The 144,179-nt window shown below is 41.9% G+C and overlaps 1 protein-coding gene and 1 pseudogene across 2 annotated transcripts; one reads left to right on the forward strand and one right to left on the reverse strand.

Moving 5' to 3' along the window:
• Positions 1–20,551: 20,551 nt before the first annotated feature.
• Positions 20,552–91,468, reverse strand: KCMF1 (potassium channel modulatory factor 1). 2 transcript variants are annotated; one of them, XM_045828202.1, is made up of 7 exons: positions 91,113–91,468; positions 50,321–50,488; positions 46,961–47,100; positions 31,654–31,755; positions 29,353–29,527; positions 26,912–27,194; positions 20,552–22,654 (listed from the first exon to the last, which is right to left on the reverse strand). In XM_045828202.1, exons 1-7 carry the CDS (start codon positions 91,126–91,128, stop codon positions 22,393–22,395), a joined length of 1,146 nt encoding a protein of 381 aa, XP_045684158.1. In that variant the 5' UTR covers positions 91,129–91,468; the 3' UTR covers positions 20,552–22,392. The 2 variants fall into 2 exon arrangements, with proteins under 2 accessions (XP_045684158.1, XP_045684159.1); XM_045828203.1 differs by lacking the exon at positions 91,113–91,468 and adding an exon at positions 90,081–90,714.
• A 39,821-nt stretch (positions 91,469–131,289) lies between these two features.
• LOC123811290 lies at positions 131,290–131,845 on the forward strand (annotated as a pseudogene).
• The last annotated feature ends 12,334 nt before the right edge of the window (positions 131,846–144,179 follow it).

Consider the following 144,179-nt stretch of genomic DNA (forward strand, 5'->3'; position numbering starts at 1 on the left):
TTGGTGATGATGAACTCCTTTAACTTGACCTTATCTGAAAAGCACTTTATCTTCCCTTCCATTCTAAATGAGAGCTTTGCTGGATAGAGCAATCTGGGGTGTACGTCCTTGTCTTTCATGACTTGGAATATTTCTTTCCAGCCCCTTCTTGCCTGTAAGGTCTCTTTGGAGAAATCAGCTGACAGTCTGATGGGAACTTCTTTGTAGGTGACTGTCCCCTTATCTCTTGCTGCTTCTAGGATTCTCTCCTTCGTTTTTACCTTGGCTAATGTAATTATGATGTGCCTTGGTGTGTTTCTTCTTGGGTCCAGCTTCTTTGGGGCTCTCTGAGCTTCTTGGATTTCTTGGAAGACTGTTCCCTTTGCCAGATTGGGGAAGTTCTCCTTTATTATTTGTTCAAATACGTGCTCAATTTGTTGCTTTTCCCCTTCCCATTCTGGTACCCCCTATAATTCGGATGTTGGAACGTTTAAAAGTGTCCTCGATGCTCTTAAGCTTTTCCTCGATTTTTTGAATTCTTATTTCATCATGCTTTCCTGCTTGGTTGATTCTATCTTCCTTCTGGTCCACTGTATTGTTTTGAGACTCAGATTCCTTCCTTTCACTATTGGCTCTCCTCCGTATATCTTCCTGTATCTCTTTTATGGTAACCTGCATCCTTTCATCTAAATTGTGCCCAAAATCAACCAATTCCGTGAGCTTTCTGATCACCAGTGTTTTGAACTGTGCATCTTATAGATTGGCTATTTCTTGGTCGCTCAAAAGGATGAGACCTGGGGAACTGATCTGTTCTGTTGGAAACATGTCTTATGTCTTTCCCTTTCTCTCCTTCCCCCCCCCCCCGGTCTGGTCGCTCTTGTTACGGTGGGGGGCGGAGCCTTAGGTGTTCACCGGGGCTGGGCACCCCAGTCACTAGATTGTGACGTTATATGTGGGGGTGTGGGCGGGAGCGGGGACGGGAGGGAACAATAGCAGTAGCTCCGTTCTCCTGGGCTCAGACCCTTCTCTGGGATCCTGGGCTGCGAGCTCTGCCCTGGTCCACAATCGCTGCCTCACTGGGTCTGCCAGCCGCAGCTTGCGTACTCAGGGATCACCGCTGCATTCTTGCGCCCCAATGGCTGTCGCTCCGATTTTGCGCCAAATTTTCCCCGACCTCCGTGCGCCGCCGACCCATGCCAGCCCCACACCCGCCCGGCTAGTCGTCTCCTACCAGTCTGGATGTACGGGTCTACTTCAACTTCTTGGCTATCCGACTTCCATTCAAATAAATCCTCTATCAGTTCTGAGTGTTATTCTATCTGTAAATTATTGTTGTTCTAATCTTTGTTGTGCGAGGAGGTACGGTGTGTCCACCTATTCCTCCATCTTTGAAATCTCTTCCCTTTCAAAGGTGATTTCACTTTTGTGAAAAGCCAGAAGTTGCAGGGCGCCAAATCTGGGCTGTAGGGGCTGAGTCACCTGGGTGATTTGATATTTCACCAAAAAACTCTGCAGGAGACATGATGTATGAGTGGATGCGTTGTCATAATGAAGCTGCCATTCACCATTTGCCCACAGGTACAGCCTTCGGAATCATCTGAATAGTTTCTTCAGAGGAATGTTCAAGCTTCATGCAAAATTTGATACAGATTTTTTGCTCTATTTGCTCAGTCATTTTGAGTGTGAGGGCCACACAGTACACATGTTCACTCAGAGCATCTACCACCCTCACTGACTAGCACAGTGAAGTCATCATTGTTCACTCATGCACAGTGCCCTCTCCTTGACTGCCAGGCTACATCGATGTGGTGCAAACTGTTCTCATTATATTAACAATGGTTAGGCATTTTCTGGACAGCCCTTGTATACTCAGAAGATTTGAAAGTAGGGATTCAAACAAGTCCTTGCTCACCAAATATTCATAGCAGCATTAATGACAATAGCCAAAGACGGAAACAATACAAATGTCAATCAACAGATGTGGACAAAATGTGGTATACCTATACAATGAAATATTATTTAGCCTTAAAAATAATGAACTTGTGGACTTCCAGCCAACATGGAGGTGTAGGTAGATACACTTTGCTTCCTCATACAACCTAAAGGTCAACAACAAATTTAAAAGCCAAAATAACCAGAACTGCCAGAAAATCGAACTGTATAGAAGTCTAACAATGGAGGAGTTAAAGAAGGAACGTTCATTCAGGCTGGTAGGAGGGGTGGAGACAGGCAGCCTGACAGAACACTTGGCAAGGAGGAGGCTGGAGGACTGGGCAATCCCATATTTATGTGCAGATAAACTGGGAGGAACAAGTGGGGAGGGAGACAGACCCTGCAACCCAGGGTTCCAGTACAGGGAAATAAAGCATCAAAACTTCTGGCTATAAAAACCTGTTCTGGCTGGTGTGGCTCAGCGGATTGAGTGCAGGCCTGTGAACTAAAGGGTCACTGGTTTGATTCCTAGTCAGGGCACATGCCTGGGTTGCAGGCCAGGTCCCCACTGGGGGGTCGCATAAGAGGCAGCTGATCAGTGTATCTCTCTCACACAGATGCTTCTCTGTCTCTGTCTCCTCTCTCTCTGAAAATAAATAAAATACAACAACGCTGTTGGGGTTGTGGTGATGGGAGAGAATCCAGGCCTCATGGGAGAGTTTGTTGGAGAGACCCACAGGGTCCTAGAATGTATAGAAGCACCCCCACCCCCAGGAATCAGCACCAGAAGGGCCCAGTTTGCTTGTGGGTAGTGGGGTAAGTGACTGAAAGCTAGTTGAGAGCCAAGCAGGCAGCATTGTTCCCTCTCTGACCCCTACAGTGCCACAACATGATCAGCAATGTGGGTCAGGCTGCTCATAGAAATGGTTGAGTATGGTCACAAAATAGAGGAAAAAGTGGAGGCTATACAAAGTGAAGTAAAGAAAAATATATAAGGAACTAACAGTGAAGGGTAGGAAACCCTGACTCAAATCAACAATTTGGAACAAAAGGAAGAAATAAACATTCAACTAGAGTAGAATGAAGAAACAAGAATTCAAAAAAATGAGAGTCTTAGGAATCTCCAGGACAACTTTAAATGTTCCAACATCTGAATCACAGGGGTGAATCAGAAGGAGAAGAGAAAGAGCAAGAAATTGAAAACTGATTTGAAAACATAAAGAAGGAGAACTTCCCCAATTTGGCAAAGGGAATAGACTTCCAGGAAGTCCAGGAAACTCAGAGAGTCCCAAAGAAGTTGGACCCAAGGAAGCACACACCAAGGCACATCATAATTACATTAGCCAAGATTAAAGATAAGGAGAGAATCTTAAAAGCAGCAGAGAAAAGGAGACAGTTACCTACAAAGGAGTGCCCATAAGACTATCAGCTGATTTCTCAAAAGAAAACTTACAGGCAAGAAGGGGCTGGAAAGAAGTATTTGAAGTCCTGAAAGGCAAGGACCTACAGCCAAGATTACTCTGTCCAGCAAAGCTATCATTTAGAATGGAAGGGCAGGTAAAGTGCTTCTCAGATATGGTCAAATTCAAGGAGTTCATCCTTACCAAGCCCTTATTATATGAACTGTTAAAGGGACTTATCTAAGAAAAAGAAGAAGATAAAAAACTATGAACAGTAAAATGACAACAAACTCACAACTATCAACAACTGAGTCTGAAAAACAAAAACTAAGCAAACAACTAGAACAGGAACAGAACCACAGAAACAGAGATCACAGGGAGCATTATCAGTGGGGAGGGGGAGGGGTGAGAATGGAGGGAAAAGGTACAGGGAATAAAAAGCATAAATGGTAGGTACAAAATAGACAGGGGGAAGTTAAGAATAGTATAGGAAACGGAGAAGCCAAAGAACTTATATGTATGACCCATGGACATGAACTAAGGTGGGGCGGCACGGCAGGGGGGAATACTGAAGGATGAAGGGATTCAAGGAAAGAGAGAGAAAGGGGAGAAAAAATGGGTCAACTGTAATAATATAATCAATAAAATATACTTAAAAATAGAAAGAAAAAATAGTTTATCAGTTCCTCAAAAAGCTAAACAGAATTGACACGTGACTCAGTAATTCTGTTCCCAGGTATTTACCCCAAATAATTGAAAACAATGAATCAAACAATACTTGTGCACCCATACGCATAGCAGCATTATTTGCTTCGTCCGAGAGATGGAAACAACCCAAATATCCATCAAGGAGTAAATGGATAAACAAAATAAATTGTGGCATGCATATACACATATATACACACAATAGAACATTATTCAGCAATAAAATGTATTGAAATTCTAACATGTGCGTACAATATGGGTGACCCTTGAAAACATGCTAAGTAAAAGAACTCAGGGTCACATATTTTTAATTCCACTTATATACAATGTCCATACTAGGTAAATCTATAGAAACAGAAATAAGATGGTTGGTTGCCAGGGTTGTAGGAAGGGGAGAATGACTGTAGGTTTTTGTTTGTTTTCTGAGTGTTGAAATGTTTTGTATTTAGCAGGAGATGGTGGATTCACAATATTCTGAATGTACTGAAAGCTGCTAAATTGTACACTTTAAAATGGTTAATTTTATGTAATATAAACTTAAGCTCAATAAAAAATTAATTGTATAGTTCTTGGATGATGTAATGGAATTTGGTGGTAAAATAAATTTATTTATAGATGTAAATGTATAAAGTAAAACTATACAAGTTTTAGAAGAAAATATACAAGAAAATCTCATAACCTGGGGTTAGATAAAGAATTTTTAGCCATGATGCTGAAAACATTATCTATAAAAGAAAAAAAGTAAGTTCTTCAAAACTAAAGAACTTTGCTCTTTGAAAGACAACATTGAATAAATGAAAAAGTAAGTCACAGACTGGGATAAATTATTTACAAATTATATATGTGATAAAGACTTTTATCAAAAGCATATAAAAAGCCCTGGCTGGTGTGACTCAGTGGGTTGAGTGCTGGACTGCGAACCAAATGGTCGCCGGTTCAATTCCCAGTCAGGGCACATGCCTGGGTTCTGGGCCAGGTCCCCAGTGGAGGGCTCATGAGAGGCAACCACACATTGATGTTTCTCTCCCTTCCTTTCTCCCTTCTCTCTAAAAATAAATAAATAAAATCTTTAAAAAAAACATATAAAGAGCTAACTTCAATAACAAGAGAAACAAACCAATTAAAATATGGGCAAAATAGACATTTCATGAAAGAAGATACACAAATATCTAATAAGCTTATGAAAATGGTGAATATCATTAGTCAAATTAAAAAAGTAAATTAAAAGTACATTGAGAGAGACTTTTGGTCAAGGTGGCAAAGCGGGTAACTGCTGTGCTTACTTGCTCCCATGATCACGTTAATATTACAACTAAATGATAGAACACCCACCTTTGAGAACCACTGGAAGACTAGGAGAACAGAAGTCTTATAACTAAGGATATAAGAAGAAGCCACTTCGAGACAGGTGGGAGAGACAGAGATGAGCAGGTGGCTGGCCCCACACCCACAGGTGGTGGTTGAGAATGGGGAATGCCCTGACCAGTGCGGCTCATTTGGTGGGAGCACTGTGCTGTAATGGAAAGGTTTCAGGTTCAGTCCCTGGTCGGATGGATATTTCTCTCTCATATCAGTGTTTTTCTCTTTCTTCCTCTTTCCTGTTTCTCATTCAAAAAGCAATGAAAACATGTCCTCAGGTGAGAATAAAGAAAAAAATGAATAAAGAGGGATATCTTGGATGTGGAGGTAACCCCTGAGGAGTGAGGGCTCCCAACCCCACACTGGGCTCACCAACCCAGAGCACCAATGTCAGGAAGAGGAGTCCCCACATCTGGCTAAGAAAACCAACCAGAGTGAGACAGAGAACTGTTACAGACCCAGGTGTTTGTTTAAAGAATCCAAGTGCTGACTCACTCACAATGCTCACCTGAATCTCCAGAGAAGGTCACAAAGTGCCAGGGACATATCGGGGGTGGGGAACTGAATGATCTGGATTCAGGGCAAGGACCGGAGAGTCAGCTCTTTCCAGGAGCTAAGTGTTGGCAGGCACATTGTTCCTGTGTTCAGCCCTTCCCCTACACAGCCAACAAGCGCAAGTGGGAACCAAATCTGAGTCTCTATCAATTAGGTCACACTTGAAGGTTCCCTGAGACACTACCCCACCCAATTTACACCTGGTTCGAACCTCTTTCCAGCAGCTTTTGCACACAAGCAATCTTCCTGACCTCATGTTGTGGACTTTCCTAAAATCTCTCAAAGGTCCAGAAAATCCAGACAAGCAGTGGCTGATCTCAGTGTGCTCTGTACCTCTTGGTAAGTGGCCCCAAGCCTGGCAGTAGTGACAGATGGCCTTAGTGCACAGCATAGCTGCTTCCAGGCACTTCCAAGCCCAACACAGCAGCTATCAAACACATCATTTTGTAGCTATTACCAGGTGGCTCTCATTTGGGCACCAGCAGCAGCTGACCTGTGCTCATGGGTAGGAAGAATCAACATTGTTAAAATGTCCATACTATACAAAGTAATCCCTATTGAAATACCACTGGCATTTTTCACAGAACAAGAACAAATAATCCTAAAATTTATATGGAACAACAAAAGATCCTGAATAGCCAAATGATTCTAAGAAAAAAGAACAAAGTTGGAGATATAAAAAATACTTGATGTTAAACTATACTTAAGTTTATAGTAATCAAAACAGCATGGTGCTGGTATGAAAACACACATATATCAATAGAACAGAATAGAGAGCCCAGAAACAAACCCATGTATATATGGTAATTAATATGTGACAAAGGAGGCCTGGCCAGTTGGTCAGGCCTCCTTCCTCAAACCAAAAGGTCACCAGTTCAATTACCGGACAGGGCACAGGCCTGGGTTGGGATTTCGTCCCCAGTTGAGGTGTGTACAGAAGGCAACCAATTGATGCCTTCTGATGCCTTCCCTCCCTCTCTTTATCCCTCCCTACCCTCTCTCTAAAAGTAAATAAATATATAACATTTTGACAAAGGAGGCAAGAATATACGAGAAAAAGACAGTCTCTTCAATAAATGCTGTTGGGAAAACTGGACAGATACATGCAAAAAAAAATATATAAAGAAAGAAACCAGACCACCTTCTTCCATCACATACAAGGATAAACTCAACTGGATTAAAGACTTAAATTAAGACTAGAAAACATGAAACTCCTAAAAGAAAACATAGGCAGTAAACTCTTTGACATAGTTCTTAATAGTATGTTTTTTGGATATGTGTCCGTGGGCAAGGGAAACTAAAGAAAAAATAAGCAATGGGACTACGTTAAACTAAAAAGGTTTTGTACAGCAAACGAAATTATCAACAAAACAAAAAGACAACTTACTGAATGGAAGGAGATATTTGCCAATAATACATCAAATAAGAGGTTAATATCCAAAATTCATAAAGAAGTCATACAATTTAACAAAAAAATCTGATTTTTTATGGGCAGAGAACCTCAAAAAAATTTCTTTTAAAAGCAGATACAGAAGCCCTGGCTGGCGTAGCTCAGTGGATTGAGTGTGGGCTGTGAACCAAAGTGTCGCAGGTTCGATTCCCAGTCAGGGCACATGCCTGGATTGCAGGCCATGGCCCCCAGCAACCGCACATTGATGTTTATCTCTCTCCCTCTTTCTTCCTCCCTTCCCTCTCTAAAATAAATAAATAAAAATTTTTAAAAAGCAGATACAGAAGGCCAATAGACTTATGAAAAGATGTTCGACATCACCAATTGTCAGAGAAATGCAAATTAAAACCATAGTTTGATATCACCTCATACCTGTCAGAATGGCTACTGTCAATAAATCAACAAGAACAAGTGTAGGCAAAAATGTGGAGAAAAGGGAACCCTGGTGTGCTGTTGGTAGGAATGCGGATTGGTGCAGCAACTGTGGAAAACAGCATGAAGTTTCCTCAGAAACTTAAAAACAGAGCTACCGTATAACCCAGCAATCTCACTTTTGGATATTTATCTGAAGAAACCAAACACACTAATTTGAAAAGATATATGTACCCCTATGTTCATTGCAGCATTATTTATAATGAAGCAGCTCAATGGATAAAGAATAAATAGTATAGATATACAATAAACTATTAATTGGCCATAAAAGACGAATGAAATCTTGACATTTTCAACAACATGGGTGGACCTGGAGGGTATTATGCTAAGTGAAATAAGTCAGAGAAGGACAAATACCACATGATTTTACTTATATGTGGAATCTAAAGAACAAAACAAATAAACAAAACATAAACACACTCACAGATACATAGAACAAACTGATGTTTGTTTGCCAGATGTGAGGGGTTTGGGGGCTGGATGAAAAGATGAAGGGATTAAGAAGAGAAGATTGGCAGCTACAAAGCAGTCACAAGGTCCTGGTTCCTGTACCTCAGTGATTGAGCGCAGGCCTGTGAACCAAAGGGTCACCGGTTCGATTCTCAGCCAGGACACATGCCTGGGTCATGGGCCAGGTCCCCAGTGAGGGACACGTGAGAAGCAACCACACATTGATGTTTCTCTCCTTCTATTTCTCCTTCCCTTCCACTCTCTCTAAAAATAAATAAATAAAATCTTTAAAAATTAAAAAAAAATGTGGTGAACCATATACAATTTAAAAAAAACCCAAACCACTTTATTTAAAAAAAAAGCAGTCACAGGTACGTAAAGTACAGCATAGGGAATAGAGTCAACAAAACTGTAATAACTGTCTGGTGTCAGGTGGGCACTAGACTCATTGAGAGGATCACCTCATAAGTTATATAAATGTCTGAACACTATTCACTATATTGTACACGTGAAACTAATAATATTGAATATCCACTGTAATTGAAAAATTAAAAAAAAACACTTGTAAAGCACATTGAGATACCTTTCCATACCCATTCAAATGGCTATAAGTAGAAGTACAGTAAGAAGTAGGCCAACTACCAAGCAGGTTTTGCCTAATATACATTGAGTGACTGGGAAAATGACCAGAGGGTAGTGTAAACTTTAATGGACCTGCTCTGAACTAGACTCCGGCCTTAACTCCATTTAATTGCCACTTATTACCTAGTCTCTGTATGCTCCCATTCTAACAAGGGCCCATGATTACAGTGTGGGTCTCAGACAATCAATTGGTAGTCTGTGACCAACTGCCTCAAAATGTTTAGGTATTTCCTTTTTCCCAACGCCCAGTCACCCAGGTGAGTGGTCCCCTTTGGTAGAAGACCAGCAGGAATCGTTACCATGTTCAGTTGCCATGTGTTGCAGGGGGCTTCATCCTGGAGTTCCAGCCTCTTCTTCCATCAGTGGATTCTGGGTTTGCAAATTGGTTCCATGTAGAAACTGGGCAAGGGGGTGTGACATTTTACCATAGCAACTGACCGCAGCTTCATCATCATCATCATCATCCTTGATATCTTTTGATGGTTCAATTTGAGTAGTACCCTTGTTGACCCACTATTGAATATTTTGCCTGTGGTTATTCTAAGTTCTATTAATCATCTGCAAAACATTTCTGCTCTGCTCTCATCAGCCGACACTTCAGTCTTGCTGCTGCCTGTGATGACTGCAACGCCCTGGCTTCCAACAGTTAAGTCCTCTACTGCTTCCGAGTCCCATTCAGCCCATTGCCGCGTGAGCCTTTGCAGATCAGGAAACAGGACCATCAGGATAAATAACTTCCTCACATCACACAACTGGGAAATGATGAAGGCAGCTTCGATCCCAGGCATTCGGGCCCAGACACCACACTTTCCCCAGTTTCCTCTATTGCCTGGGAAACCTGTAAAATAAATGTTAAGATGGACTCCTAGGCAGCCTCCCGGGACTGAAGGCTCGGCCGGGGGTGTCGGTCTGTTTGTGTTGATCCACTGCCCCCACGTGGCCACATCGGAACCTCATCCTCGTTTGTTCCAGAATACCGCCAGGCTCTCCAGCCGCCCTCGCTGCGGGAAACACAGTCCTGCTGGCCTGGGCCAGCTCTGGGGAAGTTACTTAGCCTTCTTGGCCCTCAGTTTTGTCCTTTCTCAAATGGGGCAATGACAGCAAATGAAATGAAATGGTGATGTGAAGCAACAAAATTCCTGGAATGCACTAAGAGCCCAGATAAATACAAGCAACGGTGCCCAGTTTTTTTCTGAAATAAGGGTGGCGACAGTCACCTGCACACCTTTGCTGCAATGAGCAAGTTGCAGAGTCAACTGCAAATGTTGGAGGCCGTGTTCAACACGAGGCCACCGCCCCCTTTTCAAGGCTCCTTGAAAAACACTCTGCTAGACTACCTTGGTTCTTGCTGGCTTGCCTCAGCTCACAGCTGAGCGGAAGGCAGAGAAGTTGCCAGATGATGGGAGGTCTGGCTCAGATCCCTCCCTGATTCTGAGACTTGGAAGTCCCTCCCCAGGCATCACTCTGCTGCTCTTAAAGCTGGAAGGACCTACTTCCCCATGGTTGGGTAATGAAAGTGTGGATTTTCCCCAGACATTTCCTCGCTGGACCAGTTAGAGCTTTCTAGGTGTGAGACGGCTGGGTGCCTTCTGGACTTGTCTTCCACCCATCAACACAGTCAAGCTGTGCGGAAGCGCTCACAGAGCAGGTTAGGAACTGTTCTAACTTCACATGGCTGGCTGGGGCCGGAGCTGGGATTCAGTCTCACAGCTGGCACCTCCCGGGTTTGGCCCCATGCTACTAGAGCAGGACTTCCCTGCCTCTTTGTCAGTGTGGAACCTGCTCATGATGGCTGACCACCAGTCTTGCAGGCCAAGCAGGAGAGCTGTGGAACTGCCTAGATGCCGCCATCACTGCTGAAGTGATGCCTTTGACCTCAGACACAAGCAGAAACTTTTCAGAACCTGCTGCCTCTGGTTCCCAGGAATTAGCTAAGTGTCTCCACCTCAAGGACAGAAGACGCAGCTGCAGGATCAGGGTGGTGACAGAGGCCTCGGTGAGGTACCATGACTCAGGTATTTCTGCTGAATGTGACCCTTTGGAAACTGCAGTGGCAATTTTGGAGACAAGGTTCAAATATAGTCTAAAGGTCAGAAGTTTAATTCTAATCCTGAGGAAGAAATGTATGTGTGCTCCTTGCCTAGTGCTTCTAAAAGCTAAGTGGCTTTGTGTCCTACCCAAAATTTTGCTGAGGATGACAGTCTAAATGCCCTAGAGAGACTTTGGAATTCTTGACTCCTCTCAGTTTGTTGTAGTAAAGAGAAGGCATCAATTCCGAAGGGTCAGAGAAGAACATTAGTAGGACAAATCGTCCTGTGTTTTCTAGAAATGTCCTAATTTTAATTTACTGTCATATCGAATATCATGCCAGATGGATTTTACTTTGTGTGATTTGAGTCAGCCCACCTGGGCTAGGATCTTGGCTCTGGCAGTGGGGGGACCTGGGAAAATTTATTTTGTCTTTGTGTCTTAGTGTTCAGCCTTCCCAAAGCAGCAGTGTGGTGGCCACCGGGGCTGGGAGGATTACTGCTGCAGCTGCTGGATGGCTGGCCCCACTTCATAGACGGGCCGTTGACAGAGACATTGAACCCACAAGGACTCAGACAGGAAGTTACGTGCACAGACAGCAGAAGCAGAGTCAGCACGGTAACAGCTCATTGAGTCCCTAGTCCCACAAGATGACACCGAGCTGGAGGTTTAGATAACAGATGGTAGGGGCAGTGAGTCACTCTGCTGTGCAGAAGCCAACCCGCACCTCCAGCCAAGCAACTCACAAGGCTGCTTACTTGCCTTCACTGCAGTCAAGCCTTGCTCACGCGGACACATGCTAGGTCGCTGGGGAACTCAAGGGAGCAGAGCCGTTCCCCTGAACTTAGTGTTACCACCTGTAAGATGAGGATAGTAAGAATATCAAACACAGGTGTTTTTTACTTGAGATAAAGTTCACAAAGTTCACCATTTTAAAGGCTGCAACTCAGTGGTTTCAAATATAGCCACTGAATTGTGCAAGCATCAACATTACCTAATTCTAGAACAGTTCATCAAAAGAAATCCTGCACCATTAGCAGGTACTCTCCCTCCTGCCCAGCTCCGGCGACCATCAGTCCACTGTCTGTCTCTATGGGTTTGCCTATTCCAGTCACTTCACTTCAATGAAACAATACAGCATGTGGCCTTTGTTTCTGGCTTCCCTCACCTGCATGTTTTCAAGGTCCTTCCAAGTTGTAGCCTGTGTCAGCACTTCATTCTCTGTAGGGCCAAACGGCATTCCACCGACGGGATATATCACGCTTTGTTTGCCCGTTCATCACTTGAACGACATTTGAGTTGTTTCCATATTCTGGCTTTCTGAGTGATGCCAATTTGACTATTCATGTATGAATTTCTGTGTGAACATATGCTTTTTCTTTAATTTTTTATTGTTGTTTAATTACACTTGTCCCCATTTTCCCCTGCCCTGTCCACCCCCCTCTCCCACATTCAATCATCTCCCCACTAGTGTCTTTGTTCACGAGTCCTTTATACATGTTCCCTGACTTGATCCTTCCAATTTTTCCCCGTCATCTCCCTCCCCGCTCCCTTCTGGTCACTGTCCCTTTGTCCCACGTCTTTGGTTCTATTTTGCTCACTTATTTGTTTTGTTGATTAGATTCTACTTATAGGTGAGATCATATGGTATTTGTCTTTCACCACCTGCTTTATTTCACTTAGCATAATGCTCTCCAGTTCCATCCATACTGTCACGAAGGGTAGGAGCTCCTTCTTTCTGCTGTGTCGTAGTATTCCATTGTGTAAAGTAGCACAGTTTTTGATCCATTCGTTTACTAACAGGCACTTAGGCTGTTTCCAGCACTTGGCTATTGGAAATAATGCTGCTACAAACATTGGGGTGTATGGGTTCTTTGGAATTGGTGTTTCAGGGTTCTTAGGGGATAATCCCAGCGGTGGAAATTACCAGGTCAAAGGGCAGTTCCATTTTTAGTCTTCAGAGGAAATTCCCCACCATTTTCCACAGTGGCTGCACCAGTCTGCATTCCCACCAACAGTGCACTAGGGTTCCCTTTTTTCCACAACCTTGCCAGCACTTGTTGTTTGTTGATTTGTTTATGATGGCCAATCTGACCGGTGTGAAGTAGTATGTCACTGTGGTTTTAATTTGCATCTCTCTGATGGCTAGTGATGCTGAGCATCCTTTCATATGTCTCTGGGCCATCTGTATGTCCTCCTTGGAGAAGTGTCTGTTCAGGTCCTTTACCCATTTTTAAATTGGGTTGTTTGTCTTCCTGGTTTGGAGTCATGTGAGTTTTTCATATATTTTGGAGATCGAACCCTTGTTCGAGGTATCATTGATAGATATATTTTCCTATATGGTTGCTGATGTTTTCTGTAGATGTGCAGAAGTTTTTTAGTTTGATGTAGGCCCATTTGTTTATTCTGTCCTCTATATCCCCTGCCCTAGGGGATGTATCAGTGAAAGTATTACTGCATGGGATATCTGAAGTTTTCCTGCCTATGTTCTCCTCTAGGACTTTTATGGTGTCACAACTTATATTTAAGTCCTGTATCCATGTTGAATTTATTTTAGTGTATGGTTTAAGTTAGTGGTCAAGTTTCATTTTTTTTTGCATGTAACTATCATGAACATGTTTTTAATTCTCTTGTGTATACCTAGGAGTAGAATTGCTGGGTCATATGGTAACTCCATGTTTAATTTTTTGAGGAACTGCCAAAATCTTTTCCACAGCAGCTGTGTTTCATATTGGTGTGTACTTTTAAAATCACTCTGAACATCCTGGCCCACAATATTCATTCTTTCATAAGTATCTCCAGAGCACCTACTATGTGCCAGACATTGTTGTAGACACACAGAGAGGTAGTGGTGACTAACAGAAAGGTAGCATCCACATGTGTGTGTCTGTATGTGTATGATGCATGTGTATGTATGTAGATGTGGGGGGAGTCAGATGGTGGTATGAGTTATGGGGAAAAAATAAAGTGAGGAAGGGGGCTAGGGAATTCTGGGAGGCTTGGGGGGGCATGGGATCACTGTCTTTAATTGGATGGTCAGGGAAGGCCTTGTTGACACACGGAAGGAGGTAAAGGAACAAGGGCCTTCCAAGAAAAGGGAGCTGCAAAGGCGTAAGTTTCAAAGAACAGCGAGGTGGCAAGTGAGGCTGGGGTGAGGGCAATAAAGCAGCAGGAGCTGAGCCCAGAAAAATGACAAGAACCACAACCTGCAGGGCCTCGGGACCATGGTGAGAAATCTGGCCTCTGCTCAGATAGATGGAAAGACTGCAGGGTCTGAGGTGAGCAGTGGCGGGATCTCACTGGGTTCTAAGGAGCCAGTCCCGCTGCTGTGTCGAGAATTGGGAAGAGACAGGAATGCCGGTTGGGGACGATGGCGATGATCCTGGTGGGAGACGACTGAAGGTGGCCCCGGGCAGGACAAGCAGTGGAGATGGTGAGAAGGGTGAGTCAGGTCCTGGAGAAGTGGTGGTAATAGTGCAGGAGGTCTGCTGATTAGGCAGATGTGCAGTGCGAGGAGAGAGTAGGAAATGATCCCAACAGGTTTTGGCCTAAGCAACTGAACGGAAACAGTGCCATGCCAGCAGAACCTGGAGGATCTGGCACTTGGTAGGCACAGCAAACCGAGTAAAGAAAAGGTGGTAGGATCCTCTGTGAGGGGTCAATCAGTGATACCTACGACCACCTGAGCTAGGCTGATACTTCTCTCCCCTTGATCACACTCTTTGGATAAGAAAGAATCTTGGGTTTTCATTTTTACTAGGTCACTGATTCTCGGGGAGGGTTTTGCCTGGTATCTTAGAAATGTCTGAAGAAGGGCAGGTGCTCCGTCTTCTGGAGCTGCCCCTGTGTGAATTTCCTGTTGTGTTCTCTGCCTTCCTGCCTCAACCTACCTCTTATTGGTTGTTTTGCACCAGACACCGAATTAACACACTATTTAATACTTTCACTTTAATAGTGAAACACTAATTAAGGTTAATTAACTTGACTAAGATCACACAAGTAGTGAGTGGTAACCCAGGACTGGAACCATGTCTGTGCTTGTAACCACTGCACTGTAGCTTCTCCCAGTTCTGGGTGGGTGTCCACTCGTCACCAGCATTTCTGTGGGAACTGCTTTCAGAGACAACTGGGCATTTCCAACTCTGAGCTTTAATTCCAGGTGTCTATCCCCAGGTTTTTCGTAAACTTCACCTTTGACTCCACTTGATTTTGAGCTTCATCTACCGTCCTTTATACAAAACTGTGCATCTCTTCATCCTCTTAATGAATTTTAAATTCTATCCTTTGATCAAGGAACAGCATCAACTCCTTTCTCTCCCCCTTGGGGCAAGCAATGTCAGTGACCCAGGGGATTCTGCCAACATCACACTCCCGTCCAGAGCTGACTGACCAATTATAGCCCAGTACTTGCCTTCTAGTCCAGGCATGACTTGAGCACTGAGAGACAGAGAGGAAGGGAGACTCACTTGTTCTTCCACTTATTGGTTGATTCTTGTACGTGCCCTGACCAGGAATCAAACCCATAACCTTGGTGTGCTGGGATGACACTCTAACCAACTGAGCTACCCGGCCAGGACGATTTGGGCACTTTTGAGGTGGGAGAGGGGACCTCAAAATGATAAGATGAACCCTAATTTCTAATATGAAAGTCCATATCCATTCTTACCATTCATTGAAATCTTCCCAACAACTTCCTCTATTCTTTCTCCTCATGTCCACCTATTATAGCTGGTTACAGAATTTACAAACATGTAAAAGCTCAGCATTTTCCAGACACTTTGCTAAATACTGTCCTAAATTGTACTTGGAATGCCACATAACAATGTCTACATTATAGCATCATAAGAGGTGAAAAGTAGTATTTGTTGCATCCTTTAGGAAACTCAGTCCATCCCCGGCTGCACTGAAGGCAGTGTGAGACAGAGCAGTATGGGATGTCAGCCTCCGGGCCGCTGGACGAGCTCCTGAGCATCTGCGTGGTGGGTTTGGGTTTAATCAGATGGACCTGTTTGGTGCTCTGTAACCATACAATGGTGACCACTTGGGAAAAAAAAAAAACACTACAGATAATTAAGCCTCCTTGAAATATGCTCAAGGTGTTCTTAAAAGATACACTGCACCTTCCTTTAGAGACTCCACTTCATCCCCTTAACTCCTAGAGCCCCAGGCTAAAGTGAAAGGCTGTTGTTCAGGATGTCAAAAATGTATGCTTTTCACCAATCTCTTTGAACTCTAGCATTCACTGAAGACAGCTGAGTGTTGAATGAGAAAAAAAATCCAACGACAACCAAGAAGCCAACAGAGACCCTGACAAGGAAGTAAAATAGCTAAGGAACAAGTCTGGTTCTGGCGCCGGTCCTTCCTGGGTGGAGCATGCTCATCCCAACGGAGTCCTGGAGGGTCCTCTCGGTTCCTTCCTTCTAGTCTCACTTGTCCTGTGAAGCTTAAGTAGAGGAAGTATTCTAAAGTCCTTTTCTGGACAGAGGACAGAAGCCACACCTTCACTTCTCAAGCTCTGCATCCCAACTGCCATCAGCCTGGGTCTTAGGGTAACCTGGGTGGGTCCTGAAAATTCTGTAGGCAAATGAAGCTAAAACTTTAGGTGTCGCTGGAAAGCATTAATGAAACATGCAGGCAGACAGAAGAAAACAAGCTATTTGTGGGACATTTAAAACTACAGAAATCTCCTGTAGATCAGCTAAGACATGGGTACCATAGAAGTCCAAGTCTTTTGAGCATCATTTATATCTTACGATACAACACAAGCATTGAACTCAAGGATGTCCACACAGGTGCAACGCAAAATGATGTAACACAAAGCCTGTTTCTATATGCAACCAAAAATATATTCAATAAAAAACAGAGACGCTGGTTGACCAAGTGATGTTGTTATAAAAGATAATCCATACAAGGGTTCAATAAATTAGCTGGGCAGCCCATTGCAATGTCTTTAATTCACTTAAAAATACCACGGCATCATCTGTGTGACTTTTTGAAAGGTTAGCCCTCATTCTAGCAGTGGTCGACTAATGAGGTGGCTGCTATCTGACTGGGCTTGGTTCCTGGGGCAGCTTTGACAAGCTCTTTGGCAACTGAACAGACTTGAATTAGCACACTGCATATCAAAAAATGGGTTATTGGTGAAACTAGTGTCTTGTTCCTTGTCACAAGCAGCTTCTAGGTGAAATTAAAAGTATTGAAGCCCGGCCAGGATGGTTTATGTGGTTAGGGTGGAAGAGTCCATGAAATTGTCATCCTCCAGATAGTGGCTGGTGCCTACTTCCTAGCTGGCCCGGCCCACTTGCTGATCTAGAAGTTTTACAAAATCTTAATTTAGGAATATTGATACTTTGACCTCAGGTCAACCTTTTATCCAGGGTGTTGTCAGGACATCTAAAAACAAGAGAGCTGGGCCTTCAGCTTACAAAATGGGACATATGGACTGTTTCCATGCCAGCTGTTATTAAGTGCAGACTGATGTTCTATGCGTAGGGTTAAAACACTAAACACACTCACATGTCTGGTAGCGAAATTTAAAGGAGTAGCTTACTCACTGGATCAGACATCACCAGATTTATCTACCAAATGCAACAGGCTTGGTGACCTTTGAAAACACTCCCAACTAGATGAGGGAGAAAGGCCTTTAAGAAATTGTTTCTGAAGAATTCTCTTGAGACATGGGTGGGAGAGGGGAGAATGTTTGTAAAAGTTGCAAGCTGTAAATGATGCTTAGGCTTAGGCCAAAGCTCTGAACCTACTAAGCTCAAAAGAATGGCATGGAAGAGAGATCCGGGAGAGTGGTTTGTGTAGACAGGGGAGCCAACAAACCACAGGCCACATCCAGCCTGCAAAGGAAACAATGTAAATGCTAGGTTCCTGTTGGTCCTAAAGGGTTAGTGCAGACCTCTCAGATTCGGGGAGAAAAACTGTGGGTGTAGGCGCTCGCAGAGCAGCTCAGAAGGATTTGTGCACACGGTCCACATGGGTTTCCAAATCACCTGCACACATTCATCAGTGTCTGCACAATCTGGGCACCAAGGGAAGTCATTAGGGTTGCAAAATCATGGTCTTTTTAACCAAACACTTTTTAAAACCATCTCCTGAAAATTCAACTGACTTTATAAAACCAGAGGACTGGAGGGGAACACCTTTGTAATCTGAGGAAGCTGACACTGCCCACCTGACAGCAACTGACCACAAAGCCACATGGATTTCAGGTTCTGGGCCAGCTTCTCTGAGAAAATCATCTTTCAAATGGAATCCGCCAACCAAGTGGCAACATCTACATGTGACACTTGCAGCAGGATTCCTTAAGAAATTCCCCAAGCCCGTATGTTTATTTATAGAACAATTATTTGACAGAGATGGGCAGAAAAAAACCAGAAGAACCAAAACTTAACAAATACTAACCAACCAGAAACAAAGGCAAAGCATTACTTAAGCATGGTTGAAGTTGATGTGGACAAGGGATACATTTTTATTCTATTCTGAAAAAGTTACTCAAATTTGGCTTTGTAATAGTTATGAAATTATTCAGATAAGGCCATGTTCAAAGCCACAGAACTTCACACATTGTCACAAATGACCAGGAAATCTGCAAACACTTGCTCCACCTCGCATTCCAGCTCTGACTTCCCCCCACTCCAACCAAGACAGGGCTCCAGTATCGTCCTGGAAGAGAACCTGTTTTGGGTTTAGTGTCTAGTGGAGCTGTAGAAAGAGCACAGAAAAGCACGTCCTTTGTGCCTACATTAACATCAACTTCAGCATATAATTCTAGAAAATTTCATACCTGCTGTTTTAATAATGAAATAAATTTTCATGTGCCTCCAAAACTGTACATGCCATGACTGACGAACAGAACAGCTTCAGCTGTGGGGCTTTCCCTTACAAAACTGTGCTCCTTCGTCAGAGCTTTTAGCAGCACCCATTGCTCCCCGTGGGTAGTTTCTGCACATTCCCGATGCACAGGTAGGGCTGAACTAACCGAATGGACCCCAGTGAAACTTTTCACTGAGCGCTTTTCAGTGGCTGGGGTCCTGCTCAGAAGACCCCTTCTCTCCAACCACCTCCTTCCACCACCTTTCCTTTTTATCACCTCCCTTCCCCACTGGCCCTTCCAGAGGTACGAACTACTGATGTGTGTGTGGACCCCAAAAGCCATGGAGTCAAGTACACAGGGAAGTGAGATACTTGCTGTGAGGGGCCATGAGAGCTGCTGGGCCCTTTCCTGCTGTTTTCACTCGTGGTCTGCGGCTCAGTAAGATGACTGCTGTGCACTACCAAAAATGCAAACACTGAGAGGAAACCTGTTGGGCCTGAGGAGGCAGTGAGGGGAATGGGATAGATTTTTGTGTTGCTTCTGTTATTCCCCCCTTGGGGGACCTAGGGAAATGGGCTTTCTCTTAAATTACCTGAGTCTAATTATCAACAAGAATCCATTACTCTGTTAGTAAAACTAGACTCCAATTCTGTGGGTTAAAAACAACTATACAAACTAAATCCAAATCCAAGTATTTCACTGTAGCCAGTAACAGAAATTATATCTTATGACTACTGCCATAAAAGTATAGGAACGTCTATTTGTTCAGAGTTCAAATACTTTAGGAAACTAAATGAATGACAATATGAGGAAGTCATGAAGTAGATTCCACTATTTTGGTCAAACTGCAAATCCCACTGTTCTCTGTGACTAAACGCCCAGGAGTGCGATGCTCACGGATCCCTACACACAATGAGAGTCTGGCAGGAATCACTCTGGCATTCTTGAACACACAGCACAGTCTGCTCCATAAATTACATACACAGAAATAAACATTCTCTCCAGGTCTTCCTCTTTACTATAAAATTTTTTTTTGTATTCTCTGAGTCATGACATTAAACTCTTCCAGAACACTTTGAACAGAAAGATTGAAATTATTAACAAACAGAAAGTAAAGACAAGCACTGTAGAACACTTACAAACTTATTATACCCTAGACACTCAAATGAAACAAAACCAAACCTCTCAAAACCCAGGATTTGGTACTCAGAAATTTGAAGGTGTAGCCAAAATAAACAGTGGTATATTGATTTTGTCTCCTCTACATCAAAGTCTTTGCAATTATTATTTGGTAATACCAAAAATAGGTTAATTCAGAAACTAAACAAAAAGGACACAAGAATTTGAAGGACTTAAAATATATTTTTTATATTGATAGTCTGTGTCTTTCTGTCCTAAGATAATACATCATTATTGATTACATACAGGATGAGGTGAGGTATCTGTAAAATAGCTGGTAGAAAATAATAACAGTATTCGACATGAGATGGAAGCTTACGAAACTTGAAGTCTTCTGAAGTGTTAAATTCATCACCTAAATTAAACTGCCCTAAATGAAATTACAGTTGCCTCAAACCACGTTAAAAAAAAAAAAGGATCTTACATTTTCCCATCATTTGTGCAGAAAAGGGAAAGCATATAATTGGCAATTTCTATTTCTCATATCCAAAGTAGTGCATTCACACAAAACCAGGACCTTTTAGCATGAAAAGAAAAAAAAAATTACTGGATTAGAGATATAAAATCTCTGAGTAATGGTTAGGCTAATTCATCAACAGCAAAGAAATTCAAGTGGTCAACAGTCTTGAAAATGCTTTATTGAAATGTGTGACTTTTGTGCAGAAGATGTGTTTGAAAAGACCACAGCTTGAAAACTGGTTTTTGAAACGTTTCAACAACCAATTGAGAAAAAGAAATCACTCCTGGACTTGACTTCTAGTAAAACTAGAAGCCTGGTGTAAGATTCTCCTTGAAACATTTTCTGTCACAGAAATTAAAGAAAACAAAGCTATTATAGTTGGAAACTGATGGAGTCTTAAGTTGCAGAGGAGAAGCAACAGTTTTTTAGACATGTGGGGTGAGTTCCTTTTTGGTTACATTTGGATGAACATGGACTTCACAGTTCTCGGAAGAACACCGGACGGTGCTCGCGTCTGTATGCTTGTCATGTTGCAGAAACGGAGAAACGCACACGAGAAAGAAAAAGGGCTGAGGGAGAGGAGACTGAGAAAAGGGCTCAGAGAACTGAGAACTGGAACGAGACATGATTAGATTAAGTCTAGTTATAAATTTATCAGAAGCTGTGCGCACCTTTTTTTAAAAGTCCTAAATTTACATTCCAAAAACTGCCCCCCGAACCCCAAATCCGCTGTCCCTGCCTTGGAGCTATTGTGAAAGTCTACGCACAAAAACTGCAACAGAAAATAAAAAAATATCCCGGCCCATCTAAATCCCAAAACAAATCCAAAAAGCTGTACATTTTTTTTACACATAGGATTAATAATATAGGCATATAGGTGGCATGATTCAATTAAAAGGCTTTACTTTTTATGCCAGAGAAAACCCAATAAATAAAAGGTGCTGAAGTTAGCGTCAAGAATTTGGTTGTAATGTATCGACAAAATCTGGGAAGGCAAACCCTCAAAGCTCCCCTGATACTGATCTGTCTCAGCAAACCATGAAGCACATACATAAATAACACAAAATATGATTGAGAATGTGAGATTTTCAAGAACAAAGACAACATAATTCAGGTTAATTTTGTTGAACAGTGAATAAATGAAATTCATCTACACCCAAATAAAACATTTAACAATTGAAAAAAATTTAAACAACCACAAAAAGTAAAAACTCGAAACAACTACGAACAGGATTTGTTTTCAGGGCGCACAAGCACCCTGCAGCAGATTCCGACAGTAGCTTTACTGGTGTATCTTCTATAGATGAGTTAACGAGACAGGCTGAGCTCCACGTGGGTAAGATCATTAACAGGGCGACAGGACAGTCACACAGGGCGGAGCGCGACACCTGCTACAACCCTCAGATTCCACTGCAGAGCCGGCTCTATGCGTAGGAGGCACACAAAGAAAGGTGATTCGGGCAGACATTATTCAAAAGCTACTTCATCAGGTAACTCTTTTGCTGCGTAACCATTGAATAATGTTTGGGAAAGCTTTGGGCTTTTATTTTTGTTTAAGTTTTACTCCTTGTATTTAATTTTTTAAATAACAAGGTCACTAAAACTCATGCACGCTGCAAAAAACCTCATGCAGTAGTTAAGGTAAACCATCCAAGCAGTTTTTATTCATTAATATTCATAAATACACACAGCAGCTTCATTAGAGATTTCAATTTTCCTCTTCAGTTTGAATGTGGAGTATTAGAAGAGCCTTTTGCATGTCAAGGTACAGGAAGCAGAGATCACCCCTGCACTGCTACCTACATTTACCTGCTAGAAGTAAAAATTAGTTATGTGGAAATGATTATCATATATATTTTCTCTCTTCCTTTTGAATGTACACAATGTAACAAGATTGACAGACCTGAAATTACAATCACCAAACAAACCCAAGATAGTTGTTGTCCACTTTCATTGGCAAATACAGCACAGAGGACATTGTCTGCGAATTGGGATGTCATCAAAGAGGAGGTGGTGGAGGCTCATTTCCTTTATTACTCTCTTTTAAATTTAGGTTTTCTAAAGCAACATCTAAAGGCATAATATCTACACAGCCCATAGCACCAAAATCGGCCATCTCGCCCCGGTCATCCTCGTCCGAGGAGGAGCTCTCCTCGCGCACCAGAGTGGACAGAAGGAGCTCCTGGACAAACAGGCTGCGGTCTGCACGCTCGCTTTCCAGGGACTGGCGCTCTGTTTCGGACATTTTAGGATCGTTCAACCTGTGTAAGTTAAAAAGAAAAGACCTTATTGGACAAAAGTCAATGGACAATGGCATGTGAAATTTCTGCGACATCCTGCAGGTGTGGCACTCAGAACCTGAGACACCCTAGAACACCCTGCCCTAATTTACCACCTGACTTTTCTCGAGGTTCATCCCACACATGCAGTGACACTGTTACCTTGAGGTGCAATCGGTGCTTTAATTAGATTCAATGAGACAAATACCTTTAGACTTCCCATGTTCCCTTCAGAGAACACGTGGTGAAAATTTTTCTGAGGAAAACAAAATTTCTAACAGATTAGGTGCTTGGGGAAGTAGTGATTTCCTTCACTGGGATTTCACCTGTGGGTAGTAAAAATGGGGAACATAGCAACCCTGGTCATAAAGACAAATCTGTAGTGACTAGAATATTTGACTGAAAAGAATTCCTAAAGTTTGTCTTTTCTCTATTACTTCCACGTAATTCTTCCCAAAATGAAGAAGCCCATGAGGGCAAGAACCAGCCCATCACAGTCCCCTACACACTTCTCCTACTGAGGACCTGGTAATAAGCAGGGCTGACCTGAGGTTTAACGGCCCAGAATGCTTATCTGCCTGGAGGCAGGATAGATGTTAAGAGCTGAATTCTCGTTATTAACCTCTTAAATAACTTAAGCAAAATTCTGCTTAGTTTCAGGACTGATTTTATTTCTTCTACATTGTTAGTGAGTGGCAAAGATGGACAGGAAAACTAGTGGAGCAATGGATTCAGGAAAACGAACAAAACACGGAAGACAGAGACAGTGAAGGAGGTTCAGCAGGCGTGCAGGACAGGAGCTTCTCCCAGAGAAGCCAGATGCACGTGGAGCTCACAGACAGAGCTGCTCCGAGCTCCTCTGCAGCTGGCACCTGCTCTCCACTGTCTTTCCTACGTGAAAGGCACAGAGGCTTCCCAAAGTTAACAGGGAGGGCACTTACAATGGGTCAGGCTCTGTTCTAAATGCTTTTTATATTATCTCTCTTAACTCCTGTGAGTTAAGTCCTGTTATTATCACCATTTCACAGGAAGAGGAAACTGAAGCAGAGGTTAAGTTGACTTGCTCAAAATCTCATAGCTGTCAAGTTCAAAACCACCAAAGTGATTAAATCTATGGCTCAGAATACAAATTAAAAGATCCAAATTTCAGAACTTCAAGATAGCAAAAGGATGTGGAAAGTAATTACATAAAAAGCTATTAAATTTACAATGGAAAAAAGTGACTGATGACATTAATGGTTAAAACCAAATTGGGAACCCTGGCTGGCTCAGTGGACTGAGTGCCGGCCTGTGAACCTAAAGGTCCCTGGTTCGACAGGGCACATACCTGGGTTGCAAGCCAGGTACCCACTTGGGGATGTGTAAGAGGCAACCGATTGAAGTATCTCTTGCAAATTAATGTTTCTCTTTCTCCCTCCTTTCCCCCTCTCTAAAAATAAATAAATAAAATCTTAAAAAGAACCAACCCAAATTAAGAATATCCTAAGAAAATATCTAATAGAATAGGAAACTAATAGGCTACATATTTTCAATAAAAAACTATAAAAGTGTTAAGAACTGGAATACATTCCACATCCTTTGCTTTAGAAAAGGCCTCTAGTAAAGAAAGGGGGGGGGGCCCTAAAGTCAAAGCCACTATAGAAAAATAAAGGATATATAGAGAACTTTCTATACAGCAAGCAGGAAAACTAGAAACACACAGGCTGATGCTCCAACCCTTTGGAGAGCATATAATTCCAATATTACTCCTTCAATTTTTAGGAAATGACTGACGAAATGTCTCATCTCTGAGCAGATAGAATCTGGTAGTGGACTAGGACTAGGTTAACTTCATTTAGGATCTAGAGGTAACTGCAACGCTGTCAAGGATCTTCAGATGAGGGTAGCAACTAGCTGACTTCATTACTAAGACTGAAACCTGACATAGGCACTTAATCACGTTCTAAAAAGTCAATGATCCCCAAAAGACCATGTCCTCACCATGGGTTCCAGGGCTGCACAAACAGAAACTGCCCCTGGCCACAGAAACCAAAGATCAGGCTCTAGCCGCACACAGATCACACAACAGCTGTGTGACCAGAGACCAGGATTTCCCCTTGGGGACACGGCAGCCACTCCTTGCTGTGAGCATTCACAATGCATGTTAATACGCTATTTGAAATTCTGAGAAATCCAATGGTAAATAAACTGTTCTTGATATTTAGTTTTGCCCAAACTTATTCATCAGGGGAAACAGAAATGTACATAAGTAACTGCATACATTCCTTAGAATATATAACACACAGGGAATAGTTTTTGGGAAATACTGCCTTAGTTAATCGTATGAGTCAGGAACAAATGATAGCACGAAAGGCGTGGGAAGTGGCCTGCAAACTGCAAGGCAGTATGCAATGTGAAGTGTCTGACGACAGAAGGGGGCCACCAAGAAGGCACAGTGAGATCACCCACACCACACCCTGCGAGCTGGATGTCTAATGCAGAAAAGTGCACTGAGAAAATTCCCCTATCCAGCCCACAAGTGTGGGGCTAACAAAACAACACAACAAACATAACAAAACAACAACAAAACAAACAATGGGTCAAGGGTTGGATGTCTTAAAAATCTTTTTTTTTTTTAATTTTACTTTTGATTTTAGAGAGAGGGGAAGGGAGAAAGAGGAGAAACATTGATGCAAGAGAGAAACATTGATCAGTTGCTTTGTATTTGTGCCCCAGCCAGGACTGAACCTGAAAACCCAGGCATGTGCCCTGAACGAGAATTGAACCAGTGACTTTTTGGTTTGCGGAACACCACCCAATCAACTGAGCCGCACTGGTCAGGATGGAAGATGTCTTTTCTAATAAGCACTGCCAAGACATTCATTCCACCCACAGGCCAGTGGGCTCTCAGTAGATGTGCACATTGGTAGGACTCCTTTTTGGGGGAGGCACCTAGATCTGGCAAGTGATATGCTTGCTGCTGGCCAGTCCCTACAGGTCAGGTTACATGGCAGCAGGCAAATCTATCTGAAACATGTTCTGGTAATAACCAGACACTGTAACTGACTTTTGCAGAGATAATTCAAAGATAAATTTCCTGCTTGAAACTCCCTGTTTAGATCCATTAACAAATAATAATGGGTCCCATTAATTGGGCCTTTACTCTATGGCAGATACTGAACCAGATCATACACACATGAATATTTCAATTCATCCTCAAAACAATTCTCCCCCCCGAGAGGCAAAACTCACAGGATACAACTGAGGTTTGGAGAAATTAAGTGACTTGCCTAAGCTCCCAACTAAATGGGTGGCAAAGCTGGGGCTCCAGACAGAGGTCCACGAACATTATTTAGTCTGCATCCACAATATGTTATTTACAACTCTATAAATGCACCAAAGACATTTACAAGTATGAGATAAAGGAAATATACATAGAACTAATATTTTCTTCTAACATCTAACTGTCACACGCATTGCATTTTGGAGACAGCTGATGTATTACACTAATTTTCTTCATTTCACAGTTTTTACTTTATATTCCTATTTCATTAAAAGCCCAAATTAGACCAGATTTATTCTATGTTTAGCCAAAGTCTACTCATTTTTGCTCCTTCTAAGCCTGTTTATATTCTTAAAAGTCACATAAAATGCTTGTGAGGCTTTTGGCACAGGAATACAATTAGTTGCTAATGGTAGTTTTCAGAAGCAAGTAAGAGCTCTACTCCATCCAGCAGAACCACTTACTGAGTGTACTGAATATTTCTTACACTGTGGTAAACCCTTCTTTTAGTAGTTATTTTTGTATACACCAACCGTGAGAATTTAAATACTGCTTCTTTATAAAATTCTCAGGAGAAAACCAACACGTTATGAAATCCTCTTGTACCTTTTAATATTTCACAGAAGACTGAAATTGGCAGAGAAAAGAATTACGATAATAAATATGCCTAATATATCCCATACACATAACGATACAGTGTTTAAGTTTTATGGGCAATCTGGGAAAAGAAATTCTTATTAGATGATGATATGCTGTTAGGGCAAGACCACCAGCATTTGTACTTTATCTAAAATAAGAATTATTTTCCATGTTCTTGGAGAAATACTGAATATGCAGTTTTGATTAGAGATCTGTGGGCTTTAACGGGTTGATCAAAGGCAGAGTGTTAAACAACATACATAAAGACAAAAGAGTATTTCAGACTGTGTAGTGCTAACAAACATTGCTTCTGGAAGTAACGTTAATAAATGAGCCACCTTGTTAAAAGAAACTGGGAATTCTGGACAGTTTGCTGGTTACTCTCCGTGCTCGCGGTGTTGGTTGTTGCTGTGGACTGCGTGACTGTAGTGGTGACGCTGCCCGTGTTAGTGCGCCGGCTTGCGTTGCGTGCGGTCTCCAGTTGCTGCCGGGCTGCCTGGGCATGCTGCCGTTCCAGCTGCAGCTGCATCTGCAGTTGTTGTAACTGAGAAGCGGAAGGGCCAGAAGAATTAAGCTGTCCTCCCGCAGAACGTCTCACTCCTGATAACTGAGATAAAAGCTCTGCCAATGGAAATGAAGAGCATTAGTGTCTACTTAAACGCTGTGTGGAATACGAAAGGGTGCAGATCACTTTCCTCCCAGAACATTAAAAATGATGGCCAACAGGCAGGTACCCATGGCAACATGTAGTTTCAGCTCAGAGCAATGCTTTTTAGAGTACCTCCTGGAGGAAGGAGTTATGCGTGAGGAATGCCCACATGAATAATTCACCCATATACAATTATTTGTTTTAATCAAAACATAATGTTGCTTAAGTTATTTGCTTAATGAGCTAATGTAGTTATACTTTCTCTTAGTATTTTAGTAGATTAAAGTGGTTCATCTACTAGTCCTATCAGAATACATAAACCCCCTCAACATTAGCTCCAGGAAAGCATAGATCAAATGTACTGTTTATGATCTTCCCAGTTCTTAGAATTGCGCCTGATCCATAGTAGGCACTCAAACATTTATTCGATAATTGAATTATCAGAACTGAACCCAAAAGACCTGGGTCACTTTTAACAGTGACCCTTGCACACTTGACTTTGTCTTCTCTCTCAGGTACTTTTCTGGCACTGTCTTTTGAGAGTGCCAGAGTACCACTGGAGACGCTTAGCAAGGCTGATGGGCTCCTGACTGCATAGTGGTCTATTTAGTGGTCTGTTTCGATCCAGACCCTCCTGTTTCAATAAGGTGGTACTCATTAAGAGTAATGTGGACCTTTGTCCTTGCATATTCATCTTAAGGAAGGTGCAATCATTGCTTTGTCCTACTCAGAGGGTCTACCTACCAAGTGTACTTGGAATTGATAATTGCCTTGCAGAATTCCCAGGCTAGCAAATGTTCTTCATCATTAAAACTCATGAACAGGTATGGTTGTGTTTTCTTGTTCACTGTTGTCTTACCCCAGGAATTCTTACACCATTATTTCATATTATCCATCATTAAAATAAACTAATTTTCACTGAGAGAAAAAACTGAATAGAGAGAATTTCTCAATCGTGATTTTGCTCCTAGAATTACTTTATTTTGTAACTACTAATCTGCACTTCTTAATCCCTTCACCTTCTGTCATTCAGTCCCTCAATTCCCACTCCCCTCTGACAACCATCAGCCCAGAAATTAACTTTTAGTTTTAGAACCTGCTACCAAAGACAGCAGGTAAATACTGTATTCCCTTTGGAAAAATATTCTTTTAAATCCCCCAAACTCAGTTTACTGCACATCCAAAGGCCCAAAGCACATCTAGAATAATTTTACACTGTGGAACTCTCACTTTAAAGAACACTGGTAAGTGAAACTGTCCCTAGTTTCTATAACAGGCTCACACTTCCCAGTGTTTCAGTATGCTCTGTAAGACACATGGTGGCTTCTAGGCGCAGACACCACCGCGTGCACACGTTCAGAACGCATCCTGGGCCTCCCACAGTGTTACTGCCTGTCTGTGCTCGGGGGGGCCTCTGTCTTAGGCCACAGCGATTTTTTAAAAAAATTAAGTTTACTGAGGTAGCACTGGTTAATAACATTATAATTCAGTATCTGTATACTCTACTGTGTGCTCACCAGCCATAGTCAACTTTCCTTCCATTACCTATAGTGATTTTTGATATTTTATTTTGACTCTCAACCCTTGTGTCTGTGGCTGGCTTCCAGGGTGGCTGTCCATTAAATCCTGACTTCCTAGAAACTCCATGTTCAAATGTTGTTTTCCAGTAAGACTTTCCCAAGCTATTAAAACATGTACTTTTCAGTATGTTCCACAATAATATAGTTCTCAAATCGAGCCAAGAACAGAGAAATTCCTACTTTACTTTCTTGTATGAGAAGAGCTTAATTCGTTAGTCTTGTCCATTAGTTTTCTTATCTGTGTACTTGTGGAGGCTGAACCATGAAATTTTGGTGGTCTTTCAATCTCTTATGATTCTCCTGGGTTTCACTGCAGGCCACTAACAGAGCATATAGCCATGCCTTACTCCCTTATACCCCTAAGTGCTTAAAGAAACACCAGAATAATATGAACTACAATAGATTGTCTAGTTTAAAAATACTTTACACTTATAAAACTTTGGAAAATTTTGTAAAAGAATGTAGGAGTGCGATGAGCGAAATTCCACCATAAAATGGAAAGGGTGCCCTTTCCCCGGCCATCTCCTTTATTAACATGAAACTAACTTACCAGCTATGGGATCCATGGCTTCCCTATTGCTTGGAGAATATGAACTCTGAGAAGAAGAAAGTCCACCAGTAGAACTGCTAGTAAAGTGCATGTTTGATCTACGAGCACGAGGACCTCCTAATCCCCGGCCAGGGTGAAACATTCTACGTACATGTCGAACGCCACTCGATTCATCATAACTCCAAAGTTAAGAAAAGACCCCAAGTATTTTACAGACAGAAAAAAAAAATCACTGAAGCACTTGCTAGGTTTCTTAAATTGTAAGCATTTTAAAATAGCACATTTAATTTAGAATGCAAATGTCACAACTATATCTATAAAGGCTATTAACTCTAAAGCAATATGAGAGTGTGTATATACTGTGTTTTCAAAGAAATCTCCTCCTGGTTCCAGCTAAAATAACCAAAACAACACTGCTAGACAAGGAGAAAGGCATCGCCCAGTCAGATACCCAAAGTAAGACATTCCCTTATCATGATGATCTCAGTATTGAACTTTTTACATGTTTACACTGAAGTAACCACAATTAATAAGCACCAGTTTTTATATCTGGGGAGAGTGTGCTAATACATAAGCTGACCAAATGTCAGTTAAAGTCTGTAAAGAGAAAGGAACATTATGAATAATTTAAATTCAAAAGTAAGAGTCCCCTGGGTTACTAGTTTTAAACTGTGTTTAAGTTCTTTTTCAATGCTGCTGCTAAACAACAACAACAACAACAACAACAAAAGGTTCTGGTGCCCAGGAGGCTTAGAGAGAAGCCTCTCCCTCTTGTCCAAGTTACCACAAAGCACATGAAATGCCTGAAAAATTGGTATGCTTCCAGGATACCTGCTATGCCAACATTCTGAACTTCTTGGTAATACTCATTTGGAATCTAAAATGTAACAAATGCCTACTCCTATTCTTATACTTTACATAATTTAATCTTCTAATTGGTAACCAGAGAATTCTTACAGAAATCTCACAGGAATGATGCTGAATAGGTGATATGGGACAGTCTACTGAACAGACACCAATTTCACTAGAGGTTCATGAACTTGTTGAAAAGAGTCAGGATAACAGCTTGGTTTTACTATTTGCCTAGCTTCTTCATGGAGATGGAGTGAAGCATGGATCAAACACAGCCCTTCTAAGTATTGTAGGATTCTTTTATATGAAATGGAAAGTGACTCAAAGGTTTAAGTATTTTTGGCCCATTTGGGTTTCCTTATGCTCTGAAAAAATAGCCACTGCTTTCTTCCTTTTGCTTTAGGGGTCCCTGCACTTAGGAGAGAGAAAGAATGGCTTCTTCTACTTATTGAGTACTGGCTCAGGGCAGGCTGACACTCCAGTATCTTGGGCTGGGTTCATACCTTTACTTTCCATTGGTTTCCACTTCTCTCCCTGTAGCTCTAAAGGGCCATGTTTCCAATTAGAAGATCAAGGGATGGGAGCTACAGGACAAGAAAACCACCAAACCAGTGCCTCTCTCATATGAATTACAACTGCCAAGAGGCATTCAAAAGAATTAAGAATAAAGTCTGGCAGAGAAAAAGGTTGCACTTGAATTGCTTCAAAATACAATGAACACTGAAACCTTTACATGAGAACAAAATCCTATAGTAATCAGTGGTAGTTTTAGAAAAATAATTCATAACCTGAAACCAGAAGCACCACGCCTACAAATTTAATCACTGTGGTAGGCTAGTAAATTTTTGGGAGATTACTGAGAGAAATGCCAAGAACTTTCATGAGATATAAGCTTGGGAAGGGGAAGCAGAAATGAAAGTGGAAAAGGAAGTTACAGCTGAACCTGACCATATGCTTTCCAACTCAGAGAGACTGGGCAGGAAATGGCCTTCCCTGGAGGAGACTCCAAAGGGGAAAAGAGCCCCAAATGCACAACTGCCCACCACCCACCTGTAATAGGAGAAGGCAATGGAGAGCAGAGAGGGGAAGCAAATAAACCCTCCCTATAGTCCATTACTTAGATTTTAATTTGGATCAGCATTTTCCTCTTTTGTATGAAAACATTCTCCAGAAGACTTATAATCTGATCAAAATATCTTATAAAAACTAACAATGATGAGAGCAAGTCAACTTTTACTTAACAGGCACGACTCATATAAGCCATAGCATTTGGAAAGAGAAGCAAAAAATTGTATCTCAGCACTGAGTCGCTTTTAGGAAAACATCAAATAAACTAAATAAAATAAAATTAGAAGTCAGTTTTTCTCTTTGAGGATACTGTTCTTAAAAAGAATCAAAATGACAATTGTAACAAACAACTTTTTCCTTTGTTGCATCTGGAAAGGATATTAAATCTCTAGGGGCTCTGTGTTCAAGTGTAAGATGAGCTGCAAAGTCATCCGTGACATGATTAGGATCACCTCCAGGTAATGCTGCACATATAGGACAAATCTGAAATGAAAAAGAAAGCAGATTTAATAAATGGACACTGATCAGGCATCTTTCTGGATGAATACTTCACTGTGAATTTTACTACCACCAAGTTTTACCCAGGCAGAAACGCAGCAGATCCTGCCCTAGTGAAGGCAGGGGAGGCCTCACAAGAACGGCAGCACACTGGGGAAGGAAGCTAAGATGGTGACACAGGCAAACATGGCTCGCCTCCGCACATGGCCACATCAAAATTACAACTGAACTACACAACAACCATTATCCAGGACCGCCAGAAATTGACATGAATGGAAGTCTTACAAATACAGAACTGAAGCAGAAACCACACTGAGACTGGCAGGAGGGGCGGTCGTGGAACGGGCTGGTCCCACCACCACAGTGCTGTAGGTCAACACTGGGAGGGACATCTCAGGAGCCAGGGGCCCCAGTGCCAGGAAGGTCAGTCCCCACAACTTCTGGCTGCAAAAACCAATGGGGTTGAAGCTGTGGAACATAGAAACTCTTGGATTCACAGGCAACTCCTCTTAAAGGGTCCATGCACGAACTTACTCAGACTCACTCCCTCCAAACTCCAGCAGGGGCAGCAGCTTCAAAGACACCAGGGGCATATGGGGAAGAACTGAAGTGTCTGGCATCAGGTTAAGAACTGGGGAGACAACATTCTCTTTGACAGAACTGCTGGCAAGGCCACTGTTCCTTTTCGGAGCCCTGCCCACAAAGAGCTGGCAGGCAGGCACCTATCAGAGACCCCAGCAAACTGGTCTACACTGTTCACCCACCCTGGTGATTCCCTGAGGCTCCACTCCACCCAACTTTCGAGCCCAGCCAAGCTGTTTCCAGTGGCTTTTCCATACAAATGGCTTGTCTTAGCTCATGCTTCAGATTTTTCTAAATCCTTTCAAACAAGCAGCATCTGGCCTCAGTTCACAGCTTGGGAACCTCCAAGACCAAAACAAGTAGCAGCCATCTGCAGCCAACTTTGTAGCTTATGCCAGGTAGGTCTGGACAGAACACTTCCAGGGGGCTGACCTTGGCCTGCACCACCTAGAAACCCCAGAGCCAGCACACCTGATGGAAAGCTACAGACCACATTGGAGCACGACCACCCAACCCCCTCCACAAGTGACACATCAAGAGGTGAACTCAGTGGGCACCACAGCCTTGCTGAAGTAAGTCCTACTGTGTGGAGTGGGCCCCTGCATAGCTGATCATCCATGGTGGTTAGAGTTTGGTGGTCAGTGGTCACAGCCAGTCCTTGCAGCTGATCAGCTTGGATAAATCCTGCCCCTCCCATTGACCTGCCAATAGCAATCAAGGCTCACCTACAAGAGGAGGGTGTATTTGGCCCACACAGAGTGTGCACCTCAACTGCCAAGCTTAGGTGATAGGGGAGGCTGTGCCACTGGACCCTATAGGACACCTACTATATTAGGCCATGCTACCAAACCAAGGAGTCATAGCAGCTCTACCTAATACAAAGAAAAAAAAAACAACCAAAAACACAGGGAGGCTGCCAGAATGAGCAGACAAAGAAACATGGCCCAAATGAAAGACCAGAATAAAACTCCAGAAAAAGAACTAAACAAAATGGAGAAAAGCCATCTACTAGATACAGAAAACACTGGTTATAAGGATGCTGAATGAACTTAGAAGAGCAGATGAACTCAAGAGAACTTCAACAGCATGAAAAATGACATGGAAACCATAAAAAAGAACCAGTCAGAAATGAAGGATACACTAACTGAAATATATAACAATTTACAGGGAATCAACAATAGAGTGGATGAAGCCAAGATTCAAATCAGTGGTTTAGAATATAAGGAGGCAAAAAACACCCAATCAGAACAGCAAGAAGAAAAAATAGTATTAAGAAAAAATGAGGATAGTGTAAGGAGCCTCTGGGGCAACTTCAAGCATTCGCATCATGGGGCTGCTAGGAGAAGAGAGAGACCAAGAAATTGAAAACCTGTTTGAAAAAATAATTACAGAAAGCTTTCCTAATTTGGTGAAGGAAATAGACATACAAGTCCAGGAAGCACGGAGAGTCCCAAAAAAGATGAACCCCTAAAGGCCCATAGCAAGATGCATTATAATTAAAATGCCAAATGTTAAAGACACAGAATCTTAAGAGTAACAAGAGAGAAGCAGTTAGGTACGTACAAAGGAGATATCATAAGACTGTCAACTGATTTCTCAAAAGGCTAGAAGGGATTAGCAAGAAATATTCAAAATGATGAAAACCAAGGACCTACAACCAAGGTCACTCTACCCAGCAAAGTTATCATTTAGAATCAAAGGACAGGTAAGAGCCTCCCAGACAAGTAAAATCTAAAGGAGTTCACCATCACCAAACCAGTATTATATGAAATGTTAAAGGGTCTTCTTTGAGAAGATCAAAAATATGAAAAATAAAATGGCAACACATATCTACCAATAATTGAATCTAAAAAACAAAATAAATGAACAAGTAGAATAGAAACAGAATCATAGATACAGAGAACATATTGATGGTTGCCAGATTCGAAGTGTGGGCAGGGGGCGGTGTTTTGGGGGATGGGCAAAAAAAAGTGAAGGGATTAAGATGTTCAGCCCTGGCTGGTGTAGCTCAGTGGCTTGAGTGTGGGCTTGTGAACCAAAGGGTCCCTGGTTCAATTCACAGTCAGGGCATATGCCTGGGTTGCAGGCCAGATCCCCAGTATGGGGGTGCACAAGAGGCAACCACACATAGATATTTCTCACCCTCTTTCTAAAAAAAAAATGTTCAAATTGGTTGTTACAGAATAGTTATGGGGATATAAAGGACAGCATAGGAAATATATTGGCCAAAGAGTATACATGCATGACCCATGGACACGGACAAGAGTGAGGGGACTATCTGAGCGAGTGCGGAGTTTCTGGGTGGAGGGGGCACATGGGGAAAAATTGGGACAACTGTAACAGCATAATCAATAAAATAGAATTTAAAGAAAGAACTACGGGCCCATCAGTGCTCTCACTCACAACAAAAACACATCTCAGAGCCAGACACCAGGTCCGGACAGACAGTTCAAACTTGAGTTCTGATAAAGCCTCTTTGCAGTGTTCCAGTTCATTGACATGGTCTAGCAAAATAGTTTCCATAAAAAAAAATTAAAATATGCTATTCAGTGCACATTATGCCTAAGCCCAGTCTTGAATGGTCAAGACTGAGACATAAGCTTTTCCAAAGTAAACAAGACCTGACGGCCAATTGCAAAATAAGACAGCAAATACTCCTACTTATGTATTTTAAATGTGATATGGTAAGATAGACAGTGATTGCTGATCATATGCAAATGTGTCTATAACTTCATGAATTGGACTTCCAAGGAGAAAAGAGGGTGGGTGGGACAAAAGCTTGAGATCAGGGCAAGGTCAGGAATCAGAAGACCAATATCCCCATAGACCTTAGGGCAAGGGATAAAAGGAGGACATGGGAATAAAATGGTGTATAGGGAGACAAAGGAGGCTTGATAGGTTGGAAATGGGCTTTCTGAAACGGTAGTTTCAACAGAAGTGGTGAAAGGAGGCAGGAGAGGCTAAGGACAGAAATAATGAGGAACTATTAGTGAAAAGGCCCCACTCTTCCAGAGGTCCAAATAGACAGATGATGATCTAAGAATGGTAGCTAAGCCTTGAAGTATGAGGAACTTCAATCTTAAAGAGCACAGCTAAGAACATGAGACTGCAGCACAGGAGCATGATCAAAGGAAGCCCCTGGGAAACATACAGTTAAAGTTTTAGGCTTGTGCCTCTCTAGAGAAAAAAGAGTTAAGGATAGGATATGTGATTCACCTTGCCAACACATGTGTCCTGTGCTTAAATTCTTTCACTTGGAGAAAAATTCGGGCAACTGGTGGTGACCTTACTGCCCCTTACAGCAGTGTGGGAGAAGGCAGGAGCACTGGGGATGAGGAGGCAGGGAAAGGTGAGACTTGGGAGGGCAGCTCAGGGATAGAGAGGGAAAAAGGAACTACTCCAATTTCTCGAAAGCAGAAGTCCCCTGAGAATCTGACTCTGTTGTGATCCCAGTTCTTCTAATGCCTAAGCTGTAGCTGTCCTGATTATCTGCCTTAGGACTGAGAAATAGCCTCAAGAAAACCTAAGCCTTGACTGGTGTGGCTCAGTGGGCTGGGCCGTAAACTGAAAGGCCTCTGGTTCAATTCTATCAAGGCACATGCCTGGACTGGGGGCCAGGTCCCCAGCTGTGGGGCATGCAAGAGGCAACCAATCAATGTTTTTTTCTCTCTTTCTCCTTTCCTTCCCCTCTCTCTAAAAATAAATAAACAAACAAATAAACAAATAAATGAAAGAAAACCTAAGATGCTCATGAGAAATAATGTTTAAACGTGACTGTGGGAGAAAAGTAGGGAGGTCATAATGGGATGTGCCTGTGAGGCAAAGAGAAGTAGACAGATATACATGTGCCTTTCTTAGAAGATGCTAGAAAAGTGGTTGGGCACTTGTTTCTGCCAGAGAGGAGAAAATCAATTGTTTTTACTCACAAGTTTACAAAGTAAAAAGTATCAACTCTCCCTTCACTAGGAATTCGGGTTTTACTGTCTGTGCCATTCCTGCACGGTGACACTGAGTAATAGTGTTTGATACACGTGTTTTACTTTTCATGTATTTATGTCTTCCTTAACTAGATTGTAACCTCTTTGAGAAATGCAGGACAGTGTGATTTGATTCTTGTCTGGGAACCATGACCAGGCTTGTTAAAGCAAAGAGACTGATGAGGTTTGGATAAACAACCTTCAGTTGTTTAAAAATAAAACAAACCAACCAACTTAGATATTTTGAGACTTGGCATTTTTCAACAGTTAGTAGGTGCTGGACTATGTATAGTATTGTTATATCATAAGACTATGTGTATAAGACTTTTATCCAAAGAGAAAATAACCAAAAGGAAAAGGCATCTTCATTTTTTAGATTGGCCGTTGGGTAAAATCTACATACAACTTTAATTATAAAAAGATACCGGCAGAGGTTTCAGTACTTTAAGAATACATGTAAACATTCTTAGATGAGAAAAATCTCCTCCATAATATGCATTCTTGGAAGGAAGACAGAGTGGGGAAGTACAGATAACACATGTACAATACTAAGAATGTTCTTCTTTTTCTTTTTGAGAGGGTAAGGGAGGGAGAAAGAGAGGGAGTGAAACATCCATGTTTGAGAGATACACTGATTGGTTGCCTCTTGCAACTGGGAAAACCTGGTCTACAAACCAGGCATGTGCCCTGACTGGGAATCGAACCAGTGACCTTTTGGTTTGCAGGCTGACATGCAATTCACTGAGCCACAGCAGCCCGGGCAAGAAAGTTCTAATAAGAATGAAATTCTCCTCCAAACTAGAAAAGCACCATTGAGGGTTGGCTAGGATGGGAGTAAAAGACAGAAAACTGTACTTGAACAACAATTAAATAAAAAAGATAAAAAAAGGAAAGCACCATTGTGATGGGAACGTAAAATAGACAATCAAGATCTTTAACATTGTATATTAATCTCAGTTCTGTAACTCAATGTCTTTTAGATCTCATTACAGTAAGTGTGCTAAGATGGCAAGATGAAGGTACCCAGAAGTGCTTCATTCAGAGAGAAGTTAACACAAAACAAATAAACTTCTGTAATAACCAGGGAAAAAGAATTAACTACCAACATAAGGAATTACTGGGGCAGGAGGATCATCTGGTTTCACAGCACGCATGGAAAAATTAAGAGACTAGATTACAACCAAGTGGAAGCTGTCGCCACACTTGGGCCAAATGAAGCTGACTAAGATGCGGACTTTCGAAAGGAAAACTAAACTTCACTGTGGATGGGACCAGATGCCTAGATCACCTTTTAGGTTTTATACTACTAGGTACTTAGCAAACTAATTCATGTTTTAGGAGAAGAATTTGGTGACTTAAGGTCTTACCTGCTTACCTGCTTGAGAGGTAACGGAGAAAGCAAGAAGAAGAAAGAGAAGCGAGAACCAAGTGGGACAGGAGAAACAGGGCAGAGGCGGGGGTGGGACCGGGACAGGTGGAACGCTGTGCTGCCCTTCGGGGGCACGAATACAGCGGCACAAGTTTTGATTGTGTCTTTCAGTTTACGTGGTGGTACCCAATCCTTTTTACAGGACAAGAAAATCCCACACAAAGGATAAGCTATTGACCCTACAATTATGAGTTTGTCAACATTAGTATTTATTATACTTCTACTGCCACATGATATAGTAATATCTATTTCTTGAACAAAAAACTTCCATGTAATATGTTAACTTAAAATTATGACAACTTGTCAACATTAAGGGTTACTGAGTTGGCCTAAGTCAGCGTTTTCTTAATTTGACTACAGATTTTAAAATCATAGTTCCCCATGCCTCTACCTGGAATCTAGGAATTTAGATTCTATATTTTTGACAAGGGTCCAGTTATCTTATAACTGAATAAATCAGTCAAGTACAGTTCAAATACACAATGATACTGAAAAATAACAAATATTTACCCTGTTGTATGAAACACCAACTGTTAACTGTTACTTGCTGCTCCCCTTCACCCTTATTCACAAATGTCCTTGCGCGCTGTCTTTGCTATTGCTTGAGCCTTCCCCTTCTGCTTCCCCGTGCCACTGAAGGTCAACAACAGTCCTGCTTTTTCTCTGCAATGCTCTTAGAAGCCTTTTCCAATGTACTGACAACCCATGCTTAGACACAACAGAGTTTCCACTTCCCCGTGTGGTCCCAGTTTATGATTCACAGCAAGCAACAGTCAGGGAATATTCTTAACATGGGTGGTGATCGATGTGTAAAGCAAACTTTCTCAAGTCCGTACATAAACACCAAGTCACTGCTTAACTTGCACAACTTCTCCCCTGTGACAGGCTATGTCCACACACACACAAGCACAAAGTCTAAAGTCAGCATGCTTGGTTTTTGCTTTAAACAAGAGCACCACACGTTCATCCTCACGTGATTTATTAACCAGTCTAAAGCAAACTTCAGATTTCCTCCAGCCTCTTTCTTGAACTCATACACCCACACCGGGCAGCACTCTCTCTCTGGGTGGTATGTAGAGCTTTAAAAACAACCAAAGAAAAGTTAAATTCCATGTGATAAGTTCTTTCCATGGTTTTTTTTTGGGTGGTGGTGGTGGTGGTGGTGGCCAGTATGCTTAATAAGTTTCTTGCTCATTTTGTTCACTGCTATAGCATAATGCATTTTTTAAAAAGTACCTATCTGCTCTACATATAACCTGGCTTTAACTGAAGCTAAACTGCAGCATTATACAGAGATTGGTTTTTCACCAAAATCATTCAGTAGGTGCCTAAGCACTAGATTGGTTCTTTGCAATGAGGCTGATCCATTTTGACGTATCACCCTTTCAGACCACACGAGCCATACCAGCCAGGGAACTAGACAGCAGAATTTAGAACATTTGGTAGTTTTTGTTATATACAAAAGTTTTGATCTTCCTTACATTTTAAGACTTGATTTAAAAGTCCTAAATAAGACTGGCAAGTATTCAAAGTGAAGAAAAGTAAGGACCTACAACCTAGATTACCCCACCCAGCAAAGCTATCTTTTGAATGGAAGGGCAGATAAGGTGCTCCCCAGATTAGGTAAAGCTAAAGGAGTTCATCATCACCAAGCCCTTATTATATTATATGAATGTTAAAGGGACTTATCTAAGAAAAAGAAGATCAGAACTATGAACATTAAAATGACAACAAGCTCACAACTATTAACAATTGAATATAAAAATCAAAAACAAAGTAAGCAAACAACTAAATAGGAACAAAATCAGAGAAATGGAGATCACATGGAGGGTTATGAGGATGGAAGGGAAAGGGAGAGAATCAAGGGAAGGTATAGGAAATAAGAAGCATAAACAGTAGGTACAAAATAGACAGGCAGAGGTTAAGAACAGTATAGGAAATGGAGAAGCCAAAGAACTTATACGCACGATCCATGGACATGAACTAAGGGGGGAAAGGCTGGTGGAAGGGGGGATACCTGGTGGAGGGGGGCAAAGGAGGAAATATTGGGATAACTAATAGCATAATCAATAAAATATACTTTCAAAAAGTCCTAAATAATTAAGCTTTCTTTTTAAATATGGTTCTTGGAAATTTAAATTATATATGTATGTTGATACCCTGGGATTCATGAAACTTGAAATAACATAATTTAGCCACAATAAAAAATAACTCCAAATAAGAGTCAGAGCTTTATCTTGTCCACAATCCATTCCATATATGAGCATACACATTCACCTTGAAGAAAAAATCCAATGTAAGCCTTACTTTTTCTATCATCCCAAGGGTAAGCTAGATATTTTGTCTGTGGACTTTAAGAAAAGGAAATGGGCACCTCTTAATGCTTAATGGTATCAATAGGAACTCAGGTTCTTATTGACACCAAGAGAACAGGAATGGAGGCAGGGCCCCAAAGCCAGCAACAATTTTAGTGAAGAGCCAGAGATAAACTCTACTTAAGTTAGTGGGTTTATACTGTTTATAAGGTTTTTAAAAAATTAGAGTCTGGTGATGATGGAAATCTCTGTATGTTACTGTTACTCTTCTTGGGTATTAACAAGTTTGTCGAGCGGGGCTGAATTTGGTAGGACTTCTTAAAAGACAAAAATGACCTCAGCTTGAATATGTAGATTATCATCTTAAAATAATTTTCTTAACCAGTTTTATTGTTGTTGTTTTTTTTAACGTGAGAGGCACAGTGGGAAAAGAAGGCTGAAAAGTGCATAAAGAACTTCTGAGCTACCTTACAATTTGCCAACAATCACCAGGGAGTGTCCTTCTTTATTTATACTACCTTCCCTAATAATCTTCCTGCAGGCCCTGCAAAACATTTCTATGCACTGACCTGAAATTAGCTATCTGTACACTGAACTAGACAGACCAGTATTTCATAGGGCAAAGACACCAGACTAGTGAGCAAAGAAGAAAGGAATTAAAAATGAATGTCTCTAGTACTTCCCTGCTGCTGCTCTTACCTAGCACTTCGTTTCACATTAAGTGTTCTTCCCATTCTGAGAACTGCCTATTGACCTTGACCTACATGAGTTTAATTCAACACAGAGGGAAATGCAGAATAATGAAAACCCTACCCAGAGGTAATGGCATATTCTCAATAACAGGCACAGACACCTTCCTAGAAAAGCTACTATTACCTTATTTTCATGATAATCTAAGTGATTCCTCTTTTGGTTTTCATATCATCTTAGGAAACTGATTTCACATAGGAGTATCTTTAAAAATATCATGACATACATACCAGGATTATTCCAAACAAATCTGAAACATCCCAAGCATCTCCTAGCATTTTCTTCCCTCATATGAACTCAAAAATCTGCTGGGGTAATAATGGTTGTGTCGGCCCTTAAAATCAAAAGTACTACTTTCTGATTTTAAGTAAGTAAATGTGCTCAAAATAACTAAAGAATATGCAAAGACAACCAAATACTGAAGAGAGAAAAAAGTGACCTACTCTGTATGTTGAGTCAAAAGTAATGAAAAGCACAAATAGTAAAAGTACCAAATCCTGACGATCTATAGCCCCTAGCTAAATGAAGTTGAGAAGTAGCAATATGATTTTGCCTGTAGCAACAGCATTTTTCAAATCCTGTTTCCCCACTATTAAATAAAGTACTGCTGTGAGTTCACATAAAAGCATATGGAATCCAACTGCATTCTTTGATAAAGAGGAATACATGCAGTAACAATTAATTTTTTTAATGTATATTTGGCTTTCAAATGCTAACCCTTCTCGAATACCTGATTATATAGGTAAACAGGTAATCATATTTAAGAAAGTACAGAAGATTAGAGTTAAAAGATTTGGGAAAATTGTGGTTCGCCCTACTATTATTGCTCCTAATAAGGAAATATATGTGTTGGGAAGTTAGATCAAATGAATCTAATTATTTATACACAAAATGTTATAACGATGTTGATAATTTCTATTGTCCTTTATGGCTCCTTTTAACTGACACCTCAACAACTGTTTAAATATCACACATTATCTACTAAAACTGATTATTATAAATCATTAAAAAAGATTTTTATGTCCTTTTATACAATCATTTTCTCTTTAAGATTTATTATTCAAAATAAGCCCTGGCTGATGTAGCTCAGTGGATTGAGTGTGGGTCTGCGAACCAAAGGGTCATGGGTTTGATTCCTGGTCACAGCACATGCCTGGGTTGTGGGCTGGCTCATGAGAGGCAACCACACACTGATGTTTCCCTCTCTTTCTCCTTCCCTTCCCTTCTCTCTAAAAATAAATAAATAACCCCTACAAAATAAAATTGTCCGTCAGATTGTGGAAGATTTCTAAAGTGATTTTTTTCCTTGACACCCCCCAAATTTATTTATTTATTTTTTTTGAAGAGGGGAAGGGAGGAAGAAAGAGAGGGAGAGAAACATCAATGCATGGTTGCCTCTTGTGCATCCCCTACTGGGAACCCAACTCACAACCCAGACATGTGCCTTGATTGGGAATTGAACTGGCAACCCCTTGGTTCGCAGGCCAACCACTGAACCCACTGAGCCACACCAGCCAGGGCTGTTCTTGATTTTTATTTCTTACCAAATTTGTATAACTGGAAGAAAATACTACCATGCTATTTCAAAATTAAACTTAATTTGTTACAAACACATCTAGGTCTTCATTAAAAAGGAAGGGAATGTATCACTAACATGTAAGGAGCCTCTATAAAAAAAGGAGACTCCCCTCCCCTAAACCCTTTTCTCAAGAGTAACAAAAGCAAAGAACAAACAAATCAAGTAAAAAGTTGGAAGCAGTTAAGTTTCCATCAGTGAACTATTGAAGAACTGTTGTAATTATGTACAAAATAATATAATATAGATTTCTAGAAGTGAGAAAAGAATGTTGGTAAACCAAAAAGTGCTCTACCTTTCAAGCATAATGTTTGTCACATGAATTGTAGGAGATTTACTAAACAAAGAACTGAAAGGTTAATTATACATCATTAATTAAAGGTAAAGGCATATTCCACTTAAAGATTTTATTTATTTTTAGACAGAGGGGAAGGGTAGGAGAAAGAGAGGGAGAGAAACATCAACGTGTGGTTGTGTCTTGAGTGCCCTCTATCGGGGACCTGGCCTGCAATCCAGGAATATGCCCTGACTAGAATTAAACCAGTGACCCCTTGATTTGCAGGCCAGTGCTCAATCCACTGAGCCACACCAGCCAGGGTGGCATGTTCTGATTAAAAACAAAAACAAAAACTCCTGAAGGCTTTCTAATTAGCTGCAATACAAGTCAGCTCAAATGTAAGATTTAAGAAAATTTTCAGGAGTCAGTCTTAATACCCTTTTATGTTCCAAGAAAAGTTTTTCCACCATGTTTCTTTCACAATCCAAACACATCCTCAATAGATCCCTCTTCTCTGCAATCCTGTCTGACCTGTTGTTCATTTCTACTACTAGGTTGATGGATTCTAATAATTACAGTGCTACTTAAAGCCCTCTTAATTCTTACAATTTTTACTTTACTGATTTCCATTTATTTTTAGGAGAGGGAAAGGGAGGGAGGGAGAGGGAGAGAAACATCCGTTGCCTCTCTTACACCAACTGAGGCCCTGGCCTATAACCCAGGTGTGCCCTGCTGGGGAATCGAACCTGACCACCTTTCGGTTTGTAAGATGACGCCCTACCCACTAAGCTGCCCCAGCCAGAGCCCTCTTAATTCTTTCCACAGTCAGAATCCAGTTAGCTGTCCCAATCTACCAAATCTCATAACTAGGAGTGTTTTTAAAAATGTATACTTAATTTCAAAATTGTATTGTTTATATTTGGTATTCATATAAAGACTCCCAAAACTATACCAACTCTGCTTTTTATATTTTAACTAGTAATTACCTTCACTATGCATTCTATTTCAGATGTTATTTTTCATAGTCTGGTTTTGAAGGGTCTTCCATACCCTCAAAATTAAAAACCTCTTAAGTAATCTTACATTAATCTTAAGAAAGGAGGCAAATATTCAGGTTGGGGCCTTATAGTTCCTAGCTGAAAAAGGAAACAGAAAAATACAGTCAAGGACTACAAAACTGTTTTCAAAATTAACCTTCAGTAGGCTTTCTTATTGGCCATGTCAGGTACCAGTAAATCTTTATTGGTGGTAACAGTTAATATCTGGTGATATATCTGGTTAGAGGAGTGAGACCCTTAAATCCTATCAGTAGGTATAAGGTGATGGTCTTGAGGACATAGGCAGGGCAAAGCCAGAAGCAAACTGAGCATTTAAAAAGAAAAATGTTAACAGAAACAGAAAAGGAGATCCAGTCCGTTATTATGTGAATATAATCTTCCACCAAAATGACCATGAGTCATGCAAACTCCAGAATTGAAAAATGTTTCATTAACCCTGAGACTTTGCCAAATACTGAAGATGGGGTAAGAGGGGACACAAAGTAGTATCATCAGGACATCTGCATGTAACTACCATATTAGAGCTGACAATATGCCTCACATACATTTAGAAAGGCATTCAAAATATTTAACTGGTAGGGCACAGGCACCGATCCTTCAGTACGACGCATACACTGGCTTCCACTCTGAAGGCCTGGTGCCTGTGCTGTACCTGCCCTGAATCTAGGACATGACTTACATGATTCAAAGAAAAACCCTGCACCTTCATATCAAAGATTCTTGTCTGCTTACCATTTTCCACTTTGAAATGTCTGGGTATGTTATGGGTGGGAACAAAGGCAGATGAAGTGCTCGTGCAGACTAAGAGTGAATGGGGGGGGGCGGGATGCCTTAAAATATTTCACAACCACCAATATGAAAAACAGCATAGCCACTGCCTTGAGCTATGTTCCAAAAGCATGGAAACTTAATGAAGGCATGTAATTGAGCATAACTATAAGAACCGGACCACAAAACCACTTGTAGATGGTTAGTAATTAATTTTCAAACTATGTATCGGGTATAAAGGGGTATAAAATTGTATTTACTTTCAGGAAAAAAAAAATAAGGCCAGGCTGGTGGGGATTAATTCTTATTCTAAAAAACATATAATCAGCTTTTTATTCAAGGATGGGACTTAAAATTTCCACTGGATTTTCGAATTTTGGATGTGAAAAACTGAGCCCTGATAGGGTGATGACAGTACAGTAGGGCTTGTTGGGTAATGATGATTTTAAGAATGCCTAGTTTACAGTAGGGGAAACCTTTCCTTTACTGTTTACTATATTTAGGTAAATAAGGGACCTAAGTTTGACAAAAATGAAATCAAAGAGAACTTATCCCAAGTTTCCCACAACTAGAATAAAGATGCAATCAAGTCAGCATGGTTCATACTGGTACCTGAAACTGTACCAAAACGAAGCAGAGTCACCTTTACGGAATAAAAAGAACGAATTAAGAACAGTAGTGGAATGTAACAAGTGTTTTGAGGCTCCCCAACATGCACGGTAAGAGCATTTCCAAGCCATCAGACAATAAAATTTGGCTCGAGGACTATATAATGTAAATTTACCACTTATTTGATAAATCTTTTAACAACTTTAAGCATCAAAATAGCAATGTAATTGGGAATGAAAGTGAACCTGTACCATTCACAACTGTAACAGCAGAGCTGTAGTGGAGACAATATAGGACCATGGTTAAGTGGAGACTCTACAACTCAGAGGGACTCTGGCTGAGTTCAAACACCTGGCTCTTTGGACATACTACTTTATTTCTCTTCAGTTTCAGTTCATTTGTTTTGAGTACATTTAGGGGCTTATTAGCTGATGCAGTGTGCAACTGCATGTGCCAAAATTCTCCAAACTCCATACCAACAGTTCCATTTTTCACCTCTTTATTATTCCTTTAATCCTCACCAAAGGAGATGCTTATTGATTTTAGGGAGAGGAGAAGGGAGTGAGAGAGAAACATCAATGTGAGAGAGAAACATGGATCGGTTACCTCTCATATGCACCCCAACTGGGGACTGAACCCACAACCTAGGTATGTGCCCTAACCAGAAATTACACCCATGACCTTTCAGTTTACAAGATGATGCTCTAACCAACTGAGTCACATCAGCCAGGGCTCTCACCTTTTACTTTATTATTAACAATGGTAAAGGGGGGAGGGAACTGTTGAATGTACTTTATCATCTCTTGAAGTTGGATATATACTAAATCAGATGCCAACCAAAATATCCAAAGAGCTTTCAATGCAAGACTTAAAAAAAAAGTTATTTATTTATTTAAAGATTTTATTTATTTTTAGACAGAGGGGAAGGGAGGAAGAAAGAGAGGGAGAGAAACATCAATGTGTGGCTGACTCTCTCATACCACCCCCGTGGGGACTTGGCTTGCAACCCAGGCATGTGCCCTGACTGGGAATCAAACTGGTGACCCTTTGGTTCACAGGCTAGCACTCAATCCACGGAGCCACACCAGCCAGGGCAAGACTTTGTGTATTATTCTGGGTCTTTGGCTTTTAGCCACTGGAAAAGATCAGAGTACAGAGAACTTCTACAGAGTACAGGGACCTCAGAGTTTTGAACTATGAAGCAAGAGATCTGATCTGATGAAAACCAAGTAACTCAATGAGATGTGACAATGGAATACTACTTAATATGTGACCAAAGATTTTTTTCCTTATTGTTTTAGAGAGAGGGGAAGGAGAAAAAGAGGGAGAGAAACATCGATCGACTGCTTCTTGCATGCCCCCAACCAGGGACCTGGCCCCCAACCTGGGGATGTGCCCTGACTGGGCACCCAACCAGCAACTTTTGGTTCACAGGCTGGCACTCAACTAAGCCACACCAGCCAGAGTGTGACCAAAGATTTTTAAATTTCCTTTGAAGGTTTCTTTATAGAAAAAAAAAAAATTAAGCAGGTAGCAGGAATACTATAAAAAGAGCTGTGCTGCAGGCTGAGTTGCTTTTAATCTTTTCACAATGCATTTACTGAAAACTCTGAATTTGGTTAAGATTCTACACTTGCTTTTTAACAATAGTGCAAAACTGAATAGTGTGGACAAATGAGCATTATCTTGCACACATGCTGCCTCCTAAGACGGTAAAATTGCTGTTAAAAGATAACTCTAATAACTACTATGCAAACTTAGAAGACACATGATAGTGACCTAGCATTATTTACTATTAGAAGTGGTGTCCTTTACTGCATCATTTTAGAGACAAAGCTGCTTTACTTACCACTTCTGTTGACGTTTCTGCGTGTTCAGACGTAACATGTTCTTGAAGAGATGTCTCCGTATAGCCCATTTTTCCACAATAGGGACAAGTAAAAGACTGTGGCTGCTCTACTGAGAAAGCTTCCCCACCATAGTACAAATCTGAAAAATAAAGCGGAACTGAGCTGAGAAATAACTATTATTAGTTTTTTAAATATGTAAAGATGTAATCATACGGCACAAAAGCTTTTTCTTTAAAGCATGCCTGAAACCTCCACCGACAACCTCACGGTTAGTGAGAGCTTAGATGCCTCCCTGTTTACATCTGCAACACCCTTACTCTCCCAAGGGTTCCATGACAGCTCTCCAATTTCCTTCTCCCTATAGCTACTACAGCCTTCAGAGAAAAACAAAGCAAAAAGCTTTTTAATCCCTTCATTTAATGTCAAAATATCTCTAATTTCACAGTAGTTTACTTTTCCTCTGTACACACTGTGGCAATACCAATGTCAACACAAAGAAATCAGCAGGGTGCATCATATACAAGAACCCAAGCACTCAGAGGGAAAGAACTAACAACCATGCTCAATACACCAACTCCCAGATGCAGTTTTGTCTGTAGAACATACACCATTCTTACAGCAGGAAGGACCCCCAGCATTCAGTTCTTGTAGTGTTAACCGGACTGAATACAGCACTACTGCAGCAGCACACACTGCTCAGTTTGGTTAGTGAAGAGCCAACCAATTGATGAGAGTCTGGGAATAATCAGTTTGCCTCATTAGTACATTTCAAGGAATAAGTATTCCTCCATAAGTAATGGAGAAAATAACTTTCCTCCATTAGTAGTACACAAAAAATGTAATGGAAAGTATTATATTTAGTAGGTTATGTTGCTTCAATACAAAGAACTATCTCATTATTTAACATGAAAGAAATGCCTAAATTTAAGAGGGTATGATCATTTTTGTAAGAAAAGGGAAGGAACTGTTCACTACATGATTTGTTCACATTAATTTTTAGGGAGATTTAGACTACCTTAAAAATATGTACCTGCTACACATATATTGTTCATAAGACTTGCCAGGTGCATTTAGGGTATGTGGGGATAATATAAAAAATAATAGAACTTCCTCGCCTGTTAAAGGGCATCTACAAAAAAGTCACAGATAACACTGTACTGGTGAAAGACTGGATTCTTTCCCTCTAAGACCAGAAACAAGACAAGAATGTCCACTCTTGCCATTTCTATGTTTCATAGAGATGAAACATAGAAAACATAGAAATGAAACATAGTAAAACACATTTCAGTGTTTTACTGCAGGATCTAACCAAAGTAATTAGGCAAGAAAATGAAATGAAAGCAATCAAGATGGAAAGAACCAAGTAAAACTACCTCTATTAGCAGATGACATGACATATATACAGAAAATCCTAAGGAAAACACTAAAAAACTATTAGAAGGAATAAGAGATCAGTAAAGTCACAGGATACAAATCCTATATACAAAAACCAGCTGTTTATCTACATACTTGCAGCAAACAATACAAAAATAAAATTTAAAAAATTCCACTTACAATAGCAAAAAGAGTAAAATACTTAGAAATATATTTAGTGAAAGTATAAAACTTATTCTCTGATAACTATAAAACATTGTTGAAAAAAATTTAGATGACCTAAATGAACAGAAAGATATCCCGTGTTCCTAGACTGACAGGCTTTTAATATTGCTACTCTCCAAACTGATCTACAAATTCAAAACAATCCCTATCAAAAATCCCAATGGTTTATGTGCAGAAATTTGACAAGCTGATCCTAAAATTCATACAGAAACTCGGGGATCTAGAATACCCAAAATAATCTTGTAAAAGAATGAGGCTGGAAGATTCACACTTCTCCATTTCAAAGCTTACTACAAAGCTATGGTTACCAAGACAATGTGGTACTGGCATGAAGACAGACATATAAATCAATGAAGTAGCTTGAGAGTCCAGAAATAAACACTCACATTTATGAGTGACTTTTTTTTTTTACCAGCATTATTGAGGTAACTTTGACATATGAAAATTGTATATATTAATAGTGTACAACTTGGTGTTTTAATATATGTATATACTGTGGAAAGATCATCATACTCAAACTAATTAACATACCCACCACCTCTATACAGTTACCATTGTGTTTGTTGATATAGAATATGATATTGCTAACTACGGTCACCATGCTGTGCGTTAGAACTTACTCATTTTGCATAACAAAACTGTGTACCCTCTGACCAATATCACCCCATTTCCTCCTTCCCCTGGCCAACTGGTTTTCAATAAGAATGCCAAAACAAACTCACTGGGTAAAAAACTGTCTTTTCAACAAGCAATGCTGGAACAACTGAATATCCACATGCAAAAGATTAGAGTTAAACCTCTACCTCATTCCATATAAAAAAATTAAGTCAAAGTGATCAAAAATCTAAATGTAAAAGCTAAAAACATAAAACTCTTAGAAGAAAACATAGTTTTAAATCTTTGTCATCTTGAATTAGGCAATAGGTTTCCTAAATGTGATACCAAAAGCATATTGTAAGGGAAAAAACAGATATACTGGACATCATCAAAATTAAAGCTTGTATATTTCAAAATACCATCAAAAAAGTGAAAAGGCAACCCATGGAATGGGAGAAAACTGAAAATCATCCATCTGATAAGGGATTTGTATACAGAATATACAATGAGCTATTAAAACTCAGTAATAAAGAGATATATTCCCCAATTTAAAATTTTGCAAAGGATCTGAATAAACATTTCTCCAAAGTAGACAGATGTACAAATGGCTAATAAGCACAAGAAGAGATGGCCAACAACATTAGCCATCAGAAAAATGCAAATCAAACCCACATGAAATACCACCACTTCACACCCACCAGGATGACTATAATAAAAATTAAGACGGATAATACCAAGTGCTGACTGTGTAAGAGATTATATCAATGAAATATTTTCTTATGGTTGACGATATCTTCTTCTCATCAATTGTAGAAATAATCTGCTTCCTGATAACTAGAGCAAGAACACCTGTGTACTATTAGCAAGAACAGTCAGTTTAACTTCATTCCTCTTTTACTGAGGCACGCTTCCATTTCATATCTTATCAGTTATATAGATTTCATATAGAGATTTATATATGAATGGCTTTTATAAATTAGTAAACTATGATTAGGAGAAAGAATTACTCAGAATTTATGAAAGAAAGATTCAAGTTATTTTTAATAAGTTTGGAGCCTCATGCACACTAGCAGGGATACAATATCAGAACATTCTGCCTTTACTTCTTCATACAGACACAAGACTTTCAACGATAACCCACTAAAGCTTTATAAAATACGTACCGAAATCTACCCTTGTTAATATACACTGCATTGGGTGGTCAGTTGTATGCCTTGTTGTTGTTGCACCACTTTCATAACAAGATGCACAAAGATCGTAATCGTAGCAAATTAAACACTTATATCTGCGACCTCGGAAATTTCCTTTTAAACATGCATCACAGCTGACACCTATAAAAAAAGAAATATTAATTAGCAGCTGTAAAAGGCTATTCTCCATTTCATATTTACAAATTTTTAAGATGCTCATTTAATCCCATATTTACTTTCCAAAATGACTAGAAACAACATAGTAAAATGATATAGGAATATCCAACAATATGGTAATTTTGTTACCCTGATTTACACTTAATGAAAATACTTAAACTGATTGATAAAATGTTAAAAAAACCAAACTCACAGACACAACAGATGGGTGGTTACCAGAGGGAAAGGAGGTGGGAAGGGGATGAAATGGGTAAAGGGGGTCAAATATTGGTGACAGGTGGAAGGTAGACTTTTAGTGGTGAGCGTGCTACAGTGTATACAAATATCAAATGATAATGTTGCACACCTAAAACTTCTATGTTATAAACCAATGTTACCTCAGCTGAAAAAAATGCTTTGATGAGCTAGCAAGAGGGTAAAAACCAAGTGAAAGAGGAAATGGTAACTGGAATCACTAAAGCGGACAGGTGGGCATTTATTTGCTAAAGCAAGTAAAAATCTGAGCTTAGATTTCCATAGCATTGTAAGACGAAAAACAGGAAGCAAAGACCAAGATCTGCTAAAGGTAGAGTGTCTAACAGGCAATTCCTCATAGAGCCAAGACCCTAATTTGTCAGGTCCTTGAATAATGCCATGTCATTCTAACACTCATGAGAAAAAAATAAAATAATTTTCGGGCGGGGGTCGCTGCCTGTGTGTAGTTGGTTCGCACCTTCTGCTCACGTCTACGCAGGTTTTCTCTGAGGACTCCGGTTTCCTCCCACACCCTGAAGATGTTCATGTGAAGTGAAATGGAGTGTCCATACTGTCCCTGTCTGATCTGTGGGTGTGAGTGCCTCTGCAATGGGAAGGGGTTCTGTCTAAGTTTGGCTTCCACCTTTGCATGCTGAGGTGCTGGGAGAGACTTCAACCACCACCAACCTGAACTGAGATCAGTAGGTTGGAAAAGATGATCATATTTGTTTTTATTCATCTTTCTTAAATGTCTGTACAGCTCATGTTTATTTCAATGTTTAGTATTAGAAGTATTTTGGGTCTTCATTTAGGTTTGGTCATGTTTTTGTGATAAAAAAAAAATAAGCCATAGCTTAACTCTTGTTTTTATCAATTAGCCTACGATAAAACTGACCTTGCTGCAGCTTCCAAGAACCCATCGATGGTATGAAGTGAGGACTTAATATATACCCTCAGTGTATGAGTGAGCTAGAAATTCTCTCTACAGGATTACAGAATTTGCCCTAGTAAAATTCCTCCATGCCCACAGCACAAAAGAACATAAACCCCCGAAAAGTCATAATCACAAACCAGACGAGCCAACTTCTAACTGGAACGCCCAAATTCAGACTACCAAATGATTCCCAAATGGTTCTTGAGTCAAGAATTAAGTTTACACACAAAAACAAAACACTAGTAAAAAGAAGTAGCAGAAACAGCAGAATCAGTCTGCAAAGAGTGTCTCAGTCCCTATATCAGAATTATGTATCAAATAATACTTAATAGGCTAAAAGAAATAAAAGAAGTGTGAAAAGAGGCAACCAACACATTGGAAAATGACCCCCAAAACATATAAATATTCAAAAATAACATTAAAATTTAAAACTCAATGGGCAGATTTTTAATTCAAAAAGCCTTTTTTATTCACATGTGATATGCTTGTTTATGTTGAAAACCCAAATACAGCTAAATTATTAGGCTACGTATTTTAAGCAAGGTTGCTAAATATAAAAACCTATTTAATAAAATATTGTTTCTTCACTCCAAAAAAGTATCATTAAAAAAATATACCATTTATGATTCCACTTATATGAGACAAGGCATTTAGATTAGTCAAATCGCAAGAAGGAGGAGAAGGAAGAAGGAAGAAGGAGGGGGAGGAGGAAGAAAAAGGAAGGAGGAAGAAGAAGGAAGTAAGGGAAGAGGGAGGGAGGGAGGGAAGGAGGGGGAAATTAGTTCACAAACTAGAAGCTTCAGCTAATAAAATGTCAATTCTCCCCAAATTGATCTGAGGATTCAACACAATTCTAATCAAAATTACAAAATAATTTTTTGTGACACATGGTAAGCTGACTCAAATTTTTGTGCAAGCTGCAAAGGGCCAAGAATAGCCAGGATATTCCTGAAGAAAAACTAGATGGAGGAATCTGCTTACTGTGTCAAGAGCTATTATAAATCTACAGTAATTAAGATAGAATGGTACTGGCATGGAGACAAACTGACCTATGGAACAGAATAGGATGCCCAGAGACAGAAGCACACAGGTTGAAATCTGTTATATGACAGCAAGGTCACTAGAGACCAGTGGGGAACGAGGGAAAGAGGTAATAAGTGGTGCTGGGATGGGTGATTATTCATATGTGGGGAAAACAAAATTGAGTCTCTTCTACAGAATCCCACACACGAAATCAATTCCAGACAGTTTAAAGACAAATGCAAAAGGAAAAAAATCTCTGGAAGACAATACAGAGAAATATTTTTATGAGCTCAGAGTAGAAAACAATTTCTTAAAACATATACATAACACACAAACAGTCCAAACCAATTCAACCACGTTAGTATTAAATGTGTTAAAAAAAAGTATGTATTATTGAGTGTTCTAGGTGGTGGGGATACAGCAATGAGCAAAACAAAGCTGTGTCCCCATGAAACTAATAGTTTAGTGGGTGAAAACAGGCACAAAAACTAAGTTATAAAGCAATTTAGAAGTACTATGGAGAAAAATGAAGCAGAAAAGGATACACTGTGGAAAAAGAAAGCTTCACTGAAAAACTGAGCAAAAAGATAGGACACTTCAAAATTTGCTTATTCAAAATAGCTTCCAAGCATGACAACACTTTAAGCATAACACTGAAAATATTAAAAAGGGATGGATATCTACTTAGGTTCACAAAGAAAAGTTTAATGTAACTGGTACAATAACTTTGCCAAGCAAATGTACTGTGAACTGTTCTTATAAAGGTACCAGAAAGGCAAACGCAGCTTTGAACACGAACTCTTTGGTGTGTCCCATCTGATATTGCTCTGCAGGCCCTTTTTTTTGGTGGTAGAAATGCCTCCTGACAAGTATAAATGAACAAAGCTTAAGGTGACTGTGGATGGTGATACTGCCAAACACTGTTTGCTCTTCAGCAGGGAGATGCTGATGGTGCTTATCTCATGCTCTCCTAAAGGGGTGAATGTGGGGGGCGGGGGAGGTAGGTAGTGCCAGGCTTCACCTACAACTCAACTAGAAATAGTTGTTGTTTTTTAATTAACTATTTTTGATGGAACTGTTTCTAAAATGTATGTTTTCTAACTTCTTAAATGTTGGAAGACATTTAACACTTCGTATGCCTCAAGGTCATTATTTCAAACACAAATATCCATTTCAGTCACACCATTAAACATGTTGGATAAGTAAGTTTTCAGCAGGATTTCTTACAATGTAAGGGCCACTTTATAATAATCTATTGTGGCCAGGATGCTACAGAGGTTTTGTTTTTGTGATTAATGTATTGTAAATAAGAAACCAGCCCTGGCTGGTGTGGCTCAGTGGACTGAGTGCCGACCTGCAAACCAAAGGTTCTCTGGTTTGATTCCCAGTCAGGGCACATGCCTGGGTTGTAGGCCAAGTCCCCAGTAGGGGGTGCATTGGAGGCAACCACACACTGATGTTTTCCTCCCCCCTCTCCCCTCCCCTCTAAAAATAAATAAATAAAATCTTTTAAAAAATCAGGGAAACAAAAATATTATATGACAGTTTTCCATATAGCTGGCTACCCATTCTCATTGTAATAGCTCTGCCCTTTACTACCTCTAATCTGTCATCATAAGTGAAAGTCAGTATCTAATTTTATAGAAGACTCCATAACCTTCTCTGATTTGAAAGTAGCCGTAAGTCTAAATGAAAGCATAGATGCATGCAGAGGCTTCACCAGTTTCTTACTAGCAACCCACTTCCCTCCCCCCCACTTAGAATGATTAAATCTGACTTAGTTTTGAAAAGGACCCAGATTTCCCACTCAAAAAAAAAAGTCCCTTCTAGGTATATTGGTCAGAATTCATTTTAAAAGACAGACTAACAAAATTTCCTTCCTGGGTAATCTACAGTTTCTATTAGAAAAAATAAGTTAGCTTTTTGCTGCACCATCCCTCACTTAACAACAATGGTTCTATCTGGTGCCAAAAGAATCTCAGGAAAACCTTAAACAGAACACAGAAGTGGCATATGAAAAATTATAATGGAGCTTTAGCCATACTATGTCATTAAACTCAGACAATCGCTAGTTTGTAAAATAGTAACTAGCATTAGCTACATCAGAAAGTTATGGTAGAATACTTGTGATTCCCTATCTGATCAAGTTCACCTAACAACATAAACAAAATGTGAGAGGAAATATAGTTTAACCTCAGTTTTGATACTGGCACAGGTAAAACTTAGGTGGAAAGGATGTGTGTATCTGATACCTACCTGTAAAAGGTGTATCTGAACATTCATATTCTCAACATTTACCACTGTATTTTACAGTTCTGAAAAATAAACAAACACTACAAACTAAAATCAAAGGAAAGAATGCCCTCTAGTGGGAACAAGTTTAAAAAGTCACTGGAAAAAAAACACAAAATCTTTTTTTCTTTAGTTTTATTTATAGCTTAAAAAAAAAAAAGAAAAGAAAAACCCAAAGGATACTGCTGCTTTTTCTTTTGGTTTGAATGAATTTTTAGGTAGGGAATAGAGTGATGGGAAGGGAAGGCCAATAAAGGGCAAATTATCTATAAAGAAACAGTAAAAAAGAACACAACAGGAAGTCAACCCCACGCGGAATGTGGAGGTCTGGAATTATGTGGTTTTTGACACTGCCAATTTATTTTGCCATCTAGATGCCATGTAATTTGGGAAGAAGGCTCTGTGAAATATCTAATTATTCTCCATTCAGAGGCTATGCATCTCTAATAAGTGTGACTTTAAAAAAGTATGTGTGCATATACTACATACTATACAATAATTTTAATATTGAAAACTACACAGAGAATTATGCCACTAAGTTTACAACGATAAAGGACAATTACCAAAAAGAAGTTCCTTCATTTAGGTGGTTGAAAAATCATGCAATTCTTTGAAAAGGGTTTTAGATGAACAGTGAAGCAATTAAAAAAATGAACTATTGCATATTACAACCTGGTGAAAAGCAAAAGTAGCCAAAAACAAATGGTGGTCAAAAGGTATTTCAAGAAGTAAAATTGATGGAGGAAGGATTCTAAGGCAAATTTTATTATAATATTTCACAAAATAGGAGCCTAGATCAAGAGTCATAGAAAATACAATCATGCCTTGCAAAGGTAAAGTAACTCAAGAAGTCTTTTGTTAAAGAATTAAGAGTGTACACACACACACACACACACACACACACACACACACACACGGCACAGCCTATCCAGGAGGTATCCAGCCATAGAATATGAAAAAGAGAGACATTTATTGAAGATACAAGATACAAGAAACACCGTACTTAGGACAATGACATCTCAGTCCCCTTCAAAGTAGGCGCCTTGGGACCTCACACAGTTCTCTCAGTCACCATTAGCTGCCCTGTCATATTTTCCTAATCTCATTGACAGTCTGAAATCTCTTCCTTTTCAAAGGTGATTTTAATTTTGGGAAAAGCCATAAGTCACCAAACCTGGGCTACAGGGGGGCTCAGTCACCTGGGTGATTTCATGTTTCACCAAAAGACTCTGCACAAGACGTGATACATGAGCAGGCATGTTGCCATGATGAAGCTGTCAATCACTCGTTGCCCATAGCTTTGGCTTCCTGAATCATTCAAATAGTTTCCAGGGAGGAATGTTCAAGCTTAACGTAAAATCTGATGCAGATTCGTTGCTCTACTCACTAAGTCATTTTGAATGTGACAGCCACACAGTACACATGCTCACTCAAGGGCGAATACCACCGCCACTGACTAGTACAGTGAAGTCATTATTGCTCATGCATGCACATTCCAGTCCACTCTCCTTGGCTGCCAGGTTACATAGATGTCATGCAAACTGTTCTTGTTATATTAACAATGCCTGGAATTTTTCCAGACAGACCTCATATATTAAATATACAAGTAACTCTATACATGTTTATCAAAAAAAAATCTAAGCCATATGGTTAAATGAGAGACTCAAAAGAAGAGAAAATTAAATTGGGTAGAGACCCATACAAACATACTACTCAAGAAAAGACCTTTAGTCAAAGAAATTCAGGGGCAGAGAAAGAGAAATGAGAAAAAGGATATACAACAGTTGGGGGGAAAACATGGAAACACAGGTGTAGTATGTATGTTCTTTACACTTAGTAGTAGATAGACTTGCCTGAAACTCTTACACATTTATCTGGCAATTAAAAACAACTGTTTCTGTATCAGAGCTCAAATTTTTTTACTTACTTGATGGTTTTCAGGTGGAATTCTACAAGTTCTGTAATGTAACAGTTAGGAGCATCCACCTATCCTTTCATTTCTCACTAAGTATCTCTATCTACCATGTGACAGGACACAGGAGTGAACAGAACTGTTACCCGGGCAAACAGCAACCAATGAAAATCTGTTACACAGAACTAACACTCTAGATGTATGAGTAGCAACTTCCATTGTTATTTATTGTGTGCCCAACAATTCACATGCATTTACCAATCTTTGCAAGGAAGTCCTGAGATAGTTGGCAAGTACGGTAAAACTTTTCCTAACTATGGATGATTCAAAGCCAGTTCAGATCTGCTCAACAAAATGGACAGAAAGACAAGGTTGGACATTATATTTCAGGAGTTCCTTATGCATTTTGTCAAAAAAAAAAAAGTTTAATTAATCTCTAAAATTTTTCAGTGTAAAGGAAGTTGGTCCATTTTAGAACAATTGATGGGTTTACCTGGTTGCAAAGAACTGGCCCACACTCTTATTTTGTAGAAATGCACCTCCTACCTGGAAACAGAAACTTATCTTAATCACAACGGAATTGCTCATTAGTGAGCTTAGGAATAGCCTTTCAGAACCTATTACCTTGGAACAGAGAAGCTTCTCTATATTCCCCAATCTACTATTATATTAAGCCATGATTAGAGCTGATTTCTTACTAACACATAAAATAATGGAGGAGGAGGTGCGTAAGGAGTGCCTGGGACAAGGTAGGAATTCAGTGAATATCTGCTGAATGAATGAAGTGAATGAAATGAGAAGGTGAAAGGGATTAAGGTGAGTCTATAATAGACTTCTTGATGTAAGAATGAATAATGAAAGTAGGTGTGGGGTGGGAGGGAATGACAACAGGTATTTATTCCTTATGGGATAAAAGAAAATTAAATCCCCCCCCCCCCCCCGCCCTCCCCAATGCTGCCCCAAGCACCTCTAGGCATCAGCTGCAATCTGGCAACATCAGCTTAGGAGAGTTTGGTTACCAGCTTTACCAAACGATGGGGCTGTTGATGGGAAACAGGTTTCTGTTGGCTCCAGTTTTAACAATTTTATATGTAAAAAGACAAAAATAAAACCCCAATATTTGCATGCATCTGCACAATTCAGATCAGTTGTTTTAAACAATGCACACTTCCCTGGCTGGTGTAGCTCAGTGGACTGAGTGAGGGCTGTGAACCAAGGTGTCGCCAGTTCGATTCCCAGTCAGGGTGCATGCCTGGGTTGCAGGCCACGTCCCCAGTGCTGGCCACGTGACAGGCAACCATGCATTGATGTTTCTCTCCCTTTCTTTCTCCCTCCCTTTCCCTCTCTCTAGAATAAATAAAAGAAAAAAGGGTATTTATAAATAATGCACACAGCACACAAACTACTGCTCAGTTCTGAATACCCTTTAGGCAGATCTATGGAACGAGGCAGAAAGCTCCAGCTCTCCCAAAGTCAACTGCCCTTAGTAAAGCTGGTAATTTTTATGAAACTATCTAGTGATTACATAAGCATGTTTGCAGAGACTTGCAAGAGATTATTATTAAAAAATACATTAAATTTCAAACCTGTAGGGGTCGGCCTGAAAAATTAGAACACTTAAAAAGGAGCATCCATGACATAGTAAACCTCCCTTAGATCTCTCTACCCAGCAACGTTCCCTCAACAATCAGTGATGAACTGACCTTGCTGCATCAGGCACCTGCTGAGGACTTGGTCACGGAACTGTTCCTCTTTTTCGGATGTATCAACTAAGGCGCATAGCTGTTCGAACTGCCTACTGACATGTGTATTCTGACAACAGTAAATATAAATATGTTTTTTCCAGAAGTGGATGCCTTTAAAACTTTTAGTATACTATGGCATATATATTTAATATCACATTTATTGTTTTTCTTTCGAGGGTCTCTTTAACTTCTAAGAGACCCTAACTGTACTGTTCACATAACTTCTGTAGAACGAAATCCTGAGGTTTGAATTTTGAGGCAGGTGCTTATTTATTTCTTTCTAGAGGTTGAGAATCAAACACTGCTCTACCTAAAGTCACTATTTCCTAAGTTCTTACTCTAGAATAGCACTTTCTCAACTTCTTGAAAATCCATGCTTTGCACTGGCAAATGTTTAAATACATTACCACTCCTGTATTTAAAATCTCAACAAGCCAGAAACATCTAGCCTCACAGCACATCAACAATCAATATATGACTCAAATATATAGTTTATTTTTAAACTTTTGGTCTCTTCAAACACATGAGGATATTTGGCACGCATACATCTTCAGACATGGGATTCAACAATCTATGACACATGACATGATCACATAACAAAATACTGGAACACTGTGCTCCAATGGAGTACTAGACTGACACACACCAAAATCCCCACAAAAACAAGTTTTAAAAGAATGCATACCATATGAAAATATGTAAAAATTTTAAATTATACGATACATTACAATTGTTCTCAGGCACACGCATATGTGGAAAGCACATTAAAACGTGGATTTCTTCCAGTTGGAAGAAATGACCTCTGGTAGGGAGGGAGAAGGGGAAGGGCATAGGATGGTACCAAGAAAAGGGTATAAAGTGGAATTTGCCTATTACCTACAAAACCTTATTTCTTTCCATGTTTAAAATGTTTTATTGAAAAAAAGAAAAACACCCAACATGGACAAAGTCCCCATCCCATCTCAGCCTGTAAAGCAACTTGTAGCACGGAAGATGACTTTTGGAGATAGGATGGGTGGTTTTATGTTGAGGTATAAAGGGGTATAATAGTTGACCCAGTGAAACTATGAAATCAACAGAAAGTCTTGAGCAACTGCAGTACTCATTTAGTGATTAAAGTTTAATAGGGAAAAAAGGGTTGGTAAATAAGCAATTAAAAAACAGTATGAAGGGCAAGAAACAGAACTACGGAAACACATCCGACATGTAAAAACAATACTGGATGACCTGCTCTGGTTGGGAGGGTCCAACAGACACACAATTCCCTCACCTGGACACAACTCTTCATCACACCAAGCGGTCCCTGAGGCACCTTCTCTTCACACCACTGAAATACAGCTTCAGGTCCCTTTGTTCCATGTTCCCCAGATATAAGGCAGGTACTCTAATTCCACTCTCAGAAACCCACTATATAGTTTAAGACAATAATTAAATTGCTTCTTCCTCTTTTCTAGACTAATGAATAAAATTTAACAGGTCCTCAAAAATCCAATCTTCAACTATGACATTATTTTACAATGTCTGTTCCAGTTCCTTTAATTATTTTAAACTAAAGGGACCTATGGTAGACATAAAGCTCTGGAGATGATGATGAATAATGAACACAATGTACAGTGAACGCTCTAGCACTGGAAGAGAAACTGCAGTTCATGTCTGCTTTCGAAAGCATATTAGCCTGACCTTAAATGTTAGGTTTGGGGTACTAATGACACAAGCAAGTTGAAAGGTATTGTAAATAGTTGGCTAGGTTAACCTTTGGAAAATGTCCTTTGATGATGACATGCCCTTCTATCACTGAGAATGACAGTATGGGACAGAAAGAAGAAAAGGACTAAGCTTAACAATAAAATGAGGAAAACTGGCAGTGCTGATACAGTCTGAAGTAAATCTCCAGGACATGAAGTTAAATGGTACTCAAATTTAAGTGTCCAGAACTAATAAAAAACAAAGCACTGGCTTTAATATAAATATTATTCATTTTTCTTCCTCCCTCCATTTATGAACATTTCCAGCCATGATCGTAAGCAGTATGACTCTAGTAGGAGGGCAATATCCAGAAAATGCACACGGGCTGACAATACAACAATAATGACTTTGAAATGCAACACTCCAAAGAACAGTTCACCTACTTAACAAGTTTGGCAACATCTGCAACCTAGAAAATTCAAGAGCAAACTTTAAGACTGTCTAAACAAATCTACCAGCAGGGATTTGAATTCAGTCTGACTGCAGATAGGCTGCTTAACAGATCTCTTCTTTCCTCAACAATTAAAGAGAAAAAATACAATAATTTATACAGCAGAGACATGAACATTGATTTCACCTCCCTTTCTTCACATTTCAATGACATCTGAGGTAAGTAGGGCTCCCAAATCCAAGCCTACCCTTCTAGCATATTCTTCTCTGAAAGTTGGTCTAGGAGGTAGCTCTCAAAGACCATTTTGCGCCCCCACCCCAACTCCTATGTGTCTGGTAACTATGGAATCACTGGGGTCAGAGAGATACCTACATTAAGTGAGCAGAGGACAGAATTATTACTGAACATCCTACAAAGCACAGGACAACCACCTGGCCCAAAATGACAATGGTGCCGAGGCTGCGAAACCACGGTCTAGGGTCTGTAAACTCAATCATCCACGTTCCACTGGCAGATGGGTTTTGGTTTCCATTCTGTCAATGGGATGATCTAAAGTGATAAAGAAAGCATCCTGCTACCAGCAAGGGGCTCCAGCACCAGCCTCTCCTGCATCCCACTCAAACGGCCAAATACCAACTAGATGGAGATAGACCCAGGCTCGAGGTGGCACACAACTCTCAACTCCCAAATCCTAGTAACCCCAACATTTCCCCTTTGCAATGGTGAAATATATATGTCTGTACTGTCCAATGTAATAGTCACTACTCAGTTAAAATGCCTTGCCAGCTGAGGAGGGCCTAGAAGCAGTGATGCTCCAGTAGCTATGAGCCCACCAAACACCCAGATCTTGGTTCCCAACAGTATTCTCCACTAAGAGGAACACGAGCTCCTTGGAGAAATGGATGATTCTAGGGGTTGGGACAAGGCAAGTACATGAGCCTGTAATATCCAGTTCTAAAATGACTGATCCAGAAAGAACAATGAGTATGTGTCAAAAGGACACAAAAGAAACTTTGGAGGAGCTTCCACTGGCAAATCTGGGACAATATGAGCATCAAAATAAATAATAAAAAGTAATAGAGTAGAACCCACTGAATAATATAGGAGTCCATGTGTCCATACCGATATAAATGAATACATAAACAAACCAAGGAGAAGGAAACAGGAAGTTTTTCCTCATGGTAGACATATTAACTAAAATTGACAGTCCAACTCCTACTTCACTAGCACTGCAACTGCACCGTCCAGTATGGTGGCCACCAGCCATGTGTGACTATTTAATTGCAACTCAGCTCCACATTAACTACATTTCAAGCGCTCACATTAACTAGTGGCTGCTGTATGAGACAGCAATGCACTAAATAATGGCATTTGAGACTGAGCCATAGTTTTGTTAAGGTCTAAAACAGCTAATTTTTAATTTTAAGAGTTTCTTTTCTGAAACTCTTAAAATTTAGTATTTGTGAAACTCCAAAAGGAATATATTTGCCAAGGACTCCTCATGGATAACTGGGCACAAATTCATAACCAGAGGTTAACAGCCATTGCTGACATAGGCCTCTCATGCACACTGCCTTTCAAGGAAATGCTACAGACAAAGCCTTTTCAACCTCCTGCCCTGTGCTCCTCCCCTCTGAGTCAACCATAAAGGAGTTCCTGGTTGAGACCTTCTGGTCCAACTGGTCCAATTGGAACTGTACAGCTAAGTCCTCATTTACATTATACTGACCTATCAGAGCAACTCCCTAAAGACAATCAAAATCCCTCCAATCTGGATAGTGCTATTTGAACCAATCAGACCAGGCAAATTTAGAATCCTCATATGCATAAAGAGGACCAGTCAGGAACCACCTTGGGCTCTTTCTCTATAAAACTGCACCTCAGTGGAGTATACTTTTGGTTTCCACCATAAGCCACGTTTCTCTAGTCTGCAAACTGTTCTCCTGAATCAAGTTTGTCCTATGCACCCCAGATTAAGGACTTTTGTTGACATTAGTCTGGTGGCAGCAACCTTTTGTTGACATACTGGAATTGAAAAAAAGAAAACTTTGTAAGGATAGGAAGAATAAGAATAAACAATAGCAACAAGATTTTGGAAGCTGGAAAGCAAATGAATGAATGGTAAATAAGTTGGAGATTGGAGAAAGTGGAGTACAGGTAAAGGGGAAGGCTAAGAAACAACCTAATTTACAATGCAGATTCAACAAAATGTTCAGGATTGGCAGCATCAGGTATCACTGGAATGGGGGTTAGGGTGAAGAATTGTTTAAGGATGAAAGATGTAAAAGCCGTGTGAGAAACAGTTAAATTTCTAAGTTCCTTCTCTGACATTATATTCTACTTTGAGTGCAAAGGGGAAGTTTACTTATTAAGAAGGTAAAACATACGATCCCTGACTCAGTGAACTCAGGGCACTGGTAACAATAAAATGCATACTTCACACAAAAAAAGAGGAGTTGGAGTTAAGTAACTAAATTGTCTCCAGGAGGAGGAGAACAAGAACAGAACATAAAAAAAACTGGAACACCAATCTAGAAGTTTCAATATACTGAAAGGGAGAAAATGGAGGGGTGGGGGTGGGATGGGAAATAATCCACAGAACAATTCAAGTTCCCAGAAGAGGTTGAGCTGCCAGACTGAAAGGGCACGAGTACCCAATACAATGGATAAAGGGAAACACACCAATTCCATTGCAGCAGAGTGGGCATAAAGGAGAGTCTACTAGCTTCCAGGATGGTAGGGAAAGGGAGGAGTGGAGGTCACACACAAAGATCAAGAGACTGATGTTTTCAACTGAACGCTGGACATTAGTGCTAATATCATCAAAATTCCGAGGGAAAGAATTTCCAAATTAAAATTCTACACTTTGGAAAGTTACCATTCAAGTATGAGGGTAATATAACAACATTTCAGACGTATAAAGTTCTTTTAAAAAGTTATGTCCTTTCTCCAAAAACTACGTAAGTATATATGTAGTACCAGAGGAGTGACAGGAGGAAAAACCAAAGACAGAATCTAGGAAACGGAACACCCAGTACAAGAGAAAAGCAACGAAAACCACCAGGGAGACGATGGAGTGGGAACCCCCAGGATGACAGCCATGGCGTACTGAGTCCGACACACTGGAGCAGTGACACTCAAGAGCCACAGATGCTGAATGCTCGTCACCAGATCCTGAGGCCACAGTACTGTTTGTTTTACACTGTCTACTTTAGTATAACACCATTCAGAAAAGTACACAAATCATAAACACACAGCTTGGTTTCTACAAAGTGAACACATCCTGCGTAACTAACACCCACACCAAGTACGTAATGGAATAGTACTAGAATCCAAAAAGTTTCCTTGTGCCCTTCCAGTAACTACCCCAGGGTTACTATCTGGACTTACAACCTTCTAGATTGATTTTCCATATTGTTTATGTACACACACACACACACACACACACAAACAGCACCTACAGTGCTTTCAGTCCATTTGTGCACATTTGAGTTGCCTGATGAGCACACTCTCAGCTGAGGTCAAATAAGTCCCCACTGTCTTCTTGTTTCCGCTCTCATACTGCAAACAAGTGTCCTTTTCATGGACTAGTTAGTGCCATGGTGGTTTTTTTGGTTTCATTTTGTTTTTTACTTTTTGTACTGCTTGTAGGTGATTTCACTGTTTAAAATGGCCCCTAAATGTAGTGCTGAAGTACTGTCCAGTGTTCCTAAGCACGAGGCTGGGATGTGTCTCACATGTAAAATGTGTTAGGTAAGCTTTGTTCAGGCATGAGATCCAGTGCTCTTGGCTGTGAGTTCTATGTTCAAAAATCAACACCATATATTTAAAAAGGTGTCTTTCAACAGAAACACATGGAACAAGGTTATGTACTGAGCTGTTGATAAAAATGTGACCAGATGTTTGCAGGAACCTAACCCTAAATTTCCCCTCGGAGCAATGTTTCAGTATTTACTAGCTCAGTGTTTGTGGTAACTCTATGGAGCACAACTACCAAAAATCAAACATGCACATGCACAAAGTCATATGATAGTATACTTTGTCTTTTTGACTTGAGGACAGAATGCTGCCCAGGGGTCTGGCCAGGCTCAGCTGCTTGTCTGGACTTGGCTGGTCAGGCGCATGTGCGGATGAAGTTCCCGTTCTCCCTGCAGCTGAGGTTCAGCTGAGCGCTCTCTCCGACCTGCTCATGGGGGTGGGTTCAGCCACAGACAGAGCAGCCGTCCTCTGACCACGTCCTCTGACCACGTCTCTGCTGGGAATCCACCCGGGGTTCCTGCGAAAACCCAGTCATATCCCTCTCTGCAGTGGCTCTGAGTTCTAGTTTCACTTGTGACCTCACCCGATGACTTTTCCAACGGGTTTCTCGGCAGCTCTCAGGGAGGCTGAGCCAGACAGACTTGGTCCAGCGGCTCCTCTCCTGGGAGCCTCCACCCAGTGGTGCAGGCGGCCCTCTCCTCACATGGGGGTGTGAGCTGGCGGTTCCCCGCTCATCACAGTGAGCTGCTTGGGTGGGGACAGAAGTGCTGGGTGTTCAACCACAGAGGAAGGCAAAATGGTGACCGGGACAAAGGTCCCTGTAGTGGCATGGACATGCCTGTGAGAGGGCCTAGTTCAGAACATGGGTGATGGATACAAGGATTTGTTTTATTATCTTTTCAATGAATATACACACATTTTGTATACTTTTCTGAAGACATGACATATTTCTCACACATAAAAACTCTATTCTTAAACAACTGCCAAACTTGCCATATATCTGAAAAATAGCAAATACTGTTTAGACTTTTTTAAAGCTATAAATTTCTTAAAAGAAACTATAAAAAGATATTTTTATTACCTCTTAGTGGGTAAGGACTTTCTAAGCAATACAGAGAACCTGAAACCATAAATAGAAGGAGGGGAGAGGAATACACTGTGATAATAGATAAGTATAAATGGGCTCTTAAAAATTAGGAAAGCCCTGGCTGGTGTGGCTCAGTGGATTAACTGCTGGCCTGTGAGCCTAAGAGTTGCCAGTTTGATTCCCAGTCAGGGCACATGCCTGGGTTGTGGACCAGGTCCCCATTTGGGAGCTTGTGAAAGGCAACCACACATTGATGTTTCTCTCTTCCTCTCTTTCTCCCTCCCTTCTCCTCTCTTTAAAAAAATAAAATAAAATCTTTTAAAATTTTCAGAAAAAGATCAACAGAAAAAAGTGAGAAATGACATACGAACAGGCATTCACTGAAGAGGAAGTATGTCATTCAAATGCATCCTTGGTCATAGAAGTATGCCTAAAGTTCTCCAAGATTTTCAAAACCACTCCTAACTTAAAGTCTCATGAAAATCTTTACTGGTTCAGGACTGACGAGTAAAATGAAAGATAAAAATAATAATACTATGACTCACAACTGGCTTCATTCTTGGGTAAGATTGACCTTCCTCACCTACCAGTCCTCCTCCAAAATTCAAGTGCTCTCATTCTGTGAGAATTTTAGTTTAGACACTAGAGGCAGCTGGTATACAGGTGAGACTGAATCCAGGCCTTCACCCGATGGTAACCCTGGTTAGCCTCCTCAAATAGTTACATACTTGCTACATCTTTTCTCTTGCTCACTTATCTTCCCCACCTGTAAGGTCCTGTACTTGACCCTATTCTATACAATGTTTATTAGTGACTCAGAAAATGACAGAAAACAACTTATAAACTTTGCATAAAAGAAACAGTTAAACCATTGGAAAACAGAATAGGAATTCAAGGAGAGGCGAATGAGTGTGTCAAAACAAAGGCGATGAATTTTTAAAGGGATTCAGAGAAAGTCTTGTATTTGGGTTAAACAACAATTCATGTGACAAAAAATTCTGGGAGAATGAACAAAGCAGAACTTCAGCTTCATTATTAGCCCAAGATGAGATGCAGCTGCTTAAGCCAGAAAATAAACAAGTAAACTAGGTGTATATTAACAGACACACAAAACACACAACTGTAATATTGCTACATTTCACACCTGTCAGACCATATGTGAAGAACTACATTCAGTTTTGGGAGTCTTATTTTAAAATTAGAAAACAATATACACTGACAGAATGGAAAAGGATCTAGAAATTAAGGCAAATGGGCTATTTAACAGAAGAGATGAAGAGTGGGCAATGCAGAGGGCTTGTCACAGCTTCAAACAGAGCTAGCCCAAAATAGTGCACTTGTTTGCTCTCTGGGCAGCTACTGAGGCTGAAACCAAGAGGCACTAAATGCAGTGTCCTTAAGTAGGTCCTGCAACAGAAAAGGGGTATTAGTGTAAGAACTGGTAGAATCCAAACAAGTCCACAGTTTAATGAGTAATGTATACCAATGTTGGTTTCTTAGTTTTGACATGTGCTAAGATGGTATGTTGACATTAAGGGAAATTGGGTGAGGGGGTAATAAGGGAAGTCTCCACATAATCTCTGCAACTTTTCTGTGAATCTAAAAGAAACAAGGAGGCAGATGGTCCAACAAATGGCTCTCAAATAGTCTAGTGGGCACTCTACCAATGCATGAGTTGTGTTCAGAGATTTGACAGACTGAAACATGCCTTTGAAAGGATTTCTGCACATTTCATGGGACACTAGTGCCATCTAAATTGGAGGACAAATGAATTTGGTAAGGCCACTAATCTTGGAGTCTGAATATGAAGAACAAAGCTAACCCAAGCAGATTCATCAAAACTACAGAACAATCTTATATTTGCAATAATGTTGCAAATAATTCTTCTATTGGTTTTGAGGGAAACCCCCCAGAGTCTTTTCAAATTATAGGTCACGATCCAATTAAATTAGTTTAGTTATGATGGTTCGGCTGTGAGGTACCACTCCCTGGGAGTCTTTTTTTGGGGGGGGGGTTCTGCTGGGGGTACTTTTTGGTGGAGGGTCTCACAATGACTCTACTGTCATTGACTGGGGAAAGGTGCCAAAGTTGTTAGGCATCTGGAAATGCAATAAAGAACTGTCCACTATCACAACAAGATATTCCAAATCTCCCACCAGACATTCAATTAGGAAATGCAAAACATTTTTTAAAATTGTTTAGGCATACTACCAAACTCCATTTTCCCATAAACATAAAATATATTTTGCAGCTTTAGTGAAGACTTACTTTACAGGTATATCTTTATCCCATAAGTTAAGAAACAATTGTTTTGCTTCATTTAGAACTTTATAAAAAAAAGGCTGTTGAGCCTTTCACAAAATCCTGACAAAGCTGTTTGCAGTAGCTGAATTTTCAGTACAGCATACCTGTATAAGACTGCTTTTATAGCTGTAACTTTCGAAAAGGAGAGACTCCTCTGAATATTTATTTCCAAACATTCATTATTTAAGGGCTTATGAAAGAAGGTTCTTTCTAAATTTTATTGACACCAAAAAAATTCACATCAAGGTCGCCATATATGTATTTTATTTATTGATTTTAGAGGAGAGAGAGGAACAGAGGGAGAAAGAGAGAGAGAAACGCTGATTTGTTGTTCCACTTATTTATGCATTCATTGGCTGATTCCTGTATGTGCCCTGTCAGGATCAAACGGGTAACCTGACAGTATCAAAGATGATGCTCCAACTGAGCTGTCGGGCCAGAGTCCATCCTATATAAAGTTTAAAATGTATGCTGGGGCCCTGACTGGTGTGGCTCAGTGGGTTGGGTATCATCCTGCAAACCACAAACCAAAATGTCGCTGGTAAGGGCACATGCCTGGGTTGTGGTTCGGTCCCAGGTCGGGACGTGCATGAGAGGCAACCTATCAATGTTTCTCTCTCACATCCATGTTTCTCACCTTCTCTTTCCCCTCTCCCCCTCCCTCTAAAAGTAAATAAAATCTGCCCTGGCTGGTGTGGCTCAGTGAATTGAGTGCTGGCTTGGGAACCAAAACAGTCACCGGTTGACTCCCCCTCAGGGCACATGCCCGGGTTGTGGGACAGGTCTCCAGCAGGGGATGCTTGAGAGGCAACCACACATTGATGTTTCCCTGTCTTTGTCCCTTCACCCCTCTCTAAAAAGAAATAAAATCCTTTAAAAAATTATTAAAAAAGAAAATAAAAATCTTTAAAAACAAAACAAAATCTTTTGGAGAAGCCAAGATATCATTACCCGGCATGTGTCACTGGGAAAAAAGCCCTATGATATAAAAAAATTTTAAGAAAGGAAACAGAAAGAAACATGCAATTCTCTGAGGGAAAAAAGCGAGTGTGCGAAAAAAATTTAAATGAAAATGAAGCTACACACTTATGACCCAGCAAATCTCCCTCCTAGGTATATAGACATTTACTAAATTATCTCATAAATTTAACTTTTAGAGTCTCTTAGGTTTTCTAGATGTCAAGTAATATTAGCAAAAAGAAATGTTTTTAGCTCCTATTTTTAAATGTTTATTTATACTGATTATTTGATTTCCTGTCTTAATATATTCATTTGACTAGTAAAGGGTGATATTACTTCTGAGAGGGAATTTTGAAAATTTGGTTATCACGACAGGTATCACTATGGCATTTGGAGGTCAAAGCCAGGGATTCTAGAAATTTGCAGTGTGATTGACAATATTACATAATGAAGAAGTATCCCACCTTTCCCATGACTTCTCAATGTCCCAACAGAAAAACCTGCTTGTAATTACTTGAACTTAAACGGTAACTCAATTTTACATATAGGTAGTTTTCCATGTTAACATACACTGAAATCACAATTTAAACAATTTACCCAGATAGTAATACAACTGTCTGGGTAAACTCTTTAATTTAAAACTTGACACCATGAGTTGTTCAAAAAGAAACAGCATTGAAGGCAAAAATGCTTAAGGTATCTGAATCATCAACAAAACACATCTGTTATGGATCTGCACTTCAAGCTGTCACTCAAATTCATAGTGATTCTGTATATAGGTACAAGTATCTAACTTCTTCCTTATTTCTTCTAATGTAATAATTACGTCTGATCATTTACATCTAATGGCACATTATTTTATTATACATTATTTCATTTTTGTTTCCTTTTCCTTTATGTTAGAGTATTATAGTGATTTTGTTAAAGTATATGGATAAGAGTTCTTTACAAAATAAAATTCCAATGAATAAACATAGGAAAAATGGTAACAGTTAGAAAATCAACATCTCGCAACCACTATGAAACAACAGATCTAGGCAGCTACAATCAGTGACCACCAAGGGAAGGACAAGCTGACATCTGAATCCTGAGACAACCACGCATTATGGGCCTCTCAATATGATAGTAAAGAAGCATTATCAAAATTCTTACCAAAACAAACATCTGAATACCACTTAAAAGAAATATGGGGAATGAAAGGGTATATTGAAATATCAGAACTTCTGACCAAGATGGAGGTGTAGGTAGACACACTGTACTTCCTTGCCCAACCAAAAAAAAGGAAAACAAATTTAAGAACAAAAAATAACCAGAGCTACCAGAATATCCAACTGTATGGAAGTCTGACAACCAAGGAGTTAAAGAAGAAACATTCATCCAGGCTGGCAGGAGGGGTGGAGATGGGCAGCAGGGGCAGAGGGGATGCATGACAAGGCGGTAGCAGGAGGATGGGTGAGCAAGGCAGCGGCAGGCAGACAAGTGGTCCCACATTTGTGTGCCAATAAACTGGGAGGAACAACTGGGAAGCGAGACAGACCACACAACCCAGGGTTCCAGTGCAGGAAAAGCAAGCCTCAAAACCTCTGGCTATAAAAATCTGTGGCTGACTGTAGTAACTCCTGGTCTCACAGGAGCATTCACTGGAGAGACCAATAGGGTCCTGGAACGTACACAAACCCACCCACCCAGGAGTCAGCACGAGAAGGGCCCAATCTGCTTGTGGGAAGCAGAACAAGTGACTGAAAACCGGCCGACAGCTGAGGAAGTGGCAGTGTTCCCTCTTGGACCCCTCTCCCACAGAGAGCGCCACAACTTGCCCCACCCTGGTGAATACCTAAGGCTCTGCCCTTTACAACATAAGAGGTGCACAGATTAAAAAAAAAAAAAAAAAGAAAAAAAAGGCCCAAATGAAAACAGATCAAAACTCCAAAAACCAAACTAAGTAAGGAGGAGATAGCCAACCTATGAGATGCAAAACACTGGTAATCAGAATGCTCACAGAAATGGTTGAGTATGGTTGCAAAATGAGGGAAAAGTGAAGGCTATACAAAGTGAAATAAAGAAAAATATACAGAGAACCAACAGTGAAAGGAAGGAAACCAGGACTCAAGTCAACAATCTGGAGTAGAAGGAAGAAATAAATACGCAATCAGAACAGAATGAAGAAACAAGAATTCAAGAAAATGAGGAGAGGCTTAGGAACCTCCAGGACAACTTTAAACATTCCAATATCTGAAGCACAGGGGTGCCAGAAGGAGAAGAACAGCAGCAAGAAATTGAAAACTTATTTGAACAAATAATGGAGGAGAACTTCCCCAATCTGGTGAAGGAAATAGACTTCTGGGAGGCTCAGGAAGCTCAGAGAGTCCCAAAGAAGTTGGCCCCAAGGAAGCACACCCCAAGGCACATCATAATTACATTACCCAAGATGAAATATAAGGGGAGAATCTTAAAAGCAGCAAGACAAAAGGGGACAGTTACCTACAAAGGAGTTCCCATAAGACTGTCAGATGATTTCTCAAAAGAAACCTTGCAGGCAAGAAGGGGCTAGAAAGAAGTATTCCAAGTCATGAAAGACAAGGACCTCCATGCAAGCAAAGCTATCATTTAGAATGGAAGGGCTAAAGTGCTTCTTAATAAGGTGAAGTTAAAGTAGATCACCATCACCAAGCCCTTACTATATGAAATGTTAAAGGGACTTATCTAAGAAATTGAAGAAGATCAAAAACTATGAGAAGTGGAAACAAACTCACAACTATCAACAACTGAACCTAAAAAAAACACAAAAAACCCCCACAAAAACAAACTAAGCAAACAACTAGGACATGAACAGTATCACAGAAATGAAGATCACATGGAGGGTTGTCAGTGAGGAGAGGGAGGGGTGAGAATGGGGGGAAAAGGTACGGGGAATAAGCATAAATTGTAGGTACAAAATAGACAGGGGGAGGTTAAGAATAAGTATAGGAAATGGAGAAGCCAAAGAACTTATATGTATGACCCATGGACATGAACTAAGGGGGAGGGTAATGCTGGTGGAGGGAGGTGTAGGGCAGAGGGGAATAAAGGAGAGGAAAAAAAATGGGATAAATGTAATAGCATAATGAATAAAATATATATAAAAAATAATAAAATGACATCATAAAACTCAGACATCAAATGTGGGAAACTCAAAACTCAATGACATCAGAATGTGAGAAATACTATTGAAGAAATGTTCAACAAGTAAACTTAATTTTAAAAGGGGGAGGGCTGTTATAAATTAAGAGATTTTAAAGGACATACCAACCAAATGTAGTGTGTGGACCTTGTTGGATCCTGATTTTAACAACCTAACTTTAATAAGACATTTCTGAAACAACTAGGAAACTGAACACGAACTAGGTATTAGTGTAACAATAAAAATGAGTGTTAAGTTTGTGAAGTGTGATAATGATACTGTGAATTCCTAGACAGACACACACATGCATCTTCATCAGCTAGAGACAAACACTGAAATATTTTTGGGCAAAATGATATGCAAGTCTGGGATTTGCTTTAAAATATTCAAACTCCAAAATGGAAAGGGTCATAAAATTGATATAGAAATGGCAAACTACTGATGTGTTAAAAATGGGTAAAAGAATGGGGAGAATACTAGTAACTGCGTTAATCTCAATTTTTAAAAATATCTTAGAACAACCCTGGCTGGTGCAGTTCAATGGGTTGAGCTTCAGCCCGAGAACCAAAAAGTGGCTGGTTCCATTCCTGGTCGGAGCACATGTCTACGTTGCGGGCCAGGTCCCCACTTCGGGGTGAGTGAGAGGCAAACTGATCTATGTTTCTGTCCTTTCTTTCTCCCTTTTTCCTCTCTCTCTAAAATAATTTTTTAAATGTTCTTTTAAAAATCTTGGAAAAGAAGAGTTATAGAACCATCTCCTTAGGCCTCTTTTTACTTCAGGTTACAACTAACCTGTGGATCAACACTCTCTAAGCTACCCAATCAATGAGTTTTTCTTACATCATAATTCTCAATACATTTTTCCTTTCCATCAGGACCTCAACAGTCTTTGTCTGATACACCCTAACGAAGGAAAGACACTGTTTATAACAACACTTTGATATACCAGTTCAGGGGCCCTACCAAAAAGTAAGCTTGGTGTTGCTATATCCCCCATGGATCCTAATCTCTGTTACCTTTCATGGGCCTTCTGTCCTTAGCAGAACTGTTCTTTTCCCTGTTCTCAAACGCTACCTTGTGTTTTTCTGGTTTGGCCACCTTACTACCTACCGACTTCTGCCCACTCCACTAGTCTGGAATGCCCATATACTCCTACTCTATCCAGCAAGGCCTTTCTCCCAAATCCTTTCTCAGTGCCCCTGCTGTCATCTGAACGTTCAATTCATGAAGTGTCAGAGAAGGAAGAGACTATTTATAGCTTTCAGTGACCTATCGTTTTAAGTATGTAAGCCTTTTAGTATCTCCTATATTTTTAACTTCCTTATTAGAATGCAAATTCCTTGAGGACAAGGACCATATCTTATATAAGGATTGTTAGCACTCACATTATATGCAACGAATTTAAGAAGCATGGTAAACAGCTGTTCTCTATATCCAAGATGAGAACAATTGAGATGGCTCAAACTATATGCCAGGCATTATTCTCAAATTTTCTATAATAACTACCACACACAACCACCCTGAGGTTACTAAGCATTTGTCCATTTCATGAAATGATGCAAAAGAGATAAACAATTTATGAGAGGTTATAGTTAGTGAGTGAGCAAGCTGGGATCTGAAGTCAGGTAGTGTGGCTCCAAAGTCCCATTCTCAAAATCAACTATTCAGCACCTCAGAAAAAACTTGAGCTTGCAAGTCTGGGGTCATTTCATCCCAGGGGCATGTACAAGAGAAAACAGGCTGGAGTAAAAGTCATGGGATCTGAATTCTAGTCCTGACACTGATCTCAAATAACGGGACTCAGCAGCCCTTCTAGACTGCAGTTTTATTTGGAAAAAATGAAGAAGGCTGATTTCCTTCTGGATCTAAAGGTCTATTATTCTATCTTCCTCTGGATATTTTTTGGAGAGAAAAGAACTGGTGGGGGGGGGGGACCTAATTCATTATCCAGCTGCCAAAATAGCCTAATTCCTACAGTGCACCCTCCTGGCCTGATCTCCAGTTTATTCACCCAAACACCTTACACAGCTCCACCGGAACATCTGACAGACATCTCCAAACTCTCATGTCTGAAACGTATCCTGACCTCCGCTCTCTACATGCCCTCCTCCTGCCATCCCCACCTCAGCAAAGGGTCCTATTCTCACCCACTTACTTTCACCTGCACTATACCATCAAGTCCTATTAGCGCTACACTCAGAGAATCAACTCACAAGGCCTCACCATGGCCTGTATCGCTCCATTTAATCTGGACTCGGTCTTTCCCTACTTTGTCTTCTCTATTTCTCCTCTTTGCCTCATCAGCTCCAAGCACCCTATTCCTCAAACAACCTACTTTATTCTCACCCCAGGCCTTTTATACTCGAAGTCTCTGCTTGAGGAGTCATCTCCTTTGCAAGGTCTTCCTGACCACTCTCTTAAAAATAACCAGAGACCACTAATTCATCTTCTATCATTCAGTCTTTACTCCCTGTTTTATTTTCTTCAAAATATTATCACTAACTAAAATTATATTATGTTTCTTTTCTGTGTCCCCCTCCCCTACACTAAAATCTAAGCTCCACAGTAAGAACTTCCTCTTACTCTTTTTCATTAGTTGATCCCCAGTTGCAACAACAGTGCCTGGCACAGTATTTGTTGAATGAATGAATCTTCCCAGTCTCTAGTACCTGCCAAACCCTAAATTAAGTGCTAGAGATATCTTAGCTGTGGATATCTCCTTCCCTTCTCAGCTAAATCTTTAGGTAGTGTTTTCAATCTCTCAAATTCATTCAGGATTTAATACCTGGCAATCTGGGCTCTAGCCCACTCCTTTGAAAGTGCTCATTAAGTCTCACAATCTTCCTTATTCCAATAGCCCAGTCAATGAACACTTCATTCCCTATCTTCTTGACCTTTCTCCAGCAAAACTGACCATATCCTCCTTTTGGCAAATCACCTTCCTAAGTTTCAATGCTGATATTCTCTCTTGGTTCTTCTTCTACTCTCTAGGCTATTTCCATTCAGTCAGCATCCTGCTCCTTTAAATGTCAAGTGTTCCCAAGTACTTAATGATTAATCTCCTCTTCTCAATTGATGTTCTCACCACCACCACCGAGCAATCAACTCTACTACTATAGATTTACCTTAGCCCAGTTCTCCTTCTGATTTCTAGACCAACATGTTCAACTGCCACTGGACAGCTCTACCTGGATGTCCCACGGGTACCTCAAACCCAACATGTTAAAAATGGGAAGTCACTTCTCTTTTCCCTGTTTCCCACCCTCCCCCTCAAAGCATGGTTCTCTGTTCTAGAAAACATCTTGATGAAAGGCACTGACCAACCAATCAAGCCAAACCCCCAGATTTCCTAGACATTCCCTTCTTCCTCAATCCTTCTGTCTAATCAATCACTAAATAGGTCTCCTATTTGCACCCACTAAAGCAATTTTCTTATCTTGTGGTCACTTACCTTGTGGTCCGCTCCCCACCCCCCCCAAAATCCATCCTCCAGAGTATATCTTTCTAGAGCACAAAAATCCAATTCCCGGTTTAAAATTTCCCCAAAACTCATCCCCATCACTGTACCACCTTGAAAAGGTTTTTCTCCTGGCATTAACTCCTCTTTTTGCTCCAGTAATGACAAATTTCTCATGATTCCCCCTCAAAGGACACTGTTTTTGTTCATGTCTCCCCATGGGATATCCTCCCCCATACCACCTACCTGGCAATCTATCAAGTCCCAGCTCAAATGCATGGCTTCTGTTGGGAGGCCTTCATGAATTCATCCCTGAAACTGAGAAGGCTCCCATATCTATTCTTTCACTGGACCTTATAATGTCAATTTATTATAGTTCTTACTTCAATTGCCTATCTCATCTTAAGAGGGTTTTGTCCCCAGTCTCCGATTCAAACTCTCCACAGAGAGAAGGTATTCAATACATATTTGTTAAATGAATGGATTAAGGCAGAGATCAGCAAACCATGGCCTATCACCTGTTTTTGTATAGCCTGTTAGCTAAGAATACGTTTCACTTTTTAAATGTTTGGAAAAGAAAATTTTAAAGAGTAATATTCAGTGATGCCTGAAAATTATATGTAATTCAAATTTCAGTGTCCATAAACAAAGATCCATTGGACCATAGCCATGCTCCCCTGTGCAGGTTTAGTCTCATGGTTGCTTTTGTGCCACGATAGCAGAGCAGAGTAGCTGCCATCGAGACCATATGGCACACAAAGCCAGGGTTGCTATGTAGCTCTGCACAGAAAAAGTGTGCTGACCTTTGCATGAAATATAAATGAATATGGGCTTTGGTTTCTGACAGAATCTGATCAAATCCTGGCTTTACCACTTACTATCTTTGTGATAAAGGACAAATGACCTAACCTCTGAGACTCGATTCCTTAATTTATAAAATGGGTTAAAAAATCTTGCTGGGTTGTTTTGAAACTTTACTAAGCCTTTTAACTGAGGTCCTTGCTGTAGGAACCAGTTTACAAAGTGCTTGGTACAGAGTACAGCTTCATGTTGAGAGCCCAGGCCTGGATTTGAATTCCAGCTGTATCACAGACTGTGTGATGCTGGGTAAGGTACTGAACTTCCAGTGCATCAATTTCCTCATCTACAAAACTAAGATAATAATATGTATCTGAAAAGGCTGTTGTGAGAATCAAGAGTGTTGGTACATAGAAAATACTGAACACCATGCCTGGCAGACAGTAAGCAGTCAACAAATATTACTATTAATATAACAAAAGCTTGGTTAATATTAGTTTCTCATTTTCCCACATCTTCATCTACCTTCAATCCCTATTCAAAGAAGCCCACATCTAAAGCAGTTAAGTCAACACCTTCATGACAAGTGCTGTTAGGGCCTTAGTGGCTTCCAAGTCACATCATAATCATGGTTCTCCTCTTAGCAACCTGATGATCCTCCCTTCTCTAGATGCTCTTTCTTCCTTAGAAATCTAGCAATCGCGGGCTTCCGTGTAGGGGACTATAAATTCTTATCGCTAGCGAGGATCTCTCTCCCCTCACTGAGCCCCAGTAGCATTTCACAATTCCTGACTTCTACCCAATGGCCTTCACCTTACATTCAAAATCTTAAAAGCTGAAAAGTACTTTCCCCATCTCTCCCCTCCTATCTTCCCTAATTATTAGAAGAGCCTGTCGTTCTAGCACTCTGGCTAGTTTGTCCTGAAATTATACGTTAGTCCTTGCTCTCTCACAATGAGACCTTAATTCATCTCTCTCTCCTCTCTCTCTCTTTCTTTCTTTCTTCTTTTTTTTGTTCCTACTACCATTTACTAATTCGGATCCTCTTAACTTCAAGTTTATTTCACCAAAAAAGCTTCTAACTGCTCTTCCTGCCATAGGCACTAATCTCTCCCCTACACTCTATGACACTAATTTTCCTAAAATGTGCCATTTTTCATCATGGCCTTTTCTGTTTAAAACCTGTGGTGCACTACCCTCTCTCTTCTACCCCAAAATCTGTATGGTAAGGGCAAAAATTGCCTTTAGTGTGGTCATCAAAATTCCTATCTACTTTGTTCCAATCCTCCTTTCTAATTGTATCTCCCATGTTAAAAATACTATCACCTTACATTTATGCAGTGCTTAACTTAGAAAACATTCTTACAAGCACAGACACTTCACTGTCACACAGGTGAAACAGGCATTAGGATCCTTCTTTTACAGAAGGAAAAACCGACTTCTAGCACTGAACTACAAGTCAGAACAAAGGGTCCCGGTTCCACTTTCCCCTTAGAATCATAGGTTAGTCCACCAAACCTTCTAATACCTCAGTCTCGCCACCAATACACAGGAGTCTCCTGTTCCAGACACTCTGGTGCCCTCAGTGTTGTCCTATCCAACTTACTCCAACACACCTCACATTTTCTTAGCACTGCCCTTTATCTCCTACCACTGTCTCCTTGGTGCATGCCCCTGCCCCTGACTCTTGTTATAAAAATACAGAATTTCTTCAAGTCTTGAGTTTAAATAACACCTTTTTCAAAATCCCTTCTCTGACACCCAAAAAACACTGTATTCCAGTTGCCAACACTATGGAACTTGTAGTTAACTGACCTGATACTTACTGCTCCAGTCACACTACAGCCAGTTTATTTTATGGTTTGATCTTCCCATATGCCCTCTTAGGAGGAAAAATTATTAGAGCTTTCTACTTTCTCAGAGTACCTATCCTAATACCTTGTACATAAGGACTCCAAGTTGAGGATTATACAGCCTAGGCCAGTGTCTTTCAAACAGCCAGGCACAACCCACGAACAGAATGAGAAATCAATCCAGTATGTCACAACCAGCGTTTTTGTTTCTAACAAAACAGAACACATCTCTCACAGTAAAGATGAGTACTGTTTTATAAAACTCTTATTTCATTGCATATGTATGTAACTATTGGATCATAATATCGAATACAATTTTTACTATGTGTCATATGCTTTTTTTAAAGTTTGAAAGCTGCTAATGTGGATGACCCAATTTCCAGGGTTTTACATTCAAACCAGTAAGTTATTTACTCTCCACCAAACTGCACACACTCTGAGAAAATTCAGCTAAATAAAATATAGATAGTACACAGGGGCTGAGGGAGACAAAGCTTAAAAGAGTAATGAATGTAGGGGAAACTGTAAAGAAATATTTCTTAGAGATGGTGGAATATGCAACAACACTAGGTATGTAGTTTCCAGCCTCTTCCATTTGTTCAGTAAAAAACCTCTACAGAAGGGCTTTTAAATTTTTCTCAAAGCACGTGCACTTAAACACAGTCCTCACTGCAGCCCACAATAAAAAGGGATGCAGGGTCCAGCCCCAGCTGTGCCAACCTCATTTCCTACCCCTTTCACCTTCAGTCACTTCCTGCCAGCCACAGTGGCCTTGTTGCTATTCCTAGAACATCCCAAGTTTCAGGACCTCAGCACGTGGTGTACACTCAGCCATATCCTTCCTCTAAATACTCTTCCCTTCCAATGTCCCATCTTCAGAAGGGGCCTCCCTGGCCACCACATCTACAGTAGGCCACCAACTCTCCAGACCCTTAACCTGCTGTATGTTTTTTTCTAACACCTGTCACCTCCTAATATGCTTTTGCATATTTATTCTTTTATGGTCTATCTCAGGGATCCATAAACTTTTTCTGTAAAGATCCAGGTACTAAATACTTTCAGCTTTCTGTCCCAAGTACTCAACTCTGCCAATGTAGCACAAAAGCAGCTTAGACAATATGTAAATGAGCAGATGTGACTGTGCTGTAATAAAACTTTATGTGTAAAAACAGGTAGGTGCCCCGGCTGGTGTGGCTCAGTGGACTGAGTGCTGGCCCAAAAACCAAAGGATTGCTGGTCTGATTCCCAGTCAGGGCACATGCATGGGCTGCAGGCCAGGTCCCCAGTTGGGGACCACACATTGATGTTTCTCTTCCTGTCTTTCTCCCTCCCCCTCTCTAAAAATAAACAAACAAATAAATAAACACATAAATAAACTAATAAGATCTTTACTGGCTGGGTTTGGCCCATAGGCTATATACTTGTGTTATATTCCTTCTAGTAAGAGTGTCACAGGGACAGGAATCTTCTCCATCCTCAGGTACACTTTTGCTAAATATGTATCATGTAAATAAATAGTATTAGTCTGGAGGTGGGAGGTACATTCTTCTTCCACCTCCACAGATGCAAATAACATGGTATTCAAGAAAAATGAGGCCAAGGTCAGCAGCTCCGTTTCGATTTGGTTAGTATCACACTGTGAAAGATGGTCCAACAATCACTGTGTGCTACTGTCAACAGAAGTGACCATCTCACACATAAATGCCTCTGGTCACAACTGGGACCTAGTAGGAGCTTGTTAAAACACACGACTGCTGGGCTCCACTCCCAGAAGTTCCAATTCAGCAGGTCTAGGGTATGGTCCAAGAATCTGTCTTTCCAGCAAGTACCCAAGTGATGCTGACACTGCTGGTACTGTACTACACTTTGAGAACCACAGGATGAGAACACCTGAACACTATAGTACTAACATCTTTATACTGTTAAAAAAACAAAAGAGCCACAAATTCCTGAGGTTCCAGTGATCAGGTTGCAGGGGGACTGAAAAAGAACAGAACCATAAAACAGCCTGCAGCAGAACCACTGCTTCAGTAAAATGAGCGCAAAAAAACACAAGGTCTTTGATTTTTTACAGCTTGTCTTTCAAACACTCCATTTTCACTTGCACATCTCGTTTTAACTGGCTAACACAAAAAAACCAAACAGGTCAAAGAGAAATCACCAGTGGGTGGCTAACTTTGATAGTAGGCGGAGTATTACCTCCATAATCAATTTCCTTAAAGTTACTTTAAGAACCATAACCACCTGGCTTTCTATTGTTAGATGCCAAGAACGTTTTCTAGATGGATACTGGAGATCCAATCTCATTACAATCAAATACACCTACAACTTTCTCAGCCTTAGCACCATTTTTTAAAGAAACCTCTGTCTTAAAAGCCAAGTGGAGGAAGAAATGAAGGCACAAACAAAAGAAGAAAGGTGTGAGGCAGAGGTCCAAGTAAACTGCTGGCGTGTGCACTGGTAGATGCCACAGGAGCAAAAGTCAGGAAAGCCAGAGGCCAAGGACGCTGGACCAATTGTTAGACAGCATGCTTGCTGTCTAGAACTTCACAATGCTTCTAGAACATCCACCTTCTCATCACCACCACCAACTACCTTGCTCATATAAAAACAGTCTCTCTTGGTCCTCTCCCCTGGACCTGTGACTCTGGACTAGTTCTGTTGTCAGCTGTGGCTGAATGCAACATGTATACAATACATTTCTTATGCTACCTTAGCTTAAAAAGGAGAAAAAAAAGAAATACACCTACAACGAATTACCAAAATGATGATAAGTCTACCACTACCAGATAGAATCCGTACCCATCCTCTACCCATAATAAAACTTACAGCGATTTTTTAAAGTTCTATATTTGTAAATGCACAGGACTTTAAAACAACCCCCCAACTCAAATCAAATTACCCTGGCCCTGGCTGGTGTGGCTCAGTGGATTGAGTGCCAACCTATAAACCGAAAGGTTCAGTTCCCGGTGGAGGTACCTAGTGAAGCCTGGGTTGCGGGGCAGGTCCCTGCTTGTGGGCATGTGAGAGGCAACGGATTCATGTTTCTCTCACACATCACACATCCATGTTTCTCTTCCTCCCTTCCCCCCTCTCTAAAAAGTAAATAAAATCTTAAAAAACAAAATTAACTGAAGCCATTACTTACTCCTCCAATCTGAACAGCTCACAGTGATTTAGAATTTATGTACATTTGTAGCTGTTTCTAAAGTGTGTGTCTGTTATAATGATATATAAAGTAGGTTAAAAAATAATTTTCAGGTGAAAAAGTAAGGCAAAATTTAAGTTCTTAAAAGAGAAATTCAGTCCTGGCTGGCGTAGGTCAGTGGATTGAGTGCGGGCTGTGAACCAAAGTGTCGCAGATTCAATTCCCAGTCAGGGCACATGCCTGGGTTGCAGGCCACGGCCTCCAGCAACCGCACATTGATGTTTCTCTCTCTCTCTCTCTCCCTCCCTCCCTCCCGTCCGTCTCTAAAAATAAATACATAAAATCTTAAAAAAAAAGAGAGAAATTCAAGAAGCAGAAATTCACAGTTAACAGACCATTTAAGTAGATGGCAATACTAAATCAAAATGTATCTACAAAAGAGACACCATATAGTCAACGATGATTCAGCAGACCCCAAGTGCACAAGTCTAAAGATGATTTCAGCTAAGATTAAGTATTTCTGGTGAAATGATTAAATAACAAGATGTTGTGCATATATGCAATGGAATATTACTCAGCCATATAAAATGATATTACCATTTGCAACAACATGGATGGACCTACAGGGTATTATGCTCAGTGAAATAAGTCAGACGGAGAAAGACAAAATAGTGTATGATTTCGTTTATATATGGAATGTAAAAAAACTAAACAAATGAATAAGCAAAACAGAAACAGACTCACAGTTATAGAGAACAAACTGATGGTTTCTAGGGTTGGGGTACGGGTGGTGGTGGTTTTGGGGCTAGGTGAAAATGATGAAGGGATTAAGAAGTACAAATTGGCAGTTACAAAGCAGTCATGGGGATGTAAAATATGGCATAAGGAATATAGTAAATAATACTGTAATAACTATGGTGCCCGGGGGGTACTCAATTTATCTGGGGAATCACTTCATAAATTATACAAATGTTTAACCACTATGCTATAACCTGAAACTAATGTAATATTGAATGTCAGCTGTAATTGAAAAGAAAAAAAAAAGTATTTTTGGTGAAAATTTAGCATCTGAATTAAAATGTGCTAAATGTAAAATATATTTCAAAATTTTACAACTTTGTAAGGAAAAGGAATATAAAAATATCTCATTAACAAGTTTATGTTGATTACATGTAAAAATGTTATTTTGGCTATACTGGGTTAAATTATTAAAATTAATTATACCTTAGTTGTTACTGTGGCCACCAGAGAATTAAAATTACATGTGGCTGGCACTAGATTTCTATTGGAAAGTGATAGCCTACCCATCTGCAAATATATTTGCTATCACCTCCTCCTTTGGGTGATTTCTAAAAAGCTTGCAGAAAATGTTATGGAGCAATGAATGAACGTGAAGATATGTAGTATTTCTGACATGCAGTGAAGATCCTTGATCTTGGCCTAATGTAGGAACAACACAAGTACAGTGCTTATCCACTGCCACTTGATGTTGTAATCAGCACACTTGCCAGGGGAGGGAAGATTAGTTCCACCTCTGTAACCACTCTGCATGTACATATCTAAAGCTATACAAACACACTGCACATGTAACATTCACTTCAAATTGCAATTAAATGTATCAGAATCCCTAGCAGTGTTCATAACACTGAGAATAAGATCTCTAATTACAAAAACTACCTGGTTCCCTGAACCCCCCCACCCCCAGCTCCCAGCATGTCATTTCGTTCTTACAGAAGAGAAGGGACATGTCTGTAACAATCCCTGTAATCCCTGCCCTTTTTACCTCAACATCCTTAACTATGAAGTTAGAAAGCTGCTCACTGGTTTGTACTGGCTAACCCCTACAACCACAGAGGACACCAAAGGAGAATACTGACACTGGCTGAAAAAGAATAACAAACGTAGGGTCTAGTACTCCAATGGCTGCTATATAACCATTAAAACTTTGCAAAAAACAATACTGAATAGAAAAATTAAACTTTTAATCCCTTGAGCTCTTTTCTCTCTGCAAACCTATGAGGAAAACCTATCTGAACATATTTTCACACACCCAGATAGACGTGTGTTGAGACTCCCACAGTCTAATGACAATATTGTTAAGGAAAGAAATGTACTGCTGGGGAGAATTAGAGGTAATTGTGAAACTTAAAATGAAAACAAGCTTTTAAAAGAGGAGGAGGTTGCAAATATTGCCAAAAGATTGTAATACTCACATAATTTAATTACCCTGTCCTAGAATATAAATTTTAAGGACTAATTCTAGCACACTGGAGAGGAGCCACAGCACATGCAACAGGAAAGCATTTAATTCCCAAACATGTGTTTCAAACACTCTGAATGTTATCATCCTGCAGCAGCGTCAACAACTTGTGGCAAGCTCTGGAGATGACTGTGAGTGGTACTCAAGTACGCAGTCCATAAATATTCGCTGAATGAATGACTGAATGAACTAGAAAACCCACACACATAGTACAATTAAAACGCGGGACGCAGCAGCCAGTTAATGTGAAACCAGAGCTAGGAGTAGACAGAACAAAACAGTGCCTCGAGTCTAGTCCCAGGCTATTCCCCCAGGAGCCAGCTCCCTTAAGTTATTTCTGCTCTGTGTAGTTTATTCATCTCCTCTTACTTTTATGATACGCCCGAGTCTTCTTTCCCACAATCTCCCTCCCTCTTAACCGGCTTCTCCAGATAAAACACGAGGAGCATTTTCCAGTCTCATCTCTAACAATCACCCACAAATTCAGTGGACCTCCCAAAGGTCAGAACTATGATAGGCGGTAGGGTATAAAGGTAAGTGTAACACTATACCTACCCCTCAGGTAGCTCGTAGGGGAGGCAGACAGACAAGTAAACAATTATAGCATAAAAAATGCTTGGAGAATAAGGCAGGAGTGCCATCAGACTAATCCTTTACTTTGCTCTGTTGGAGGGGAGGGTGACAGCCTTAAAAGGAAGATATGAGAGAGTCGAAATTAAAAAGTGAATTATACTCGAGTACGCCTGTGACTGTTTTAATAGTCAAGGTATCAAGTTAGTGCTCTAAAGTGACTCTTCTAAGGAAAATTCTCTTACTCTGGAAAATGTTGAAGTTCATGAAACTGGCACTGAGTACTATCAAGAGAGGAAAACCCCTCACACAATTCAGCAGAAGATAATGTGCAAACACAATTAGTCATAATATTAAGAGGCTTTACCCACTACTGTCTGTCCTTCCTAGCTGAAGGTGATTAGACTAACCCACTCTTGTGACTTCAGCTGGCTTTTTCTACCAGCAGTGCTATTCTTGCGGGAGTCATCCATACTTTCTCCCTGACACCCCTTGTGGCCACTGGCTAAAGTCTGCCAGATTGCTAGCTGGGACAGTGGCCATGGAAGAGAAAAACTGACCAAGTACATGGACTGGGTGGACCCACACTCTGCTTTGTAACTATTCAAAAAGACAAAAAAACCCCAACACAATTAAAAAATACACTGGGAGAGCCTGAGACAGGTAGTAGTAGGTATGGCACCACGGAAGTTGCTTTTAATAGGAAATTCATCTCGTTAGTTTCACAGGATGCTGAGTTTTCATCTTCTGGTACCCAGCTGCTAGGATGTTTCATGAGGCATGAGAGTTGGTTTGTTTCTGACTTTCTGTGGCTACAGATTACTTCCAAGTTTCATGTCCACCTTGCCTAACTTTCCTCTGCCTCTTGTCCTCACCATCCCAGGAACACCTTCTTTTCTTCACTACTTCTTCTCTTAACCACAGAATCTAGATAATAGGTAGTTTGTTCCCTTAGAAAACTGTTTGCCTTATCTCTTTATTTTCCACATGGATCAGGACATGGGTAATATTTTTAAAGTTACATTTTTAAAATGCCATGATCGGTATACCTCTTAAGGGGTTCTTTCTTCAACTTTAATTACTGACTTCAGTGAGTGGAAAAAACAAAACTATACTTCATCATTTTAAGGAAATAAAAAACATTGTAGCCCCTAGCACAACACTGAAAGTAATATTTTTTATAAACAAAGATTTTAATTATGAACAGCATTCTACTTTTATGAATATGAATTATAGGAAATGTTTCCTTTGAGTCCATATTCATGCCAATAATCCAAAAGCAGTATTATGCAATAAAACACACTATCTGTAGGATCCAATGATGCCTTAACCTTCACTAAAAACAACTTTTGAAACCTCTCGTTAAAAAAAAATAACACTAAACCTCAGCAAATGTATTAGTAGATGTTATAAAACTGACATTTTGAAAATTATGATTCATAAATGCATGGGTTTCTTTTTTCAAATACTGTAAACCTAATATGAAGGAATTCATTTGGTCATTTCACATCACAAGTTTCGTAAGTTTCTACTGTAAAAAAGTTTTCAATATTTAGACAAGTTTGCTGCTGATACATCTCAAGAGTCTAAAAGTAAAAGGAATTCCTTCAAAATTAAATCTCCAATTTAAAAAAGAGTCAACTTTGCCCTCACTAGTGTGGCTCAGTGGGTGGAATGCCAGCCTATGAACCAAAAGTTTGATGGTTAGATTCCAGGCCAGGTCCCTGGTTGGGGCCTTGTGAGAAGCAGCCCATCGATGTTTCTCTCACACATCTCCATTTCTTTTCCTCTCTTTCTCCCTCCCTTCCCTTTCCTCTAAAAATAAATAAACAGTATCTTTAATAAATAAATAAGACCAAAGTTCATCTTATTATATTAACTTAAACACGAATATCAATATGAGAAAAAGGGGCCTCAAAATCAACTTTATAAGAAATCATGAAATCAAAGACCCCAGAAATTAAAATGTTCACATTCTTATCTTTCTCTTATTGAAAATCAAGATAAATAGAACTTATTTATTGAAAATGAAAAAGTCTAAGTAAGAATGTCATAATCTTTTAATAGATCACAGTTAAAGTCAAATAGACTGCCTGACACTGTAAAGATCTTTTTCAGTAGGAGTTAATTTATTTTGCTACAGGAAGGCAAAAGTCACCACATTAAAATCACATGCTAATTACCAATCTTGTTTTTGCAATCCTCAAATCCTGAAAGCAAAATCATTGCAATTCACTCTGGGATTGTTTGTATGTGTTTTTAGTGTCAGGCAGAATTTTTAGAAAGAAGAAAAATTTAATCTACTAACAGAAGAGTGGTACAATTTCAAAAAATGGTACAACTTTCAAAAATTAGATTAATGCCCGGCCTACTCATGTACTTTAAATGTTGAAAACAAACAGTTCAGATGCTTCTGAGAATAACAAAACAGTATGATTACCTGTCCATTTATTCCCTATCATTTTTACTTATGAAAATGTTCAAACAGCTAGGGAAAACATAAATTAGGTAAAGAAAAGGGCTCTATTTGAAATCTCAAATAATTTTACTCAAAATTAAGAGCAGCCCATAAAAAGTTAAGAAGACCCTTAAGAAAAAAGTGTTAGAAGTCACAATAGATTCCCTCTTAAACTGGGCAGAATTACTAGGAAAAAAGTTGGTAATCATTGTCATTAATTTGTTTATCCCTCTCCCTGATGGCATATTTAACATTATGCTGTAGAAGCTATAGTTAAGGTAAGGAGCTATGTCTCATTTATTTATCTTCATATTCCTTAGTACTTAACATGTGCCTAATTCATAACAGCAACTGAAAAAAGGCTGAATGATTTAAAGCAATTAATGTATTCCTGACTCTAGGTAGTCAATTAGGTTCCAACTCAAGCAAGAACATTCATAACTTTATTTTAGCTAATAAGCTCTGAGTAATTTGATGTGTTTTATTAAAATCTGCAAAGCTATAAAATGGTTTTTGAGCTCTGAATAACATTTTTAAAATATTTAAAAGAAAGTAGGTAGCCCTGGCTAGTGTGGCTGAGTGGATTGAGCATCAGCCTAGAAACCAAAAAGTCACAGGTTCAATTCCCAGTCAGGGTACATTCCTGGGTTAAGGGCCAGGTCCCCAGTTGGGGGTGTGCAAGAGGCAACCAGTCGATGTTTCTCTCCCTTTCTTTCACCCTCCCTCCACTCTCTCTAAAACTAACTAAATAAAATTTTTTTAAAAAAGAAATGTTTAACATTTAACGTTTAATAAAACATTAAAAAGTACTCTTGAAATTAAAATACAAAATAACTGGTTTCACTATGTGTACCATGGTATTAGCATGGTGAACATGAAGTGACTGCACACTAGTCTGGGAAGGTCATACTGGGCAAGCAGGAGACAATGTAGAGCACTGCCATTCCCACTCAGATTCTGGAAAGGTGGGAAGCCTGGTTCCCACCCTTGGAAACAATTACTTCTGTCCCAATCTACATGGTGCTGCTGGAAACTGAGGAATAGAACTGGTTTAGTCTATAGACTCATTAATACCACACAAAGTTGGACCTTTCTGGACTCCCAACAATTTCATTTCCATCAACTCTCTAAAGCTCTAGTCCACAGCAAGCAAAAGCAAATAAATTATAGCCCTGGGCCAAAGAGGGCCACATTCAGCCACATTCTGTGTTTGTAGACTCTGCAGGCTAAGCATGGTTTTTACATTTCTAAATGGTAAACCTAAGAGGCACATTTCATGACACATGAAAATTATATGAAATTCGAATGTTAGTGTCTATAAAGTTTTAATTGGAACATGGTTGTGCTCATTCATTTACATGTTGTCTGTAACTGCTTTTACACTATAATGGTAGAGCTGACCTCATAACTTACCAAGCAACAATATTTACTACCTCGCCCCTTTACAGAAGAAGTATGTCGACCATGAGTTTAAACATTCTCTATGCTCCTGGCTGCATCTCCTTTCTCAGAAGCAGTCCACTGCTTCACAAGGTAGAGAGACTCTGAGCTAGGTAACCTCAAAATTCTAAGGCTTGTATTTCCCTAAGAATATCCTTCCTTCCAACCAGTGTGAAGCACAAACTAATCCAAAGCACTCACTAAACTTTCTCTCCTCATACATTACCTATACAGGATTTTAAAATCAAGAGTACACAATACTTACAGAGGTTGGTAAATGTCCAGTTTGGAGCTGTGTCGTCTAAAGTTACATCATTACATACACATAATACAGTGCAACTCATTAGGGTGGGCGCAAAGACAAAGTAACAAATTACATGCACACAGAGGCACTGGAAAGGAAGTGCAATGCAAGTACAATTCTGTACTTGCACAGTTCAGATCTCTCACTAGACTATCACATCAAGTTCTGGGTCACACTACTGAAAGGAAACAGGAACGACAGAGAATTTGATGGTGGACAGATGAAACTCACTAAAGAAATGCTAAAAGAAATGGGATTAGTTGGTCCAAAGGAGAAAAAGATGAAGAAAGAAGTAGAATAGTGAGGGTGTCAAATTATGTGTTTGTTGGTAGGTTTAATTCCTGCTAATAAAAATAACCAAGGCCCTAACTAATATTAGACAAAACATCTAATGAATTAAATGTGATTCTTAATGATACGGTCATTCCTGCCTTAGGCCCTCAACGAGACCCTTAAAAGATAATCACTTGTCAAATATTGTACTACCAGTCTTCAACTGATGTATTATAGGAATATTCCTTTTTCAGAAACATCTGGCATTACGTAAGTTACCACAAAAGCTGTGCTACTGATGCCCTAAAGTTCAGAAATATTAAAGTAACTAAAAAGTAATGTTAAGTTTCAAAGCCACATGCCACTCCACAGGACCAAGTAGAGGAAAATGGACTTAGATTACAGAATTTGTTACATCCAGAATACTGGCACTGCAGGATTTTAATTAATTTAAAACAACGATTTTCAACCTTTTTCATCTCATAGCACACATAAATTACTAAAATTCTGCACACACCAAAAAATATTGTTTTTTTCCAATCTGACAAAAGAAAAAGGTATAATTTTGACTCATTCACACCAGACAGCTATAGTTGTGTTAGCTGTTGTCATTTTTAATTCGACAATCTAAGGGAAGAGAGGTCAGTGCCCCTGACTAAATAGTCAGGTACTGTGTGTTTTAAAAATTACTGCCGCACACCAGTTGAATATCACTGTTCTAAAAGATTACAGGGATAAAGGAATCTTCTAGGATACCATGCATTTAGAATACAGTCTGGATCTGGATGTTTTCTTGAAGCAAAGAGGATGAGTCTCAAACACCTTTTCTTCCATTGCTATGATACTATAATTTTAACTCTCCCAGTTCTTCGGAGTAAGGCAGCTTGCAGCCATTGTTAATGTTAATTCTGTCTTGCAGGAGGTCAATGGATACACTACTACAGTCTAGAATAAAGTTTAATAGCCCAAATTAAAATTTGATTAGAACTTTAATCACAATTTCTTTTAAATTAGAGATAGGGAATATATTTCCACCAAGCAGAAAAAATGTAAAATTAGGTATTGTTTCAAAATATTTCTACCTACATTATTATTTCAAAATCTCCATAGCTGTACACCGTAAGTGAAGAGAGTACATTCTATTTCCAATTCATTTTGTGACTTTCAAAACACAGAATCCTTGAACACAATATATTCTGAGTCAATTTCTACACTGCAATTAGTAATGCAAATTGTGAAACTTGCTCGGAATATCATTTTAATCTGAGTTTTTCCACCTCAAAATTCTAAAGCCTGTATTTCCCTATGAATATCTTTCCGACCGGTGTGAAGTACAAACTAATCTGACTCACTAAACTTTCTCCACTCCTACATCACCTACACAAGATTTTAAAATCAAGAGTACACAATACTTTCGAGCCATTTCTACAACCTTGCATTAACCTTACCATGATAAAGTTTTCGCCAAGTTTCTTAATACTTTTTATTTGAAGACCTGTGAAAGTGAAACAAAGAAAACACAACCCCCTCCCCCTTTTCTGAACCATATGGCAGTAAACTGAAGTTAACTTATTTTTTTTACCAGCTCCACGCCTATCCGTCGGCCCTGGACATTTCTCTCTTTGTGCCCTGGGACTGGGCTAGAGCTGCCTACTTACTCGCTACCGGACCGCAATCATGTCGTTAAATCGCAAAAAGCAAGTCCCAAGCGGCCCCCGACCGGTAACGAGACCTCGCCGCGGTCGTTTCCCAAAACCCGGGCGGGCGGCGGTGCGCGCCCGCGGAGGGGCCCGAGGCTGCCGGGAGCGAGACCGCTCCGCCCGGCGACGGAGCGGGGAGTGTGCTCGCCGCGGCCCGGCCGGACCCGCCCCGGGAACTTGTCTACCCGAGCCCCGGGACGCGCCGCGGCCTAGCCGCGAGGCCGGGCGGAGGGCGCTTCCGTGTCCCGGCCGCCGGGTCCGCCCGCCGCCCCGCGGCCCCCGCGGGCAGGGCCACTCGCCGCCCTCTCCGGGCCGCCGGACGCGCCCGCCGACCCCGGGCCGGCTCCTCGGTCTCCTGCCTCCGCCCGCGGCCCCGCTCGGCGTCCGCGCCGGGCCCTTCCGGGGTGGCGGGCGCGCTAGGCCGCGGCGGGGCCCGCGGCCCCGGGATCGGCCGGGCGGGCCCCGCGGCGGCCGGTACCAGCCGGCCCCCAGGGCCCGGGTCCCGCCGGTAACGGGCCCCGCCGCCTCCCCTCCCCCCCCCATGACAGTGCAAACCCTCGGCCGCCGGCCGCCCCGCCTCCGGCACCAGGCCCCGCTCAGGGCCGCGGCTGCAGCGGCGGCGCCGCGGCTCTCCGCCGACCCCCGCTCACTCCCGGGCCCGGCGTTTCGGGGCGGCTCGGGCCGGCCGCCGTCTCCGCCGCCTCCGGGCCGCCCTCCGCGGCTCCGGGCCCGGGAGGGGGAGGCCGCGGCCCGGGCGGTGGGGGCGGGGGCTGCTCTCACCTTCATGTCGGGACATCCTAGTTCAGACGGCGGCGGCGCGGCCCCTCCCGGGCTCCGGCTGCAGTGTCCCCCGCGGGGTCCCGGCGCTGCCCGCGCCGGCCGGCCGATCCCACTCGACTCCCGGGCTCGGCCGCGGGGGCGGGGTGGGCAGGAGAGCGCTCCCGCGGCGGCGGCGGCGGCGGCGGCGGGGAGGCGGCGCGGGGCGGGACGGGGGCCGGGCCTGGCCGGGGCTGAGCTCCTCCAGGAGGCGGGTCCGACGCCGCGGCTCCGCCGGCGCCGCCGTGACTCGGTCACTCTCGGGCCCGCCGGCTCCCGGCTGCGGCGCCGCGCTCCTGAAATCCCGCTCCTCCCCTTCCCCGGCCCGCCCCCGCCCTCTCCCCGGCTCCCGGCCGCCGCCTCCTCCTCCTCTTCCTCCTCCTCCGCCTCCTTCCGCCGCCCGCACGCCGGCCCCGCCTCTCGCGGCCCGCGCCGGGCCCAGCCGCCCGGAGGCCCCGCGGCCGGAGGGCGCGGCGGAGGCGGCGGCGGCGGCGCTGGCGGCGCTGGCCGGTCCCCTCCGGCGGGTCGCTGTCGGGCGCTCGAGCCCGGCCTCGGTCTGGCCGCAGGCGCCCGCCGCCCCCCGCACCCGCGCGGCCGGGGCCTCCCGCCTCCCCGGCCGCCCGCTGCTCCTCCAGCGGCCGGGCGGCGGGTCGGGCGCTTCCCGACGGCGCCCCGCGCCCGCGAGGGGCCGCGCCCTCCGGAGCATGGCTGCGGGCGGCGAGCGGCGGCCTCGGACCCGCGGAAGGGCCGTCTGGGGCCACGTGCTCGCCTCCCTTCGTGCCGGCCCCGCACCGCGGAGAAGCGGCCAGCCTCTGCCGGCGGCGGGGCCGCTCCTCCGGGCGACTCGCAATCGCGGGCGGGCGCGGGGGGAACCGGGGGCGGCCGCTCGGCCGCGGGGCTTCGGGGCCGCCTGCTCGGGGGCCGGCGCCGCCGCGGGGCTGTTGGCGGGCCCCGCGCGGGGTGCGCTTCCCCGCCGGGCCCGTGGCGAGGGCTCTGCTTTAGAGACTCTTGGGGGAGTTCGTGTGTGCGTGTGTGTGTGTGTGTGTGTGTGTGTGTGTGTGTGTGCGTGTGTGTGTGTTCTCCTGCCAGAGAACTCGTTTTCCGTTATTTCTCTGTTACATTTTTACACTCTTCCCTGTCAACTTTGTTTCCAGGCAGGAATTCCACATGTTTCTACCGCCCCCTACCCCGGGGCGGCGGGCAGGGTGCTCGGCGGAGGTGGAGGGCAGATGTGTTCGGGGTCAAGACACTTCGGCCTTGGGGTTCTGGTTCTGATACTCTCTGTGTAGCCTTTCTGAGCCTCTGTGTCCTCCTGCTGACTGTTTTAATTTATCCTTTCATATTTGAAATTGTCCCCCCCCCTTTTTTTCCTTCATAAAACCGTGTCCCTAGGGTACGTGTACTGAAATCGGATCGTAAGGTGCTGTTTGCTTTAAGATTGCTCTTGATCTCCACCAACTAGCTGTGGGGCCCGGGCCAGATGACTTAGCCTCCTGTGCCTCGACTTCCCCTTCTTTAAAATGTACATGGTCGCAGATATCATTAATAACATTAATGATAATATTAACAGGTAGATATTTGGAGGATTAAGTACTAAAATGTTTATCAACTCTCTAACCCAGGACACACCAAAAACAGTTTGTTACAATATTTCATTAAATCCAGTTTTAAGATACCGATTTCAAAGATATTAAAAAGCTTGTCATAAATACGTACAAAGTCACTCAGATCTATCCAAGGGCTGTATTTGGTAGTAACTAGTGATAAACTAGGTAACAGCCAGAGTAAGTTTTAAACAAACCGAGATTTAAATGAGGATTTTGTCACCAGAAATACATTGCATGTGTGGAGCTTTTGTCCAAATTTAGTACACCACAGCTGTTGGAGAAAGAGGTCCATCAGGGCGACAATTGAGTTAGTAGAGAGAAATAGGCTTCAGACAGGCAGAGCTAACACCTCCTGCATCGTGCCCCTTGCCAGCAGCACCTTTCTAAGCGCTCTGCAGTACTGGTTGGTGTGGCCCTGCGGCCCGCACACTGGAGCCTCAGGTGCTCGGGCTGTAGCAGTGTAGGCAGCACCCCACACGCAGTTTCGTGCTGAGTAAATGATGTCTGTAAATACATTAAGCTACTGGCATTATTAATACTCCAGTCATGCAATGATGAAGCAGGTACAGGACCTGACAAAAAATCCAGAACTCCAGGAAGGAATAAAAATATAGAGGTTTGTTTGGGTTTGGGGAGTTACCAAATCCTGCTCCTGAGACCCAACAGGTAACTGTAAATCTCAGGGGAATGTCAGGTTTTTGCTAGTTATTTCATTGTTTCCAATCACAGAAGTGAGAGAATAAAGTGACTAAAGATATTTTTTTTTGGTTTGAATTATTGAGTAAGCAGAAATATTAAAATTATTTGGGAGATTTCATGAGTGGAAGAAACATTTCCTCAATTCTGTCAAAAGTCTGGCCCTTCAATTTATAACAACCTGTTTGCTATCCTGCCTTATGGGAGATTTCACTCCCCCACCCCCCCAAAAAAATGATTAATTTCAATACTCATACCAAACTGTCCATCAAATAATGTCTGTTCTCCAGAAAGGTTTCCTTCTGTCCTCTTCCTGTACCTCCTTGAATTCTTTTTTCCATGTCCTTGCTTCACAGCCTATCTTGCTACTATGGCTCAATCATGTCCCTTAAAATGGGCCTGTGCATGTAAACACAGGTGGAATCTGAATAAGACCTGTAGTCTAATTAAATGTGTTGTCAATTTCCTGGCTTTGATACTGTTCTATAGTTTCGTAAAGATGTTAGCATTGGAAGGAACTGGGGCAAGTATACATGGGCCCTGTATCACTTACTGTGAGTGTAATTTTTTCAAAGTAAAAATTAAACTACTGGGACAAATCAGATCAGTCATTGCCTGTAGCCAAGGGAGTGGAGGTGGAGATTGACTTCAGTGAGAACTTTTTGAAGTGACGAGAATATTTATGTCTTGATTGTGTCAGTGTTATTGTATACCTGTGTCATAACTTACAGGACTGTATACCTAAAAAGGTAAATTTTACTTCTATATAAATTATACCTTGGTGAACCTGACTTAAAAAAGAAAAGCAAGCTCTTGTCACCCCAGCCTACTGTTGTCTAGATGGTGAAATTTAACTATCATATGAAACCCAACAGTCTTGTCCACATGATAACTTTTCCTTGCTCTGCCAGTGTATTCTGCTTTCTCGTACTAGACTGATTCCTGCATCCTGGCCTTTGCATGTGCTCTTGCATCTGCTTAGAGGGAGCGTAGGAAATACAGTCTGAATTCAAATTCCCTGCACTTTGTTTAACCTTCCTTGCCTCAGGCACACCAATGACTTCCTTCTCTGTTTACTTATGCTGTGCTATAATTTTTAATTAGGTTTTTCATCTCTCCTCTCAGCTAAACTCTTCCAGGACAGGCAGCATGATTTGTTTCTGTTGCTGGCATCCAGTGGTGTTGAATGAATGGATGAACGAATAATTTAAAGCTGGAAGAAAGTTTTTTAAAAAGTTCTCAAAATGTGGTCTAGGGTCCCTGAGTCCTCCCGTGTGCTCCAGAGGCCCTGCTGCTAACCGCAGTTTTCTGCCTAGAGTCCTGGAAAGGGTCAGACTCATGAGGCCTGGTTATGTCTGTGCTGTCCACTGTCCTCACAGTTCTTGTGCGAGAATCACATCCCCTACTTCCCTTGAACTTGCTTTAAAGTTTTCATTTAAAATTCTGTCACCTTGAGTATTTCAAGCATTGCCTTGTGATACCTTGATTTCAAATTGAACCATGTGCACCTGCCCGGAAACCACCCACTTCTCCATCCTGACTATATCCGGGCTCTAACATATGACTTCCTGTTTTATTGTTAACTATTTGTTTTTCCAGTTTTCTTACTTTGCCACTAAATTTATTCTTTTACTTCTTTAGGAGCCCAGTCTCTTGATCTTTCCACTTGGCTTTTTTTTTTTTAATTTCCTTTTAACTTTACTTTCCTTCTGATCCAATGGGTACCCTGTGGTCAACTGAAACTATTCTTTTTTAAGGCAACAACTTTTATTATCCCTCACCTAATTCATACAAAAGGGAATATGGCAAATGGTTCAGGGTGAAATGAAAAAAATGCAGATTTGAACACATTGGTCTGTTTACACAGGGAGCAGGCTCTCCCTGACATAAGTCCGCTGCTTCTCTGTAGACACAGCCCTCAGGGAAGCAGGAAGGACAGCTCTTGCAGGCGGTGCATTTCACTCTGCATTTACTGGAGCCAGCACAAGTGCAGGATCCAGCAGTGGGACAGGAGCATCTGGGGTCCATTTTGAGCAGAGGTGAAGCAGGAGGTCCAAAACGGGCACAGACTCATGTGCTGTTGCTACGTGGTATCTCAAACTATTATCATTCATAACCCTCAACACTTTAGGACCTTTATTCTCAAGGTGCACCAGCTCTGCAAACTCCCAATCCTGAATCATGCATGCAATTGCATGACTCAGTTTCTCCCCACCTATACCCTCTTGGGTTTAGAACACTGTAAAAAAAAAAAGGAATGTACAGATAGTGGAGGAGAGGCTGCTACAAAATCTAGTAGGTCAACTTCACTCTATCTTGAATCAGCACCCTCTATCATTCCTAGGTTATTATAAATCTTTACCATTTAGCTTCAACTGCTTACTCATTAGCTTACTCATCCACATATGCAGTAGATTACCACCTTCTAATGCACAGATGGAGTAAAATTCAAAAAGCAAGAATTTCCTCTTCCTGCTGTAAGCCTCCAAAGAACCTATACATGTGTATCTTCCTGCCTCTGCCTTCACTCTCAAAAGAACTGAGATGTCCTTTTCCTAAAATCCTACCTCTGCTTATGATCCCACTTCATGGCCATGCTCCTTCAGCCACCCTCTCCGCATCTGTACTTCCGCCCACTCAGCCTCCACCTGTTCATTTCCCTTGGCTGAAAAAAATTCTTCAAACCTGCACTCTGTGTGGTTACTGCCCTGGTTTCTTGATAGTCAAACTCCTTGAAAGAATTGTTGCTACTCTTCCTCAGCTTTACAACCTGAGTCATTTGATTGCGTGGCTTTTGATGCTGTGGGCCCCTCACTTTCTGTGACACCACATTTACCTCCTCTCCCGTGTTCGTGCTCTTCCTGGATCCTCTATTGGGTTGAGAGGAGTCAGCATCAACTCAGTTGGTCACCCAAGATGGAACCCAACCCTCATCCTAGACTTTCCTCCCACTTGTCTCCTACAGCCATTCAGTCACCAGTGGGTTTTTACTCATTAAGCATTGGTCGGGTTCAACCCTACACATTTCCACAGCCACCAAACCATTCCAGTCTCCTCAAGACTCAGAGGGATCTTGGCACCTCATCACCCACCGTGCTCCCTTCTGGTGTCCTTCCCGCTGCTTTCCAGTTAGCTTTGTTTCCTTTCTGACTAGATGTTTAAAACCATGAATATTATACATGCTCATTGGGGAAAATTTAGAAAATACAAAACAAGAAAAAATTAGAAGTCACTTAAAACCTTACCACCCAGAGAAAATTATTGTTATATTTTAATGTGTTTCCTTCTAGAGTTATTGTTCAGAATCATACATTGAATCATATTATTCCACTGCTTAATGCCCTCTGTGGCTCACTTTCAGTGACCCCCACCTCTTATGGACTAACTCAAATTCCTACCAGAGTCTAAAGTCCTTGCAGGGTCTGCCCCTACTTCTCCAGCTTGCCTTCTACCCACAGTGTGGTCAGCCTTAGACAGGTCTCCCTGGAAGCAGGGTGGTCGCCTTTTCTGCTTCAGGGCATCTGGAATGTGTGTACCTGATTTGCCATATGATAAACTTAATTTAAAGTCATTTTGGAGAAGGCTTGCCTGAACGCTCTACCTAATATTAAGGCCTTCCCCCACTGTTTTTTTATCTTGTTTTTATTTTCTTCACATATATATTTTTTACAGATTTTATTTATTTATTTTTAGAGAGGGGAAGGGAGGGAGAAAGAGAGAGAGAGAGAAACATCAATGTGTGGTTGCCTCTCATGTGGCCCCCACTGGGGACATGGCCTGTAACCCAGGCATGTGCCCTGACTGGGAATTGAACCTGTGATGCTTTGGTTCGCAGCCTGAGCTCAATCCGCTGAGCTATACCAGCCAGGGCTTCTTCACATATATTTTTAATCCTCACTTGAAGATACACCCGTAGATTTTAGAGAGCGGGGAAGGGAAGAGGAGAGAGGGCAGAGAAACATCGACTGGCTGCCTCTCATAGGAGCTCTGACCGGGAACTCACCCCGTAGCCCTTCAGTTTACAGGATGACACTCCAACCAACTGAGCCACACTGGCCAGGGCTATTTCCTTAATACTTACTTACATGAATTTCTACAACCATTCCAAAACAAAGTGTCAAGAGCCATAGACTTTTGCCCATTCTTTGACACAGCAATCCAACTTCAACTAATTTAGTCTATTTAAATCGTGAGTGACAGCCCTGGCTGGGTGGCTCAGTTGGTCGGAGCGTCATCCAGTATGCTGAAAGGCTGCAGCTTCAGTTCCCGGTCAGGGCACATGCTTAGGCTGCTGGTTCAGTCCCTGGTCTGGGCATGTATGGGAGACAACCAATCAGTGTTTCTCCCTTCCTCTGTCTCTAAAATCAGTAAATATATACTTGGGTGAGGATAAAAAAAAATTTTTTAATCATTGTCACATATGCAAAGATTTTAGATACAAGGATGTGTATCACACTGTCCTTTTTAATATTTGAAATTGAAGACAACCTAAATAAATTATGGCTTATTCAAACCCATAGTAGCTAGAAATATATTTGTGGTATATTTTCACTATAAAAAGCATGTTTCAAACGTTCTGATCCCTTTGTAAATGATGTATATATAGCATGATGCCATTTTTGCTTTTTAATAAAGCAAATACACATAAAACTGGATGGATGTCAGATTTTTTAGGGATCAATATGGACAATGTATATTATTTGTTCAATTTACACATATTTATTGAGAGTCTGTGTCTACAGAGGACACAGGATGAGAAAACCATGTCTCCATCCTCGAGGTGTTGACATTCTGGTGATAATTTAATTGCTGTTCTGATGAGTGAGTGCTAAGGGTGTCTAGAGAATTTATCATGTGAAAGAGAAGGGCCTTGTCCCTCTTGGTTTTGAAGTTTTCTATAATGAACATGTGCTAGCTTCATAGTACTTCTGTTTCTTTTTTCTTTCTGTTCTGTCTGAAGAAGCTTGGCATTGTGATAAATGGGAAGTAAAAGGTGGTAGGTACTAGAGGGGCCCAGAGTAAAGGAAATGTTTTTGACTGCTTTTGAAACAGGAGACTCCAGTGTGTTTAGAGACTGGGGGGAAGATGCATGTGTCCCTACCTGTGTACAAGTAGGGGGGGGGGTGGCTGAGGAGGAGCCCAGCTGTGGGCAGCTCTCACCAGGAGGCTGCACCTCATTCTCTACTGACAGCCTTCAGTAGAAAGAAATTCAGTTGGGTAAGCAGGAACCTGTGGCAGTCATGCCTAGTGGTCTTCATTTTCTCAAAATGGGCAGTAGTTTTATGCCATTTTGTGCCTCTGTGCCTGGTAAGTTTCTACTCCTGCCTCCTTTAAAAATCAGCTATACATCCCTGCCTTTGGGGACCACTTCCTGACCCCTTCCTTGTAGTGTGCTCCGGCCACTGCCAGTAGAATCACCTTGGGGGGGGGGCTGGGGAGAGGGGCCGCTTGTTCAGCCTTCAGAGTCCTTGAAGACTTTCAGACTTACTCGGTCAGGATTTCCGAGGGGCGGGGCCCAGAGATCTGTGTTTGAAAGAACACCCATGGGGATCCTAATGGTGCAGCGAAGCTGGAAAACCCCACTAAGTGCTCCCAATTCATTTTACAATTCTCCATTATTGCAATTAAACTCTCTTTGCCTACCGGGCTGCCCTTCCCTTGGGAAGGAATGTCTCTTCATTTACACACTTCTGGTGCGGGTCTGCACTTGGCTACCACAGTGGGCTTTGGGTGCTTGTTTGTGAAATGAGTGATGTGTCCAAAATGGGAACCCAGGTATCCTGACCCCAAGATCCACTATTTTCCCTGTCACGTAATGTTTTATCTCCATAACGGTCGAATTTTTTGTGAAAGCATTTCCTGTTCCAACTATGCCTAAAAATCATACACTGACTTAAAAACCTCAAGTCCATGCAGAAGGACTTGGAAGAATGGGATTGGTAGCTCTGAGGAAAGTCAGAAAAGGAGGCCCTCTGATAGTGAAGTGAGTAGAATCAGCACAAAGAGGATGAGCAAGCAAGCCCATGCAGCCTGTGTTGAAGTATGTCACCCAAGTTTCCCCCAAACCTAGCAAGGAGTTAAAACTTATTCTGGAAGAGCCCTTGACTGGTGGGGCTCAGCTGGCTGGGTGTCATCCCATAAAGTGAAAGGTTGCTGTCTCCATCCCTAGTCCAGGCACATGCCTGGGATGCGGGTTTGGTCCCTGGCCGGAGAGCATACAAGAGACAACCCACCAATGTTTCACACATCACTGTCCTCTCTTTCTTTCTCCCTTCCCCTCTCTATAAAAATAAATAAAATCTTTAAAAATTTAAAAAATTACCCTGGCTGGTGTGGCTTAGTGGATTGAAGGGTCATTGGTTTGATTCCCAGTCAGCACACATGCCTAGCTTCTGGGCCAGGTCCCTGGTTGGGGGTGTGCAAGAGGCAGCCAACCAGAGTTTCTCTCTCACATTGATGCTTCTCTCCCTCTCTTTGTCCCTCCCTTCCCCTCTCTCTGAAAATAAATAAAATCTTTTTAAAAATTAAAAAATAATTATGAAAACGTATTCTGGAAGAGAGCCTTGGGATGATACAATGAGGTGGGTGCTCACAAGTAAAATGAGTCATAACAGAAGGCTTGTGTGTGGCTTGCATGGAGAAATTATAGTTTGTAATCCCACACTATCTAAGGATAAAGTTGCTCTGATACTATTGGCTAATGCGTTCATGTAGATGGAATGAGTGAACACTGCCAGTTCACCTTGGCAGAAATGAGTATCTGCTCCTTTACTAAAGGTCTTTATTGAGTACTTCCATTGGGCAGGGGCTGTACTAGCTGTCAGTGATGTGACAAGAGGCACAACAGGCGCAGGACCTGTCCTGAGGAGTCACAGGATTGTTCCCGCTCACCCAGTTCCCAGTCTGTAATTTGCTATGCTTTGTGGATTTGTCTGGCAGAGCATAGGACTCAGCAAATGACCAGAGCCAATCAGTTACGCTTCCTGTTCTCACATTAATAACTATAGTATTGAGTCACTTGTGACTTGTGTGAGTGTACATTTTAAAGATCTTGCCAATTTTATCTGACAATTCATAAATCAGGCAGTATTCAATCTAGCAGACAGAAAGAAGCTCTGAGGAAGTGCACCAAATGAAATACTTTCATAAGCAGCAAGGGGCGGGGGGAACAAGGAAGTTATACTAGACAAAAAAGTGATTCATTATTGCAAAGTCTCTTTCCTTTAGAGGATGGCAAGGGTCTATCAGGCAGATTACCTACCTAGAGCAGATTAGGTGATTCTTGATTGACTGATTTAAGGTTGCATTACTGGGAGATCCCTAACTAATTATGTTTCAATTTGGTGGTATGGGACTTAGCATAAGTGACTCCATTTTGGAATCTAAAAAAAAGCCTATTGTCTTTTATTTTGTAATTTTATTTCTTTTTAGGGAAGGAGAGAAACATCAATGTGAGAGAGAAACATCTATCCATTGCTTCTCACACACACCCCATTTGGAACTGAACTGCAAGCCAGGCATGTTCCCTAACCAGGGATCAAACCGGTGATCATCTGCTTTCTGGGACAACACCCAAACAACTGAGCCATACTGTCAAGGCCCTGTTGTCTTGTTTGTTTGTTTTAAACTTCTACATCCATTCCATCATCTATTTTTTTTAAGATTTCATTTATTTATTTTTAGAGAGAGGGGAAGGGAAGGAGAAAGAGGGAGAGAAACATCAGTGTGTGGTTGCCGCTCGAGTACCCCCTACTGGGGACCTGGCCCCAAACCCAGGCATGTGCTGGACTGGGAATTGAACCTGTGACCCTTTAGTTCGCAGGCCATTGGTCAATCCACTGAGCCATACTAGCCAGGGCATGTTGTCTTGTTTTTAACACAGTCAATTTTGCCTGGTTTGACTTGCTCTGGACAAATGGATATAAAGTTGGGCCAGCTGATGAGGTCAACAGACCTCCCACAGTAGGAAGTGCTGCCACCCACCTCCACTGCCTCCACTGCTGAAACAGCACTGCCTTGGTCCTGCTTCCAGCCCCACTAGGAGTGCGTGTGGCCTTTCCTTCCCTAATGGCCCACTGAGAGGTTGTTGAGATGGTTCTTGATTCTTGGAAGATTAAATCCCTGGGAATCTTAAATTCCAGAGAGCTTGAGGAAACAGAAATCACAGAGTCTTAGAAGGCCCTGTTTCAGGTAACAAGGGACCCTGAAGCTTAAGGTTCAGTAATTTCACAGTAAGTCCACCAATGCATTCAATGCTAGAGGGTAAAAATATCTAGTGTCTGTGATCCAAAAGGATCAGAGGACTCCCTGAATGCTTAGAGGAAAGGAGGTAAGGATGAGAGCAACTTCAATGTTTTACTTCCTTGATCTCACTAATAAATCATACTTCCTCTTCTTTGTCCCCCACATCCGACAGTAGGTTTAAATGCTAGACTCTGAGCTAGTCAAGGACAGAAATGATATCTTACTCACCTTTGAATCCTTGGTACTTCACCCATAGCATAAACAAAATATTGGTTGAATGAGTGATGGATGAGTGAGTAAATGATCTCTGGCACTGTGGCTAACAGCCCTGTGTATCTCCCTCTCTTTTCCTTCTTGACTGCCTTCCAGAGGTGGCATTGCAATGACAAAAACACATGAGCTCTAGAATCAGACCCAAGCCTGAATCCTGATTGTGACATATACCATTGGTGTGACCTCGAGCCAGTTACTCAACATCTCAGCCTCAACTTTCTTATTTGTAAAATGGAACCCATAATATCTCCCCTGCAAGGCTGTGAGAATCAGCAATACTGTCTGCAAGTGCCTGGTATATAGTAGGTCTCAATAAATTGTATCATTCTTATTTTTACTGTAGTTCAGTAAAAATAGACTGTTCCACAGTCCATGAGCCAAGTCTGCTTTTTTTGTAAATAAAGTTCTGTCAGAACGCCACCATGTGTGATTTTTAACATACGGCTGCTGCTGTGCTGCAGTGACAGGGACAGGTAGCTGTGACAGAGACCAGAGAGTAAACCAAGCCTGAAATGTTTACCATCTTCCCCTTTATAGAAAAAGTTTGTCAGCCTCTGATTTAGGCCTTCACTACTTTACTCTTAGCTTATAATTGGTTCCTAACTGGTCTTCCTCCCATTCTGTTCTCTCTCGACTCGGCAGCTGGTTGTTTCTCTAAAATATATTATCCATTAGGGTTTTACTCAAAAAAACCTTTGTTGGCTCCTCATTTTCTGCAAATCTCTAGTATATTTTCAAGATTGTGTCAGCACCTGGCCCCGATCCTCTCTGCAGCCTCGTCTTCCTCCACACTCTCCTCTCGGCGTCCTGCATGCCGGCCACGCCAGACCGCAGAGTAGGTCGGTGGCTGGTGCAGCTCTGTAACTGCTCCCCATCTCCTCTCTGGTATGTTTTTTTCTCTGTTCTCTGCTGCTCTAATTGGCTTTATCTTCCAAAGCTTCTTTGTGAAGCCTATCTTGATCCTCTTCCTCTGCACCCTTATATAAATCAGGATGCATTGTGCTGCAATAACAAATAACCTCAAAATCTCAGTGACTTATAGCCACAAATAAGTTGAACAAAGAACAACATACATTCTCTAGTCCTGGAGCATAGATACTTTAACAAGCATCTATGATGTTTTTCTTCCACCCAATAGGTAAAAAAAAAAGACAGCCTAGACTTTTCTTTGTAACATATTCACAGTGACTAATTACCTAATTAACAGATAACATGTCATTTTCCCTACAACAAACGCTCTTGTACAAGTTATGGTTGATAAATAACTATGAAAGGAGAACTTTATTTAAGAAAGAAAAAATGGAAAGTCTGGGTAGGTGGAACTGTAAGTGAAGAATTGTGAGGGCACAAAAATCAGTTTTTCTCCTGCCTTTCTAAGTTCTTCTTGTTATAGGAGAAACTCCCAGAAACTTGGTGGGTTGTTTTGTTTGTTTTTCTTTTTTCTTTTTTGCCAATGCAGTAAAGAATTACAGGTTAGTGAGTCTATTAGCATGCAAACAGGGTTTATGGGTGATCAGTTCTCTTCTCCTGCAAGAGAGTGTGCCTATTTAAGGGGGTGGGGAGGGTGAAAGGCATAGGTTCATGGCAAGCAGGGTAAGGGCAGTGAAAGTATGAGTGGCCAAAGGCCTGGGTGGCAAGCATGCAGGTGACCTGAGGCCGGGCAGCCAGAGAGCCAAGAGTGCCAAAACCCAGAGTCCTTTGTTCTGAGCACTTACATAGTTGGCGGGATGAGGGGTGAGGGAGTTACATACTGATTGACAGGTAAAGGTGGTGCCAGCTTTGGGAGGGGGGAATGAATCCCCAGAGGTGTTTATGGGCTTCTTCATTTGGGCACTATGGGCCCTTTGCAGCCTTTCAGGCCTTGGGATGAAAGCAGAGTTTCAAGGCTTTCTTTCCCAGATAATGGAAAAGATACATAGAATTTCAAGGACTGCCCTCCTCCTGTGTTAGCATGGTGTTTCTTGTGATGTTGGAACACCTGGCAATATTACCGGACCAGACTCATGTCAGTGGGTGAGACATGTCTCCTTCCTCCTCCCTGCCTTTGTTTGCTATCTATCCTACCTAACATTCTGGCTGGGCTAAAAATCAAATTAGTACGAAACAGGTCAACAGGGAAAAAATGTTCAAAATGTATTATGAGTGTACATGCAGGAGTGCCATGAGAATGTGAAACCTAAAGCTGTGTTGGACGGTTAAAGTTTATGTGCTATTTAAAACAAAGAACAAGGGGAGCAGGGATCTGGGATTTCAAAGGTAAAGCAGGCAATTCACAGATAGATGAGAATGAGCAGACAGGGAGTAAACAAAATCTCGCTGAGCCACCCAGAAACCACGGGGCACAGAGCGAAGTCTAACAGTCTTTACTGGGTTTCCGGCTGTCTGCCATAGTTAGTTTATGTTACGATGCTAAGGTGATGCTCTCCTCCTTTAAGCAGGTTTTTCTGGCCTGAATTCCTTTAGACAGGTAAGGGGGGGAGGGTCAAAAGTTCTGAGTCTTTTGTTTATTAATAACTAGCTTAAAATCAATCCCAAAAGGCATATTTTGGAGTAAAACTTGGGTCCCCCTTGGAGTCATGCTTAGAAGTGCTTTTGGCCATAGCAGGTGCTCAGGAAACACTGGCTCCCAGCTGGGCCCACAGCTGTTTTCTCTAGCTGGCTGTGGAGTCTGTCCTTTCTGAGGCAGCCTGAGTCCTAGGGGTGCGGTGGATGAGGAGGGAAGAAGGACCCAGCCTCTGCCTGAGACAGCTTGTTGCCTTCATCAGTGCCCTCTTCCCAGGCATGAAACCACGTTTGGCTGGGCTCCAAGTGGTGCAGGTGAGTTCAGGGCTGTCCCCTGTCCCTCTTCTGAACACACTTGCTCAGTCCTGTGCATCTCATCCTAGGGATGTCTAGTCCTTGCCTCCTCATATTTAGTTTCTGCCCAGCCTCTTAACACTGACATTTTGGAAAGAGCCTGCTAGGTTGCCCTTAGCTTTTCTTTGGACACTGTGGGCCCCAAAGAAGATTCATTTAATATGGAATTTAATTCATTCAAGAAGGAATTTGCCTGCTGGGATGAACTCCCTATAGTCAACTGAGGAAAGATCATTTTTTTATTCTTTAAAAAAAAGATTTTGCGTATTTATTTTTAGAGAGAGAGAGAGAGAGAGGGAAACATCAATGTGTGGTTGCCCCTTGCATCCCCACCACTGGAGACCCAGCCCACAACCTAGGCTTTTGTCCTGACTGGGAATTGAACTGATGACCCTTTGCTTCACAGGCCTGTGCTCAATCCATTGAGCTACACCAGCCGGGCTCTTCTTTATTACAGTCTAGAATTAACTTTGCTGCCCTCTCGTCTTCCTCAGCATCCTGTTATGCAGCCCTACCTTCATTCCAAGAAGCACATTGGGAACAGACTCCACTCTGTTAGCACTGTGCTGATCCCCTAGCAGTGTTTTTGCTTCCCACACCTTTGCTTTAAATGCTGGGCCCTGGAGTCTATGGCCCAGGACACCCACTGAGCCTACATCTTTTTTCTGAAGTCAGTGCTTGCCCTGTCCATGATCCCCATCCCTGGCTTGGCCTTTTGTTTGTGGTCCCGCTGTTCTGTCTTGCTCTCTCGCCCTCCCTATGGATTGGATCTTCGACTCTGGACACCGGTCAGATCATGAGAGCCTGCCCTTGTTCTCCCAGGCACTGTGCTGACAGACCCATGGGGAAACCAGGCTTGGAAATCTATACTGAACCAACCGTGCACTCCCCATCTGGGTCTGTGCCCCAGTCTTACTTTGGGAGCAGCCCCAAGAGCTCTTGATGGACACCTGGATTAAACTGACCATGTTCATTAGGATTAGATGTAGCACCAGCCCCTCCACAGGGTGCTGAGTATTATCCCTGTGGGAGCCCACCACCCACTCTGATTTCTTTTCCAATCCTAGTGTGCAACCTAGTGTTTGATTTTGAGCTTCACCTTGTTCTTTTGCTGCTGGGCACCGTACCAGGCTATCCCCTGCCATTCTGAGTTTCCTTTTGAGTCTTTTGAACTCAGTGCCCTGTGTTCTCTCTGCACCACTGCTGCTCCCCATCCCAATGCTGAGGCCACCTCTTCAGAACTCTCATGAGGAGACCTCAGGGAGAGCTGGTCCAGAAGTACAAGCAGTGGCTCCTCCCACCCAATAAAGCTTCTTCACTCATGTAAAGCACTTAAGTGTAGTGTCTGCCCTAGAGTCAGCCTAGGTAAGTGTTATTTATTGTTATTGTTGTTGGTAATGCCTTATAATTAAAGCAAACACAGTGTGGCCCCTGAAGAGGGAGGCACACATAGCTGTTACTAATAATAAGCCATGTTTTAAAGGTGGTCATACATCCCCTTACCCCTGCCACATTGCCTCAAACCGTGCTCCATGTGTTTTGCACATAACACTCACCTTGACCTTTCATGAGCTAGGACTCCCTCTTGGTTTATTCTTATAGCTTCCCTCTCAGCTTGTGACCCAATGGTCCCTTTCATCTGGCCTTGTGGAGTTATTTCTCCTACTCCTCGCTACAAGTGACCCTCCACCCACACAAAGGCAGGCTTGTTGATTGTTCTTCCCCTAAACACCAGTGGGAGTGTGAGGAGCTGGTTACTTGGAGAGTGTCCAGGACCCACTGTCCTTTCATTGTACATAGACTGTGGGCAAGAGGCGTCTCCTAGTCAAGGAACAGGATTCCAGTGGACATGGGCTTTGAAATAGGAAGATAAAAGGTTGTCAGAAGCTGCTGAGGTGTTGCTGGCAGGCTCCAGGAACAGAGGACATCTGCCATCAAGGCCACATGGCCACTGAGGAAAGTTAGCCAGGATATCTATCAAATGGCAATAATCAAGAAGGAGGAGGAGCATCACCAAAGGGAAAAGCAAAACTGAAGCAGGAAGCATGGGACTTCCTCAGGGCCTGGTCCTGTGCCTGATACAGAAGAATAATGTATGAATGAAAGAATGAAGGGATAAACTAATTAAAGGAGCAAAGAAAAGAAAAAAGAGATGATAGCAGGTACCTCTTTTCCTTCCTCCTCTTCTCTCCTCCCTCCCCTCTCTTTTTCCTCTCTTTCTTCTCCTGATGAGTCTATGTCCGATCCTGGAAGAAGCGGGAACTCTGTCCCCACCAGAGTGGCAGCCTGGCTCAGCAGGGAGGGCACTGTGTGCAGGGAGAAAGCCCGGGGCTGGCTCGGAAGTGTGGTGTGGGGCCGGCAGGGCCTCGGGAAGAGCACAGTCTGAAGCAGGCCCGTTAGTAGCAGGGCTCACAGAGGACTTGGTTTAGAAAAGGAACTAGAGGATTACCTGGAATAGGGCTTAGGTGAGTGTCCTCTCTTATAAAGGGAGATCTTTGGGGTGAAACTTTAAATCACCAAGAATATGGCTTACTGGTGTAACAACGTATAACTGCTGAAAGAATTTTATCCATATGCTGTGACATCCACCTTTCTGAAAAGAGAAGACAGCGGATTTTAGTATTTGCACAGAGCTGTGCCACCATCCCATCCCCACTTTCTAACTCTAGAACATTTCATCCCCTTGTATTCATTGAGTCATTCCCCATCCCCGCTCCTCCTAGTGTCTGGCCACCACCAATCTACGTTCAGTCTCTATGAATTTGCCTATTCTGGACGTTTCATATAAATGGAATCACATAATATGTGTGAGGCCTTTTGTGTCTGCTGTTTCACTTAGCATATAAGATTTTCAAGGCTTACCCTTGTTGTATCATGTATCAGTGTTCCATTCCTTTTTATGGCTGAATAGTATTCTACTGTACGTATACCATGTCTTGTTTATCCGTTCATCAGTTAATGACTATTTGAGTTGTTTCCACCTTTTGGCTATTGTGAATAATGCTGTTATGAACATTTGTGTACAGGTTTTTGTGTGAACATATTTTCATTTTTTTCAGGGAAAAATATGTATTTTCAAGCTCTGGTCACTGAAAACATTTAGAAACAATGAAAATCCGAGTGCCACAGAGCACTCTAGTGCCTAACTTGAGATTCCTTTTTTTTTTCATTTTACTGTTCATATTTTTATCTTCTTTCTCTTAGATAAGTCCCTTTAGCATTTTATATAATAAGGACTGGGTGATGATGAACTCCTTTAACTTGACCTTATCTGGGAAGCACTTTATCTGCTCTTCCATTCTAAATGATAGTTTTTCTGGATAGAGCAATCTTAGATGTAGGTCCTTGCATTTCATGACTTTGAATACTTCTTTCTAGCCCCTTCTTGCCTGCAAGATTTCTTTTGAGAAATCAGCTGACAGTCTGACAGGAACTCCTTTGCAGGTAACTCTCCTTTCCTCTTGTTGCTTTTAAGATTCTCTCCTTATCTTTAATCTTGGGTATTGTAATTATGATGTGCCTTGGTGTGTTCCTCCTTGGGTCCAACTTCTTTGGGAGTCTCTGAGCTTCCTGGACTTCCTGGAAGTCTATTTCCTTCACCAGATTGAGGAAGTTCTCCTTCATTATTTGTTCAAATAAGTTTCCAATTTCTTGCTCTTCCTCTTCTCCTTCTGTCACCCCTATAATTTGGATGTTGGAATGTTTAAAGATGTCCTGGAGGTTCCTAATCCTCTCCCCATTTTCTTGAATTCTTGTTTCTTCATTCTGCTCTGGTTGAATGTTTCTTTTTTCCTTCTGGTCCACACCATTGATTTGAGTCCCAGTTTCCTTCCTGTCACTGTTGGTTCCCTGTACATTTTCCTTTATTTCACTCAGCATAGCCTTCATTTTTTCATGTAATTTGTGACTATATTCAACCAATTCTGTGAGCATCCTGATTACCAGTGTTTTGAACTGTGCTTTTGATAGGTTGACCATCTCTTGGTCGCTTAGTTGTATTTCTTCTGGAGCTTTGATCTGTTTTTTCATTTGGGCCATTTTTTTTTCTTGGCGTGCCTGTTACGTATTGAGGGGCGGAGCCTTAGGTGTTCACCAGGGTGGGGCAACCCACTTCACTAGGTTGTGACTGTATGTGAGGGAGGGGTTCAAGAGGGAACAATGGTGCTTGTTCCATTCTCTGTCAGTTTTCAGTCACTTCCCCGGCTACCCCCAAGCAAACTGGGCCCTTCTGGTGCTGATTACCAGGTGGACTGGCTTGTGTACGTTCTAGGACCCTGTGGGTCTCACCTATGGACTCTCCTGTGAGGCTGGGAATTTCTCCCACTACCACAACCCCCACAGGTGTTTTCAGTCAGAGGTTTGAGGCTTTATTTCCCTGTCCTGGAACTCTGGGTTGTGTGGTCTGTCTCGCTCCCCAGTTGTTCCTCCCAGATTATCTGCACGTGAATGTGGAACCACCAGATCTGAAATCCGCTGCCTCACTTGGTCCACCAGCAGCCACCTTGCTGCGAGTCCTCTTTGCCCGGCTGCCTGTCCCTGCCCCTCCTACTTGTCTGGATGAATGTTTCTTTTTTAACTCCTTGGTTGTCAGACTTCCATGCAGTTTGATTTTCTGTCAGTTCTGGTTGTTTTTGTTTTTAAATCTGTTGTTGTCATCCTTCTTTTGGTTGTGCGAGGAGGCACAATGTGTCTACCTACGCCTCCATCTTGGTCGGAAGTCCTCATTTTTTTCTTGAGTATAAAATATCCCTCACTTTTTGGAAGTTGTCATTAACCACTTCACTTTCATGAAAGACCTATATTAGTACCTGTTTTATTGTGAACTGTAAGAATCTGAAGAGGATTTTCGCTTTTACGAGAAAAGGTGGCGAGCAGCAGCATCATCCAGCGTTTGCTCTGCACCGGGCCTCACAGACAGAGGCAGCGCACACCCTGAGCAGCGAGGGGCCCTGCTCCCACTGCCTGTTAGTGTCAGGATAGGTTTTCCATGTTATTTGCTGTGACTTAGGGTATTTTTGTTAGTCTGGGAACACTCACATTTTTTAATGGACATTAGTGGTAACTACCTCTTCGCTTTATGCCTTTTTAACTTCCCAAAGCTTTCATAGGAATGGTCTACTTTGGTTAGCAGGAGAAACCTGCATACCTAGGGGTAGAGTTGCTGGGTTACGTGGTATGTAACTCTATGTTTCTCTTTTGAGGGAACTACCAAGCTGTTTTGCACAGTGGCAGCACTATTTTACATTCCTACCATCAATGTATGAGGGTTCCAATGTCTACACATCTTGGCCAACACTTGTTATTGTCGGTCTTTTCGTAGTCATGCTAGTGGGTGTAAACCTGTAACTCATTACAGCTTTGGATTATACTTCTCTAGTAATGATATTGAGCATCTTTTCATACATTGTAGTGGTCATTTGTATGTCTTATTTGGAGAAATATCTTTAAAAACGTGTAACTTTAACCCTTGATGCATATGTCTGTATTCCTCGGTACAGCCTGAGACTGGGCATGTGTACTAGTAATCACTTCTTTTAGTTACCATCGGCAATTAGAGTGTAGGGGTAATTTCTTGAGGTTTCCTCGAAGGAAGAGGAATGTGGTGGAGGTTGATGTTTTTTCCTGAGTGTTGCTTTCATTGGCTGTCAAGCAACATATTGCTGTGGGTATTAAATTTAAAATTTAAGTGTGGACCGCATGATAGTCACTGGCTATATAGGTTCAGCGATACCAGTTATTTAAAGTCTGTATCTGTTCTGATTGGCTGATGCCCACGCCATAATAGCTATTTGACATTCTTGCATATAGATTATCTGCCTCACTTGCCTGGCATTCAGTTGATAATTGTTAATTTTCTTTCCTTCTATTTTGGGCTCTTTTATGTCTGCCATCCTTGAGAGTAGGCCATTGATTGATAGTATCTTTTTTTTTTGAGGAATGAACAGTTTTTAAAAAGTTTTTATTTACTGATTTGAGAGAGAGAGAAACATTGATGTGGGAGAGAAACATTGATTGGTGGCCTGTTTTGTATGCCCCGACCAGGGATCAAACTCACAACCTGGGTATGTGCCCTGGCTAGAATCCAACTCTCAAACTTTTGGCGTATGGGACTACACTCCAACCAACAGAGCCGTCTGGCTAGGGAGCTTTGGTGCTTTCTGGTGGGTGGTCTGATTCTTTAGCATGAAAACAAAATCTTTCTATACAGCCCTTTGCCACAATGAGGTTGGCAATTGTTCATGATCCCAGAGTCCCTCATTGAGCCCCTTGGTCTGTTAACCTGAAGAAGCTTTTTAGAGGAAGTTATTCTGTGTGGACACTCTGGGTCCACATTCAGTTATGTTCTCACTTGCTGACACCCACAGTGACTACAGACTGGTATAAATGAAAAAATAAGTGTTAAGTATGGAAACAATTTAAATGGAGTTAATAGGAGACTGGTTAAATAAAGTATGGTACAGCCATACTGCAGGGGTTGCCACACTTGTTCTGTAGAGGGCCAGAGAGTAACGTTTAGGTTTTGGGGGCCACAGACTCACTGATGCAACTATTCAGCTTAGCTGTTGAGATGCACAGGCAGCCACAGACAATATGTAAGTGGCTGGGCTTTGTATATGCTCTAGGAAAGCTTCATTTAGGTGCTGGGTCATCTCTGATCTGCAGGCCATAGTTTGTTGCCCTCTGTTATAATGAACTCTTACCATCTGTCTATTAAAAAGAATCAAGTAGAATTATGTGTACTGACGAAAATGTCCATCAAACTTAAATAAATAAATAAATAAATAAAATAACACACCCACTTGCATAGGCATGAACAGAGTCTTAAAGAACATATACTCAACTGTTAATAGTAGTCACACTGGGTGATTAGAGTTGGGGAAGTGGGAGGTGGAGGCAGATGGGTACTTTCTCCTTAACTTACTGTTTCAATGTTGTGCACTGAGAGCGCCTGGCTTTATAATTAAATAAAATTCAATAGGGATTTTTTTAATTCAAAAGAGTATACTAATCATAATTATAATGTGCATAAGCTTGTGTTTGATATAAAATATAACAACTTCACAATCATCATAACCACACAATCACCATTACACAGTGCCTCTAAGCATCCATGTAGGATGGGAGTCTGGCCGAATCTGTGGGCAAAGAGGGGACAGGCTGATTGAGAAGTCAGGGCGGGGCCTGGATTGGGAAGTGTGAAGCTGTGCCGGAACCAGTGTCTGAGGGAGAGCTGGAGACAGAGACATCAGCCTTCTCGTCAGGAAGCCCCTCACATCCAGCTCCTTCTAGGTCTGAAGGGACTCAGGAATATTACAGCAGCTTCTACTTTCTGGGTGAGTACCTGCACTTTCACCTAGCTCAAAACCTTGTTCCCTCGTTTGCTGGAGATCCACTGCTGCAGTCTTGGTGCTGGTGGGTAGAGGAGGTCTCCATGCTCACAGCCAAGGCAGGAGGGGCACAGGTCAAGTTCACTGCCCTGGCACACTTGTACCACAGAGGAGAGTGAGAGGGAGAGGGATCTTCGTCCAATAAGTCACCTATGAGTCACACCTGAGGTATCTTTGTGCAATAAATCATCTATGAGTCACCCTGAAGTATGAATAGGAGTTTGTCACATCAACCAAGGCAGGGCAGGAAGTTCCAGGCAGGCAGAAGAGCAGAAGGTCCAGAGACAGGAAATACAGTCAGAGGCACCCTGAGAAGTTGATGCACAGAGGTGAGGCTGAGAGGCCACAGATCAGGAAGAGAAACTAGCAGAGAGTTGCAAGCAGGAGAGACAGGAAGTCAAACTTGAACTTCAGAGAGATTTTCTGGTGGTGGTAGTGGGGTGGGGGTGCGGGAATGGATAGCGGAGCAGTTCATGACCTCTTGTCCAGGTGAGAAGTGATGTGAGCCTGCCTTCAGCCAGCCCCTGGCCTCAGACCTCTCTGCCCTCACCTCTGGGCCATTCTTGAAGCTGCCCACTGTGCTTGCTATGCGCTCTCCTTGCCTCTTTGCACGGCCAGTTCTCCTTCAGTCTTTAAACTTTTAAAACTCAGGTATTACTTCCATGAAGAAAAGTTCATTGATATCCTCACCCCATCCCCCACCATTGGGTCAGGGAGCCCTGATCTGGGCTCTGTGAGGTCATGTGCATTTCTCTATCTGTGTGTGAATCCTATTGCTCTATAATTGTATTTTGGTTCTGAATTAGACTGTTACTTTCCTAGGGCAGGGGTAAGGTCTCATTCGTCTTCAGGTTTCCAATGCCAAGCACAAAACCTGACCAAGATGGTAATTAGTAAATATCTGTGACTGAAGGAGTAAACAAATAAGTGAAAAGTAAAGAGGGAAGGTGAGAGATATTTGGGGAATCACATCAGGACAACTTGCCAAGTGTTTGGGCAGGGCTGCTGGGAAGGGCGGGTAGTGAGGGTGGCATCCAGGGTGACTCCGGGTTATCTGGTTTGGGACTAGAGAAGGTGGGAATTGTTTTCACTGGCAATACTGACTCCGAATTTATTTTTTTCCCCCTCACACTAACCACTTCTCTAACTCTCTGCACACCAACTGAGTGTCCAACAATTCAACCTGGCCATGGCTGGGCAGCTCAATCAGTTAGAGCATCATCTCTGATACACCAAGGCTGTGGGTTTGATCCCCTGTCAGGGCACATGCAGGAGTCAGCCAATGAATGCATAAATAAGAGCAACAAATTGATGCCCCCCCATCTCCCTTCCTCTCTGTAAAATCAATAAATCAAAAATAAAATAAAATAACTTTAAAAATTCAACTCAGTTCTCACACTATTTACTTGGAGTTAGCATGAGATTCCATAGGTCAAGAGCTCAGCTCCACAAGACTGCCTCTACTTCAGACACCAATTGCAAGTCCCAGGGTCCAACCTGTACTTCTGACCAACTGGCTATAAATTGGGGTTTCCACAAACTCCTTTTCAGGTTCCATGATTTGTTAGGACAGCTCACACAAATCGAGGAAACGCTTTACATTCACCAGTTTTTTATAAGGATGCAACTCAGGAACTGCCAGGTGGAAGAGATGCATGGAGTCAAGTATTGGAGGCAGGGCGGCATGGAGCTTCCATGTCCCCTCTGGGTATGCTGTCCTCCTAGCACCTAGCACCTCAATGCGGTCACCAGCCCAGAAGGTCTTTGAATCCCCCTGCATATAATTGAAAGCAAAAAGGGAATTTATTGGTTCGCATAAGTGACAACTCCAGGGGGTAGGTCTAACTTCCATGGCTGGATAGAAAGGTCAGGACCTTGACTTCACTCCCTGATGATTTAGTCTCACTTCCTATCTCTAAGTTCTATTGCAGCAAGTTCAGCCTGTGTGGTGGCAAAAAAACCGGCTACAGTAGCTCCAGCTGCCTCCTTTCCAGCTCGATTCCGGACAGAAAGGGCAGGCTCCTTATTTAGATCTAGAAGAACCTGCAACAGCCCAGAGAGTCACTCTCTGGAGGTCAGTATGGTTGTTTGCTGGTCCTTTTACCCATCTGAGGTCAAGGGCCAGCAGTAAAATCTTGTACCAGTTAAGGAGGGATGGGTCCTTGGCGGGTGTGGGAAGCAACAAATGTTCACTATGGGGGGAGGGGCAATGCTCTAAAATCCTGCCAAGGTGGAGCTTGGACAGCACCGTTACAGTGCCTGGCACTTTGCAGCTCTCAGGAAATACTTCCATGTTGCATGAAAATATGGCACTACCAAGCCATGACCTGGGGCTTTGGGACAGAAACTACTTCCTGGCTTTATGGTCAGTGTGGATCCGAAAGGTGAAGATACCTGCTGGCTGAGTCCAGGTACTCTAGAGGGCCTGACCAGGTAGCTTAGTTGGTTAGTGTGTCGTCCCAATACACTAAGTTTGTGGGTACAATCCCTGATCAGGGCACATGTAAGAATCAACCAACAAATGCATGAATAAGTGGAAAAACACATTGATGTTTCTCTCTCTTTCTCTCTTCCCTTCCTCTCTCTCTCTCTCAAATCAAATAAAAAAAATACTCTAGAAGCCTGCAAGGTATGAGCCCTTTTAATTTTGGATATTTAAATGCTAATCTGTCTAGGGAAATCCAGGTGAGAAGACAAAACTCCCAAACACTGGAAAGTTGCAGAGTCAAGAAATCTCTTAAGGTTATGAGAGCCTTAGTCCTTACTCTATACTTTCCAATTCTTTTTCCTAGATGGAACCTAGGAACCCAGTTTATTAATTTGTTCACTCATCTAATAAAAACTTATTGATCACCTACTCTGGGCCAGATCCTGGAGGTAGAAAGGAGAATAAGGCCCAATCTCAGCTCTGGAGGTATTTACTGGCCAGAGGGGGGAGAGTGACTAAACATGTGACCATCCTGAATGTGTAACTGTGAATAATTAAGTTGTCATGGAAGAGTTCTGAAAGGAAGGAGCAGCCCTTCCCCCCATGGCTGTCTCACCTGTGCCACCTGCGGGCGGTTTCTCAGCACAGTGGGGTTGAAATCATCTAAATTCACGCCAGGAGCACTGCCCTACATTGCAAATGGGAGGGTAGAGTTGGCATGAATTTTATGGAGAAAAATTTGCCAACAGCTAGCTAAATTTTTCAGCATTTTCTCTTCCATGAAGATACTTTTATTTGCATGTATAAGGAATCACATATGAACAGGGATTTGCACTGCAATGCCATTGGTGATAACAAACACTGGAAATAAACTTAATGCTCAACATTAATCACAAAGATGGTACAACCACACAAAGAAATGCAGACTTACAGCAGGTCCTCCAATAATGTTTCCTTCAATGATATTGTCTAATAACTTGTGAGTAGGTGCCATAGGAACTCTTGCTTATAGGTGCCTGTTTAAATCATTAGCCTATGGTAAAACTGGTTTTATTACATGTTGTTTCACTTAAAGTCACAGAACCTATCCATGACATTAAGTGAGGATTCACTGCATAAAATTAAAGGGGAAACTATGTATTGTTCTGGAACATTGACCAAGACACTCTAAGAAATGGAAAAGCAAGGGCCTGAACTATGTTACAATATGCTACCTTTTTTAGAAAAAAAGGAAAAAAATATTGCTTGTCTATATAAACTATACATATACATAAGCTAGTTTAAAATAGCTCTGGAAGGTAAAAAAGAAACAGATATCTCCTTTAGGGAGAGGAATTGGATGTTCCAGGGATGATGACAGGGGAAACTTCACTGTGTACTTTTTACCATTTCAGTTTTTAATGTATTATCTATTTTTTAAAAAGTACCCCTGCTCTTGCCAAGGTATAGGTAGATACGCTTTGCTTCCTTGCACAACTAAAAGAAGGACAACAACCAATTTAAAAACAAAAAACCACCATAACTGCCAGAAAACCAAACTGTATGGAAGTCTGACAACCAAGGAGTTAAAGAAGAAACACTGATCTAGACTGGTAGGAGGGGCAGAGATGGGCAGAAAGGTGGAGAGGACATATAGCAAGGTGGTGGTGGGCAGAATGGCAGGTAAGACAGTAGCTGGCAGACCAGGTGGTCCCATATTCATGTGCGGATAAACCAGGAAGAACAACTGGGGAGCGAGACAGACCGTGCAACCCAGGGTTCCAGCTCAGGGAAACTAGAGCCTCAACACCTCCGGATGTGAAAATTTGTGGGGGTTGCGGCAGTGGGAGAAACCTCCAGCATTACTGGAGAGTCTGTTGGAGAGACCACAGGATCTTAGAACATACACAGGTCCACCCACCTGGGAATCAGCACCAGAAGGGCCCAACTTGCTTGTGGGTAGCAGGGGAAGTGACTGAAAGTGGGGCAAGAACTGAACAAGTGGCAGTGTTCCCTCTCTGACCCTTCCTTTACATATAGCGCCACAACACAGCAACTTGAGTTGCCCTGCCTTGGAGAATACCTAAGGCTTTACCCCTTACAATGTAAAAAGTGCTCCTAGACAAAGAAATATGGTCCAGATAAAAGAACAGATCAAAACTCCAGAAATGGAACTAAGTGATGAAGAGATAGCCAATTTATCATATGTAGAGTTCAAAACACTGGTTATCAGGATACTCAGAGAAATGGTTGAGTATGGTCACAAAATAGAGAAAGAAGTGCAGGCTCTGCAAAGTGAAATAAAGAAAAATATACACGGAACCAACAGTGAAGGGAAAGAAACCAGGACTCAAATCAATGATTTGAAACAGAATGAAGAAACAAAAATTCAAAAAAGCAAGGAGTGCCCTGGCTGGTGTGGCTCAGTGGATTGACCACTGGCCTGCAAAGCAAAGAGTCACTGTTTCGATTACCAGTCAAGGCACATGCCTGGGTTGTGGGCCTGGTCTGCAGTGGGGGGTGTGTGAGAGGCAACCACACATTGATGTTTCTCTCTCTTTCTCCCTTCCTTTCCCTCTGTCTAAAAATAAATAAAATCTTTTAAAAATATGTAAAGTATTTCTAAAAAAAATAAAATGAGAAGAGGCTTAGGAACCTCCAGAACAACTTTAAACATTCCAACATCTGAATCATAGGGATGCCAGAAGGAGAAGAGGAAGACCAAGGAATGGAAAACTAATTTGAACAAATAATGAAGGAAAACCTTGCCAATCTGGTGAAGGAAATAGACTTCCAGGAAGCCCAGAGAGTCCCAAGAAGTTGGACTCCAGGAGGAACACACCAAAAAGCACATCATAATTACATTATTCAAGATGAAATATAAGGGGAGAATCTTAAAAACAGCAAGACAAAAGGAGACAGTTACCTACCAAGGAGTACCCGTAAGACTGTCAGCTGCTTTTTCAAAAGAAGTCTTGCAGGCAAAAAGGGGCTGGAAAGAAGTATTCAAAGTGATGAAAGGCAAGGACCTCCATGCAAGATTACTCTGTCCAGCAAAGCTATTATTTAGAATGGAAGGGCAGATAAATTGCTTCCCAGATAAGGTCAAGATGAAGGTGTTCATCATCACCCAGCTCTTATTACATGAAATGTTAAAGGGACTTATCTAAGAAAAAGAAGATAAAAAACTATGAACAATAAAATGAAAACAAACTCACAGCTATCAATAACTGAACCTAAAAATCCAAAACAAGAACAACTAAGCAAACAACTAGAACAGGAACAGAATCACAGAAATGGAGATCCCATGGAGGGTTATTAGCAGGGATGGGGGAAGGTAGAGAATGGGGGAAAATGTATAGGGAATAAGAAGCATAAATGGTAGGTACAAAATAGACAGGGGAAGGTTAAGAATAGTATACGAAATGGAGAAGCCAAAGAACTTATATGACCCACGGACATGAACTAAGGGTGGGGGGATGCTAGTGGGAGGGGGTGCAAGATGGAGGGAGATAAAGGGGAGGGAAAAATGGGACAACTGTAATAGCATACTAAATAAAATATACTTTAAAAATAAAAAAATAAGAAATACCCCTCTTAGCTGGGAGGGAGATGTAGGTTACATCTCTGGGGGGTGTTCCTGGCTGATTTTGTGTCAATGATCCCTTTATCCTATAGCAGAAAGCTCATTTTGGGGCCCTTCTTCCTCACATTGACTTGGCATAAACCTTTAGTGTTCCCAGTAGCTGTGCATTAGCTTTCATTTCTCTTCTCCACTCCCTACAACAGGATTTGTGCTTTCACAAACCTTAGTGTTTGTGTAAAGCCCTAGGTCTCCAGCCTGATGGTCACCAGGCTGGTTCCAGCTGCCGGCAGTTGTGTGGACACTCCAGCATCTCATCTTTATTGCTTGACAGCTGATTTGTATTCATCTCAGTTTGTGCCTTGCTCTGGGGCTGCTCCAGTTGTGGGCTCTTCCTGTTTTGTGGGGAAAGTCCCCTTTAAAGCTGGTGCTTAAAGCTGAAACCAAATGTAACGGTCACGGCCACCACAAAGGCAGGGTCTCAAGTCCCTTCTAAATCTTCACTGGAGTCCTTAGGAAGTTCAAGGCCAAGGTGCCTGGAGGAACCCATCTCCTTGTAGTTTCTAAATCTAGATTTGTTTTCCCCTCAGTGAGGGAATTTTGTCCCCTGTCTCTCCTTCCCCACTATGCCTTTTATTTTATGATTCCCATTTTAAATGTAGCCAAGAATTGCAGACATTTTTTTAAAGATGAAAAGAAGCCAGTGGGGGTGGGGGGTATTGACTGTGGGAGTGAGGGGAGGATTGGACAGAGGTGAGCAATGGGGAAAAAAGTGCAACAAGTGTAACTAAACAACAATAAAAAATAAAACAGTATATATAAAAAAAGAAGTCACAGGGTGATCCCCTCTCTTTCTCTATGAGACCAAAGAGGAGAGATTAGGAACTGACTCTCCCATTTTTCTTAGACACATTAACCCTGGGGTGGGTAGGGGGCAGCTGTTGAGCATTAGGGTGTGCCTTAGGGGCAGATTGAGCAAATGAGAGTAGTCCCTAGGAGTAAGGTAGCAGGGGTAGTAAGACAAGGTAAGGTGAGAACTGTGTATAGGAAGCATCTGTTCCAGCTCATATTGGTATGCAGATTTTTTTTTGAGTGGGAGAGGCACATGAGATTTTGATATGAAATTGCATGCATCTTTAAAACATGTGTGTACCCCAAACCAGGGTAGGCCTCCAGGCACACCCTTTCCTCTAAGAATAGGCTGCATTTCTGCTAATTTTCCCAGCTGCCTCTCATTGGGAAGTCTACAGTCTATTGGGACTGCCTCAGGGTGGTTGCAAGATACTTGAACTTTGTCTTAGTTCTTTGGGGCTGCTATAACAAAAACCATAGACTGGGTAGCTTATAAACAGTGGGAATTTATATCCCATCTTTCTGGCACCTAGAAAGTCCAAGTTCACGGAGCTGGCAGATTCAGTGTCTATGGAGGCCTATTTCTTGGCTCCTTTACAGCTGTTCTCTGGCTGTGTCTGCGTGAAGGAAGGGAGCTTACTAGGGAGCTCTGTGGGCTCTTTTTAATTAGGGCACTAATCCCATTCATGAAGGCTTCACCCTCATGACCTACTCACCTCCCAAAGCCTCACTGTCTAACACCATCACGTTGGGGGTTAGTATTTCAAGACATGATTTTCCAGGACACAAATACTCAGACCATAGCAACCTTGTCCAAATAAGTCTCCCAAGCCCTGTGGAACTAAAGGCTGTTTTATCAACATGACCTTTCAAGGAGAGGTCAGGCCTGAATTAGAAAGATTTTAATATTTGTTTTGGTTGTTTCTACTATTTAATCCAGGGGTCCCCACCCCAGCTGCACCTGTTAGGAACCTGCTGGGAGTCACTCTGGGCCAGAGCTCTGCCTCCTATCGTCCTGCCCCCAATCCATCCACAGCCTGCAAGGCAGCTGAGCTCACCTCAGCTTCGTCCTCTGCCCCGCCCCCACCTATGTCATGTGGAACCGGCCCCTGGTACCAAAAAGGTTGGGGGTCCCTGATTTAGTATGTATTTTTACCATCTAGCATTTCAAAATCATTTAAAATTGCATATGTCTTTATAGATTACTGAGAGATTTTCTCCCCTGTTCATTGGTTTTGGTAACAGTTATATTGAAACAATCATGTACCAAACGATTTGCCCATTTTGATTGCACAGTTCATGGCTTTTGGAATAGTCATGGAGTTGTGCAACCACAGCCACATTTACTCCCCAAGAGGAACGTTCATTCCCCAGCCCCAGGCCAGTGCTAATCTATTTTTGGTCTCTGTGGCTTGCCTATTCTGGTCAATCCACATAAATTACATTATGCACTATAAGGCCTCTGTGTCTGCTTTTCATTTAGCCTAACATCTTTTAGATTCATCTTTGTTGTAGTGCGTATCAGTAATTTATTTCTTTTTATTGCTGAATAACATTTTATTATGTGGATATACTACGTTTTGTTTATTCATCAGTTGCTGGACATTTGGGCTGTTTCTACTTTTTGGCATTCTTGAAGAGGGCTACTGTGAACATTCTTGTACAAAATTTTTTTTTTAGAAATTGTATTTATTTATTATAGGGAAAAGGATGGAGAAAAACAGGGAGGGAAACATCGATTGGTAGCCTCTCACATGCACGGGCACCTACGGGGAACTGAACCTGAAACCCAGGAATGTGCCTGGAACAGGAATCAAAGTGGTGACCTTTCACTTTGCAGAACGATGTTCAACCAACGGAGCTACGTAGGCCAGGGCCAAACTGCTTTTTATGGTGGTAAAGTATACATAATAAGGAATTTGCTATTTTTAGTATTTTTGTTATTGTAGAATATTTTATTCAGTATATAAAATAATTTGATTAAATTATAGAACTGTATTTGTTTTATTTCCATTTCTTTTTTAAAATTTTGGTAATTATTTTAAAAAGTAAAATATGCATTAACATAAACTTACCATTTTAACAAGTTTACAATGAAGTGTACAATTCACTGGCATTAAGTACATTCATGGTGTTGTGCAGCCATCACCACCACCCATCTCCAGAATGTTTTTATCTTCCCCTGAAAATCTACCCACTAAATAGCAACTCCTCATTCGTCCCTCCTCCCAGCCCCTGGCAACCACCATTTTACTTTGTCTCTGTGAATTTGCCTATTCTCAGCACCTCATATAAGTAGAATCATACAATATTTATCTTTTGTGACAGGTATATTTTACTTAGCATAATGTCCTCCAGGTTTATTCATGTCACGGCATGTATCAGAATGCTATTCTTTTTAAAGGCTGAATAACATTCCTTTGTATGTATATACTATACTTTGTTTATCCATTCATTATGTACAAATTTGTTGTGGAAATATGTTTTTACTTCTCTTTGGGGATATACCTAGGAGTGGAATTGCTGGGTCATATGGTAACTCTGTTTAACCATTTGAGACATCGTTAGGCTGGTTTCCAAAGTGGGTGCACCATCTTATATTCTCATTAGCAGTGTATGAGGGTTTCAGTTTCTCCACATCCTTGTCAACACTTGCTATTATCTGTTTTTTTTTAAATCATAACCATCTTAGTGGGTATTCTATTTGTATTTGTAAACATTTGAGATAATTAGAAGGGCTCAAATGAGAAAAAAAGCCCCCATAATCCTATCATCCTACCAGAGGTACCCACATTTGACTTTTGGGTCTTAGCCTCTTTATTACTATTTATAATGTATATAATCATAATGTATGCATTGTTTTGCAATTTTTTTTCTCTTTTTAAAGGTTTTATTTATTTATTTTCAGAGAGAGGGGAAGGGAGGGAGAAAGAGGAAACATCAATGTGTGGTTGCCTCTCACGCACCCCCTACTGGGGACCTGGCCTGTAACCCAGGCATGTGCCCTGACTGGGAATTGAACCTGCGACCCTTTGGTTTGTAAGCTAGTGCTCAATCCACTGAGCCACACCAACCAGGGCTGTTTTGCAATTTTTTATTTTAACTTACTAATAGATTGTATTTTTCTATGTCCTTAAGTATTTTCTGCTATGATTCTAAAATTTAATTTCCCAAAGTGCTATTTTTAGTACTGTCCTTCATATTTAGGGAGCATCTCTCAATGTATGCACTTTGATAGGAAGTGGGCAGAAACTAAAAGGTAGATAGACACTTTACCCCTTGCAACTAGGGTGCTGCCATGTCACCAGACTCAGCCAATGCAGGCTCATCCAATCCAGTGTCCCTCAGGTAGGAGAATCTGGAAGGACAGACCCAAAGGTGGCGGACAAATAGAGATTACTCTCAGCAGCCATGGCAGTGGAGCGCAGATGGCAGCTTTAAGTAAGTTGACCGAGACCTGAGCTGGTAACTAGCAGACCTATCCAACTCCACATCTTGAACATTAACCATCACCAATTTAAGGCTTTTATTGAGACTTCCTCTGCCTTGATTCTGTGGTGGGAACTGCAGAAGCAAAGCCAAAGCACTAACTGGGATGCTCCCATCATCTACAGTGGTGGTGAGTTTTCGTTGTATTTTTAATGTTATGTGCTTTCATGACAGTTGTTAGGAACATGATATCAGACATTAGACAAAGAATGTGAAACCAAGGCTGGGGGCTGGCATTTTCATGAGCTGGCTCCCACTCCTATCTCAGGGACAGGTCCCTCCCCGGCCATGGGCCCCAGAAGTTAAAACCTGGTTCCTGCCTCTGCCCACATAGCAACACCACCAGGACAGCCAGCTGCCAGAGGAACAAAGCAGTTAGAACTTCCACAGGGGCCTGTGGGAGGTGTACTCTGCCCTCCCTTATTTATTTCATTTTTTCCTAATACAATTCTTTTTTTTTAATCTTCACCAAGGACATGCTTATTGATTTTAGAGAAAGGGAAGGGGGAGAGAGGGGGCAAGAAACACCAATGTGAAAGAGAAATATTGGTCAGTTGCCTCTTGTCTGTGCCCCAACCAGGGGTGGAACCTGCATCCTAGTCATGTGCCCAGACTGGAATTGAACCCATGACATTTTGGTTTACTGGTGGACACTCCAACCAATCAAGCCACACCAGCCAGGGCCCAATACAACTTTTAATTAATTTATTGCATGTCCTATTTTAGGAAGATTCATGTTAGAAAGGTGAATTCTTAGCTTCCTAACCCACATCATTCATGAGAAGTACCTGTTTGCAGAATGTTGGAACTATAAGACCAGAAGCTCCTTTCACAGGTTTTTCTCACACCCCTGCGTACCCCATCTGTAGATAACTGTCCACCTACAGCAACATTCTGGAAGAATCCACTTTGCACTCTTCCAGCTTGAGTGAGGATGAAGCACTGAGCTGGGCCCTGGAAAATGCCATGTCTGGCACTAAGGACATTTTCCTTGTCTGTTTTAGGGAAATACTGTAACCTTAGTGTTGCAGGTTCAATTCCCAGTCAGGGTACATGCCTGGGTTGCAGGCCATGACCCCCAGCAACCGCACATAGATGTTTCTCTCTCTTTCTCCCTCCATTCCCTCTCTAAAAATAAATGAAAAATAAAATCTTTAAAAAAAAGGAAAAAAAAGAGAAATACTATAACCTTGCCATGTGTCCATCGGAGGTGAAGGCTCTTCAACTGACCTCAAAGCAAGAGACCAGCTTTACTCAAGACATCAGTCCTCCTCCCTCTCTCCTACCACTCAGGCCTCAGGCATGGGAGGGGACCCACCTATAATCCCTGGGTAGCCTGGAGCCCAATGCTACCAGTTACCCCTCTGCAGCCTTGAAGATTACAAACTGATGAAATAGGTGAGGAAACCCCTTAACACACACAGTGCAGTCAGGTCTGGCAGGTAAAAGGATAATTGCAGGACTTGTTAAAGTGAGATAACACACAGATTATTGGGAACACAAGAAATGCACACTGTAAATTTATACTATGCAAATAACATTTAAAATGGTATTCTTAATTCTCTATTGGTCCAGCAACAACAGACCTATGATCTCATTCACATCAAAGCTCAGGCTCAACAGCCAATCACCATGAAGCCCAGACACTTCGCTGTGGAAGGGCTCTGCCCATGGGATCAAACTTCTCAGCTTCCCACCCTGGGAAGTCCAGGATCAATAAAGCAAAAACTCCCAAAGAAACAAGAGTCAGTCACTATACTCAGCAGCACCAGGTATAAGACAGAAGTACCCCACAGCATCACTTTCAAGATTCTCATTTCAAAATGATGTTCTCCTTTTCTAAGCACTGCAACTGCCCCCCCCCCCCCCCGAAAAGCTGGTAGCACTGGGGACCGTGACTGGCGATGACGCATTCCACTCTGAGACCAGAGGGTGTGGCACGGGCATCACTCCATAGCTGCCAGCTGCTCAACAGCACAAGGGATTCTCTTATTTTTTAATTTAATTTTTAACCTTTTTATTATTTTATTTATTGATCTCAGAGAGAGAGAGAGAGAGGAAGGGAAAGGAAGAGAGAGAAAAATCGATTTGTTGTTCTACTTATTTATGCATTCATTGGTTATTTCTTGTACGTGCCCTGATGGGGGACTGAACCCATAACCGTGGTGTAGCAGGATGACTCTAGCCAACCGAGCTACTGGGCCAGGGCTACACAGAGGCCTTTCTTTGCAGTTTCTCAAATTCTTTCTGCTTACTGTTAGCTGCTTTTACAATTTTGGTCTTGGCTCTTTCTTTGTCCGTGTTCAAAAATTCACTGAGGGTTAATTCTTCCAGCTGTTTCTTGACAGAAAGGAAAGCACAATGAGATGAATGCTTTTTATATTCCTCTGTGGGGTCATCATCTGGCTCCCAGCCTTCAGGTCCTTGAAGCAGAAGGAACATTGGGCCAAGCTGGGCTTGTTCTCAGTGGGGCAGTGGATGAACCCGGCTGTGGCCCTCCATTCTGGGGTGCAGATGCAGCCTTCCAGGAAAGGCTGTGTCTGCACCCCAGTTCCTGAAAATAAAGACGTGATGGTCCATGATATACAGCTCCCAGGCCACAGGCAACAGTGCGGTGCCCATACCACCGCCACTGCCCTGCCCTCCCTCCTCTATAACTGGCTTCCTAGTGACTGAGCAGCCCTGGCGTAGAGAGCTTTGGAAGCACTGTCCCTGCTGTAGAGAACACGAAGATGGGCTCCCTCTCACAGTTGAACAGATAGCTGTCACACTGAAATAGATAGAAGGGGTTCCAACTGGCAGAAATGTCTCCAGAAAGAAGAGTCCACACTTGAATAATTTTAAAATTCAAGCTATGACTTTGGGTGGATATTCCCCAACTCTTGACTGGTTGAAAATGGACAGTCCTAAGCCAGGGGTTGTTGTATTATGGCTTGCTGGCCAAATGCAGCCTGCCACTTGTTTTTTTAGGACCTGCAAGGGTAGAATAGTTTTTACATTTTTAAATGGTTAGAAAAAAGCCATCAGAGGAAGGATAGTATTGCAGGACTTGTGAAAATTATATGTACTTCTAAAATCAGTATTTATAAAAAAAGTTTTATGGGAACACAGCCTCGCTGGTGTGCGGATTGTCTGTGGCTGCTCTGGCCCTGGGACAGCAGAGCTGAGTAGCTGCCACAGAGATTGCACGGCCTGTAGAGCCTCTTTGCTTTCTGTCCCATTACAGAAAAGGGTTGCTGACCCCTGACCTAAGCGATCAAGTGATTTTTTCACGTCTTCCTGGAGTAGTTTTGCAAATACTTCATGGGTGGACAGGGGCACTAGGAGGCAGCATTGGTCAAAGCTGGGTTTATAATGGTTCCTCGAGTGGCTGAATACATATTTTTTGGCCAAGGCAGGTGTCAGGTTTCAGTAGCTTTTTGAGTCAAACTATTTTGGCCAGATGAGGTAGAGTAGAACTTTGCAGTCTCCTTTGCCTGTGTACTCACAGGAACGTGGAACTATCTTCTGGGGAGAATCCTGGTCCTTCCAGCAGCTACTACCTTGGAGAAGAGGCTGGTAGTCACTACTAGCAGCCTCTCCATAATGGTATGTGCTTCCTTCTGCACAGCCCAACTTCAGAGAAATGTGCAGCAGGCTACATTTCCTTTAGCTTTACAGCCCAGTCTCTGTATTCTGCAAACCTCCACCACCATCACCACCATCACCATCACCTCTGCCACCACTGCCATTATCATCACTATCACCAACCCTACTGTAACAGGGTGCAGACACGGGGAGCCCCAAATAGGGATTTGTAATGGGGTCCAGAACTCAGGGTATCCAGGAAATATTAGAAAAAATATATATATACTCTATCCTCACACCCACAAGTCTGAGCTGGAGAATGGGACACATGGGGCAGTGCCATTGAGAGCTGTTTGTACAACAACATCTTTGCAGCTGACCTCTGGCATGGTCATTTAACATATCTATGTTTTAACTGGTTTCATGTATATGTTAAATAGCTGTGGCCATGCTTTGAGCCAGGAGATGGGAGTGACTTCAACCCATGATGTAACTGGGAGGTAACTCCCTCTGGTTATGGCTCCTGTGTGAGCTTGGAGATGATTGGCTCCATGCCATAGGGCCACACCTGCCTGCACTTACTATGACAGCCCAGTAAAGCTGGAAGAATATGGGAATGCTGGCAGGGGTAACTGATTGTGGGAGAAGTTGGGAATGGGGCTGCAGAGAAAGACTGGCACTGGGATTTAAATCCAGGTGTGGCAGCCATGCAGTTTTGTTGGGACCATGCAGCTTTGGAGAGAGTCAGGACCCCCGAGGCTTTGGGGTGCTCCCTTTTGCCACGTGGCTTAGGAAGCAGGAGAGATTTTGCCTGGAAGAAAAGGGGTGAAAGGACTCTTGCTGGTAGGCTGTGAGAAGGTGCCACATGGTTTTGGATTAACTGGAGATAGTGGCAGTGACACAGCTGATGGTACTGGGAACTGAGGGCCTACCTGAGCCACTGACTCCTACTTCTTTTCCTGAGATATGGTGCCTTGGACTGGGCAGAGGGGAGAAGGAAGAACTGCAAGTGTTTGTGGGTATTTAAAGGACTCTAGTATTTTAATGAAGACATTAAGTCATTACTCTAAGTCTGCATAACTCTTTGAATAAATAATTCCTTTCCTTTTTGCCAATCTCTGGCATTGAGAGACATCTTTCCCTGATGGTGGTCAAGGTGAACCTAGTACGGGGGTTGGGGACCCCAGAGCACAAGGGGAGTCCTTTCGGTAATAGTATATCGTTCGGCCCCCTCCCTGGGGGTTGTTTCTGTAACACCACCCCACCAGCACCATGACTACCACCATCCCCAATGTCAGCACTGTTACCACTACTACTGCCACCACTGCCTTCATTTCTACCATTGCCACTACCACAGTCACTACTCCCACCATCACTAACTACCCGGATCACCTTGCAACTGCATGTCTAGAAGAGAGTTAACTGCTGTAAGCCCTCAAGGACATTTTAATCTAAAATTACAATGGCAATTATGAGGAAGGTTCCACTTAGAGAAAAAAATGAGATAAATAAAAAGGACATTAATGGGGTTAAAACAAAGGTTAAATACAGCACTAGCAAGGGCTAAATGGGCCAAATTGACCCTCTGCCAGTCCCTGCCAATTAAAGGGGCCCACACAAGTCTGCTTTATTTATACCAGTATGAAGAAATTTAAAAGACTGGAAGGAAGAGATTACAATGAGAAACCTGACCAGCAATCACTTGGGGTAGCAGTCAGGCTGGTTATATCAAGCACAGGTGATAACAGGACCAGGGTCATTGGCTTAAAGTCTTTTCACTCAAGAGTGGGTAAAATGGTCAGGAGATAATAAAGAACTTTCCAAAACTCCTTCATGCGAAATTCATGCACTGTGGTACCAAAAACCCATTGGTGAAGTACTGACTTGGGCCATTATATTATTAGAGTAAAAGAATGTAAAAATGTAAGGATTGATACAATTTTGAAATTAGAATGTTTAAACAATTTTATGCTAAAAAAAAAGAAGTTATGTCAGCCCTAACTGGGTGGCTCAGTTGGTTGGGCATCATCCCAAAGAGTGAAGGGTCACTGTTTTGATTCTGATCAGGGCACATACTGGGGTTGCTGGTTTAGTCCCCATTTGGGGCACATACAAGAGGCAACTGGTCAGTGTTTCTCTCACATCAAGTTTCTCTCCCTGTCTTTTCCCTTCTATTCTCTCTCTAAAAATAAATAAATAGCCTGGGCTGGCGTGGCTCAGTGGACTGAGTGCCAGGCTGCAAACCTGAAGGTTGCTGGTTTGATTCCCAGTCAGGACACATGCCTGCGTTGCGGGGATGGGTCCCCAGTAGGGGGCACATGAGAGGCAATTGGTTGTTGTATCTCTTGCACATCAATTTTTCTCTCCTTCTCTTTCTCCCTCCTTCCCTTCTCTCTAAAAATAAATCAATAAAATAAGAAAAAATAAAAAGGAATAAATAAAAAGACGTTATGTCAACTTTAATTGAGCATTTTACCTGATTGCATCATGGAAGTAGACATTATATCTCATTGGGGAACTGGGACAATAAGACATTCAGTTCTTTCTTTTAACTGTCAGAAAGAAAGACTCTGGAGGTAGTGGTAAACTTTGCACCCTCTTTGGTCCATGGAATTGTTTACTACCGCCAGAAATACTTACTGTTTGTTTCAGCTGAAAGCTGACAAGATATTTGAAAGGATTTAATAACTTTCTGATTAGAAATTTGACCAAATCAGAAGCTCATATATCTAAGGTTTGGTTCAGGGAGTACTCAGTTTGTTGTCTTGTTTGCATGTTGCGTGTCAGTGTTACAGAACAAACAAGGGGGGCCTGGGATGATATACTATTATTGAAAGAAGCCCCCAGGTCCGTTATGTCTGCCACCCGAGGAAAGACGTCTCTCAATGCCAGAGATTTGTGAAAAGGAAAGGAAATGTTTATTTAATGCTATACAAACTTCAAGTAGTGACCTAATGTCTTTATCAAAAATCCTAAAGTCCCTTAAAACACCCACAAACAGACACAGTTCTTCCTTCCTTCCCCCTTTGCCCATTCCAGAGTACCGTATCTCAGGAAAGGAAATAGAAGTCCATGGCTCAGACAGTCCTCTGGTTCTTCCCAGTTAGTACTCCATCTCAACTGGGAGACCTCCCTGGGTTCCCGGCACCCTCAGCTGAGTGGCCGGGATCTCTGCTAAAACCAGGTGGTGGTTCCCCCTTCTAAAGCTGTGGGGGTCCCCACTCTGGCAAAGGCATGTGGTCCTCTCTCCCAGGGCCATGGGAGTCCTCATTCAGCCAAAACTGCGTGCTTCTCCCCCTGCACAATGGCTGCAAGGGGCGGGGGGCGCCACTCGGCCAAAGCCAAGTGGCAGTTCTCTGCTAAAGCCGCATGGTGATTCTCTCTCGCAGGGCTGAGGGAAGTTTCCACTCTGCTAAAGCCGCATGGTTCTCTCCCTCAATGGCTGCTGCATCTATGTTTACATCCCCGTGCCAATCTTCCTCTGCAGCCCCACTTCTGACTCCTCCCACACTCGGCTTCACATGCCAGAACTCATACCCTTCCAGCTTTACTGGGCTGCCGTCATGAGTCTGGGCAGGCGTGGCCCCATGTCATGGAGCCAATCATCTCCAAGCTCCCATGCAGGCGCTGTAACTTGAGGGACCTGCCCCCCAGTTACACCTTGGTGGGGTAGTTACTTCCATTCCCCTGGCTCAGAGCAGGCCACAGCTATTTAACACATCTAAGCCACCAGCCAAAGGCTATAGATATGTTAAATGACCATGCCAGAGGTTAGCTACAAGGCTATTGCTATGCAAAACAGCTCTCAAAGGCCCTGCCTCATTTGTCCCTTCCCCCAACCCACACCCTGGGGGGGGGCGGTGAAGACATCCTAAAATCTCCTAGACACCTTGAGTTCTGGACCCCATTTCAAATGCCCATTTGGGGTCCCCCCTCTTGGCTGCACCCTGTAACATCAGTCTTGTTTTGTGTGTACTTTGTTTACTGGCTTGAAAGTAAGGAGCAGGTTTTCTGCCCCACCCCACCCCCCTCGTCCGCCTCTCTCCTCTGCATCTCTGCACACGCAGCAGCCACCAGCTTGTGCTCAGACTCTGTTCCAGCACCTTCTTCCTCTAGGAATATCTGCCGCTTTAAATTCAGGCATTCTGAAGCCACTCTACTCTATGAGACTTCCAACTTTATTGTGCATGCTAGCTTTCCATATTCTGTTGTTTGTGTTTGTCAACAAGTCCCCTTAAGGGGCATCCTTGAAGGAGAGAATTTCAGGCTTCTTGCAGACAATGGAATACATTCTTTAATTGATTCTAAATTAATTTTTAAATGGCTTTAAAGAAATTCTTACAACATGCAAAGTTTTGGTCATTTGAGCTAAATCTTAACTTAGTCCACCTGCCAGAAACATAATTTGGATCAAATAGTTTTCTCTGAGTTTTGCATTGTACGTGAGGCAAAAAGCTAGCATTTCAAAATGAAAGTTATGAGATCTCTGTCCATATTTATCTGTATGTTTATATATGCCTATGTATGTGTATTCTAGATATGATATTACTGATTTGTAATATTAAATTGCCTTAAACACCCTAGCTGGTGTGGCTCAGTGGATTGAGTGCCGGCCTGCTAACCAAAGGGTCACTGGTTTGATTCCCAGTTGGGGCACATGCTTGGGTTGTGGGCCAGATCCCCAGTTAAAGGCATGTGAGAGGCAACCACATGTTGATGTTTCTCTCCCTCTCCCTCCCCCCTCTCTAAAAATAAATAAATAAAATGTTTAAAAAATAAATAAATTGGCTTACACAAGTAAGTGCTTATATGAGAATTCTCAATCACATAACAGAAACTAACCCCAACATTTTTTAGAATCACGTGAAATAGAAAATATTTCATTTTAAAGATGGTCTAAGTTTGCTTTGGATAAATAGGCATAAGTTTAGAGCCGTCAACATTGAATAACACTTTCATTCTGCCTGGGTTTATTGGTCAAATAAATGTATATTATCTCTGTTGCAAAATTTGTCAGCAATAAAAATAACTTAGTATGATGAAATTTTCATAAGTAAACTAAACTTAATTGTAAATTAAATAAATCTAAGGTAAGAAGTTTCTTTTAGATAAACTCTTCAGCAGCTTAAGAATGGTTTTCTACAGAGCCCGACCACTGTCCTCCACCTGCTGCTTTGCCATGCTGCCAGCTGCGCTGCTTCACTGCCTCCTCCTTGGTCGCGGCGTGCGCCAGGACTATGCCTACCCCAGGACACAGTTGTACTGGCCCCTGCTGCAGGCCAGGGACACATGTCTTTTACCTTTGCATCACCCACGCAGATCTTCTTCAGTGGTGCCAATGTCACGCGGGTGGACGTGCCTGCACAGACGGGAGCCTTCGTGTCCTGCTGCCCTGAGGGGCGTTGTCCACACTGCGGATGGCACCATCTCCAAATACTTTGTGAGCAGCAGCTCAGTCACAGAGAAGGCTGATTCATCAGTTCAGTTACTGGGCGAAGAGGCCGTGATGCTGGACATGCTGGACCCAGGGGAGAAGGCACAGTTGGAGCTGTCAGGGGCAGCGAGCGGATGAGGCTGCAAGGGCCGAAATCAAATCCTCGTGGAGGCCGATGAGCCCTGGTGGAGGACCTGCACTGGGCCAGATTTCTGCTCCTCCAGCCCGGCCCTGCCCCACCTTCTCGGACACCCTGCCTTCTGCCGCCACCGGGGACGCTCCCCATCACATGGTTTTCTAAATCTCTTTGGTAACCTGGAACTTTAAAGTTTTGCTAGCTAAATTAAAAGACAGATATTCATGGCATGTCTAGACCATTCCAAATAAGATAATGAAACATTAACTACTGAACATAGGTTTATCAACTTTTTGTTTCTTGGTATAAAGATATTTAGGTCTTTTAGTAAGCATGTCTTCTGCCAAAAAAAAAATTTTGGTACTGTGAAAAAATATATTTCTAGAAATTATAAAATGTGTTAAAAATATACCAATCTAAATAATATTGGTATCACATACAGTTCAAAATTATTTCCTTAGTTTATACTAGAAATTTCTAGTATATTTCTAGACTTAATTATTCCTATACTTAATTTCTAGAAATTAAGGTTTTAAAACCTTTAAAGGTTGAGGATTCTTATATATAATTAAAGCTACAGAAATTAATAAAATAGGGGAAAACTATATACAAGAAAAAGGGTATGAGATATGGAGATGTATTTCTGAGGGAAAGGAAATTAATTTTATCCTAATGTAAGGCTGGTTATTTCAGAATGAGAAAGAAGAAAAACAAGACAAATATTTGAATATAAAATAAATAAGCTGTAGAAGGTTTCTGGAAAAGGAATCTTGAAAAAGGAAATCTTATGTGAGGTCAAGCCAAAGACTGAAATAATTCTAATCAAGTGAATTTAAATATCAAAAGTAAGGTGATACAAAATTAGAATTTGGTTTCTCTCTCTGCTAAAAGGACTGTTGGTCCGCTACTAATATTGTGAAAAAGTGTTTCTGCCTAGAATGCAAAGCTTCTGTGTTCTATCAAAATAATTTTGTGCCCTGGATGGTGTGGCTCAGTGGATTGAGTACTGGCCTGCAAACCAAAAGGTCACCAGTTCAATTCCCAGTCAGGGCACACGCCTGGGTTGCAGGCGGGGTCCTGGTTGGGGGTACGTGAGAGAAGCAACCAATTGATGTATCTCTCACACATCGCTGTTTCTCTCTGTCTCCTTCTCCCTCCCTTCCCCTCTCTCTAAAAAGAAATAAAACATTTAAAAATAATAATAATTTTGTGTTTTATGTTGTCTTAATCAAGTTTTTGATTACTTAAGAAAACTGAATCTCCTTGATAATAAGAACTAAGTTTTGCTAACAATTATGTACACTTCTGTATATGTGTTTGAAATCTTCTATTGCCATTTTGATTAAATGGATAATTAAGTATTGCTTCATCATGACTTATGACCCTATTTAGTCAAATGCCCAAACCTTTTAATATATTTTGACAAAATTCCCAAAACTTAAATTATAAATAGAATTTTGACCTATGAATAACATTTAGGTATTTCAGAAGGGTAAACACCTCAAAAGATTTTTTCTCTCCTTACAAAAGAGGAATACTAAACTTAATTAGGCCAATTTAGTATACTAAAATTACATGGGAAGCTTTATCAACTAAAAACGCATGTTGTATTTGTATATGTTATAAATATTCCATAAATATGTGAAATTGCTGGAAATCTGAGATATCCTAGCATAAGCTGTCAGTCATCAAAATTGAGGGATACTCTAAGACAGGGGTGTCAAACTCATTCTCACCGGGGGCCACATCAGCCTCTCAGTTGCCTTCAAAGGGCCAAATGTAATTTCAACTCCTTAATAGTTAAGGAGTAGTTATTTTTATACAGTCCTAAAATTATTTCAGCCCTTTGAAGGCAACTGCGAGGCTGATGTGGCCTCCGGTAGAAATGAGTCTGACACCCCTGCTCTAAGAAGACTGAACCTGAGTATCAGATCGTAGTATGAAGTCCGTTGATTTGCAAAAATGACCCCATTTCCAGACTTCTGCCACCCTGATATTCTTGTAACATAGCAACAGCCTGCTCCCGAGTCAGAGAAATGAAGCTGGGTAAACAATGGCTGTAAATTAAATGAATGGTCTGGGCCATGGGAAACCCAAAACGGGGGCTTGGATCTTTCCAACCCCCTGGCATTTTCTTTTTGGTTTTTGCATTCTCTTATCCACCAGTACATTTGGGCTGGACTTCATTCAGCGGCCACATAGTCTGGGTTATCAATATGTTCTTGTCATTGTGTGTATGCTTTCTGGATGAGTTGAAGCTTTCCCATGCTGTTACAGAACACCAAGGGGCCAAGGGGGGCCAAGGGCGATATACTGTTACTGAAAGGAACCCCCCAGGTTCGTTATGTCCGCCGCCTTATAGGAAAGACGTCTCTCAATGCCAGAGATTTGTGAAAAGGAAAGGAAAGTAAATAAATGTTTATTTATTGCTATACAGACTTAAAGTAGTGACCTAGTGTCTTCATCAAAATCCCAAAGTCCCTTAAAACCCACAAACACACACAGTTCTTCCTTCCCCTCTTTGCCCAGTCTGGGGTACTGTATCTCAGGAAAAGAAATAGAAGTCCATGGCTCAGACAGCCCCCGGTTCTTCTCAGTAATCTGTCACAGATGGTAGGCCTCCCTCGGTTCCCAGCACCATCAGCTGTGTCGCCAGGATCTCTGCTAAAGCCGGGTGGTGGTTCCCCCTTCTAAAGCTGCAGGGGTCCCCACTAGGTCCCCTCTCTGCACAATGGCCTCCGGAGTCCACACTCTGGCAAAGCCACGTGGTTCTCCCCCTACCTCCCCAGCCGTGTGGTCCTCTCTCCAATGGCTGCTGCGTCTGGGTTTAATTCCCTGAGCCAGTCTTCCTCTGCAGCCCCATTTCCAACTACTCCCACATTTGGCTATACTTGCCCGCACTCCCATACCCTTCCAGCTTCACTGGGCTGCCATCGTGAGTCTGGGCAGGGGTGGCCCCATGTCATGGATCCAATCTTCTCCAAGCTCCCACACAGTAGCTGTAACTTGGGGGACCTGCCCCCCAGTTACATCTTGGTGGGGAAATTACTTCCATTCCCCTGGCTCAGAGCTTGGCCACAGCTATTTAACATATCTATGCAACTAGTTAAAGGTTATAGATATGTTAAATGACCACACCAGAGGTTAGCTGCAAAGCTGTTGCTATGCAAAACAGCTCTCAATGGCCCTGTTCCATGTGTCCCTTCCCCCAACCCACACCTACAGGGGGGTGGTGAGGATGTCCTAATATTTCCTGGACACCATGAGCTCTGGACCCCATTCCAAATCCCTATTTGGGGCCCCCCTCTTGGCTGCACCCTGTTACAATGCCACGAGACTGATATCCTTATAATGGCAAATAAACTGTTAGATGTGTTTCCCATCTGGTGTATGTTAGGTATTGATGGTGGCTAAGAAAGGACCTGGGGCCAGAAAAGTCTAATTAAGGGCTTTTATTGGGGGTGGAACACGCAGGTAGGCGGGCTGGGAGGGCAACCCCAAGGGAAAGGGTAGAAGGGCTTTTAAGGTGTGCAGCAGACCCCCCAGGAGGGTGAGTCACCCTGCTGCTATGCTCCAGGTGTCCTGGGTATCTGATGGGGGAGGGCTGATTCTGTAGAAAGCTCCAGGGAGAGGGGTGGGGCAGTGAGGATTCAGCCAGTTTCCAGCACAATGCCAGTGGCTATGCCTCAGTTGCTTCTGAGATGGGGAGCCTTGTGGTCAGGTATTTAGCCCATGGTGTGCACCTTCTTTGTTCCAGCACAGGCGGTGACTTAGGTCCATGTCCCTGTACTTTCTAACAGGGTGTACCTTCCAAATATCCAGTGAATGGGGCACCCACTTCACTGAGCAAATGACATGAACCTTGCAAACTACTTAGAGTTATCACTGACCCTTTACCCTCAATTATCAGGCAAGGTTGAGAGCAATAATGAGAAAACTGGATTCAAGCTAAACAAATTTAATTACACAGGACTGAATAAACTGATGAGAAGGGTTACACTTTTATGATTTTTTAATTTGAAATATTGATAATATTTAAAATCTTTTCTTTTTCATCATAAGGCATTTGTTTTCTTTCTCTTCTACTACCTGTGACTTAGGGCACTTCAGTAAATTATACCTTTGTAAGCAGTATGGAAACATTTTTTTTCTCTCTACTTGATTCTCCAGAATTTGGAAACTCTTAATGAGTATTTTTATTTTCATGGCAATGCTTATTTGCCCAAGTTCATAAGACTCTATTCTCTTTATGACAGGTCATAACTGTAAACTGGTTTTATTACTAAGGCTTTTTCTGGAATTTCATATTTGAGAGAGACATACAAAAACTCAGATATGCCCAGAAAGCTTTAAGGAGTTAAGATAGTCTTCGGAAGCCAATAAAAGCACTTTGTGGGAAAACAGCCTGGTACCTTGTTTACATGGCTCACAGCAGTCTTCCCAGGTGAGGAATGAAAGTAGCTTCCGGGAGATGTGAAGAAAGAGCTTCAGGGTACTTGAGGGACCCGGGAAGAGGGGAACTCATTTGATATTGCAGGCAACATCTGAGGGAAAGTCCTTGCTTCCACTTTTCTGACCTTAAGAGGTGGTTTCTTTGTTTTGTTATTGCTTTTGTTTTTTAGAGAGAGGGGAAGGGAGGGAGAAAGAGAGGAAGAGAAACACTGATGTGAGAAACATTGATTGGCTACTTCTTGCACGTGCCCCAACTGGGAGCTGAACCCACAATCCAGGCCTTTGCCCTGACCAAGAATCAAACCAGTGACCCTTTGCTGGGTGATGTCCAAACAACTGAGCCACAACATTCAGGGTGAGAGGCATTTTTAAGTTCAATCTGAAGACTCCTTATGAAAAATTACAGCAAAGCAGGTTTTTTAAAAAAAACTTATGTCCTGATTGGTATGGCTCAGGGGGTTGGGTGTTACCCTGCAAACTAAAAGGTCATCGGTTCAGTTCCCAGGTCAGGGCACGGGTCTGGGTTGTAGGCCAGGTCTCTGGTTGGGGTTTGCGAGAAGCGATCAAACAATGTTTCTCTTCCTCTATTCCTCTCTCCCTTCTTCTCTAAAAAGTAAATAAATAAAATCTTTTTTAAAAAAAGCTTATGTGGTTAATTACTATTCTTGATGATCTTATAAAAATAATAGGACCAAGTTTATTGAAAGTTAACTTATTTTGCAAGTAAATTAGCTTTAATTTGGTTATCTTTGATAAAATTGGAGGTAGTTTTTACCCCTCCCAAAATTATTTATTTATTTTCGGAGAGAGGAGAAGGGAGGGAGAAAGAGAGGGAGAGAAACATCAGTGTGTGAGAGACACATCAATCAGGTGCCTCTCGCACACCCCCAATGGGGGGCCTGGCCCACGACCCAAGCTTGTGCCCTGATGGGGAATTGAACCAGTGACTTTTCAGTTCACAGACTAGCACTTGGTCTACTGAGCCACACCAGCCAGGGCAAAACTGGGTGATTTTAGAGAAAATGTGTTTTGGTAGAAACTATAAATTAGTGGATATTAAATTCTAAGTTCTTTTGAATTTTTTTCTAATTTTTCTACCTACCAACTGGATTGAATCCTGAATTCTTCTAGTTTTCTGAAATATTTGGCTGTCCCCCTCTGACATTTTCTCATTTCCATGCTTTGACTTGGAATCACTGAGAAATAAAATGGCCCTTTTCTCAAAGCCAGGCAAGCTGAAGGGGGATGGAAAACTTGATATAGACTTTAGAGAAATCATCACAGCTGCTCATCTGTGAACAACCTTTGTGTCTGTTGCACATAGGTCCCCAGACACATTCAGACTGAAGACCAGGAGAATTTATCGGACTGCCTTCACTCTGTCTGAAGATGACTTGGGATGGACATCTAGAAGTCTTCTTGACTGCCTGCCTTCAGAACTCAGAAGCTAGAATTATAGTCTTACCAAATCATTGACTTTGGTTTGTCTTTTATTTCCATAGAGGTGCTTTCTATTTAATACTTGATTACTTGTACCAAAGGCTTAAATTTGGAAGACCACCACCATTACTACCTCCTGAATTGAGACACAACTTTCATTGAACTTTTCTTTTTTTTTTTTAAAGATTTTATTTGTTTATTTTTAGAGAGAGGAAAAGGGAGGGAGAAAGAGAGGGAGAGACACATCAATGTGTGGTTGTCTCCACCACACCACCGACTGAGGACCTGGCCTGTTACCCAAATTTGTGCCCTAGATTGGGAATCAAACTGGGGACCCTTTGCTTCACAGGCTGGCACGCAATCCACTGAGCTGCACCAGTCAGGGCTGAACTGAACTTTTCTTAAAACGAGACTGGTTTAATGAAATCCAGAATAATCTCCCAACCCAACTTCTGGAATGTGAAACTTCCAGGAATTTTCAGAGAAGGGAACTGTGGGGGTTCAGAACTAGTCACTCAGAGATATGTCTCTTTGATATGCAGATTGCTTGGAGTTTAAGGCAACCTTAGTTGCAGTCTCAGGAGCAACTTCCGCCCCTCCCTTAACTACCTAGAAGAACCTGAATTAGGGGTCTTGCCCATAAAAAGAAATTAGCAGACATAACCTCTTTTGACTGATCTATAGGGCAGGGGAAACTTCTGTTTAATAAGTATCTGCTCTTATTATCCTGCAATGACCCTCTGAGGTCTTCAAAGCACCTTACCTCATCCCTACGTCAGAATGTCTTGTGTACCTCAATGCCCCTTTATATCTCTGAACCTCTCCTGCACATGGGATTTCTGATTCTCTTATGTATATGGGATTCCCATACATATGTATGTGATGGGGGACTCAGGTGTCGGAAAAGTTTTAGTTTCAGGTAATAGCTAATAAGCTTAGTAATCAATGTATGTAAAAAGATATTGTTTCAGGAGCAGAAGATGCGACCTGCCCTGACTCCAGGAGACCAGACCATAAATAGTTCCAACTTAGTGCCTCAGGAGGACTGTAAACAATCAAGCTGATACCTGAGCGCTGGTACCCCAGGGTGGGACGCCCACCACCCAGGCACAGATAAGGACCACTGCCCAGCACACAGATGAAAGAATACCACAGATTTTTATCTGATTAACTTTTCCCTGATTCTAAACCTGTTAGCTGCACCAAGGGGTTTTCTTCTCTTTATAAAAAGGGTCAGTTTAAAATGGAATTTAAGACGGGCCTGTTAGGGAACAAACCCACCATCTTCTCAGATCACTGACCATCTGAAAAAAGCGTTCATAAAGATTCAATCCCTGCCTCTGCTTATTGGGTCTGGTAGGTGACAGGCAGCATGAATGCCGGCTTTTCCAGTTTCATGTGTATTAAATTTGGTTATTTTCTCTTGTTAATTTGTCTCATGTCTATTCGATTATTAGAACAGCCAGAAGAACCTTGCGGGTAGAGGAAAGATTGAAAGATTTCCTCCACAAGAGTAAATTTTGAATTTGGATAGTGTTGGTCCTCCTACTGGATAGTTGTTCTTCCTCTTCAGTACCGTGTTGGCTATTCTGGACCTTTTGCCTTTCTGTGTTAAAATCAGAATCAGTTTGTAGAGATTCACAAAATAACTTGCTAGGATTCTGATTGACATTGAATCTATAGATCAGGTTTGGAAGAAATGACATCTTTTGACAGGGGAACTCAAGAGGTCAAGATTTTGTTGCTAAAGAGCAGTCTGGGTCCCACTGCCACAGCCACCCTCTGGGCAAAATTCCAGAGGCAAATATTTGGTGGTAAAGGAAAAGTTTTATTGAAAAGCTTCACAATTTTAGAATAACAGCTTTTCACATGAATTAGTCACTTAAGCCTAACAATTAAGGCTAAACTCTTTAACTCTTTAGTTATAGCTTTGGTCATTAAGCCTATCCATTAAGGCTAAACTCTTTAACACTGAGTTCTCCTATCATTCCCCCAATTAGTTTTAATTATCTTATTTCTTTAGGGTTAGTCTATAAACTAAAACAACATAAGATATAATGCTACAGAATTTTGGAAGAATGGCAGGCTTCTGCCTCAGAGCCTGTTCCCTCTAGAACACCCAAAGAATAAACCTGCCATCCTCTGCCAGGCCAGCCCAATCCCAGGCTGTGCCTGGAGTCCTTTCCCACCCAAAATACTGTCCATTGGGAAATGCAGGCAGCTGCAGCACGATCACCCAGGCATCCTCTAGGAAGAAAAGCCCACAAGCCAGAGTCAGCCAGTCTGAGAACCAGAGAGCCTGAGAGTGTTCCTTTTATTTCAAATATTCTTGCCCATAATTCCATGCCCTCTGCAGGTATTCAGCTTTTCAGGCAATCCTGCCCTAGACTGTCGATCATACCCTTGGAAAACTCCCTGTGGCCCTCCCTACTTCTCAGTGAAGTGATCAAATCTCTCTGTATCAATTTTAGCCTTAGTTGACGTGCTTAAGTGACTAATGCATGTGGGAGAACTGGAATGTAAGACCAGGTGATCCAGGAAGCAGACAAACTATTCAACCTTTGTGACCCAGGGGGGCTGCAAGCCAAGGAGTGGGTATCTGAGCCATTGTGTTCCAGGGAGGGAATGCCCATGATGCAGATAGAGAATTGTTTATCAACAGATAAAGAAGTACTGGGAAAATTGCAGCTGGACTGCAACTCCTATGTGACTAACCTTTTCCCAAATCACTTACCTACCCTTTTCTTCTCCATGTGAAAAGGTCAGCTTGAGGTGAGATATTAAGACTTTTTAGGGTACATAAGCTGCTACCCACTGTCTTCCCAGATCGCTGGCATATGAACAAAGCACCCATAAATACTCAATCCTTGTCTCTACTTATTGGTTCTGGTACTGACAGGCAGCACAAATGCTGACTTTTCTAGTTTCAGTGTTCTCTCTGCACAAGCTTTGGCTACATGACAGGTGGTTTTCATCTCTTGTCCCTGAAAAGCAACTCAGTATCTTATTAAATAGACTAGGACCATTTTGAGCTGGTTCTGCAGTTACCGCATGACATAAATACTTAACCACTGTGTTATAGTTGCCTACAATATTCAGTACAGTAGCATGCTGTACAGTTTTATAGTTTAGGAGCTGCAAGGAAACAGAATTTGTCACCTCAAAATGTATCTCTTTGGAGTAAGAATTATTTTAGGCTGGTTACTGTTAAGAAACAGCAGGCATGGGAGAGCTCTGAAAACCAAGAAATAAGCCTTTGTAAAAGGCACTTTTATTTGTAAGGAAAATCTCTATTTGTAAAACTGTTTCTCTTGCTGTACCAGGAAGAGGGCGATGACCTTATCTCTAGAAATGCTTATGAATGCAGAAAGCAATTTAAATCTGCATAACAACTGTACCCTTATAATTGTGCTTTTCCAGGTAATCTCCTATTTCTGACTATTCCCACCCCCAACCTCTTCTTTTGTCTTCAGCCAAAGGTAGTATTTAAGGGGGTGGCTTCAGCTGTTTAGGTGAGTTAGTTTCCCTGGGGATCTCTTATGTATATGTTACAGAATGGATTGGGGGGCGGGTTTCTCTCTGCACTGTGGTTCTTTGCCCATCGCCTTTAGGAATTGTGGCTCTCAGTGTCAGATGTCTGTAAAAATGAAAGGAACTGTTTATTCAAAAGTTATACAGGTTTAGGGTAATGATAGAATGTCGCTGTTAAAATCCTAAAGTCCCCTAAAACACCTGCAAATACACACAGTCTTTTGTTCCCTCCTTTGCCCAGTCAAGTCAGTCTCGGAACATGCCAATCAGAAGTACCGTCCCCCAGAGGAAAAGGAACAGAAGTCCGCAGCTCACTCCTCCTGGTTCCTCCCAGTAGTCCGTGCTCAGCCTGGCAGGTTTTCTGCAGACCCCAGCACCATCGGCTGTGTTGCTGCCACGATCTTCAGTTCCTAATCCAAAACCATGTGCCACCTCCTTGTGGCCCACCAGTGAGTGACCTTTCACCCCTCTCCTTCCCTGCAAGGTCTCGCATTGTCCTCTTTCATTGTCCTGTATCGTCCCCTGTCCCTACTCCTGCATTGCCTCTCCATCCCTCGTGGAGGCCAGCCTTTAGTTTAAATCTCAGCCTAAGACCTCCTCTGTAACCCCATTTCCAATTCCTCCCACAACTGGCTACACCTGCCAGCACTCCTGTACATTTTCAGCCTTTCTGGGTTACCATAGTAAGTCCAGGCAGCTGTGGCCCTGAGGCATGGAGTTAACCATCTCCAAGCTCTCACGCAGGCGCTGTGACCTGTTATGACTTGGGTCAAGGTTATGGATACCTTCGGGTTCCATTCTGGCTGGAGGACTAGTCTGCTGTCATTGATATACAAAATAACCATTTTTGCATATCAGGTGTAAAGCTGGCCTGCAAAATATCTGTCAATGACCCTGCTCCATAAATCCCTTTCCCCAGTCCAGACTTGTGGGGGTGGGGGTATCCTATATTTCTATATTTCTTGGACACCCCAAGTTCTGGACCCAGTTACAAACCCCTCTTTGGGGAGAGACCCTGGCTGTACCCTGTTACATATACAGGAGATATATGTGCTATTAAACTTGTCAACATATAAAATGTCCAAACCTGTAGTGAATTTTTGTAAGAGTTTATTTGAACCAAACTGATGACATATGCCAGAGAGCAAGACTTCGAGTGCTCCAGAGAACAATAGCTTTGCAGCTTTTTTATGCATTTGAAATTAAGGAGGGAAGGAATGAAGATTACAGGGAGAAGGACAAGCAAGGCAGGGATCAGATTATAGGACAGTTAATATTTTGTGCTCTCTTGAGGGTTAATACCCTCTCTGAGGAGTATTACTTCCGGTATTTAAAAGGCGAGTTAACTTAGATGCACAAGAACAATGAACAGGGCTGGCTTAAAACCTTTCTCTAAGGAAGTTATAGGCCGGGGACAGGACTACCCACCGTGACCTGCCCGGGTGGGAAGTTACGATCAGATCACCCCATGCGGTTACTGTCCATGGAACTCCCCAGTTGGTCCACCGTGTGTGAGTACAAAGTGGGAATATTGTGAATATGACATGCAGACCGCGGCGAACACCATTGTACAGTTGAAACCGGAAGAGACCGGTGTTCGTGCTGCCTGTTACACACCGAACCCAAGGAGCAGAGACAGGGATTGAATCTTTATGGGCGCTCTATTCAGATGGCCAGCGATCTGAGAAGATGGGTTCATACCCTAACAGACCATCTTAAATTCCATCCCAAAATGGCCCTTTTATAAGGAGAATGAAGTGTAGGTGAGGGGCTTGGATTTCAGGCTTGGAATATCAGGGGCTGGAATCCAAAAGTTAACTGGATTAAAAAAAACAAAAGACAACATTCTCACCCTGGTCAGTGGTCTTTGGCTGTGTCCCAGGCTGTGGTCATCTCTCCCTGGAACACAAGGGCTCAGATACCATCTTGAATTGCTTGCAGTCCTCCTGAGGCACAGAGGTGGACCTGCTTGTGGTCTCCTGGAGTCAGGGTGAGTCATACCTTCAGTTCCTGGAACAATAGCTTTTATGTGCATTGATTACTAAGCTTATTAGCTACTACTCAAACTAAAATTTTCCAACTCTTGAGTCCCCTATCACAAGTAAGTACCTGCTGTTTGACTTCCTGCAGCTTTTTGTTTATCTCTGCAGATTTTTCTGCCTTTTCTGGTTTTTGAGTATTTTTAAAATTTAATTTTTCTCCCTGCATATTAATTACAGTTCTTTATTTTTATTTTTTTTTAAATTTGTCATTGTAACCATTTTTTAAAAGATTTTATTTATTTATTTTTAGAGAGGGAAGGGAGGGAGAAAGAGAGAGAGAGAGAGAAAAACATTAATGTGTGGTTGCTGGGGGTCATGGCCTGCAACCCAGGCATGTACCCTGACTGGGAATCGAACCTGCGACACTTTGGTTCGCAGCCCGCGCTCAATCCTCTGAGCTACGCCAGCAAGGGCTCAGTTCTTTATTTTTTAAATATTTTATTTATTTATTTTTAGACAGAGGGGAAGGGGAAGAGGAAGAGAGGTAAAGAAACATCAATGTGTGGTTGCCTCTCACTCACCCTCTACTGGGGACCTGGCCCACCACTCAGGCATGTGCCCTGACTTGGAATTGAACTGGTGACCCTTTGGTTTACAGGCCAGCACTCAGTCCACTGAGCCACACCAGCCAGAGCTAAGTAAGTCTACTTTTAACTAACAGTACACTACTTCTTGAGTATTACAGGTAATGTAGATACCTTATAACAAAGTGTTCCTGATTCTTCTCTCTTATGCCTTATGACATTCCTGTCATTCATTTTGCTTATCCATACCTTATAATTGTCAAATACATTGTTGCTGTTATAACTTTGAATAATTATCTATTAGATCAATTAAGAATAAGAAAAGTAACTGGAGAACTAAAATAAATAAATAAAAAATAAAAGATTTTGTTTTGTCATCATTTATTCCTTTTCTAACACTCCTTTATCTAGATCTGATTTTCTGATTTATATGATTTTCCTTCTTTTTGAAGAACATCCTTTAACATTTCTTGTTAAAATATAAATAATAACTATCAGTAATATGTTAGG

This window comes from Phyllostomus hastatus, unplaced genomic scaffold (genome assembly GCF_019186645.2).
Source record: "Phyllostomus hastatus isolate PE091 unplaced genomic scaffold, TTU_PhHast_1.1 phas_scaffold_78, whole genome shotgun sequence".
Lineage (NCBI taxonomy): Eukaryota > Metazoa > Chordata > Mammalia > Chiroptera > Phyllostomidae > Phyllostomus > Phyllostomus hastatus.

Coding starts and splice junctions, on each gene's coding strand:
- KCMF1 (XM_045828202.1), bottom strand. Junction 31,756..46,960: donor CAGAAACGTCAACAGAAGTG/GTAAGTAAAGCA, acceptor TTTTCATTTCAG/ATTTGTCCTATATGTGCAGC. Junction 29,528..31,653: donor ACAGAGCCCCTAGAGATTTA/ATATCCTTTCCA, acceptor CTTTGGAGTTAT/GATGAATCGAGTGGCGTTCG.